Below are 144,179 nucleotides of genomic sequence, written 5' to 3' on the forward strand. Positions count from 1 at the left end.
ACATTTTATGATATGAGTCATTATGTTTCTAAGCAGATAATCAGATATAAAAGGTAAGAAGGAATGTGAGGAAGGCATTTTAGGAGGCTGCTCTTTTTGTCCCAGTGAAAAACAATTGGCTTGATAGAGGTGGTAAGAAGTTTCTGGCTCTAAGATAGGATATATTCTGAAGATCAAGGCAATAGGACTTGCTTATAGATATGTTAAGGAATGCAAGAAGAAGTAAAGATGTCTTCAAGATGGTTCGGCTTGTGTCTTAGTGCAGTCTGCTTATTACTAATCGAATAGACTGGGTGGCTCAGACAAACACTTATTTCTCATAATTCTGGTGCTTGAAAATCAAAGATCAAGGTACTGACACATCTGGTGTCTGGTGAGGGCACTCTTCCTGGATTACAGATGACAATCTTCTTCTTGTAACCTCACATGGAAGAGAGAGGGATGGCTCTCTTGTTATACTCCAATCTCATCCTGAAGTCTCCACTATCATGACCTAATTACCTCCCAAAGATGTCACCTTTCAATATCATTACACCAAGTCTTCAACATATGAATCTGGAGAAGAGAGATATAGACAGCCATTTGCATGAAGGTAGTAATAGTGCTTGAGATGGTGAACATTAAAAATGGGCCATTTTAGTGTTCATGAAATTAAGAGTTCTATTTTGAACTCAGTATCGTTTGAGAGTTGGAGAGATCTTCCAGACTTCAGAGTGGAAATATCTAGTATGTAGTTGCAAATAAGAAGTTTGGAATTTATGAGAAATACAAATTTGGAAGATATATCTCTGAAATTAAAGATATAAAATTAGGAAGGCATAAGCATGTAACTTCACTGCAAGAGGGGAAGAACTGATTCACCAAAGGAATATAGAGTTGTAGCTGGACAGTGGATGGATAAGAAATAGAGAACTTTTAGAGGTTAAACACTTTTTATTGTATCCTCCCACCTGACATCAGTTTTTACTAATTGTAAAAAGTAGTAGTGATGCCAAATATCTTAAATCTAAGAATTACCTTGTATTCACTGCGGGGGTGCCTGGCTCTCCTTACAGTGCTTGACAGAGTTCCACTGAAGGATGATTGCAAAGACTCATCCTAAAAGGATTGCATGCCAGATGTATGCCTCCCTAGCTTGGATGTTATTCTGTGGACTTTTCCTAATAATATATTACTCACTTCAGTCTGGGGATCTTGCTAGAGGTGATGGGAATAATTCTACAAATTTCCAGAAAAACATCATGGAGACAAAACACACGTTGAAACCCTGTGATGATTAACCTCACAACAGCAGAATGTTTTTATTATGTTAAAAACCAAACACTGCATTTACTGGCACAGCCAGAACCTGTTGGGGCACAGAAACTTATAGATAACAATGTTTCCCCAAGTTCTAAGCACAAAGCACCTCCCACAATAGCTACTAGATATGGACCAGCTTATTTTATCAATGGCAAGCCCTGGTGATTAAGTAAGGATAATCTGCAAGGTTACTGTTTTCTCATAATCTTTCAGTAAAAACAATTTCTGCCTATGCTTTGGAAACTTCTTTGATTTTATTGGTCACAAGCCTGTCATTAAAGCCTGAAGAAAAATGTATATAAACCCAGCCTTCCCCAGAATAAAGTGGGAATGATTGCACCAGAACTAGAGTCTGTGTCTTTCATTCTCCATCCATCGCCGACGCTGTCTCCCTGCGCCCCCTTACCAGTGTGGAACCCATGGACTCCTGCTAGGGCTGGACCCCAGGAATTCACATGAAAGATGGTTGTTTTTCATAGACAGAAATAGAAAACCAAAAATTAAAAATTCATTAACCTTAAGAAACCATAAATTGAGCTGCTAGCACATATAACTAAAAATTCAGAGACAAGAGTTTCATAGTTGATTTAAGTGCTTACTGCTACTATGTAATTTTTTGTCTTTTTTCATAGTTGATTTAAGTGCTTACTGCTATTATCATAGTGTAATTTTTTTCTTTTTTTTTTTTAACCTGATGTTCCAATCAGTTGGTTAAGGGACTGGCTGCATCTTCTTACTTTTGGTTACCTTTTGGTCATGGGGTGACTTTCAGGGGCAACTGGTGTACATTTCCTCTTTTCATATCAGGAGGAGAGGAATCTGAGTTCCCATGATAGCTCCACAAAAGCCAAAATATCTATCCTAGAAGTTCCAGTAAATTATTTTCTTGCATCTCCAGCTGCTTTGGGTTTCTGCTCATTCCTAAATCAATAACTCTAACAAAGAGGATAATTTTTTTTTCTGCTGAAGGATAGATACTTCTGCATAAAGGGTAGTGGCTTGGAATAGAAAGAGAAGAAGCAATATAAGTAAAAATCAAAGAAGTCATTGATTAAGATTACTATTTGAGGGTCTAATAAGAATTAGCAGATTATTTAGAGTAGGTAGAACATTCTTAATAGTCAGATATACATGTTAAGATAAAATAAATTAATTTCCTTTTTTACAGTTTCCTTCAGTCTAACAGACTTACAAATCTGTTAATAAATATGCCTCTAGACTTGGAACCTGTTTACAATCATCTTAATGTAAAAATACATAGAAATGGCAACTTTTTTTCTCTATCTGTTCTGTTCCTTTGACATGCCAAGATCTGACACCAAGTGTAGATTGAATATGCTCTATGTAAATTTCCAAGAGTGATTACATAGTAATCAATTTTGTTCTATTTTAGCCATTGGAAAAGACTCCTTGAATGACTGTGTTACTATCAAGGATTAAATAAAAGAGAACACAAATGATATTTCATTCTCTAATAGAACAGCTGCAACTATCATTCTTACAACAGTGTTCAATGAACAAGTTGTGGAGAGTAAAGATTAACATTTAGCCTTAGAAAATCTCGTTGTTATTGCACACACATTAATAAATGAATAACTACCTTCAATTTTCATCAAGGGGACTCTATGTATTTTATTTCTCATTTCCTATAAAAGTATAGGAACATAGTGAATAGATATAGATTCAATTTAAAATAGGTTCTGACAATGTTACAAAATATTCTGATGAAGTTACAAAATGTCATTCTGTATTGAAATTTATTTTTAATCAAAAGCAAATAGTTTCCAAGTATTTCAAATAATACTAAACTTTAAAAGAATGCAAACTCTTCATCAGATTTTCATTATCTAAAGCTAGTCATGATGAAAGTTTTTAAATTGTGCCAATTTTTGATTAATGGAAAAATGGGGCAAATGAGAAAAAATGTCAGATTAACAAATTCTACCTACTACCATATGCCCTGACTTTTAGAACTAAACCATTATTTTTAAAAATGAGTAGTTAAGACTTTTTAAACTATAAGATTACATAGAAAAGAGGTTGTTTATGGCTCGTATTTTCCAGGACATCTTTTCATAATGTAAAATATAAAATATGTAGATGAAAGGGAACTTAAATTCAAGATATAAACCCTTACTTCCACAATACTAACAAGTAGAAAGACCCTCTCTGTATAATCCACCCTTCATGTCTATTAGTTTTCAGATATTTCTTTGTTTGTTTTTGTCATGTATGTGCTGTAATTATACACACATCAATCTGAACATAGACCAAACTTTTCACTGATTTTCTCAAAACATTCCCATATTCTCAAGGATTTTGTGAACTCAATAATTTTACTAAGGTTTTTGTTTTGTTTGTTGTTTTTTTTTTTTTTGAATTTACTTTGAAAAATCTGATTTTATTTTCTGAATCAAAAAGAAGTGTATTTGTGTTAAATTTAGAATTTTAGCTTTCCATTTATCTTTCAAAATATTTCCCAGACAGTGCTCAGAACTGTGTAAAGTTAACATCCAATACCATGTTTGTTTTGTTTGTTTTTGTTTTGTTTTTTAGTGTGTGAATGGAGATCAGAGAATGGCATATCTCCTGAGTCATGTAAACCCTCTAATTCTTCCCTGGTTCCATTTCAATTTTTCTCCTTTTTGTCTCTGCTCACCAACTCTACAGAGAAACCTAAAGAACCAACATTATTTAGGCAATATATATTTTCCCACACTTAATGGGAATGGGAATTGAGTTTTTACTACAAGCAACCTCTTCCAAAAACCTTTTTCTGAGTTAATACTAAAAATAATTATCATTCAAAAGAGTTTTCCTATACAGAGTTCCTTTTTAATATCTTGGTGTATATCTTTGGTGTAATTTAATCTCTGTCGAGACAGTCTTTCCCAATGCTGTGCCTTTTGTACAGTGAGTCACCAAATCCCACATGACATGATCCAAACCAGAACGATCCATTCCTCCCCTCGGTGATAAAAGTTTTGTTCCTCTTGCATAAACTGGAACTTACTCCACAAATTTGGATACCCAGATATGCTAACTTGACTTTTGAACTTTTATTTTTTATTTCCAGCCATTCAATTTTTCCTTGGTGCATGGCTTATTTATTTATTTATTTTTAACTTTCTAAATGTATTTTTATTTTATTCTTAAAATTTTATTTATTTTTATTTTTACAGACTGCAGTTTGTTTCATTGTACACAAATGGGGTTCAACTTTTCATTTCTATAGTTGTACACGATGTAGATTCATGCCATTTGTGTAATCATACATGTACATAGAGTAATGATATTTGTCTCATTCCACTATCTTTCCTTCCCCTACCCCCCTCATTTCCTTCTACACAATCCAAAGTTCCTCCATTCTTCTCTTAACTCCCCCTCCCATTATGTATCACCATTCACTTATTAGAGAAAACATTCAGCCTTTGGTTTTTTGGGATTGACTTATCTCGCTAAGCATGATATTTTCCAACTCCATCCATTTACCTGTAAATGCCGTAATTTCATTCTTCTTTAAGGATGAATAATATTCCATTATGTATATATACCACAGTTTCTTGATTCATTCATCTGTTGAAGGGCATCTAGATTGGTTCCATAGTTTAGCTATTGTGAGTTGAGCTTCTGTATACATTGATGTGGCTGCAACACTGTAGTATGCAGATTTTAAATCTTTAGGGTATAAACTGAGGAGTGGGATAACTGGGTCAAATGGTGGTTCCATTCTTAGTTTTCTGAGGAATCCCCATACTGTTTTCCAGAGTAGATGCATTAATTTGCAGTCCCACCAGCAATATATGAGTGTTCCTTTTTCCCCATATCCTCGCCAACATCTAATATTGCCTGTATTCTTGACAAGAGCTGTAAGGAACAAGGTTGAAGCTGTAAGGAACAAGGTTGTAGCCATTTCTCCCCTGATTCTGCCCCTCCACACAAGCCACACTGTAACCTAGACTGTTAACTTTCTTGTCAGTCATTGATCCAATTAGCCCGCAGGCTTACACTATTTAAGGATAATTCCCCTGCTATTTGCTCTCTCTTTTCTCTCTCACTTTCACTCTCACTCTTGTCACTCACTCTCTTACTCTCTCACTTTCTCTCTCTTTCGCCCTTAAGAGCAGACACTGTTTGTCTGCTATTAAACTTTCTTTTGTGAGTTCCCGCCTCCAGAGTGGTTTCTGGGTTCTTTCAATAGCCATTCTAATTGGAGTGAGATTCCTGTAAGGACGTAGGCCCGCCTGCCCCGCCTGCCCCGGAGCTTCAGTGAGGCGTGGCTTATTTTTTAGGATTCCTCTTAGGCGCTTTCATTTCATTAGCTTTCATCCAAGCAAATCTCTAAGCCTCCAGAGGAAGTGAGGAGGGAGATAAGAAGACAGTGAACACCCCCAATGCAAAATAATTCTGTGACTGAGAAAAATGGAACAGGGTGATCTTAATCTCCAATGAGTATTGAAGATAGACTTCTTGTTTGAATATTCTAATTAGAAACTTTCTAATTTAAGAAGTCACTGATCTATATTAACAATGGTAAACTATCAAGATTTAAATCTTGACTAAAGTGGGACTATTATCATACTAGAACATCCTTCTTATTTTACCTGTGATTCATAAAATAAGGTCTTTGAACCATTGGTAGGCCATATGGATTCTCTGTTATTCATTGGTTTTTTTAAGTCAGCTATTCTACATTTTTTGGCATAATAAACATTATTTCTACTTTTAATAGTCATGCATAACCTCACTGTTATGTATTAAAATATCAATGTCTTTCTTCTTATCAATTCTACTGGTAATTTTCAGGCACTGCTACACTGGAGATAATGAAATATGTTGTCCACAGGACCTGTGGACCACTGGACAGAGAATTGATTAATATAACATTAGATATGATGTCTTAATTAACCATTCATTTATCAAATACTTGCTGACCGCCAAATGAACAAAATGAGCCTGTGGAGCTTACATTCTAGTGTAAAACATAATTAAATGTGTCATTTATCATTTTTACATTATGTTAGAAGGTCATTAGTGCTCTAGAAAAAAAGAAAATGGTACCCAATGTCTGGAGGTGTGTGTGTGTGTGTGTGTGTGTGTGTGTGTGTGCTTGTGTGTGCAATTTTAAATAAAGTACTCAGTTTGGTGTCTTTGAGAAGGTTGTTTTGAGGAAATACTTGAAGGGATTTGAAGGAATTAGAAAAGAGTGTTCTATTACTCCATTGTAGATCCTCATGAACAGCAAAGCAGTTTATGTGGAGTGAACAGACATGAAGAAGCAAAGTTAGAAGGCTAGCAGAGGGATTAGGGCATATATTGTCTCTTAGGCTATTTAGAAAACTTTGACTTTGACTCCAAGAGCACTGCGGAGCTCTTGTAGTGTTTTGAATTGAGGAGCAAAAGCTACAACATAACATCTTGACTGAGAATGGACCATTGGTTGTGTGTAGGCAGGAGGTAGAGAATAGGAATCAAGGGAATCCTGTAAGATGGTATTGCAGAAATTCAGTCCAGAGAATATGGTGACATGGATCACAGTAGTGGTGGAAGTGCTATGCACTGGTCTAATTCTGTACATATTTCAAGGAGTGAGATTATGGAGATTTCAAGTACTGTTCATCATGGTCCAAACTAACAAAAATTAACAAATAAAAACTAATAAATACTGGTGAAATTCAGAAGTGTCACAGGGAACCCAAGACTAGGATAAGAACCATGTCAAAGATTCCAAGAACTCAGAAAACTACTCTGCCTTTTTCTTTGGGGCTTCATGATATTTGATTTTGTTTCTTTGTGTACATCTGATTTATGTTCCACCTTTTTTCACAGTTTACTTTTCTCTTCCTTTTCATGTTCTATTGGGCATTGACTGCCCTAGCCTCCTGTTTATCCTTGAAATTCAAGTGTCAAGCTCCATTGACTTGTATACAAATACCAATCCCATCTTCTTAAGGGAAAGAATTTGACCTGTTCAGCCAGGCAATAGATAGGCTGCCTCATGAGTAGAGTGTTCAAGTGATCACTCTGGTCATCCTGGAATAGAATGAAATACATTACATTAATATGCCTGCATGGTGAGACTTTTTGTGGGGAAGGACAGACCTTAGAGAAGTAGAGGGTAGTATGCATAAAAATCCAAAATGTACACCAGTTATCAGGTAATTTTTTTTTTTTTTTTTTTGGTACCAGGGATTGAACCCAGGGGCACTTAACCACTGAGCCTTATCCCCAGCCCTTTATTATATTTTAGTAGAGACAGGGTCTTGCTGAGTTGCTGAGGGCCTTGCTAAGTTGCTGAGGCTGGCTTTGAACTCATGATCCTCCTGCCTCAACCACTTGACTCACTGGGATCACAGGTATGCACCACCACATCCAGCTGATTATCAGATAATCTTAGAAGTAAAATACATTTAGCTATACAATGTGCAGCCTTCAAAAAAATCATTTTGGCTTACTGTTTTTAGTTAAGTGATGAAAACAGTAATTTTTTTTTAATTTAAAAAAGGAAGCAACTAGTCACCCAAATCCTGCACTTGACAACATGTTAATATTTTATAAACATTATTTTTGGCATTTCTCTATGCATAAATAGAATTAGAATGAAGCTACCAGACTACATTGATAAAATTCATTTTTAAAGAAAGGAATGATAATTTGATACTTTGAGTATTAAACTAAATTTTGTTTAAATTAATCAAAAAAAAACAACTGAAGTACAACTGAAGGGATTGTTACACTTCAGAAAAATGCTTTTCCCCCAATACCCAGATACATAGATTCTCATAAGAATGCCTTGAGCTGAGTGAAAAGAAAATGAAAGAAAAAGTATCCAGTCTTGCTACAGTGCTGAGAAAAGCCTTCCTTGACCTTTCACAGATTTTCAGGGAAATAACCGTGTCTGAGTTCTGAGTGCATTCAGTGTGGGTTTTAGTTGCCAGCCATAAAATTTACTGACTTGTCTTTAAGGTATTCTTTGTGTTTGAAGGAGGCAGATGTATATATAGAAAAATTAGATTATATGTCTTAGATTAGAAGATAGAGATCCCCATGTTTTCAGAAGCGTCATAGTAATTAAAATGTTTATAGTGTGTCTTGAATTTTATATATTCTTGGAAAGTTGGGAAAAGTGACATCACAAAAATTATCAAATATTACAGAGACCATAGCTGAAATCTATTTCCAACCCAAATCAAGGCATGAAAAGGAAAAGAGAAAGAAAATAGAAGGTATCTAAAGATGGTTAAGTGCCCAGAAAAAAAATATCATCTGAGCAGCCAACATTTAGAGGAGATGGTGCCCTGGACCAAAAAGAGCATCCGTGTATGTCCATATGGTGAACTGTGACATCAGACTCCCGTGGCTTAACTACCTGTAGAATCATCGAATAAACCCATTTTATTGAAATTTCAGGCTCTCTCAACAACAGTGTTTATAATTTGGCTTCTCATAAGTACTTATGTTAATATAATACATTACTGTTATAATGCAGTTAATAATTTAAAACTTTTGGTTGAAAATTAATACTTTTGTAGTATGCAGTATGTTTTTTATAACAATGTGTTCGTTTATTGTGAGCTAGCTTTACCAATACCGTGTTCTAAGCATATTCTCATATTTTCGTGTCTAATATCTGAGCATTGCCATGTAAAATTATGGCCACTTCGAGGGTTATTTCTGTGCCAGTCGATAGCCTAGAGATCGCAGAAGTGATGAGTTTGACCTGAAAATTAATGCAAATGCAGGGTTTAGAGAATACTAACAGGAAGAAGACTAAAAATGTATTGACTCAGAGTATTTTATGCTTAAAGCTATTTATTGTAATAGGACTGAAGTTTACTTTAGAAAATCAATGTGCCTTTATTTTTTGCTATATTATCATTCAGTGTAAATCTTAGTTTCTTGGGAAAGTCCACTATGGCTTTCTTATTTAAGTCAGTGGCTTAAGTAGGCTTGGCTGTGATCTATATATGTCCCCCAAGGGTTCATGTGTTAGAAGTTGGTCTCAGTGTGACAATGTTAACAGATGGTGAGATCTTTACGGGGTAGGCCGTAGTGGGAGGCCAATGGGTTAATGGGATTGGAATGCCCTTGGAAGGGATTGACATATTTTTCATGGACCCCTCAGTCCTGCTCTGGCTTCCTGTTTGCTATGTGATCCTTTTCACTCCATCTCCCTCCATGACGCCATCTACCATGAAGCCTTTACCAGAGTAGGACCAACGCTGCTGCCAGTTCCTCAAACCTCTATAACTGTAAGCTCAGTAAACATCTTTTCTTTATAAAGCATCTGATTTCAGGCATTTTATCAGAGTAATATAAAACAAACAAGTACATAAGTTCTTCCATTATATAGTTGCCTGTTACTACATTCTGAATTCAAATTTCAATAAAAAATTGGGGTTGATTTCTCTGAATTAAAAAAAAAAAAGCCAGACATGGTGGTGCATGCTGGTAATCCCAATGACTCAGGAGGCTAAGGCAGGAGGATTACAAGTTCAAAACAGTCTGAATAACTTAGAAAGACCCTAAGCAACTAAGCAAGGTCCTGTCTCACAATAAAAAAATAAAAAGGGCTGGGAATGTGGCTCAGTGGTTAAGTGCCTCTGGATTCAGTACCAAAACAAAACAAAACAAACAAATACAAAACAAAACAAAATACCGGACTCTGTTTCCACAGCTAGCTCCAAATTGTCAGGGACCTGGCTTGGTAGTACTCAATGTTTTGCTCCAGGACTCTGCTCTATGCCAGTTACTCAGTCAACATTCCCTGAATATTCATTAAGTTGAGTTTGCATAATGCCATTTATTTATTTATTTATTTATTTATTTATTTATTTATTTTTTACAGACTGCATTTTGATTCATTGTACTCAAATGGGGTACATCATTTTGTTTCTATGGTGGAATGAGACAGACATCATTACCCTATGTACATGTATGATTATATGAATGGTATGAATCTACATTGTGTACAACCATAATGCCTTTTATTCACTTTAAAAATGTTATGTATAAATAAAAGTATTTATTAAGCTTTTTACTGAAAACTCATCCATTTCTTAAAGACTTTGAACATGAGAACATATTTATAATTTATTTATACGAATCAATGCACTGTAAAACATTAATTTATATATGGTTTATAGTTAAAGTTTGAATACATATTTTTCCTAGACAGAAAAGACAGTTTTTAAAGTGAGTAGGATTTGAAGGGAACTGGAAGTTATACTTGTAAACTAAAAATAATATTACTATTAAAATACAAAAGGTTTTGGGACACTCTTCAATGGACATTGTTTTCTTAATTTGTGACACACAATAATATGTTTATCCAATATTTTTATTGTCTTCCTAACATGCATTTAGTGACTACGTGCCTTGTTATTTCAATTTACAATTTAATCATAAATTTGATGTAAATTTATATATGAATTGTATCCTGGTTCAACTCTATACCAGTATAAAATGTGATGATTCATAGCAATATGATTTTATAAATCAATGAAGGTATTCAATAAGATTGGACAGAAATGATATCAAAATAAGGTAAGAAAGTACAAGATATCATCAGGCTGGACCAATGTAACATGATAAAAGCTGGCAGGATTGATAGATTACAAATAGGAATAGCTTAATGATCCCACAATGAATGCAAAAGAAATGAATCTGAGGTGTTGGACTACTAGGCAATTCAATTTAACATTTACAGCTTGCAAAGCAGGTAGTAAAGAATAATTTGAAAATGCTAATGAGAGGAAATATGTACCAGAAATTTGCAGATTAATTTTTCATCTTTGATATATAATGCATAATAACTACACTGACTCCTTATATTTATGCATTACCTAATAAAAACACCCCTTCTACATTTTTGTTCGTTACTGAGTGAGAATATGAAGGACAATCTCGTTTTAAACTTTCCTTAAACATCTTTCAACTATAGATTTTACATCAAAATTTTTTTGCATTACATATTTATTATAATTTGCAAGTTACTACATTAATTATAGCCTTGGAGTAGTTATTTTATGCTGCTTCTGTAGGCAGAGAAAAACAATAGTCAATTGCTTTGATATTAATGTCTTTGGTATCTTTTCTGGTCGATTCAATCTGTTTTTCTTCTCTTATTCTGTCATTTTTCCCCTTATGTGAAATAGTATGATGTGTTTGTGTTCAATTTTATTCCTTTATTGAAACTAAATTCTAATGCGAGGGAAAACAACACAAGAGTCTGGTGCAACTTGCATCTCCAGCTCTGCCATTAATTGGGAGATTATGAAGAAAAATCAAGATCAGAAATTGCTTGGATGTGTACAAAGTTTTTGCATCCTAAAGAAATTGAGAACCACCAATGCATACTTTTGTTAAGTATCTTCATCATATCTTATAGAATATGGACGTTAGGAGCCTCAATGGAGGAAGAGATAAAAGTTTTAAAAGATTCCTTTGATAGAGAGGAAGAGGACTACAGAGCAGCAAAGTAAAAAAGTTTTCAAAAAGGTGAGACTGGAAATGTCCTTTGGCTTAGCAGCAAAGAAGTCTTCAGTGTTTTCCTCAAGGCATGTTTCAGTGTAATGGGGTGAAGATGGGAGTGGAAGAGAAGAGTGTAAGTTAGAGGTGAGGAAAGAAAAAGTTTTCCTCAGCATCATTCATTCGATTAGTCAGTACCTATGATGCATCAGAAATTGCATAAGATCCATAGATATTATACTAAACAATTCTCCCTGCTCTTAATAAGCTTGGGGTACTAAAAGAAAGTGTTAAAATGCAGATGGGAATGATTAAGGAGGGAAATTTGAAAACGTGGTGTGAGTATATTATTGTTGACAGAGAAGAGATGTAAATGGTTGGGATACAACGCTCAGGAGGAGGAATTCATTTAGGAAGGAGGAACGTATTTCACAACTGGGTGAAGCCTGAGGAGGAACAAGGGCATGATCTGAGCCTATGGTTTTCCTCCAGTGGCAGCTCCTGAGCTCTCAGTTCTTACCCCTGGATTACGTATGGTATGTGAATACAGAGATGGGGAGGGAAAAGGGAAGATGGGCTTAATTTGTGTCATATTAGTTACACCACAATGTCATAGCATTGTACACCAATGGCAAGTTTAAATCAAACTTGCCTGAAAATAGCATAACTCATTTGTGGAGTTATGTCAATGCCCGAAAACTGCATAAAAACTATCAAAGGACACTGTTACACTTGTAAATATTTCTTTGTAAAAAACTGCCTTCAGGAGCTTACTTCCTACGGTAATAAAGATGCAAACTTAAAAGGTCCAGGTCCCAGCTCCCAGTTCACCAAATGAAATCTGCACTCTTGCTCTGGTTTGGAAGGCTTCTTATTGGCTACAGGATTTAGGAACCACGCAGCCTACAGGAACCAGCTTATCCGCTTCTCCTACGGAGAAAGCCGGAAATGGGCGAGGGGCGGGACTTGTACGGCGACCGCCCCTCCCGCCCCTCCTCCGCTCCTCTCCCTCCGCGTATTTCAGGAAACCTGCAAGTTGCCTTAGGCCTGGGAACCCTCGCGAGGTTTGTCCTCCACCAGTAGCGGTTAACCGCTAGTGACCATGCACGCATGCGCGAAGGCTCAGCCTCCGGCGTGCGTGTGACGTCACGGACGCGCCGGTCGGAACGCTTCCTAGTTTTCTCTCTACGTTGCGGGTGAGTGAATTTCAAAGTGAAAAAGGTAGGTTGGGCCCTGGGTGCACGTTATGTAGAGGTGGATTTAGTTTAGATCAAGATTTGATGTAGTAATTGCAGAGAAACTCGCCGTGTGTTTTTCGTGAAGCTGCTGCGCTCAGCATCTTGGCTGGTGTTTTGAGAGAAGCAAACGTAAATCCAAGTCCTTGCTCTAAGGGAGCTCAAGTGACTTGGGGAAGGTTGGCGCGTACATGTTAAAGTTAAATAGCGATACTAGTGAGGGTTCCAGGCAGTTTGAGAAGGATTTAATTTACAGTGCGCAAGTTAACAACAGTTTATCTTTTCTTTGAATTACATAGGGGATGGAGGGAGGAGCAACAAAAAGATGTTTTGTTGCAGTTTGCTTACACAAAATTGCAATTGTCAAGGTTATTGAAAAAATTTTTTTTCAGCTCCCCGCTCCCAATTTTTTTACAGTGATAACACCGGTGGAGTTTGTTAGTGAACTTCTCACAAATCTTAAAGCTTTTAGAGGTATTTTAAATGCCTTCGCTAAATAGAAAAAAAAAAAAATTCTCCATTCCTTAGAATGTTCTATTATTGATAATTGCAATAAGATTATGAAATAATCCATTCTTCTGCTACTCCCTAAACCCAGCAGAGATAAGTAGCTTATTAAAAGAAAGGAAAAGCCAAACTCAAAGAGACTTAAAATAATTTTGAGTATATTTTGGTTGAAACACTGGTCTTTGTATCTTTAACAGCGGGCTGTCAACTTCACTAGTTGAATTTGCTTTGGATGTCATTGTGAAGGAAAATTGATATGCCACTAGAATTAATAAAGGAAGTAAGTGGGGTGCCTGAAGTTCAGCAGCTGAGTAAATTACACAAGGTCGATTTCAGATCTCTACAGCCAAGTTGTGATTATAGCAAGAAATATATTCAGGTAAGACGTTTCTTAACTCAGAATGCTTTTTCTTTCTAAAGGGAATGCGTATTTTTATGTCCATTTTCTTTATGAGAATTGTCTTAAGAATGGCTTTTATCTTTCACAGTAGACTGAATATTTCAACAAGTGATGCATACTTATCCATACAAACATTAGAATTTTGTAATAAATTGGAGTAGGTTTCTGAGGTACAAAGATGAATAAATATAGTAGTGTACTAAAGGTGATTTTATTTTTGAGTTGTTTGATAGGATTACTTAATCACTAATTCTAAATACTAAGCGTGATAGTAGACTTGTGAACATGAGAAGACCTATTTAGTTATGTGAGTATTCACATATTTTGAAACTTATTAAGTGCCTATATATTTAGCGTTGTTATGTCTTCATAATGGTTTGATCCTTTTGTCATTACCAGATGTCCCCTTTTGATCTCCACTAGCTCATTTTCTTTGAATCTGTTTTGTCTGCTGATAACAAAGCCTTGCTAACATTTTTATTTTTATGTTTTTTTATTTTATTTTTGTGTTACTTCAGATTGAATCCAAGAGAATTTTACTTCTATATCATTAGGTCTTTTTTAAAAATTTTACTGTGAGACAGGGTTTTGCTGTGCCTTTTAGGTTGCTCCAAACTAATGATCCTCTTGCTTCCTAATCACTGGTATTACAGGCATGTACCACCATGTCTGACCAGGCCTTGCTAACGTTATTATCTTTACTGTTTGGATGTTATGATCTTGTTCTTTTGTTTTCTGCTTGTTCTAATATTTTAAATATGTCTTACTAGATTATGCTTCTTAATCCAGATGACAGTCTCACTATCTTAGTGTTCTCCTCCTAGATAGGCCTGCTGTACTTCAGTAGATTTAGCTGGTGAGGAGACAGGGCCTTGTTGCCACCTGCAGCAACGAGACCATGGAAAGAATTGGAGGCAGACTGGGAATAAACTACTTCTTTATTTTTCTCTGAATGTGCTTTCTATCAGAGATGCTGCTTCCTATCAGAGGTGTTTCTTATCAGAGGTGCTTTCTATCTTCTTAGAGGAAGGTGCTTTTTTCAGAGGTTGCTGCTTCTTAGAGGTCTGCTTCCTATAAGAAGATAGAAAGCACCTCTGATAGGAAGCAGCACCTCTGTTAGAAAGCTCATTCAGAGAAAAATAAAGAAGTAGTTCATTCCCAGTCCGCCTCCGATTCTTTCCCGGTCTCTTTGCTGCAGGCGGCAACAGGGCCCCTAGATGGATTTATATAGTTTATTGCTTTGGTCACAACAGGTGACACAACTTCACGTTCGTATTGGTTACCCTTCCCATCCAAGTCCCATGGTGCATATTCATACAGTTCACACAGAGTTTCCATCATAGCTCAGGGTCACTGAGTTCTGAATATTCCCAAATAAGCTTAACCTGAATTTTAAGGGGTGTTTTAGTCTATTAGGAATGTCGCAACAAAATATCCCAAAATCTGTGACTTAACATTTATTTTCTCATAATTTCTGTAGACTAAAAGGTCTAGATCAAAGTGTCCAATTCCCAAATAAGCTTAGGAAACTCCTGAATTTTAATAGGGTGTTTTAGTTTTTTAGGGCTGTCATAACAAAGTACCACAGACTGGGTTGCTTAGACATTTATCTTTTCATAATTTCTGTAGGCAAGAAGATCAAGATCAAGGTATCTGCAGGGTTTGTTTCTTCTGATGCCTCTTTCCTTGGCTTGTAGGTATTTACCTTCTTACTGTATCTTTCTTCTGTGCATGTGTGAGCTCCTGGTGCCTCCGTGTATCCTATTCTCTTATATAGTCACTGATCATGCTTGATCAGGACCCATCCTAATGGCTTCCTTTTTACCTAATTAACCTCTTTAAAAGCCATATTCTAAATATAGTTACATTGTGAAGTATTGAGGTATAGTGCATTAGCAGATAAATTTTAAGATAACATTCAGTCCACATCAAGGGATGTTATTTTTTTTTTTAAATATCTGTATTAATTCATTTTTATTCTGAAGGCAAACACATTTCCAGAGTACAGGCAGATATTAGTATTACTCTCAGTACTCCCTGTACTTCAGCTTATCTCAGCAATAACATCATGACTACTCAGGGTGATGCAATGAGGACCCAGTGTCTTCCTACATATGTAAAGGGGACTTCTAGCACTGAAGAAGAGGACTCCTTAAATGATGAATCTGAGTTTATATAGGACAACTACCCAACTTCACTCTTCTGAGGAAGAGAAATATCATTTTCTTAAAGTAAATACATCATTTGTAGTAGAAAGGAATGACCCTAGGTTTCATCTCCTGTTGAATTCAAAACAAATAACTGTGGACATAAGTCGTGCTGAAGTGTTTCACTGTTCAGTATCCTTTAATTCCAAGCTTGTTCTTTAACTCAGGTTCCATTTTTGTTTGCTCACTTCAGCTAAGGTAGGAACAGATTTCCTACCTGATGGAGGAAAATCCACCTTCCTAATGGAGTAACTCCCATTGTAGGTAAAGCTGTCAAGATAATATATAACTAAGGGCTATAGTATCAACCAAAGGTATTGTATTAAATACTTGAATGTTTATAAACTGCCCCTGGGTACACATCACACTGCTTTTGTGGTTTTCTATCTTTCACACAAGAAACACAATCCCAAGGGCACATTTTCCATACCTGGAAACAAAATTTACAATTATGGGGAGCCCCTCAAAGAAGGACATAGATCACTTAGGCAATGTGACTTGACAGGATCCCTTATGAGGTCTGCCACTGATAAGCCCTCTGGCCCCCAGTTCAGTCTCAGTAATTCAATTTAGATGTAATTTTCAGAGAGACTGCCTGAGGACAGTCAGTTTAATGTGTCCTGTCTGACCAATTCATTTGCCCTGAAAGTGAACAACATTTGGAGCCATTCTCCATTTGAAGGTGCAAGAGGTGGGCCATGCCCTGATGGCTCATTGTGAGAGCCCTGGGGTGGTGGATAATAGTAGTCTCAGTAGTTATTTTACTTGCAAATTTCCCAGCTCTTTGTGAAAGTAGCACTAGTTCATTTTCCTTTGGGTTATGGGAAGGCTTTTTGAGTAGTTCTGACATAGATCATTAACCTCCCCTTCCTTTGTACCCCTGGGGTCTTGGTGTTGCCTTCCCACATCTAGGTAGCACCCTTGTCCAAGTGTTCATATCCCTCCCCAGGTATGGGTATCTCTCTCTAGGGTACCAACTTTATGAAACTAGCTTGTCTCATTCCAGTAACTGAAACTCATATTTTCTCTGATCATCCTTTCTTCTCATCCAGACCTTTCTTCTAGTTGGACCACATGTAAAAAGAACGAAACCACTTTCTTTGAGTATAATTTGATTAATATCAGGTAATCTTACTGTGATTTTCTTGGTTGCTTTGTGTCTTGACAGTGTTACTTCTTGCCTTTTCATATGCCTCAAATATATTGTTGAAAGCCATTCACCTTGTATAGGACTATGGAAATTGAAGCAAATAATTTTTATTCCTGAAACTGTATGTGGTGCATTAAACTAATCTAAAAAGGAAGAGGGCTAGGTTAGTATGGTTATTTCAGAGCACTATAGGCTGCAGATTTCTCTTAGGGTTACTTTGCATGTAGCATGAACACAGACCAGCCAGAGGATTTTGCTCTCTGTCCTTCATCTTTAGTTTTAGGTCTTTGCCTTGCTCTTTACCACAGATAAGGTCTCTCTCCATGCTGTGGTGCTTCTCTTCTAGTTGTAGACCATGCTACCTTTTACTTCGTATGTGTTAGCCTTTGGTGGATGGATGCTCTCTCTTCTGATTATCTTAGCAGGCAGTGATTGGGTTCCTGGGTCTTGTGAGTGGATCTTTCTCCATGATCTTGTCCTGCCCCTAGATGCAGGTCTGAGCCTTGTATGGGTATTCTTGTTCCTGCCCATCCCTAGCAGAGGTAGAAGGTGGGGTTTTGTTCGTTTGTTTTTGTTTGTTGTTTTATTGTTTTGTTTTCTGTAACTCCCTTCTAGCATTAGTGAGTTTTCACCAACTTTATTACAGGTTTATTGCCTTTTCCCAACATTATCATGCCTTTATTCTGAAAAATGGTTGGTGAGAAAGATCCAAGCTGGTGTCCTCCAGTTTCTGTAGTAACTCCTGCCACCCTTACCCCACCTCTTGGTGTGAATCTTGTCAGTTTTTTGAAAGGAACCTCTAAGTGGATGTGAATTCCCATGTGTTTTCAGTTTGTTAAAAATGTCAGATGAATTTTTCTAACAGATATCTGGCAACATCTGCCATATAAGCAAGTGTTGTCTGCATCTCTAACTGAAAGAGTGCTTTCCATTAAGATTTTTGATTAGTTGGTTGCCCTATGACCTTAACTCTTTAATGGATAAAAAAAAAAGGTTTGAAATTTGTAAATGGTTTATTTTTATTGTCAGTCTGACTTTCTACCTCCTAAGCAGAACTGTTTATCTTTACTTTTGAATCATCATGCATTCTTGATAGCTAAATTTTTATTTATGAGTACTGTCTTACAAATAAAATTGACATATAGATTTCTGTCTCAACAATAATCTTGATTTCTTTTTGTTGTTGACTGTATCAAAGTCTGGAATATTAAATAGGTTGGGAGGTGTGTGTTATAGGATCTTTTATAAGACTGTATTCAATAAGTAAAATAGATACCTTTTTGGAAGTTTTCAGAGCCTAGTAATGTATTCAAAATTATTAAATTTTAGAGTTGTAAAAAAGTAACAAACCATTCAGATGTATGAACTTCATTTTATCTGAGACTCTGATGAAATAACTTTGTAAATCTGACAGATTGGTTAGTTACAGAAATGGAACAAAGGTTAACCTGTTTTGTGTCTTAGTTTATTGATTTGGCCCCACTATCTTTACTTGTGAAATGACTTTGCACTTCAGAATTTTTCTTGTTTAGATTTTCATTCCTTTCTAGGACAAACCTTATTTTTTAAATTCTATTTTGTTTTATTTTTGTTAGAGAACAATATTATGTGTTAAAGCAAAGCTGGGTAAAGTTGATATTTTAACTAATATGATTGTTTAAAAAATTAAATTACAAAGTATTTTTAGACCCTCCGGTTTTTCTCTAGGAAAATTTATTCAGCAGTATTTAATGTCTTAGAGATTTTTTTGAATATAATATATTGACTTTTTGATCAACCTCAATAAAAATTAGAGATTTTCTGAAGATTAATTAAGCTTATTTGGGAATAGAATAGCATTACAATGGAATGTGTTCCAGAAACTTGAGGCACAAGGAGATTTTTTTTAAACGCAAAATGAGGAAAATTATTTATTTTGAGACAATAATCTTCGGCCACAGGGATTAATAACAAGGACTGCACCAGTCTTAAGCTGCTGGGCAGATGTCCTCACAGAAATATTTTGTATAAGTTTATAGTAGCCATTATACAACGTTTTGGTTCTGTCAGAGTTGTGGACATTACTGTCAGAATTTATATATAGGAACCCTTCTGTCAGAAACCTCCCAGTGACTTTATTTATTTATATAAGTAGTTAGGGTCTGTAGAAAGCAATTCTATTTTGATTTTTAGAGCATTCACAAAAGATAAAATTCTAATGCTTTAAAAATCATTCTGATTTTTATTTATATCTTGGTATTATAATAAAATCATCTGTTAACTATTTTTTTTTCTCCCATTTTAGGGAAAACTTTCATTTATATCTTCTTTAACTTATTCTGGAAATGGAAGAACTATTTTGAAGATTGGACTTCAAGGTATATAGTGTAAGCAAACTGATTATGTTTAGCTTTTTCCTGTAACCTATAAATATGTACCTTTGTGTACTATATGCATACATACACCTGAATGATTTTAACTGGTAATACACTCACATTAATACAGAAATCTGTGCAATGAAGTTAGTTTTTCCTTTACTAAGCTTTTCAACATCTCTTTCCTTCTTCCTCTCATTTCTTCTGTTTTACTTAAGATCCCTTTATTTTTGTATCTAGACTATTGCAATGATTGATCTCCCTGCTTTTAGTTTTACTAATAATGACCTAAACATTGTAGTAACTTAACTTTCTTAAAAGTTTGCCTTCAACATGTTACTTCTTATAGAGGCACCCTTGTATAGGTAAAAGTCCTGTTTAGTAACCCTCAAATAATCTTGGTAAGCTAGGAAGAGTACCTTGTAGCACTTGAAAACTGTAAAGTAGAACACTTTAAATTCTGTAATTGGTTGGAAGAATGATCTGGATCAGTGAATGGGCAATACTGAGAACTCAAACATTCTACAACCCTTAAAAACCACCTAAGTACCAGACATTGATAAAGGTACTGGGTATGTAGCAGTGACTGAAACTCAACCCTTGTCTTCATAGAATTTACAGTTTAGGAGAATAAAAAAATGCAGTAAATAATTATAAAAAGTAATATTGGATTCTTTGGAAAGAGCAAATTTAAGTTGGTAGAGCATAAAGAAAGTTATTCTAAATTATTTTTCTGAGGAAATCTATGATATCTATTTTTCAGAGTCACAGATATTGGCAGAAAATTGAATTTTATCAGGAAATGGGTTTTTTGTTGTTGTTGTTGTTTCTTCGTTTTTTATTTGTTTGTTTTTGGTATTTCCCGTAGTTATTGCTTCATGTGTAGCAGAAACTTGGTAAAATACTTTTAAATGAACTTTAAATATTGAAGAAAGCCATAACTAGAACAATTCTGGACTTCCTGTATAAGGTCTTAATCAGTTAGAGAAGTTACCCATTCGTTATGAAAAAGAAGATGCTCAGATAAATATAATATAATATGATACAAGCATTCATAATTTCGGTCCATCAAAATACATTTATTTGAGGCACTGGATTCTTTTTTAACAAGTATAGGTAGCATATATATATAGAGAGAGAGAGAGAAATGAACAAATAATGCTTAAAGATTTTTTTATGAGGAGAACACACATTTGTAATTAGCATCAAATTCCAGAAAAAAGACCTCCTTAATACTCTCTCCCAGAGTCAGTATTCTTCCATCTTATGCCATAGATTAGTTTGCTTGTTTTTGAAATTTATGTTAATTGAATTTTATGGCATTATCTCTATTTTAATGTGTGGGGTGAACATTTTGTTAAAGAGATTTGACCAATATTGATATTTTAGTTCATTGCTTTTCATAGCTCTCCAGTATTCTGTTTTGTAAATGTATTAGAATTTTATTTGTTCTCTTGATAGGCAGTTGGTTGGTTTTGTGGGTTTTGACTATACTGTATATACCTGTTCATGTTTTTGGTAAATACAAAGCATTTCTCTTGAGCATATGTACATGGTAGTGGACTTAGGTATTGCCAGATATTTTTCCCGAGGATTTGTACCATTTTACATTTCTACAGTAGGATATCAGACTGAGATTACATGTTGCTATTATTATTTGATCTATTTAATTTTACTAATTCATGTTTTCTCAGTAGGTATAGTCCAGTTCAACACCAGTTCATGGTGAAAACACTTGGACAACTAGGAATTTAAAGAAACTCTCTTAATCTGATATGGAATATCTTCAGAAATCCTACAGCAAATGCTATTCTTATGATGAAATATTTAAACCTTTCCCCTGAAATCAGGAATGTAATAGGGTTGCTCATTTTTTACCACCCTTATTTGGCATTGTACAAAAGGTTCTTGTCAGAAAAAGACAAAAGAATTGAAAAGCATACTGATCAGAAAATAATTAATAGAATGTCATTACTGACAGCTGCCATTACTGAAGATGTAAAATTTCTGAAGTTTCTATGGAAAAATATAATATTTAATAAGCAAATTTAATGTTTTTAATAAAAGGTTAGTAAACAAAAGTCAGTTTTATCTTTTTTACCAGCAATACCCAAATGGGATTGCTATTGTATTGAGTCTATAGATCATTTGGAGAGATTTCACATTTTAATGATACCCATGTTTCAGATTCATTCGCTCTTCCTAATTACCCATTATTTAGTTCTTTAATTTTTCTTAATACTGTTTTATAAGTTTGCAGGGTTCAGGTATTGCACATACTTTAATGTATCTCAGAATTTTCACGATTTTAATTTTAATAATTTTCCTTTATCAGACTTAAGGAATTCTTCTCAATTCCTACTTTGTCGAGAGTTTTATCATGATTTGATATTGGATTTTGCTAAATGCATTGTCTGCCTCTGTTGATGATCTTAGTTTTATTTCAGTTTGTTAATAACGTTTTTTACATCAGTTGATTTTGCCACATTAAACCAGTCTTGCAATCTTGGCTTAAAGCCTATTTAGTCTTGATGTATTATCCTTTTTAAATATTATTAGGTTTGATTTGCAAATATGTTAAATATTTTGCATCTATATTTATGATAGATTTTGATCTAAAAATTCTTTTCTTATAATGATTTTGACTGGTTTTAGTATCATAGTAATGCTGTTCTCATGAGATGAGTTGTTTCCTCCTCCTGTTTGTTGAAAGTGTGAAAAATTATTACTTCTTCCCTAAATTTTTGTACATTTCACTATTAAAGCCAACTATGCCTTATTTTTATGAGAAATCTTTTTAACACTAAATTAGTCTCTTAATTTGTATAGGGCTGTTCATTTGTCTCCTTCGTCTTGAGGAAGGTTTGGTAGTTTGTGTTTCTAAAGGAAGTTATCCTTTTTATCTCAGTTGACCACCGTATTGGCATGAAGTTGTTCATACTATTTCTTTAATACTCCTTTAATGTTGATAGGCTCTGTAGTGATATCTCATTTCTAGTTTTTGGTTTGGTAATTTGAGATTATTACTCTCTTATGTTCTTTCCTGATCCTTTCTGGCTAGAGGTCTTTTTAATTGATCTTTACAAATTATTGCCTTTTTGTTTTATTGGTTTTTTTGTATTTTCCAGTTCTTGTAACACCTTTTTCTATATTCATTGACTATTAACCCCATTCAGTATACCATCAATTCTAATATTTTTTCAACTCTAGAAGTTTCATGAGTCTTCTTGCATACCTTACATTTCTCCTCATGTTCATGATTTTCTGTACTTTTGTGAACATGTTTTTAACTTCCTTAAAGTCCTCTCTGCTATTTCTATTTTCTGTTGTTTCTGCATTCTTTTCTATTTTTTTTTTTTTTTCCTTGCTGGTGATAATGCAAATCCTCAAGCATTCCAGCCACTCTGCCACTGAGCTACTTATGTCCTGAGCCCTTTTATTGATTTCCTTTTTTCCTATTTTATGTGCTTGTTCTTCTTGTTTGTGTCACTGGCAGTTTGTTGCTGAATGCTGGACATTTAGAATTTTACATAATCAAATGTTGGCTTTGTTACCCTTTGAATATTTTTAGTGTTTGGGGATACATTTTGTTGAATTTGACATGATTAACTTCATTAGGTTAGCTCCAAATTAGCCTTTATTCTGGGACATACTGGCTTTGTCACTAAGGAAATATCCTTCTGAGGAGTCCATTCTGTACTCTAAAATTGAGGAAGTCTTTCCATTCTAGCTGGTTGGTTGCTCCTGGCTCTTTGTGAATCTCAAGATGGTTCTGTATTCTCTGTTCACTTGACTTTTCTCTTTCCCGGAGGACTATCCACTCATACAGTTGTAGATGAGTACTTGGGCAAAGACCTGAGCACACCCTCTAAAGATATTCAAAACATTCATTTTACAGCTCCCTTTTTTTCTGCACTTTGTTCTGAAAATTCTAACCACTGTGATCTCCTCAGACTCCAAACTCTTCTTAACTCAGTGAAATTGCCTGACTTTGTTTGGATTCAACCTCCATATTTTCCTGCCCACAATCTCTCCAGCAAGTAAGCTGAGGTTATTGCTTTTATTTTCTCAAAAACAAAACAAAACAAAAAGAAAAAAATAGTCATTTTCTGCACTTTTTATTTGTCTAATGTCCAAAAAGAGTTATTTCAAATACCTTTTTTTTCTTTCTTGCTTGCTGTTTTAAAGCTGCAGGATAAATCCAGTCTTCATTGCTTTTTCATGGCCAGAAACAAAAATTCTATAGGTTATTTAAGACATTGAAGGAATGTGTTATATTTTGATTATTAGCCACTAGTTTTTGTATTTGAGGAACAATAATGTTTGAATTTGCATATATACTTGTTTTGAGGGATGTAAGCGAAAGGAACAATAGGTAGCTCTGTGGTAGTTGTTTCATTCCATATGCTACTAGATCTGATAGAATAGCAGATGCAAGAGTTCTCAGAGACTTCAGATTTTGGAAAGATGTTTCATGTGCTGCATGAAAATCTAATAAGTGAGTGTCTTGAACTAATTAAATGTTTGCAAATTCATATAACTTTGACTTCTCTCAGATGATGTAATTGAATCTTAGCTTTTGGCCCTGCTGTAGTGGCTTATAGGAAGTGGGTAACCTTTGGAGAATGAGAATAATGGACATTCTGTCACCAAATCTAGAAGATCTCAGTGAGGTTCTTTATAGAACTTGGGTAACTTCCACAAACAATGATTCGGCCAGGATGTGCCCATTATTTAGAAGAACTGATTATCACCTCACCAATTGGATTTGTTTCATGCACTTCCTTTCCTCACAAATCTTTGTTGAACATTTTTAATGAGTTTATCACTGTTAAATGCATCCCTGCTCTTCAGCACTTTCTAAATTTTTAAAGATTTGATAAAATGACATTACCTCATTGGTTCTAAGTATTTACTTCAGTATAATTGACTTAGACATCAGTTTGAAAAATATTAATTCCTAAGTATGTTAGATCCTTGATTCATGTGTTTGGATTGTGTTAGAAATAAAAGAAGTAATATAATAAGGTCTTGATATTTTCACTTAAAAAATAATGCATTTTAGAATGGAGCCCTAGTGTATTATTGTACAATATGCAGTGTTTAGGAACATATTTTTAGGGATTATATAAAGAACTGATTGTAACCTTGTTAGTGAAATTTTTTTGTAATTTATTACTAAGGTTTTATCTAAACTACTGTAGTCTCTCCTAGCACATATTTATATATATGCAAGTATGAAAGATCAGAGTCTATGTTGCAAAGTACCCTGTAATTTTGATAGAGAAAATCATTAGGGAAATAATGAACAATAGAGGAGACTCTGCACTGATAACTGTAGATTACTTAAAGTTGATCATCATTAAAAATGAAATATTTTGTAAGATCTCAGGCACTTAAAATTAATTAATTTAAAAAGTAAATAATTAAGAAATTTTTAAAAATTTCTTTTGATTACAAACATGAAAAAAGTAGTAGAAGATGGCTATTAAGGGATGTTAATGTGATATTTATAGAATGATATACAACATGCATTCCAGTTGAAACTTGTTATAATTTTGATTTTAATATGTAGTAACATTCTTTACGTTATTTGTATAATTCTTTAGGTATTAGAGCAAGCTAAAATTGAGTCATAAACAATCATTTTCTTCATAATTAAGTTTTGGAATAACTAGTTTTAAGATATAGTTGTCATCAATTTTATTGGGTTTATAAAACTATATCTAATACGCGTTTCTCTATGTGTATGTGTTATGTTTTTCTCAATAGAAAAAGAAAATTCAGATGTCAACACCATCAGTGTATTATTTTTTGGAAAATTAGCAAAGGACTGTGCAAAAGTTTTCTATGAAGGGGTAAAATATTTTTATATTTATTGTTTTAGAAATAGAGTTATTATTGATGTTATATTCATCTTACAGACTTTATAAGATGTCATTTATTTTCACACATGTAAAAAATAAAAGACTTATAACAGTGACATCTTTGAATTGCAACAATCCTAAGAGATGAATAAAACCAATCATTGGCATAAGCAAGAATGATTTCTCAGTTCTTTTCAATTTTTAATATTAAATAGGATATCAATTTATATACATTTCTCCCTTAATTAAAATAAGTTAATTAAAGATTAATATGAGCTTTAATTCTGTGTTTGTAGTCTTGTCTTACAGTTATTTTAAAAATACATGCCTTCAAAATCCTGAAAAAAATAGTAGTCAACCTAATCCAACAACATAGGGAACTGATTAAACCCTATGAGCCAGTAGGATTTACCCCAAGAAGGCAAAGTTTATTCAGTGTAAGAAAATAAATCACTGCCTTACATCACATTCATAGAAGAAGGAGGAAAACAAACACATACATGATAATATCAGTTAATGTAGGGAAAAGGTTATTAGATAATGCAAGAAAGAAATCTCACACTTTTTATGACAACATTAAAAAACAAACAATAAAATGGAACTTCCTCAATGTAATAAAGGACATTTATGGAAAAACCCATTGCTAATATAATGAGAGACTGAAAGCTTTCTCTCTAAGATCAGAAACAAGACAGGTATGCCCCTGATACTCAGCATTGTGCCAGAAGTTCTAACCAGAACAATTAGTTAAGAAGAAGAAATATAAATCTTTCAAATTGGAAAGGGAGATATAAAACAAGCATTATTTAAAAATGACTGATCCAATATAGAAAATTCCAAATACTTCAAAAGAAAGCTATTAGAACTAATAAATTAATTCAGTAGTGTTGCAAGGTATGATCAACCCACATACAAAAGTTAGTTGTTTATATATACCTGCAATGAATAGTCGGAAAAGGAAATTATGAAAGCAATTCTATTTATACTGTCATGTAAAGGAATAAAATACCTGAAACAAGTGAAAGAATAGTGCACAAAAATTAAGAAGGCATTGCTGAAGGAAATTTTAAAAGACCTTAATGATAGGAAATAACCTTCCTGGTGCTTAGGTCAGAAGAGTTAGTTTGTTAAGTTGCCTATACTATCTACTCAAATTGATTTCTAGGTTTAAGAAAATGTGTCTGTATCATAGTTCCAAATCTGTTTTGTTTCTTTTTTAAGAAGTGCAAAGAAAGGGAAAGAAGGAAACAAGCAAACAAACCCATTCTTATCAGTTAATTTTTGATAAAATATCAGGTCCAGTCAATGAACAAAACAATTAGTACAAAAAAAGAGATATGACATCCAATATCCAAAAGAAAAATAAAGAAGTAAAACTATCTTTATTCACAGTGACCTTTTATCTTTTTAACAAAAGATGAGGCACCTGGGTTTCCACAAGTAAGAAACTGAGGTAGATCCTTTCTTGCACTATATACAAAATTTAACTCAAAGTAGATCAAGGGCTTGTGAATAAGGACTAAACCCTTAATAAAAGATACAGGAATGAATCTTAATGAGCTTAGGTTTGGCAGTGGATTCTGAAATAGGACTCCAAATGCATTAGAAACAAAAGAAAAAATAAATTTGGCTATATCAGACGTTTAGAATGCTATGTATTAAAGGACATTATCACAGAAGTGAAGTAGTTTATGGGAGAAATATTTGCAAATTATGTATCTAATGAGGATTTGCTATCCAGAATATGTAAAGAAATTCTTGAGATCTACAAATGACCAAGAACTGCATGAAAAAGATAATAGTATTATTGGTTCTTAGAGAAAGGGAAATTAAAACCAAAGTGAAATGTCATTTCACAACCACTAAGATGGCTGTAATAAAAAAGACTCAGAAGTTCTTGTATTCATCAAAAGGTGAAGAAATTGGAACCTTTGTATCTTTACTAATAGGAATTTAATATGGTACAGCCACAGTAGAAAATTGGTTGGTGGTTTCTCAGAAAGCTAAACATAGAATAACTGCAGTCTTAGTCCTAGGTATATAACCAAAACTAAGAACTAAAAACTAGGTACTAACAACAGGTACTGAAATTCACACCTGTAGACCAATTTTCATTGCAGTATTATTCACAACATTTAGTAATGGTGGAAATAGTCCACATGTCTATCAACAGATGAATGAATAAACACAATATGAATACACATACAGTAGAATATTAGCCACAAAAATGAATGAACTTCTGATACATGGTGTGTTTGAACATTGAAAACATTAAACTAGGTGAAATAAGTCAAATACAATGACAACTATTGTTTGATTCCAGTTAGTATGTAGAAAAAGCATATTCATAGAAAATTTATTGGAATTAAGGGAGAGTAGAAATTACAGGCCTGAAAGAAGGAAAAACTGGGAAATTGCTACTTGACAGTTAAACAGTTTGTGTTTGCAATCTTGGAAAGTTTTGGAAATAGGGGTGATGCTTGCACAACTTTATGTTTTTGATTAATTCTACTGAGTCGAATCCTTAAGAATGTAAGTGGCAAGTTTTGCATTGTTTATATTTTGCCTAGGAATGCACACCTATACCATATTTAGACAATACAGATAGGTAATTGAAAATGAGAATCTAAGTTAACTATTTCCCTAGACCAGCATCATCTAAACTATTTGCAATGATAGAAAGATGTTCTATATCCGTACTGTTGATATGGTAGCCACTACATATATGGGGTAATGAGCATTTGAAATGTGGCTCGTGTGGCTGAGGAATAGTGTTTTAAATTTTATATAGTTTATATAGTTTTGTATAGCTGATTGATACTGTATTGAAGAGCATATCTCTAGAGATTAACCACTATTTGGTATTTAATTTTATAAATTTCTTTTCTGAAAATGTATGGAAATGACTTAAAATTGATATTTTTTAAGATTTAGATACCTTTGATGTTAATAAGAGATATTCTAAATATTTGACAAACCAGATTTGGCAGATGCTAATATCAACACATGTGGCTGTTAAATGTATCGAGTCAACAGTAAATTTCCAAATAAGTTGTTTATTATTAGACCTTTCTTCTAAAACAGTGTTGCAGGAATATTACATTTATGGTTTTGAGCTCTTTTGATTAGGGTTATTATTAACAAGTAAATGATAAAATGGCTTTTCTGCAAAACCATATATTTAATGAGATTGTACTCTATTTTTTCACTTATATTCATTATATTCAGTAACTGTTTAAGGGCTGACATTTTAATAGGCTCTGTGATTGACTCTGGAGAAACCAAGATTAATGAGACATGGTGCTTATGGAGCCCACTATCTCCAATCCAATGGAAAATAGTTTAATAGTGGTAACTGTGAAAGAGCTATAGAAGCAGCCTTAGTAAACTGAATCTGCCTAGAGGATTAGGGAAAGTATCAAACAGTTGGCAGTTTTGTTTTTACTGGATCATTTTGTTTATTTATTTTTAAATTTTTTATTATGGAAAGTTTTCAAACATGTATTAGAATTGTTTCATGAATGTCCATATACCCATTATCTAACTTCATTAGTTACTTCATCTGTTTCATCTTCTAATCTTTTTATTGCCATAGATTATTTTGAGTCATATTTCAGGAACTATTTAATTCAAACCACAAAATCCTAGGAAGTTCAATAGACTTCAAAAATTATTCACATACTTATTCACACACACACATATATATATTTGCATATATAAAATAATTCACCTATATATAAATTATTCATACACACACACACACACACACACACATAGTATATGCCACAGTACCCCTGTGCTACCTAAATATTAATAGCAGTTTCTTAATATGAAATATCAGTACATTCATGTCTGTATATACATATGTATGTGTCTCTTTTCCTGTTTATTTGTACACATAATTCCATTATTTCACTTAAAATAATTCTAATTCATTTATATAATCAAATGTCAAGTCAGTGTTCCTTTTTATTAGCTTAAAATATTTTTCAGTGTTTTTCTTCTGTTAGAGGATAGACCAAGGTAGGGAAAACACTGTGAAGGTTTTACAGTAATTGAAGAAGGATCCTGAATGATCAGAACTAAAGCATTGGTAGAACTGACATGGGTTGATTAGTTATGCATGTATATGTGTATTCTTGTTGGGGGTAGGAGGCTTAGTTTTCAGCTTTTGAGACAACCTAAATATAATATCTCCCTAAGTTCATGCTGAATATTAGTTCTCCCTATTTTTATACATTAAGTAAATAGAAACAGCAGTTTCAGTGTTACATTTCTATATAAATTTTGTTAATCTAGTTTAACATAAGTGGTTCATGTTCATTTGACACTAGAAAATGTATTACCTAGGAAATTAAATTATAAATTAATTTATAATAAAATTATTAATTTGGGAAGTAAATCCTCTATCATTATATTCTGAAATACCGAAGCAGTATGGCAAATTGCTGATATAGCAAAAAATAGAAGTTATACTGAAATGGTTGTCAAAAATCTCATCTTTAATAACAAAATTTTTCATTGTCATCATTGTTACTTTTGTTATAATGAAATGAACACATAGGTAGGTGACTTGTGTAGAAATTTATGGCATTGTTTGGAATGTTCTCATTTGCTCAGGTCACATTATCTCTAATTCCTAACTTTTAGGGCAAACAAACTTTTTTTTGGCAGTTCTTTTAAATTGTCTTTTCATACATCAGCTAAGATTTGAGAGGTCATTATAATATCTAGTAATTGATGAATGGATTATGGCATTTATCTAGGTGAATTATCTGAATAGTTGTAATAGAACTGATAAGTATGTTGTGACTAACCAGTATGCTTAGGTATATGACTGTAGTGGTTGTTAAAAATATTTAAAACCTTTTCAGCAGATAGTAAATGCCTTTGTTTGGAACTTCCCAAGACCTTCCCAGAGCCTTGATGTGATTTTTCTTCTGTCTTCCTGAGTGTCCCATATGGTAGGAGAGACTATGCCTCTGAACATGATGCTTAACTTCCAGTGGGTTTCTTGTCCTAAGAGGCTGTGGCCCGCTGCTAACTTTGTAGGAATTGGAACATCTACAGTATATCTTACTAGTCCGGTATTTTAAATATTACACCTGATCATACCTAAATTTTCTAGAGAAAGATGCATAGGATAATTAGTACACATTTAGTTGGTCATTTACACACTTACTCAACACTGTTTAATACTTGTTAGGAAATAGCCTTTACCTCAGCACTAGTGGTCTGAACAAAGTTGTCCTTAACTTACTTTTAGTAGAGAAAAACAGACAAATAGGTAAATACGTGAGTGTATGTTTTTCTAGTAGCAACAGTGCTTAGGAGAAAATAAAACGGCGGAAGAGAAATGAGGTGTATAAGAAGGGGAGGGAATGTCTTTTTATCTAGTGATGAAGAAAAGACTGATAAGGTGACATATGAGCAGGGACTTGACAGAAATGATTCCTGAGACATTTGAAGTAAGCTGTTCTAGAGAGGAATTAGCAAGTGCAAAGGCTCTGCAGTGTAGGTTTTAGACAGCAAGAGCAAGAGTCATTGCTAAATTCTGGGGACGAAGCCCTTACCACTACTCACCTTTTTGGTTTTCCCCATTCTTTAAGATCAGGATAATAATAACCTGCCTTTCTGAATTTTTGTCCTGATTAGAGACAAACTATACCTATGATTACCACATAGTGGAAACTTGGTACATGGCAGTTGTTACTATTATTGTTATTGTCATGTAATTAGATACAACTCTATAAGAACCAGGCAGAGGAAGAAGATACGGTCCCTTAGCCAAAGAGTTTGGTTTCTTGTTCTGCTTTTCCTCCTGTTAATTAATGTACCTTGAGTTACATTAAATGTCTCCTCATTGAAATTTAATCAGGTGTAAAATAGGTACTGGATTAGTTGAGAATGCTCAGTAGTTTTTTTTTTTTTTTTTGATAGTTTTCAACCACTTTCATGTTATTTTTTAATTTTTAAGTCAAAACTTTTTTACTTGTGGTAAGTACACACAACATAAGTTTACCATCCCAACCATTTAGTAGTCTCAGATACATTTTCATTTTTGTGCAACTAATCCCCAGGATTTCTTTTCATCTTGCAAAACTGAAATTTTATGCCCATAAACAACCCTTCATTCCTTCCTTTCCCAGGCCCTGGCACCTGCCATTCTTATTTCTGTCTTTTTAAATTTGACTACTGTGGGTTCCTCATATAAGTGGTATGCAGATCTCTCTTCAGACCCTGCCTTCAGTTCTATTGGGTATACATGTAGACTGTGCTGGATCATCTGGTAATTCTATTTTGACAATACTGTAGCAGCAGAAGTTGTAGTGGTTTATATACGGTATACTTGCGAAGTGATGCTGTTTTTGCAAAACCTGACTTTAAAGTCTAGATTAAAGATCCATTTCAAAGAAACTTTGGTTTTTGCTTTGTTTTATTTTCCATATACAAGAATGTTGTGGGTATATTGCTAAAATGAAGTTTTAATCTATTCTGTTTTGCTGATCCTTCTATAAAGAGGCAATAAATTAATTTTTTTCCTAATTTTTGTTTTGAACAAACAAAAGGAGAATCAGTATAGCAGTATTTTTCCTTGTGCAAATCTGTTATTAAACCAGTGGTATATCTTAAAATCTTTCTTTGGAATTCGAGGAAAGTCAAGTAGTGCTGTATAGTTCATGTCTTAAAACTCATGGGACAGGTCATCAGACCATTTCTCCCAGGATGAAAACTAGAGTAGCTTTAGATACAAGTTTGAAGATTCTCATTGAGATATGTTTTTAATGTTCTTGGTGTGAGAGAGAAATTCTAGAGATAAATCTACTAAAAAGTGTTACATAGCAATCTTTTTTATCAGGGAAGGGGACTAGAAAAATAGGAAAAACCCGATGCCCATACAAAGTCATTCCTACTTGAGCCATTTATGCTAAGAATTAATAGCTCTAAGCAGGTTCGTATAAAACTGTCTTTTATGATGGGGTACTTTGGTTATGGGTAGCTTCAGTCAATCCCTGTTGTTATTACTATTATTATTCCTTTCTTTGAAGATGTGGATTTATATCAGCTTAATTAATATTTGAGATGACTGTTTTGAGTTATTAGAATTCAGTGTAAGAAGACCTGAGATGTAATTTGTTGAAGAAAGATATTCTTCAGAAATGATGGAATGAGAAAGACAGGGAGAGAGAATATGAATAAAAGTTAGTAAGGAGGTGAATAATGTCATTGGTATTTTGATGGGGTGGGGATTGCATTGAATCTGTATAATGCTTTTGGTAGTATGGCCTTTTTTTTGGAGGTTATTGTGAATGAGTTAATTTTCATTCTTTCTTAGTGGATTAATTATTGGAGTATAGGAAAGAAGTTGATTTACTTATGTTTATCTTGTATCTTGTTAATTTGCTGATTTTATCAACTCTGTAAGTCTGGTTGAGTTGTTTGGGTCTTCTAAATGAAGGACCAAGTCATTATTTGACTTCTTTTCATATTTGTATCCCTTTAATTTCCTTTTCTTTCCTGATTGTTCTGGCTCGTTTGAAGAACTGTTTTGCATAGGAGTGGTGAGAGTGAACATTCTTGTCTTGTTCTCATTTTAGGGGAAATTCTTTCAGTTTTTCTCTGTTAAATATTTGTTGACCTTGGGTTTATTGTATGTAGCCTTTACAATGTGGGAGTAAGTTCCTTCTATCCCTAGTTTCTCCAACATTTTTAACGTGAATGGATGCTGGATTTTGCCCAATACTTTTTCAGAGTGTATTGAGATGGTTTTTGTATTTATGTAATGCATTATATTTATTGATTTGTGTATGTTGAACCAACCTTGCATCCCTGGAATGAATCAATTATGGTGTACTGTCTTTTTCATATGTGTACGTGTGTGTGTGTGTGTTTATATATATATATATGGAGAGAGAGAGAGAGAGAGAGATACAGAGAGAGAGATACACAGATTTTTGGGGGGTGGGGGATGCTGGGTATTGAACCCAGGGCCTTGTGCAAGTGAGAAAAGTACTCTACCTACTGAGCTGGTCCCCAGCCCTTCTTCATGTATTTTTTAATGTGGTTTGTCAGTATATTATTACAGGTTTTTTTCAACTATATTCATCAGTGATATTGGTCTGAATTTTTCTTTCTTTGAATGAATTTGTCAGTGTTCCTTCCCCCTTTGTATTTCATGAGTAATTTGAGGACAAGTAAAGAGACCCAGAATATCCAAAGCCACTGCTGAGTAGGAGGAACAATGCTGAAGGCATCACGATACCAGATCTCAGAGTATAGTATCCCCAACAGTGTGGTATTAGCATCAAAACAGACATGAAGACGAATGAGACTGAATAGAAAAAACAGACAAATGCCATAAATGCAATCATATCTATATCTGGTACTCAACAGAGGAGCCAAAAACAGTGTTGGAAGAAGGTGGACTTTTTGAGAAATGGTGCTGGCAAAACTGGATGTCTGTATCTAGAAAAATGGAACTACATCTCTTTTACCCTGCATAAAAAAACCTGAGTCAAAGATCTAGGAAATACACTAGAAACTGCAACTGTTACAGGAAAACACATGCTCAAAACTCCAACTTATCAGTGTAGGCACCAACTTTCTTAACAAGACCCCTAATGCTCAAGAAATAAAACCCAAGTCAATAAGTGGGATGACATCAAATTAAAATGCTTCTGCACAGCAAAAAAAAACAAGAGCATGAAGAGAAAGCCTATGAAATGGAAGTCTGGGTTATAAATACTATCTACCATTATAGTATCTACAGAGGATTTTCAATGCCAAAAAATCTTCTGTACTCTGTCTAATCATCTCTTCCTTCCCCGAATCTCTGACCACTTATCTTTTCATCTTTCTATTGTTTCCATAGTTTTACATTTTTCAGAATGTCATATAGATGGGCTCATACAGTATGTAGGCTCTTTTTTTTTTTGGCCTATTATATTATTGATTTTTGATGAACATTTCTTTTATGTTAAGAACACATATACTGTTTTCATCCTTTTTTTTTTTTTTCCCTGAAACTGGTTTGCAGTAAATATTCCTCTTGGCTGAACTAAACAGGGAATTGTTCAGTGACAAGGAATCACTGTTCCTGAGGCACAGTGAAGGATGGAACAGGCATGAAAAGGAAATAACACCTCTAGATTTCAGTTACACTTAAGTGTATGTTTACTTTTATAACTTCAGCATAGGCATAGATAAACCTTGTCAATTTTAGTAACATGGTATTCTCAAGCTGATTTCTTAATACTTTTTTCAATAGATTGAGATAACTGCTCTGATACATCAGAATGTCCTCTCGGTATCAAACTAAGTAATTCCTATACTTTTTTGAATGGCTTTGGTGTGGACCTCTCAGAAACTTAGAGTTTTAATACTACATTTTAAATCTCATTTTCAATTCAATCTTGAGTATTTATACAAACTAATATTTCATAATATTAAATATCTTATGTTCTATTTATTTGAATAAATATAAAAATATGTGTGGATTCATGGGAACTAGAGTTGAAGAGCCATTTTTTCTCCTCCTTTGTTTGCTCTTTCTTCAGTTTTTACCAATGTTAACTCATTTAATAGCTTTGTTGACTACTGTGAATAGAATTCTGTCAGTCACACATGGGATGTACACCTGGAATAGGACATTGTTTTTAGTTTTAAAGAGCTTAATGAGCTCTAACATGGCACTAGAGGTGTTGAGAAAAGTTTGAAGTTAGGAAGTAAAAGAGTACAAAGAATTTTTAAATGCTGTATGAGAGAACTCAGAAGAATTTTTTTTTTCTTTCTGGGAAAGATGTAATTTAAGATAGACCTTATCAGAAAGAAACATTTATAACCCAGACTTTGAAATACAGATAGGTTTAAATATATACAAATGGGGAAATGTTTATTATTCATGGTGGCTTAGAATAAGCAAAGAATATATGTGGAAAAGTGCTAGATGTATAAGAGAATCCAGTTTGTCCTTAATTGAATGAAAGTAGTTGGATATAGGGTCAGCTGAGATGACATCACTGAGGACCTTCGATACAATTTATATATGTGTGTGCATATTTGTGTACATATTCAAATACAAATCTGTGCTTATAATAAACTTTTATTTTTTAAGAAAAGTTTGGTAATTTTTGTGTTGTCAAGTGTATGGTCAGGAAAGAATTAATTATAACTTCTTACTGAATCATGTGCAACTAATATTGACATTGAAAAATTTTTAATGAACGCTGGTGCACAGCTTTTAGTCACTTATTCTTAAAATATTTTCTACATCATGAAAGATATTTCTTTACTGAAAAATTGAGACCAAAATGTTCATCTCTCCCTCATCTTTTGCTTTTGGTGTATTTTTTTTCCTTATAATGTTTATGTTTGAAAATGTTCTTAAGGCAAATAGAGAATAACATAGGGATAGATGTGTGTGTATATGTGTGTTTGTGTGTACTGATAAACCATGCTTATTTGAATAGACTTTGAATCTTTAACTAAAATCTTATGTTTTCATTTAAGAGAATTTATTGGTCTGTGGTCAGTTGAAAGCAGAAAATTTATTGGTCTGAGGTCAGTCGTAAAAATTTATTCCAGAAGCATGTTAATTGTATTCCCCTTTTGAACTTCCTAAAACATGGTAGATATTAATAAAATCTTAATGAGATTTTTCTCCAATTTAACTATGAAGAGTTATAGTTATTTTATGTTTGTAGTCTCTTAAGAAAAACTAGTGCAAGAATTTGAAGAACTAAAATGCTTGGTTAAAGCAAGAGATTTTAGAAAAAATATAACATTCTTCATTTCATTCAGTTTTCTTATAGAGGGCCTGCATACAGTGTGACAAACATTGTAAACAGAAGGCATACAAAGACATGACCTCTTTTCATCAAGGGGCTTAGAGCCTAGTTTATGAAACCAGATAGAAAATTCTGGAGACCGATACTAGGCCCTTGTATATATAAAGCAAAATGTAGTAATGTAGAAGACTTTCGTTTGGTGGAGATTAAAACTTTTGAAGGATGATGACCTAAAGTGCAGGAGTTTAATTTTTTTTTTTTTTTTTGGTACCAAGGATTGAACTCAGGGGCACTCAACCACTGAGCCACATCCCCAGCCCTATTGCGTGTTTTATTTAGAGACAGGGTCTTATTGAGTTGCTTAGCACCTCCCCATTGCTGAGGCTGGCTTTGAATTCATAATCCTCCTGCCTTAGCCTCCTGAGCAACTGGGATTACAGGCATGCACCACCGCGCCCAGCTAAAGTCCAGTAATTTTTTATACATCTTAAGAGTTGTTATTAAAATTAGAAGAATAAGAAAACAAAATAAGTGTAATGAACAAGGCATAACTCAGTTTATAGTTCAGTATCTGAAAAATAGAAATTAACCAAAGAGCAATACAGAAATAAATGGAGAATGACTTCTTACTGTTCCAAACATAAGTTTGAAATATCTCTTCTTACTTGGGTATAACTGGAAATTTATTAGTTTTGTCTCATTTCTGGATTTATATACACATGTATTTTGTAATAATTTGGAGTTTTTGCACTAACAATATGCCATTCTCAGTGTAATCTCTTGAAATTTATTTTTGTTCAAATATTATTTTTAATGCTGCTAAACCATCTCTTATCTTGTGCTTATATATTTATATAAACTGAGATAAACAATGATTTTTAAGTCCCACTAAACAGTCTTCTGAGTGATTTTGTTAGTGTTTTCCTGGGCCATGAAGTGGGGCATTTTACATTTCTGTGGCTACCTTGTGGCTGTAGAAGTTGAGAGTCAGAAGAGGGTCTAGTTTAAATCATATATTCAGTAAACATGAAATCAATTTAGGTTAAGCAGTTTTCCATTTTATTCCTGTTTTTTTTTTTTTTTTTTTTTTGTGGAGGGCAGTGCTGGGGATCGAACCCCCAGGGCTTTGTGCGGCATGCACTCTACCGACTGAGCTATCTCCCAAACTCCTGTTTTTAAGTAATATAATGATTTCTATAATATTCAGGGTTATAGAGATTTAGTAATTGAATAACAAACTTTTTTTTCCTATGTAGGACACCATTGCAGTGGCTAGATTTATTGTTTTGTCAGCATCTTCATCTAAGAGCAAAAATACTAAACATTGTGTATTTTTGAAAGCATTTGAAAACTTCAAATCAACTGTTTATGTAAGTGTGCAACTTTTATTCTCTAACCATGTGTATTATAGCTTCATTTAGCTGAAGTAATGGGATGGAGGTGGTATTTTTGAAAAACTGCAGATAAATTAGTCTGACTGAATTGTGTAGAAAGCTCGAACTTCTGAAGTTTCAGTGGTTGAGTCTGCTGAAACAAGCAAGCAGATTAACAGGAGAAAAAAATGTACAAATTTATTAATCTGAACATATGTTCAGGATCCATACAAAATGTGACATGTAAGCTATTTGAGCCTCAACAGTTGACTATTTCAAGTTTTAAAAAATTTGAAATGTTTAGAATTACTCTGAAAAAGGAAGGTACTATATGGACACAGTCATGTATTTCTTAATGATGGGAGAATGTTCTGAGAAATGCATTATTAGGTGATTTCATGGTTATATAAACATCCTAGAATGTACTTTCACAAGCTAAGATTGTTGCCATGTCATAAGGCAATGTTACAGGACTACCATCATATATGTAGTCCCTTGTTGCCTTGTTGACTGACGTACCCTGATTGACATATGATTGCATTTATTAATGAAACTTATAAAACTGCATAGACATTCAAAACCTTATCCTATTTTTTGTAATTATCCTATTGGGCACTCTTGATAGTTGACTTGATTGCACTTTAAATTAATTAGGCAAAACAGATACTCTCCTGTATTATTCTTTGTGAAAATGATCTTTGTCTTCTTTCTCTTGACCTCCTTTTTCCTTCAAATGCTGAAAAGCTACCTCTTTGGTCAAAATCATATATTGACCAAATTATGCAATTGTTTGATTGTCTTTTTTCCTAGTATGCACAAAGCATTTCAGGGGCTATGGGTGACTTTATTTGATATTAAAATTAATAAATTAGGTTGAATATGAGTGAGATTTACAGGTAAAGTAATCATTGCTACATTTATTTTTTTCCTTCTGTAAAGTTCAGGGTTCTATGTAGAAGTTTTGAACACCAATTCTGATTTTGCATTTCCTTTGGTCTGAGAATTCTGTGTTCTTTTATATTCTTTCCCGAGAACTAAATATTGGTGTACTTTGAATTTCATGTCCAAGTTTCATGTCCAAACTGCATTTTCATTAGAACTTAACATTTTTTTATTTGTGTCTTAGAAAACTTTGTATGTGCTACCTTTTTTTTTTTTTTTTTTTATTGGTATCAGGGATTGAACTCTGGGGTGCTTAGCCACTGAACCTCATCCCCAGCCCTTTTTAAAATGTTTTAAGTTTTGAGAAAGTATCTTGCTAAGTTGCTGAGACTGGCTTTGAATTTGTGATGCTCTTGCCTCAGCCTCCAGAGCTGCTGGGATTATAGGTATGAGCCACCATGCCTGACATGCATCTTAATATATAATCTATAGCTCTTATCATTTTAGTGATTTTGAATATTATAATGTTAAGTGTATTGTGTTACCACAGTTTAAGGTCTGTAAGCACACTGCAGATAGTTTGCATACAACTAAACCCTCTCTCTCTTTTCAGGTTTATGTCAGATCTGTGAGAGATTTTTCTACAGAATCAATGTCTTTGGTAAGATGATATTTTAGAATACATAACACCTGCATCCACATATACATGCACAGCAATATGCACAGACATATTTATATCTAATTTTTAGTCAGATTTCCTTTATAGTTTGATTTTGAATTAGTCTACCTTATAGTCTGATTTTGAAATAGTATCAGTACCATGAGAGTCTGATTTTGAAATAGTATCAGTACCATGGGAAAATGCAATTTTTTTTAATATCAGATATTGTTATATCTCAGTTATATACTTAGTAATTAATATCTGCTTATTGTATTATCTGCAGTATTTACTAATAGTTCGTATAAGCTATATTTACACAAGAAAATTAAATTTAAAAAGATTTTTACTATAGGAAAACAATAATATTTTTGATAGTTTTAAATCATAGGAAGAATCCTTTCTTTTTCATCAAGTTATATATAAATAGATTATTATGTGCTGAATTGTGATTTGACAAATTATATAATTTTAAGTAAAGTTGTTCTTTATATTGTGATACATTTTGCTTTTCTTTTTTTATACCATTTTTTTTCACTCTTAAAGAATTTTGTTACAGAAGTAGGAAGGTTCCCATTTTATAGGTAGGCTACTTATGACTGAGTGAATCTGTCAAAATTTAATTTAACATTTATGTTCTGCCTATATTTTTAAATCTTCACTTAAAAACAGGCAAATAGAGAATAGAGACTTTATTTCTAAAAAAAAAAAAAAAGAATATGAGACATAGGTTTTGAATTTGGAATAGTAATATAATTGAAATTTGTCTTTGGGGGAAACTAATCATAAGAGTGTAGATAAGCTTTTTTAGAACGTGAATTGGCCCTGGTGTTTGTATTTCCTAAAATTGTTATAGATTGATCAACTTCAAATACTTGGTACATCTTTGAACCTGCAAATAAGAAAGAAAGAAAAGTCTCTAAATTTGGCAAAAAAAATTTTTTTCACAAAGCTCAGGCCTCTTAAATAAATCAAGTACAAATTTATTAGACTTTATTTTCACGATTCTAGTGCTCATTTTCACATTTTTATACTGAGCTTGGACCTTGCAGTTGTTTTCAACAAAGCATCCAGCTATTGTTGGTGAGGTTTTTACTATCTTCCTAAGAAGATTTTGAGGTTTTCCTGAGAATGTATTATTTAATGGCTAATCTGTCATTGGACCAGTAGTCTTTTAGAATTTAGGAAGTGGAGTATATTGTTTTATAGTAATGGAAGGATTGCCCTTTTCAAATAACACCAATTATTTGATCTTGTACTGTCTTCAGGATTTAAAAACATTTGGCCCAGTTCTATTATCTAAAGGGTCAGCATATAAACTAGACCCTGTATTCCTATCCAACCTAATCTTGGTATTATTAACTTACTCTAATCATGTACACCTTCTTCTGGATTCTCAGACATATCAAATTTGTTTTCTTAGAATGCTCTTGTTTATCTCATTCCCAACTTCTGTTCTTTACTTATTGGTTCCTTTCTGTAAATATCTTTTCAAAGCGAATTTTCTAAGCACACACTCTGCTGCCTCAAAGGGACTTCCTAAGACTACTCAATTTAAGTCATATCTCCCAATTTATGGTTTGTCCTTCCAATAGCACAAGTAGTGGTTGTGTTATATTTATTTTCAATACCCTGTGTGATAGATACATGGCCCACTACAGAGGAAAGGAGGAAGAAGGAAAAGAAGGAAGGAAATTTATGATGTTATTGTGTCTTTTTTCTCTAGGCTTATATTATCTGCTGTGCTTGATTTTTATCCATTAGTTACCTTCCCTGCCTATACTGTAAATCTCATTTCATGTTTTAACCTAGTGCTCAACATTTTCTTGACTAATTCTCTGATGGGCTACCTCTTAACTATTGGAACATAAAATAACCTTTAATGTCTATATGAAATGAAGACCAAGTGATTTACATGCTGAATGGTTTTTTAAATGCTATTAAATTATTTTTAATGTATGGGCCCATAATTTTCTAAGAAGAATGTTTTAGTGAATGTATAGATCTCTGCTATTGAGTACTGTAGTAGCTAGACATGTGTGGCTACTAAAATTAAAAGTTCATTTCATAATTTGCACTAGTCATATTTAAATTTCTTAGTGGCCACAATATTGTGGAACATTTTCATTGTCACAAAAGGATCTGTTGGACAGTGATGATGTATTTTTTTACAGTTATTTATAGAATAATAAAATGTGTTCAAAGGCATTGCCATAACAAGTACTGTTTCCTCTTAACCTAGAAGGTGGTAGCTTACTGTAAATATTATATACTTATTGATATTAGGAAAAGCATTTGCATCAATTTTGTCAAGCTGTTTTCAGATCTCTAATTATGTAATGTTATAAGCAATCTCTTGTAAGTACCATTCTCTTTCTTGTCCTTCCATATTTCATTATTTATCCCCTTCAGAAAGACTTTGCTTACCACTCTTCTTACTTAACCACACCATATCCCTTCCAACATACATTTGTCTCCTAAGTTAAAATTGATTTGGGTGTCTCCTCTGTAATCATTTCTTGTGGAATGCCATATTTCATTGTCAGCAAGGGAGACAAATTAGTTACTTAGGTAAGGTTTATTTATTTATTATTTAATTTGGTGCCATGGATTAAACTCAGAGGCATTTGCCCACTGAACCACATCCCCAGCCCTGTTTTGTATTTTATTTAAAAACAGCGTCTCACTGAATTGCTTAGCACCTTGATTTTGCTGAAGCTGGCTTTGAACTCATGGTCCTCCTGCCTCAGCCTCCCAAACTGCTGGGATTATAGGCATGCACCACTGCATCTGGCAAGTAAGGTTTATTGGGAATTATTATGTAAGTTTATTTGCTGTCTTCCCAAATACATACTTACTTGAGAATTCATTAACTGCCAGGTGCAGTGGTGCATGCCTGCAATCCCAGCAACTTGGAAGGCCGAAGCAGGATGATGATAAGTTTGAGGCTAGTGTCAGCAACTTAGCACACCCCTAATCTACTTGGTGAGATCTTGTCTCTTAAAAACAAAGTACTGGGGATGTATATCAGTGAGCCCTTGGGGTCAGTCCCCCATACCCCCCAAAATACATTATCCAAACTTTTAAGAGAATATTATCAGAAACATCAATTTATAAATATATCATTAAAAATACAGCTTACTTGCTACATACACACAGTCTGATTACATGGAAAGCCTAATTTATAATTCATAAGTCGGTTTTTGGTCATGAATTAACAAGTACAGTAACTCGAATCAGTCCATTAGCTGTCCTAGCATTCCCCTTTCATCTGTGTATATGACTATATTGTGTCCAGGCATTTTGTCAGCCAAGGCACATCTCACCTCCTTTCTGTTCATTTTGCTGAACATTGTTCTTTCATCATTGATGAGCTACAGTTTTCTTTTGTGTTAAACTTTGATGCAGTTTCTAAGCCCCACCCTTCCATGTTTGACTCAAGGAATCAGCTTCCTTGAAAAAATAAATTAATTTAGTTTTATTTGAGTTTTAAAATTTTCACTTTCAGAGTGATGGATAATCTTATTTTCTGTTGGGGTAGAGGCAGGTGGATGACAGCACCACCCAGCTGAAACTATAGGATTGATTTACATCCCTCTTGATGTCAAACATAGTTTCACAAACTACTTTCTCTTTTTTCCCCACACTTATGTAGTTATTTCTGTAATTTTTTTTTCTTGTTACCACTTTTAATCACAATACACTATTATGAACCAAAATATATATTTAAGTCCATTTGAAGTCTTTGTTACAGTAGAGGGGAAAAAGAAAGAGAAATTATACAAGTGTTGAAGTGATATTAGTTACAAACCAAATCCAAAATTTCATAGACTACATTTTTTAGAATATTTTCTGATAACACTTTCTTTGTCCTTTTTGTTTTAATTAGTTCAGTGTAGTTATACATAATAATTGATTTCATTTTGACCTAATCATATAAGGATGAAATATAATTTGCTTCAACTTCAGTCTTTAGTCCTTCCCTTCCTTACCCTCCCCTTCCCTGTTTTCTTTCCCCCACTCTACTAGTCTTCATTCTGTTTGTTTATGGTTTTTAAAATTATGCTTTATAGATACACATAAACTGAATTTTATCTTCCAGTTATGACTTCATTTCCACATAAGTTGGGGAAGTATTAGAGTAAAAGTATCTAAAATGATTGAACCAACTGAAGGGCCCCTCAGAACCTTTAGTACCCTTGGGAATATCCTAGACAAAATATTTTTCCTAAATTTACAAGACATAGAATTCTTTATTGACAAGACCAATATTCTTACCACACTTTCAGGACTTTAAGAAACATCTCACTATATCTGTTTATTCCTTTTCTTTCAAGGGAAGGGAAGGTACTGGATTCAAGTTCAAGGCCTTGCCTGTGCTAGGCACATGCTCTACCATGGAGCTACATCCCCAGCTTTATGCCTCATTGTATCTCTTTAGTAAAACACTTTTTCTTAGGAATTTCTTATTTTCTGTTGTAGCTTCAGTTTATACATTAATTACTGATACTTTAATATATTGTTTTCTATTTTCTTTTTGAAAAACTATAATGTTTCAAAGAAATTGTACACTGGTTATACTTTTATGGACTAGCATGCTAATTACACCATTTAAAATAACAAGTTATTTTAAAGAAAACTAGTTGATTTATACAGTAAACTTTATAAACTGCACATTTTCTTTTTTAAAGTTGTATCTTCTTTTAGATACTTAAAAGGACAATATACAGTTACGTATATTTGCTAAGTTATAACTGTGATCATATGATTCTAGAAAATAAATGCTTAATAACATAATCACTGTCTTTGTTTTTCTTCAGGTTCCAGCAACAAATTATATATATACACCCCTTAATCAACTTAGAGGTGGTACAATTGTCAATGTCTATGGTGTTGTGAAATTCTTTAAGCCCCCGTATCTAAGCAAGGGAACTGGTAGGTATTAAAATTGGTGGACCTTCTATATAATATAGTTTATTTTTTTCCCCTGGAGCTGGGGATTGAACTCAGGGCTTCTACCACTGAGCTACATCACAAGCATCGGTGGACTTTCTATGGACTAGAACTGCCTGTTAGTTGCAGGAACATGGCTATTTCAGTACCCTAAGTCTTTGAAGAGAATCTTAATTCTGATTTGTAATTGCTAAATAACACTGATATATATTCTTCAGCAATTTTAATTTATAAAATAAATATGGTATTTAGATTCAGAAGTCCAGTTTAAGACAGTAAAAATAAATTTTAAAAAAGATGCCAAACAGCAACATGAAAGCATAGGCAAATATAAAATTTGCTGGTAAAGGGAAATATGTAAACAGATAAAGAATATTACAGGATTCTATCAGTACTATTACAGGATGAATGATTTTAAATCTGATACATAAGTTGAAATAACTGTAGCTATATAAATATGTTAACGGATACAAAATATACCAAGATGCAAATTATAATATCAATAAAAAGTATGCTGGGAGAAGAAGTAAAAGTATGGAATTTTTTATGTGGCATAAATTAAGTGGTTCTGATATTAAAATAGATTGTTATTATAAGATGTTTTATGTAAACCCTGTGACAACCACAAAAATATTACCTGTAAAAAATGCACAAAAGAAAATGAGAAAGGAATTAGAAATGAGTTTTATCATTATAAAACCTCATCCAAACATAAAGGAAGATAGAAAGAAAGAAAAACAACAGAACAAAAGACTTGCAGTACTCATAGAAAAGTACTAAATGAACACATATCCTTCCCAGTCACTAACTCCTTACATTATAGATGGATTAAATTCAGCAATCAAAAGACATAGATGATAGAATGAAAACAAATAAGAAGATAACCAAAGAAAGCACAAGCAGTACACTTATATCAGATAAAATAGACTTTTAGGTCAAAAACTATTACAACAGAAAAAGGATAGCTTATAATGGTAAAAGGATCAATTCATCAGGAAAATATAATAATTATATATCCAGCCAACATCAGAGCTCCCAGTATATGAAACAAACATTGCAGATATATATATATATATATATATATGAAGGAAGAAATATGTAGCCACATAATTACAGCAGAAAATTTCCATATACCATGTAAAATAATAGATGGAACGTCCACGCAGAAGATTAATTAAAGCAGAAAATTTTAACAAAACTATAGACCAATTGAGTTTAATAGGCATATACAGAACATTCTTTTTTTATACCAGGGATTGAACCCAGTGGTGCTTAACCACTGAGCAACATCCTGAGACTCTCCCCCGACCCTTTTCTTTTTTTTTTTTTTCTTTTGAGACAAGGTCTCACTCAGTTGCCAAGGCAGGCTTTGAACTTCTGATCCTCCACCTGGGAATTATAGCATGTGCCACTGTGTCTGGCAGAACATTCATTATAACTAGAGACTATTAACATGATCTTCTCAAATATACACAGTACATTCACCAGAGTAGGTCACATGTTAGGTTACTAAACAAGTTGGTAAATTTAGGATTGAATATATACCAAGTGTTATGTCCAGCTACAATGGAATGGAATTAGAAAACTGTAACAGGAAAACTAAGAAATTCATAAATGTATGGATATTAAATAATATCTCTTAACCAGTGAGTCAAAGAAGAAATCAAAATGGAAATTAGAAAATATCTAGAGACAAAAATGAAAGCACAACATACTAAAGCTTATGAGATGCCTCAAAAGCAGTTCTGAGAGAGCTGGACAGTAATAAGCACCTATGTTAGAAAAAGGAGAAAGATCACAAATAACCTAATTTACAAAGAATTACAGAAGGAAACAATTCCAAAGTAGAGAGAAGGGAGTAAGTAAGTAAGATCAGAGTACAAATAAATAAAACAAAGAACAGTAAAACATTGAGAGAAAAAACGTTTTTTGAAAAGATAAATAAAATTGACTTTCAGCCAGCCAAAGAAAAAAAATTCAAGATCAGAATTGAAAGGAGAAATATTACATCTGATGCCACAGAAAATAAAGGATTCCCAAAGAATAATGTAAACATAAGAATGAAAAGATAGAAAATTTGATCAGACTTACAAGGTGATTGAATCATTAATCAAAAAATCTCCAACAGAGAGAGAGAGGCTCAAGACCAGATGACTTTACTGGTGAATTTGGCCAAATATTTAAAGAAGAATTAGTGCCAATCCTTCTCAAACTCTCTAAAAAAGAGTTCAAAAAATGTTCCCTTTTCAGAAGGGAACATATCCAAACTAATTTTGTGAATGTATCCTTACTATATCAAAATCAAAGACTGAAAAAATAGAATACTACAGGCTAGTATCCCTTAGGAACATTGACATAGACATCCTCAATAAAAAGTGAATAAACTGAATTCAACAGTGCATTAAAATAATGATGTACCATGATCTAATGGAATGTATTCCTGGGGTGAAGGATATTTCAACATATGAAATCAATCAGTTTGTTCCACCATCCTAATAGAATGAAGTATAAAAATCATACCACCTCATTTGATGCAGATACAGCATTTAACAGAATTCAGTACTTTCATGAAATAATACTCATCCTAGATATGAGAGAATATTACTTCAACTTAACAAAGACTGTGTATTAAAAGCCCACAGTTTATATAACGCCTGATATTCAAACTGAAAGCATTTCCTGTAATGTCAGGAAAAAGACAAGGTACACACATGCTTCACTTCAACATAGTACCTAGAGCAGTTAGGCCAGAAAAATAAATAAGGCATTCAAATGAGAAAGGAAGAAATAAAATTGCCTTTGTTTGCAGAGGGCATGATCACGTCTTGTACCCTTCCCCACACACTAATACCTTAAGAAATAATAAACAAGTTCAAGAAAGTTCAAGATTGAAAATCAGCATATGAAAATCAGTTTTCTGATTTTCATTTCTGTATATTAACAGTGAATAATTTCAAATGAAAATAAAACAGTGCCATTTATAATAGCATCAAAAACTAGAAAATGATTAGGAATATTTAGTCAAGGAAGCAAAAGATTTGCACACTGAAAAATACACAATATTGCTGGAAGAAATTAAAGAAGATACAAATAAAAGGAGTGATATTCTGTGCTCATGGATTGGAAGACTTAATATTGTTAAAAGGTCTATGCTATTCATAGTGATCTAACAGATTCAATATAGTCTATAAAAATCCCAGAATTCATATGGAATCACAGAGAATCCCAGAAAAATGTGGAGGCTTCTCAAATTCCAAAATATATTATAAAGCTACAGTAATAAAAACTGTATCATACTAGCATAAGACAGATATACATCAGTGAAACAAAATAGCCCAGAAATAAACCTATGTGTATGGTCAACTGATCATCAACAAAAATGCCAAGAATATACACTAAGGGAAGGATAGTCTCTTTAACAAATGGTCCTGGGAAAACCAGGTAACCATGTGCAAAATATAACACCAGAAGCACAGGGAACAAAACCAAAAATAGACAAGCAGAAATACATCAAATTAAGAAGATTCTTTTCAGTGAAGGTTACTATAGAGGAATTGGCAATCTATAGGAGAAAATATTTGTAAATGATGTATCTGATAAAAGATTAATCTCCAGAATGTATAAGCAACTCTCATCACTCAGCAAAAACAAACCAACCAATCACAAACTAATATAAAAAATAGGCTGCAGACTTGAATAGACATTTCTCTGAAGAAACTAGTTGGATAGCAATTCAGTATATTAAAATGGATTCAGTGGTGCTAATCATCAGGGAAATGGAAATCAAAACCACAGAGAGATATCACCTCATGCCTGTTAAGTTACCTTTTTCTTGGAGGAAATCTTTGCCAACTCCACCTCGGAGCATTAATCGCCAGGATATGTAAAGAACTCAAAAAACTTAACACCAAAAAGCAAATAACCCAATCAGTAAATGGGCAAAAGAACTGAGTAGGCACTTCACAGAAGAAGAAATGTTCAACATCACTAGTAATTGGAGATATTCAAATTAAAACTTAACAGAGATTTTGTCTCCAGTCAGAATGTCAATTTTCAAGAATACAAGTAACTTATAAATGTTGACCAGGATATGGGGGGAAAGGTACACATACGTTGCTGGTGGGACTGCAAATTGGTACAACCACTCTGGAAAGCAGTATGCCAAGATTCCTTAGAAAACTTGGAATGGAACCACCATTTGACCCAGTTATCCTATTCCTGGGCATGTATTTAAAGGACTTAAAATCAGCATACTATAGTGATATAGCCACATCACTGTTTATAGCAGCATGGTTCACAATAACTAAGCTGTGGAACCAACCTAGAAGCCCTTCAACAGATGAATGAATTATGTGTGTATACACAATGGAATATTACTCAGCTATAAAAAAGAACAAAATTATGACATTTTCTGGATGGAGTTGGGAGTCCAAGTGCAATAAGCCAATCCCAGAAAACCAAAAACTACATGTTCTCTCTGATATGCGAATATTATCTCACATAAGTGGTGGTTGTGATGGGGAAGAATTTCACTAGATTAGACAAAAGAGAATGAAGAGAAGGGAGGGGGAATGGGAATAAGAAAAACAGAATTAATTGGACATGACTTTCCTGTATTCGTATATGAATACGTGACCAGTGAAGTTGCACCTCATGTACAATCATAAAAATGGGAAGTTTTACTTCATCATGTATATGATATGTCAAAATATATTCTATTGTCATGTATAACTAAAAAGAACAAATAAAAAAAATTTTTAAAAGTTGAGTATTTCCATAAAAAAAAAATAGCAAATGTTTGTGAGGGTTTGGAGAAATTGAAGTCCTTATATACTATTGTGTACCTGTGAAATGGTATAAGCATTCTAGAAAACAAATTTTCTTAAAAATAGAACTGTCCTTATAATCCACCATCCCATTTCTAGTTATTGATCCAAAAGATTTGAAATCAGAATTCCGAAGGGATATGTGAACTCCCATGTTTTTTCATTGCTTCATTATTTGCAGTAGATAAGTCATGAAAGCAATCTAAATATCCGTCAAAGATTGGCTACATACAGTGGAATACTGTTCAGCTTTAAAAAAAAAAAAAAAATACTGTCATGCAACAACATAGGTAAACCTTAAGGGTAATATGCCAACTGAAACAAGGCGGTCACAAAAAAACGAATACTGTATGATTCCCTTTCTTTGTTTGAAGTATCTAAGGTAGTCACACTCATAGAAATAGAAAGTAAAATGGTTGTTGCCAGTAACAGAGGAGAGAGAAAGTAGAGTTGCTATTCAGTGGGTATAAAGCTTCAGTTAGCAAGCTGAAGAAGTTTTAGAGACCTTTTATACAATATTGTGATTTTACAGTACATCACACTGAACACTGAAAAAATTGTTAAAAGGTTAGATCTCATTTTCTATTTTTTACCCTTATGACCCCTTTTGAAGACAAGAATAAATGAAGAAATTAGAAGACAGATTAAACCTCTACATCATTTTTCATCCACATACTTAGGTAATTCTTAAGTCGAAAAGTTATAATCAGTAAATTCCCATATGATAATGTAAGGCCTAAGCAGCAACAGTAGCATCAACAAAAAACATGTAAAATAATAGTATATTAAAAACCGTGAATTTCTGTTTATTGTGAAATAATAAAAAGGGAGCAGGAGAAAACACAGTTCATCTATTTAATCCAGTTCAACTAAATTTAATGTTGTATTTAACCTATTCTAAAACACAATCATTCGTTAATGGTACGATTTTGTGTTTTATTAAGAAAATAATATTACCAGTTAAAATAGGTGTGTTTTTTTAAGAGGAACCCATATTTCTGAGACATTAAAAATATGAAACTGAATGTCATTGATGAAATACTATCTATATATTGTATGCTAGAACCCTCGGTCATTCTGGGAACACAAAAAGATGTTCTCATTGAGTTCATATTACAAAGCCATTTTATTTATAAGGATAAATATATGCAAATTATGTTATCAAGGATTCTCTGGTGTAATCTTGAGTGGGTTGATTGGGGAAAAAAATCTCATTTTCATGTACACAGCGTATGCTGTTATTAATGAACAAAAGACATTGTACATTAATTATACTATACAAAAGACATTGTAAAAACTTAAATCTGTAAATAAGTTTGAAATAGATTTCAAATCAAGTCTGAAGAAAGCTAAGGGTTTTATGGAAAAATCTTTATGATTTGTGTTTTAGGGGAAAGGGAAACATTGAAGTCGAAGCAGAGAATTTATTGTTCAAACATGCTTCAAATATATTTATTCCAACTTTATTTTTCCTCAAAGTCTGCATGACCCCACCCCATTCAATGTATATACATATACTTTAAAATTAGTAGTCTGTTTTCACAAAGTTTTCCTTGAATCTTACATGTGCCCCTCTGGGTATTATTAAATATAATGTTGTGATCACTGTGATCCTCTTCCAAATTGTCAGTTTTACGGGTTGATTTTTTTTTTTTTGGTGGGGGGGCATGAAGAGGATACCAGGGATTGAACTCAGGGACACTAGACCACTAAGCCACATCCCAAGCCCTATTTAGTATTTTATTTAGAGACAGGGTCTCACTGAGTTGCTTAGCACCTTGATTTTGCTGAGGCTGGCTTTGAACTCATAATTCTCCTGCCTCAGCCTCCTGAGCCACTGGGATTACACGAGTATGCCAGCATGTCTGGCTTACTAGTTGATTTTGATTGACTTGGTAAGCCTAGAAAAGAGATAGATTACTGTTAATAATGTCCATCTATGGTGTTAGAAGATACCATTTAAAAACTTCTTTGCATTGGTGTGATGTTAATTCTTAAAACTTTGGTAATAAATTGTTCACCAAATACATCATTTTAGAAAATAACCTAAAAATGATAATATAAAATAAATGATAGCTGGTTTAAAAACACTGATAACTCTTAATTTTCATTTATTAGAGAGTATAGTCATAATTTCTTCTGATAATGTTATTAAATCATACATAAAAGTGAAAGCGACATGTTACTATAATATTTATTATATATGTGTATGCATCTTACATCTTTATCAGATACGTTTAGCTGAGGTATGTTTCCTAAGATGTGTTAACTAAGGAATTCAGTCCCTTAGTAAAAATTTGTGGCTAGTAAAGAACCATCTGTTATTACAGAGGTAATATGTTTCTTCTGAAATACTAAATTAAAATAAATGTCATCAGTTTTATCTTAGCAGTCTTTGAAACTTTAAAATCTTTCAGACATAGCAAGATGTCTTAACTACTAGCAAGAGAGTAAAGGTTTAAACTATTCATCTTGAAGTTTTAGTTATAGTTAACATTTTTATTTCTGCTGACAGAACTCATCCTTCAACAGGAGTAAGTGCTATAGGAGAGTCAGACAAATGTCATTTGTGTTCAGGAGAGGATCAGCTTCATTAACATTACCAGAAAAAAAGTACTAAAAGAAATATATAGGAGCAGTACACATCTGTGCCTTTTAAGAATACTACATAAAGTAATATTATTTCACAAATGCAGAGCCACAATCTCAATAACATCCAGATATACATACAACTAGGTAGAGGAAAATGACCTTCATGTGACTCAAATTTAGATGGGGAAAAGTTTATATTCTTTGATATATCATTACCTATAATTTTTTTCACTAAGATTCATTTTATAAATGTTAAATCTATTGTAGTGGAGTCAGGTATGATTTGGCATTCTTCTTGACTAAAATTTGTTTTGAAGACCTCTTTCTCATTCTGAGCACTAATAATTGCATATGACCTATTGAATGTTTTCTTACTCCTAGTAGTTATCTCCTGGAAGCAAATGTATCATTTCCCAAATGTTATTGACAGTCATTGGCTTTTATTCTTTTGGAAGTCTATAAGTCCATCAGTCCTATTTTTAGAAGGACATAGGGTACCATAGATACTAACACTTTTACCCAAGAGACCTGAGAAAAACTTTGAGGAGTATAGAATCAGCTAACATTAACATATCTGTGTGTCATCAAAATTGACTCTTCGTGGGGTGTGTAATATAATCTTAGAAGATGGGATCATTGCTTTCTTAGGACTTTGGAGATTTTGTAGTAGTGATTTTCTATCAGAATTTTGTATCTTATTCTGCGCTTTTTGAATATATTTTAAAGTTGAGTGACAACTTATCCATTTTAAAGTGGAGTTTTTGGATCAGGCAGGTACTGAGTTTTCCATTTTCCAAGAACTAAAATGAATTACTGCATTATTTCTAGGTGAATATTATTTCTAGGTGAATAAGGTGAATATCACCTTATTCTAGGTGAATGAGGTTCACAGGTACTTGACAATCTTTCAGAAATGGAAGGCATCCAGGCCAAGGATAGTCATCAGTTATCTCTTTAAAAACCTGGAAGGTTGAGCTAAGCTTGTCTTCTTCATGTGCCTCATTCTGTTTTGCAGTTAGTCTGTCCATTTCTACCTGGAGAATGGAGATGGGGAAAAATGATTTTCTTTCCATAACCTTCGTATTGTTACTTACATGCAGGAATGACTTGAATGAAGCTGAGGCTTTCATCTGTCTTTCTGTGCATATTCTAGCAATTGTACTTTATGATCTTTTCCTTTAGCAAATTTCATAACATGTTAATTTAGAGAATTACCCCTATATTTTGTTAGTTTATAATTTGGTTTTTTTTATTTATTTTTATTGTAAACAAATGGGATACATGTTGTTTCTCTGTTTGTACATGAAGTAAAGGCATACCATTTGTGTAATCATACATTTACATAGGGTAATGTTGTTTGATTCATTGTTATTTTTCCCCTCCCCCCACCCCTCCCACCCCTCTTTTCCCTCTGTACAGTCCTTCCTTCCTCCATTCTTGCCCCCCCCATTATCTCTCTCATCCACTTATCAGCGAGATCATTCTTCCTTTGGTTTTTTGAGATTGACTTATCTCAGCATGATATTCTCCAGTTTCATCCATATGCCTGCAGATGCCATAATTTTATTATTCTTTATGGCTGAGTAATATTCCATTGTATAAATATACCATAGTTTCTTTATCCATTCATCATTTGAAGGGCATCTAGGTTGGTTCCACAATCTGGCTATTGTGAATTGAGCAGCTATGAACACTGATGTGGCTGCATCTTTGTAGTATGCTGATTTTAAGTCTTTATGTACAGGCCGAGGAGTGGGATAGCTGGGTCAAATGGTGGTTCCATTCCAAACTTTCTGAGGAATCTCCATACTGTTTTCCAGATTGGCTGCACTAATTTGCAACCCCACCAGCAATGTATGAGTGTACCTTTTTCCCCACATTCTCCCCAACACCTATTGTTGCTTGTATTCTTGATAATGGTCATTCTAATTGGGGTGAGAAGGAATCTTAGGGTAGTTTTGGTTTGCATTTCTCTTATTACTAGAGAAGTTGAACATTTTTTCATATATCTATTGATTGCTTGTAGATCTTCTTCAGTGAAGTGTCTGTTCATTTCCTTATCCCATTTGTTGATTGGATTGTTTGTATTCTTGGTGTAGAGTTTTTTGAGTTCTTTATAGATTCTGGAGATTAGTGATCTATTTGAAGTATGAGTGGCAAAGATTTTCTCCCACTCTGTAGACTCTCTCTTCACATTGCTGATAGTTTCCTTTGCTGAGAGAAAGCTTTTTAGTTTGAATCTATCCCAGTTATTGATTCTTGCTTTTATTTCTTGTGCTATGGGAGTCCTGTTAAGGAAATCTGATCCTAAGCCGACATGTTGAAGATTTGTACCTACTTTTTCTTCTATAAGATGAAGGGTCTCTGGTCTGATTCCAAGGTCCTTGATCCATTTTGAGATGAGTTTTGTGTAGGGTGAGAGATAGGGGTTTAGTTTCATTCTGCTGGAATGAAAACTGGATTTCCAGTTTTCCCAGCACCATTTGTTGAAGATACTATCTTTTCTTCTCCATTGCATATTTTTGGCACCTTTGTCTAGTATGAGAAAATTGTATTTATTTGGGTTTGTGTTCGTGTCCTCCATTTTGTACCATTTATCTACCTGTCTATTTTAGTGCCAATACCATGCCATTTTTGTTACTATTGCTTTGTAGTATAGTTGAAGATCTGATATTACTTAATCATAAAAGTTAATACATTTTTCTCAATCTGTCTTAAAACTTGGAATGCATTCTTTTATTCACTCAATTAAAATTTTTCTTTCTGTTTTTTTTTTTTTTTTTTCTTGCTCGTAGCTTTGGGTTAGACTTAGTTGTCCACAGTGATAAAGCAGTAGAGACTGAGTTTTCAAGGAAGGCATAAATGTGATTAGTTAGCTAATATGAGGCATATTTAATTGTATGCTGTATAATTGAAGGAAAAATAAAGGACTCTGGCAGTGAACAGGGGAGAGCCTTCTAAGATCTTGATTTAGTATTTTATTTGAACTTTAAAGGGTAAATTGAATTTTGATAGATGAGGAAGAAGAAGACAGCATTCCAAATTTTGGAGGTAGCAGCAGTAGTTATCAGAATTCTGTAATAAAAGAGAGAATTTTTCAATTACAGAAGTCAAATGCTGAGGAAGTTGACTTAAATATAATTTGAAACAGTAATATATCAATATTATATTGAAACATAATTTTATGCTGTTGTGCAGTCTTAGGAATCGTTATTAAGAGCCTGAGGTCAAAGTAAACATATTTTTGTATTTAATTTATGGTTTTCTAGATTTAATTTAAAATGTGATAAGCTGATTTATTCAGATTATATTTGTTATGTATGCAACCAAATACTTTATATGATAGAGCTCTCATAGCTGGAATTAGGACTTTGGAACCTTAAAGTTAAGAATTGCTTTTACATCCATCTGCATTTTTGAGAGCTCCTTTTACTTGAGTATACTATCCCCCCAACACATACACTTTCTATATCATTGGTCAAGAAATTAAAAATATCTTCTCTATCTTATTTTTTGATTTGTTTCTTTCTGTTATTTCTGGAGCTTCTTATGTATTAATGATATTAATCTCTCTTCTGTCATATTTGCTAGATGCTTTTCCCAGTTATTGCATGCATTTCAGTTTTTCTGCTGGTAATTTTCAAAATACAGATAAAGTACTATGGAGTAGTCTCCCCTCCACACACCTGTTTCTTTGGAAAGACCAAACCCATCCAAGATCTGATGATATGTTTTGTTGGTAATCGATCTGTTGTTTCAAAATCACTTACTAGATAATGTGATGTATAGATCACTTACATGTGTGTACTGATCTGTGGGAACTGAGATGCATTTTCTGATCCCAGCATGTGACCTGTGATAATTTGTCAGTTAAAAAAGACAACCTCTCAGATGTTGATCAATTTTTTTTGACATTGGCCAGTTTTTGCTGTAATTTGTATGGGAACTTTTGGGGGGTGTTGAAGTTGTTAGGATTCTTTATTTCAGTCTTGATTTTCTTTGTAATTATATAATCTACTTGTGAATTTCAGGGTTTTTCTTTTTTACTTATTTATTACTTGAGTGGATTTTTGTGGCTTGCAGGAATATATTGAATGTTTTTACCATTCATATGCTGGTATATGGAATTTAATATATTTGAAACCAGATTGGATTTTATATAAAACTCAACCCCTAGGTTCTGATTTATTTCTTCTCTAAATTTAGGATAGTTTCAATTTCTTACAGAAATTATATATACGATATACCAAAGGACAAGTTCATACACACACACACACACACACACACACACACACACACACACACACACATACTATATATATATATCTCCATGGGGCATTGGTTCCAGGACCTACAAGGGTACCAAAATTGGCAGATGATCAAGTTCCTTATATAAAATGATGAAGTACTGCATATAACCTACATATATCCTTACTTTTAGTTTTCTCTAGATTACTAATACCTAATATAACATAAATGCAATGCAAATAGGTGTTATACGGCATTGTTCTGGGAATAACAACAAAAAATGTCTGTATATATTCAATACAGATTTTTTTAAAAAAGTATTTTTGTGATTGTGAGTTGCAACTGACTACCAATGTTGAGCATCATGAAAGAGTATCAGGGAAGATAGCACTAACGTAGCAAAACACATAATTTGATGAACGGATTCTATTGAATGTGTATCTCTTTGTACCACGGTAAATTAAAAAAATTTTAAGTTGAACCATTGTTAGGAGAGAACCACCTATATTTCTTGTAACAGGAGCATTTTCATTAGAAGTTGCATGATTATGCTATGTCTGATTCTGTTTGGGCTGCTGGAGCAAAATATACACTGGGCAGCTAATACACAAGAGAAATATATTTCTTACCATTCTAGAGGTTAAGAAGACTAGGATATGCTTATTCTTGATATTCCTTATAAATTTACCATTTAATATGTGGCATTAGTACCTGGCTTCTTTCACATGGCCTGATTTTTTTCAAGATCAATCCATTGTTGAAGCATGCATGTATCAATTCAACTTTCAGATTTACAGTGGTTCAACTTGGAATTTTTCAGTTTTGTTGTAGAAACTGTGTCTTGAAAAGCCAAAAATATTTTCTGTCTGTTGCTTTATGACCCCCAGATTAGTTTAATGATGGACATTGCCCCCCCCCCCCCCCCAAATGCCATGCAACATGAAATCAATTGTAGGCACCGTGTAAATAAACATATCGTAGTAAAGCTTTATATAAAAACAGGCAGCTGCCCCACGGGTCATAGTTTGTTGACTTTGTTTATGTCTATTATTTTCATCCAGTTTAAAATGTATTTATTTACTTTTTATTTTTTTAATTTTAAAATTTTATTTTTGTTATACATGACAATAGAGTATAATTTGATTTATTCATACAAACATGGACTACAACTTACTCTAATTAGGATCCCAGCCTTGTCGTTGTGCACAATGTAGAGATTCACTGTGGTTCATTCTACTTTGTCTAATCTACTAAACTGCTGTTCCTCTCCATATAAAATGAATTTAGATGGTAGAGCATGTGTTTATATTTGCTGTCTCCCAAGTTATAATTGAAATGTCAATTTAGAAAAAGTTCTGCCACCTATCTAATCTGTCACTATGTATTATATAATACGTCATATATAATATATAGTATGTATAGTATTTATGATATATCACTGTATTATGTTATACTATATATCATACTATTTGCTTTCCTACCTTCAGTGCTCTTTTACAGTATAATAAAATACAAAGGGAAATCATGTAACTTCACACCACATAATAAAGAAGTGCTCTTATTACATAAGTTTCCTTAGAAAAGAAATAAGATTGTAGTATATTATGTGGCCTTGATTCAGTGATTTACCTTCATAGCTTGTACTTAAATATTATTTCCATAAGATACTTCTATACAAATGGAAGAGTGTTGCTGAAATATTGATTGGTTTAAAAACAGCAGTACCAAAGTAGATGAAAAGGAGATGAAGCAGCTTTCATGGAGGAATTTTTTGCAGATTATATAATTTATGCATGCATGCTTCTTTGATTAAAGACCTTGCTTAGATGAAGTACTAACTTTTCCTTATAAGAAAACTCCAAGGCAATTTACACTTAATCAAGCTGAGGAAATGAGGTGAATTGTTCAAGATTGCAGAATAAAGTGCTTAATTTATCATTTATTATCTTTCTAGATTTATATCAAGTTATGGGAAGTATACCAAAGTGTTAAACCAGTTAAATACTTTGTCAGCAATTTAATTGTTAAGTATCACTAAAGCATTAAAGTCAATATTCTCTCAACAGTTTAAACACATATATTTTGGAGGCTATATTTAGGTAAAGTAAAAATACTGATTTGTTAAAGTTCTTTACCCACTTTCCCTGGTGATGTTAACTATAAAGAAAGACGTAAATTACCTTTAGTTTGTATCTTCATTTAAGAAAGAGTGAAAATAAGTCATATGGAAAATAAATACTTGTATTATGTGTGGATTCATTATTGAAAGTTGTGGGGTTGATGTGTTTTTTGAATAAAACATTTCCATGGAGCAATTAAAAAATCTATTTTAGCATTTTTTGCCTTGCTAGTAACATTTGGTGAGCTTCTTTATCCTAAATCTTAAGCTAGATATTAGATCTTTTGGGCCCTTGATTACCCCTTTGCTCTATGAGAATTGTCTTATTTTGTCTGTTTGGTGGTTTAATTAATTTTAAGATTAAGGTAAGGCGGGTTAATGGTTACTTTCCACTTTTCCATCTTTTCAGAAACTCTTGGGTCCCAAGTAAATTTTCTTTTCAGGATGAGATGCTCTTGTTAACTACAGGATTCTGGAAAGATAACTCTGGAAAGAAACCATATTTAATAGTAACTAATTGAGAATCCAGTAGAAATTCAAATCTAAATTTGTGACCCTTTGAATCTATACTTTCCATTTCATTTGCCAAATTTAATCAGGTTGGCACCATATCTTGGCAAAGCAATTTTAGATACTATATATTTTCTTCAGACAGATTCTAAGATCACATGTAGGTTTATTAGAGAAGGCTGTTGTTATGAGTATTAGAAGAAATACTGTCAATCTTTTCCTGCTACTACCACTCAGCACTTGCAGAGCATTTTACCATGCTAGGCACTATTCTAAGCACTGCACAAGTAATCACTTGTTTAATTCTAACAGTTCATTAAGGTGAATACTATTACTTACCCCATTTTTTTCAGATAAGAAAATTGAGACTGTCTGCCACTGGCTTCAGGGGGGATGAATTATTACAAGTGCCATATACTTGCTGTAGGTTAAGACATAAGTTGATTAATCAACTGCTATGTGTTATAAGTGCTGTGAACTGAGAAGACTTGTTACTAAATCCGGAAGCCTATCTTTCTATGTTTTCTGATTAAAAGGTGTCCACTTTCCCTTTGATATTCTTCAGAAGTCTTGTATTTTCTTTCTCATTCCATTTTTATTACATATATTATTTTAGTGCCACGTTGGGCATCTGCACATAGCTAAATTATTTAAATAACAAATTCCTAACTCCTGTCCATCATCATCTGTAAAACCATGTAACTGATGCTTTGTCATCCTGAACTCTCTAGAGTGGAGTTAATCAGTGCACCTGCACCCGTCTCCTCCCACAAGTGAAGTTCTTTTTTTATAAGAATTGTATTCTGACATTTTGTTTTGTTCCCAGGTCTGCTGATACTTATTTTACTTGTTATTTGAATTAAATAACTTAATTAACTATATATATCAATGTGAAAAAACCATCTTTATAAAAACTAAGTTGAATGCTTTGCAAAGGTAACGAATAAACAGTAGGCAAGATTTGCCCCTTGGGCGATAGTTGGGCCTGTTCCTACCCCATTCCTCTGTCTCTTTTTTCTTACCACTTAGGTTCAGTAGACTCCTCTTTAAGTGGTCTCACTTAAACATAAATCTTTGATTGTCTTTCATTAGTATTTAACTTTTTTCAAATGCCTGAGGAGAGACTTTTTTAAAAAAACTCTTATTCATTCAGTTTATGAATCATAAGCAAATCTTATCTATCACTAAGAATGCAAAAATAGCACATAAGTTTCATAGGAATGGCATACAATAATAAAATCCATGATAATGTCCTTAGGGTCTGTTTCTGTGGAGTAAATTTCTGTATTTTTTTTTTTTCATTATAATGTGTTAATTCTTAAGAAATGACCTATTTCAAGATAATTGCATGAAATTGTAAAGACTGCAAATATAATTCAGATACAGCTTGATTTTATGTAATGAGAATAAGAAAGACTTCATCACAATTTTAAGTGTAATATTTTATGTTTTGGGTGTTACTGTTCAGGTTTTTAAAAGCATGCAGCATGGAAATATATGATGATACAAACATGCTAAGTTTGCATCCCAGCTTTGTGACTTACAAGGTGTTAGAACTTGGATACCTTGACTGAACTTTTTAAGAAGTTTTCTTGTTTTAAAGCTGGAAGCAGTAACTTCTGCTATGTACAACTACATAAGAATTCAATTATGACCATTTGGAATAAATGAAACCAAATCCCTATCTCCTACCAGACATGAAAATTAATTCCAGGTAAATAACCAATCTGTATGTGATAGGCAAAATAATAAGCTTTCAGAAGACAAAAAAAAAAAAAAATTAAGGATATATATATATATATAAACGTGTGTATATTGTGTATATATATTGTGTATATATAATATATTGTATATATATATATAAAATATACACAATATGCAGAGAGAGCTTGCCATATTGCCTGGCATATAGTAATCCCTCAATAATTGTTGACTATTAATTGAAGATCTAGGAATAATTTGTTAACAGAAATAGTATATCTTCAGTTGGTTTTCTTTCTGAGTAGTAGTAGAATGCTTTGTTCAACTTCTGAAATTGGAATATTGACAAGTATTAGTTACAAAATATGACAAAAATAATCAATTATTAATAATAGTTAACATCCCTTGATAGACTTAATTTCTCACCTTTTGATTAAACTTGAATCTTTTCTAGAAATTTAATTTGAGATCTGCACTGCCTGACATTTTGAATTACAAGGATGTGTCTGAAATTTATAAATCCTTTTGTTTTTACCACTTTTCTAAAATGTGAATATTTAAAGTAATGCTCAGCAAGACTCTAGGACTATCTTAATACTGATTGTTCACCTGTGCCAAGTTTAAATGACAGTTTCCCTTTTTTCTGGAAAATGTCATGCATGTCATTAATTCTGCCTTTACCATGATGAGTCATTACCTATTTAGGGAATGTGAACACTTCACTAGCAAATAGAGGCATAAAATTTTGCATTAGCTAATATGATAATATCAGTTTATAAAAATATAAACCGATATAAGGAAATCAATAAGGTAAACTTCATGGGAGGAAGGACCATGTCTCACTCATTTAGTACTCTCACTGAACTTTGGTTATATGTGACATAAAGTGTGAATCTGCTATTCACTCTGCTTATGTACTAAATTTTTAAAAAAGACACTGGGGTCTGGAAAATAGTAAAGAATAAGCTAAGCTGTTATCACTACTGAAGTACAAAATATTAACCATAACAAAGATTTTAATGTTGTAGGATAATGGAGGGAAATCCCGAAGGACATTTACATTTTAGGCAGATTTGTGCAAACTGCAAGGGAAGCTATTTTCTTGTAGTAGGTTTGTCAGGTGATTCAACTGTTCTATAGCATCTACTTTATTCCACCCCTTGTACTGAATTAAGAAAATCATGCCTACAAATTCTTATTTACCACTTTGGGTGTGTGTATGCATACACACATATATATGTATATGTATGCATTCATATGTATGTATATATATATATTTATAGTTTTTGCTTTCAAGGAAGCTGTAGAAATATTTTTTCCTTCCTTCCCTTCTTGTTTGCCTACTTCCCTCTCTTCCTTGAGCACATGGTGAGTCTCTTTGGTTTACACTTGCCAAAAGTCACAGGTATAGTACTTCCAAAGGCGAAAACGTGGGTCAAGTGAAAGTTAGGAACATGGACTTAGCCTGCTGTTGGTAAAGATGCATATTTCATCCAGGTAATAGAGTTGTTTAGGTGAGATCACACGGAAGAGATTTCAGGCTTTACACCTTAGATGATGCAACTGAGGAATGCCCTCTCTTGCATAAACCTATATCAGATCCTCAGCTATCCTGTTTACACAGATTTTTGAGCATACAGACGACACTTCCAGTTGGGCATCCTCTGAGGTTGTTTCTCTTTTGGCTGTCCAATCCCACACAAACTCTGAACTTAGCATGGTCACTTTCGGGGAGTGGTGATGAGGAAGGAATATGTGCATTTTATCCCAGTTTCTGGATACATGTGAGATCAGAATGGGAGTACATATGTGTGACTAGCCAAAGCTACTGCTCTCATGGCCTCAATAAAGTTTCTTTGTAAAATTGATTAGAATCTACAGTACTTTTGAGAAAGGAGAATCTATTCAGTTTCGTGCAAAGGACTACAAAGCTAGTGATAACCCTGTAAAGACTTCTTAGATAATGGGCCTACATCAGTGTTTACCAAAATATTACCTAGAGTCTTCAATCTATGAACTCATCTTTTGAAGGTTGGCATTCCCCTGGTGATGGTGGTGATGCTGTGTTAAAACTTTTCAATTTTAAAATTTAAATTAAACCTAATTTTCTTAAAATCAAAATCTCAGTACTCCCCCACCTGCCCCCAGTTACTGCATCCTTCATCTTAGTACTACAAGGACTGGACTTTGTTCGTCTTGGCTAACACTGAAATTCAATATATATATGCCATGAATTCGCAGTTTTGCTCTTGCATTATACCCCCAGTGTACAAAATGGTTCATTTCAAAGCATTTAAAGTGAGACGAGTAATGTAGAATTGCTGCAGCTTAAAATGACATAAATACAAGTAGTAAATAGTTCTCTGGTACAAAATGAAATGCAAGTTTTTGTATTCTGTTACAAGTGAATCAACCACATGATTTATAACGGCTGCCAAGAAACAAAAATGTGAAAGTTTAATGATGTGTACGATGAGTTATGCCGGATTTTGTTAGAATAATGATCTCTGCCCTTATGTTTTGTCTGTCATAAAATATTAAGGAACTTAAAACCTTCAAACTATTTGTGTTTTATTCAAAGTATGATCTTTCTGGCAAATGAGACATGCATTTCACTATGAAATTGGTTACTTGTATCACTGTTGTAGAAAAAGGGACCAAAACTATGGCGGTATTATTCAGTCTTAGTTATAACACAGCTCAGGTGGCAGCATGGTAATGTGTGTGTGCAGTGCAGTTGCAAAGGTAACAACTAGTGTAGAACTTAGAGAAATACTGGAAGCTCTTACCAAAAATCCTCTATTAAAGTGTATCTGTTGGATGTGAGACGATATTAGTGATATGGTGTATGGGAGAACAGTGACTGAATTATATATAGAGGGATTTGTTTTCTGATAAAATTTTTAATGTACATAATAGAAATTAGGTGAGTTACAAATATAAAAGAGTGATAAATATTTTTATCCTTAAAAACTAATAATGCTCTAAAATTAACTTTCTCTTTGAAATTACTACTGTATCCTAGTTCCTTTAGATTTTTTTTTTTTTTTTTTTTTAATTCTTGCTCTTCAATAGGATGTTTTTCCACTGATTGGCCTTTTTTTTTTTTTTTTTTCCTTCCCAAACCATTGCATATTTGGATAAATTTTCTTACTATTTTCCTATACTGACAGGTGGTTTTCTTTCCCCGTCTTCGTCTTTTATGTTAACTAATTTGTTCTGATATCTGTTTCAACTTTCACCTTGCAGTAGGTCAAGATATGCTTCTTTTTCAGACTTGATCTATAATTTCCAGAGCTCTAGATTTCTGGTAAGAGTACTGACCAATGATTTTTAGCTTCTACATTTGCTTCCCACCCACCCAAGTTGAGCTCTTGCTATGCTTGTTTCTACCTAGGATTTACTTACCAGTTGAGAAATGACGATTTTTTTTTTCTTTTTTTTTGGTACTGGGGATTGAATTGAACCCAGAGCACTCAACCACTGAGCTACATTCCCAGCCTTTTTTTGTGATTTATTTAGAGACAAGGTCTCACTGAGTTGTTTAGGGCCTCACTAAGTTGCCGAGGCTGGCTTTGAACTCGTGATCCTCTTGCCTCAGCCGCCTGAGTCTGTAGGATATAGGCATGGGAGAGAAATGATTTTTAAATTATGACTATGTAGTGTAATTTATCAAGTAATTAGTATTATCAGGAGGAAAATGCTTTTAAATTATTGAAATCCTTTTACTCTGGAAAATGTTATTCCTTCTGGATTTTTATTCACTCTTTCCTTATCAGAGCTTTGATTTTAAATAATATGCTTATCTTTCATTCCTTGTTCTTTGGTTTTTCTCTTGTTATTGCTCTTCAGTACCCATACTCCTCCCATCTCTGTCAGGTATATCTTTACTTCTCTGTTGTCAAAACTGTTTTCTATGAATTGTTCATTTTTTAAATACACTTACTGTAAAAATCTAAGTTTTTAAAAAATTGGGGGGCCAGGGATATAGCTCAGTGGTAGAAAGATTCCCTAGCATGGATGAGGCCATGGGTTTGATCCCCAGCACTGCGCTCATATATAGCATCTTTATGTAGTTACAATATGCCTTCATAATATTTGGTGTAAATATAGTCTTTTTATTCTAAATTTACATATGCTTACTTTATGAATAATTCTTTGTTTATTGGAGTAAGTTCACCAACTTTATGATTTCTAAACTTTGAAGTTATAAAAGAAGTTACTACCTTTCCAGAAAAATTGAGTCTTTACTTTTGTTTTACTAAAACAAAAATTACTTTCTTAAAGTAATTTTTGTGGAACAGTTTTACAGATTAATTTGGCAGGGCATATTGAGAACCAAGAAAATGTCTTTGTTTTTCATCTTTTTAAAAAAAAAAGTTGAAGAATAAAGGTTTTTTTGGCATTTTGAAGTAAGCATGTTCTTATTTAGTCAAATGCTTTGAAATACTAAGTTAGGTTAAATATTTTTGTGTTTTCCAGATTATTGTTCAGTGGTAACAATTGTGGACCAGACAAATGTAAAGTTAACTTGCCTGTTTTTTAGTGGAAACTATGAAGCCCTTCCAATAATTTATAAAATTGGAGACATTGTTCGCTTTCACAGGCTTAAGGTATAATTCATACTTTCTATAACTTAACATTCTTTTGAAGACAACTCTGTTGTTCACTGAAGCTTGTTAGCACCACTTATATAGTTGCTTTGTTAGAGCATGACATCAGGTATTTCAGAAGATAAGAAGAAAAGTAATAGTTTCCAACTTCAAGTAATATATAGCAGGATACCACTTCATTTAAATAAGTTTCCTGTTCTTCTTCCTCAGAAATATATCAGATGCTCTGATCTACACTAAGCTTATTCTGTGTTCTTACTTCCAAATACAGATTAATGCTATGAAGTCTTTCCATGTTGCACTTGATAGAGGATAGGAGTAAACAATCTCAAAAGTTCTTTTTAAATTTATTTACTTAATTTTTAAGACAGGGCTCTTGCTATGTTGCCCAGCTAGCCTCAAACTCCTAGGCTTAGGCAGTCCTTTTTCTCAACCTCCTCGTAGCTGGGATTGTAGGCATATGCCACCAGGTCTGGGTCAATGCTATGATTTCTAACATGATACTAGTTTTATCTGTTTTTTCTTTATATTCCCTTTATAATATAGATAGACATTAAATGGTTTCGGTTTTCTGTTTTAAATGTCTGGCCTGTGCTGCTTGTTTCATCCATATTGCTTACATGGTTTTGGTTATTTTCATTGCTAAATGGTACTCCATTATGTGAATGCAGCACAATTTATATATTCATTCTGTTGTTTCTAAACACTTAGGTAATTTCCAGATTGTGGATATTATAAATATTGTAATGAATTATCTAGTACATCTTTTAATGAATATGAATATATATTCAAGTACATACCCATATACACACATATATTTTAGTTATGTATATACTAGCAAGTGTGGTTGCTGGGTCCCTAAGATGTACTTATGTTCACCTTAAGTTTTTCAAAGTGATTGCTACCACTTTATATTCCCACTAACAGCATAGGAAAATTCTAGTTGTTCTATTTTTCACAAACACTTGGTATTTTCCATTTTAAATGTACTTGGGTTTATATTAGTATCTCATGGTTTAACTTGAATTTTTGTGAATATTTATGAAGTTGAGAACATTTTCAAATTTATTTATCTACCAAAGTATAAAATAACCATTTTTTAAGTATTTTGTTTCTTTTCTATGGGATTTTTATTCCCCTTTCTTATTTGTGGAAGTTCTTTGTGTATTTAGGCTACAGATCTTTTTAGTCAAATATATGGATTGTGAGTACCTTTTCCCACTGAACAAAGGTGAAGCAACTGTTTTCATGCATTGGACAATGGATATCTATAATCAAACAGAGATAAGAGACTTAGAAGATGTGCCACATTATAACCACATTTCTATGTGGGTACAGTTTCTCAACAATTGCACAGAAAGCTGAAATATAAACTGTTATCCTGCTAAGCTAAGGAAACTTATGATCAAAATTCAAGACAGTGAAAAACCTACTTAGTGATAAATAACCTTGATAATATATCTCTTTTACACCTTGGACATTCAGCTGAGAAAACATAAAGCCCTTCCTCACAAAGGGCAACATCCTAGAGTAAGGCCTACTCCATACATATTCTGTCAAAACCTGTAAGAAGATCTACAAAGAAGACATGTTGCAGATCAGTCCCACCAAGATAGAAGGACTTTGGAAAACACCATGAGGTTTACATAGATTCTCCTTAACAAAGCATAAAATCAGGTCGTCCTGGATTTAATGTGTTTAGCCATCAGATAAGTAAGCATAAAGAGGATAACATAATTCAGATTCTTAGAGTGTCTACCAAAGGCAAAAAAATACTAAAAAAGAATATATGAAAATATTACTCTGAGCCAATCTAGGGGAGGGGAAGGAGACATTCCAAACCAATTCCTTTGTCCCAGATGCCACATGTTGGATTTATTGAATTTAAACTTTAGATACTTATATAATATATAAAATGGGTGATATTCAGATATTCAGACCAAAGGGGAGCACTACCAATTAGAAAGTAAATAGGAAGTTAAAAACGAAAAATAAATTTTAAAATAATAATATGGGGGGGACAGATCCCACAAAAATACGGGGAGAATAGTGGAGAAGATTAAGGGGATTGAGGGAAAGGGAAAGGAAGGAAACGCAGAATGAATTGATCGAATTCATGCTGTGTACATATATGAATGTAGTACACAAAAAAATTTATATTAACAAATGGATATGCTGAATATAACAATCTATGGTGTAAGTGTAAGAAAAATGAAATAATTGCCTATGTGTTTGAAAGATGAGTAAATATGATGGACAGTGTTTTCTATTTCCTCCCATAATTTCATTAAAAGAAATGACTGGGCTGGGGTTATGGCTCAGGTAAAGTGCTTGTGTGAGGCACTGGGTTCAATCCTCAGCACCACATAAAAATAAATAAATAAAAATAAAGGTATTGTGTCCATCTGCAATTAAAAAAACATTAAAGATAATTTGACTAAAGCAAAAGCAATACTATTATAAGATAAGGTTTATAAGATATGTAGAAACTAAGACAACAGTAACACAAAGGATGGATGAAATGATTTATACAGAATTATGCCACTGAAAAGTTACAGCATTCATGAATTAGGAAGTGGAATACGGAAAGTAGGAAGAATGCATACTGTTGACTCCAAATACACTTAGAGAAGCTAAGGATTCATTTATAGATAAGAATAAGCAAGTGGAACACTAGTAAGTGTTCCAAAAGAAGCCAAAAAAAGAATAACAGAAGCAATTTTTATAAAGCAAACAGTGAAGAACAAAAGGAAAACAAGATAACAAAGTACAACCATAGTGAAAATTGCATATATGTAAATGGAGTGAACTGTATATGTACAAGGAGAGGATCAACTGAATAAAAATTCAAAAACTAAATATATATGACCTATAAAACATACTTAAAATATGAAGACACGATTTAGTTGAAACTAAAACTAGAAGAAAAAATACACCAAGCAAACAGTGGACATACAGAAAATGAAATAACCATTAGCATTAGACATATAGTACTAAAAAATATCTTTAAAAAGGGAAAAGGAACATTTCATAAGGACAAAAGTATCACTTCATGAAGAAGATACAACAATTATGTATGTAGTGGATGAGCACCAAAATTCATAACGCAAAAACGCTCATGGCTTGTCAGTGAGTAAACTAGCCTCAGATCCATTTATTCACAGCACACACTCATCTTCTCATTATACCTGTTTTCCCTCTGACACTCATTAATAACTGTCACTTGTCCCCTTTTCCTTGTATAAATTATTCCTTAATAAGGTGTGTAAAAATGAAATCTTGATAGTCAATGACTACCTCTTTTAAAATATAAATACATTTTGTGTAGTGTTTCAAAATTTTATGGTACTTGTGTATATTGATATAATACCAGTTGATTTTACATTTCATGTTAATTTAATGAAAAATAGTAAAGAACTGCATATTTCTGTTAATTATGCTGGAAAAATTTATAATCACTCAAATTTCTTTGATTCCTGAGTTATGGGTTAATAAACTATTTTGTTAGTATCTGTTTCTACTTTGCCCTACTTTCTTAGATTCAGGTATATAAAAATGAGCCTCAGGGTATCACCAGCTCTGGGTTTGCATCTTTGACATTTGAGGGAACCTTGGGAGCTCCTGTCATACCTCGTACTTCAAGCAAATGTTTTAACTTCACTGCTGAGGACCACAAAATGGTAGAAGCACTACGAGTATGGGCATCTACACATATTTCACCTTCTTCAACCTTAGTACAGTTGTGTGATGTTCAACCAATGCAATATTTTGACCTCACTTGTCAGCTTGTGGGCAAAGCAGAAGTGGATGGAGCTTCATTTCTTCTAAAGGTACATTTAAATACTTTAAATGATAAGTTAGTGCTACATATGAAGAACTTTTAGCATTCTTATGGATTAAGTTTTCATACTGTTTATTCTACTAAGAACTTAAAATTTAACTTTTTTGATAAGCCCAAATATCTTTTTACTTTCCTTCCAGAGAAAAATACTATTATCAGATCTGCATTTTAAGTATAGTGTGATTAATGGTATGTTTGTTTATTATTTTAGTAGTAATAGACTTGTTTTCCACTGCTATTTTTGGGGGGTGGGGAGGAACCAGGGATTGAACCCAGGGTCACTTGACCACTGAACCACATCCTCAGCCCTATTTTGTATTTTATTTGGAGGCAGGATCTCTCTGAATTACTTAGCACCTTACTTTTTGCTGAGGCTGACTTTGAACTCATGATCCTCCTGCCTTAGCCTCCCAAACTGCTGGGATTACAGGTGTCCACCACCTGTACTTTATATATGCACTTTATATATGGAGATTTCTGCTTCACCTGTACTTTATATATGCACTTTATATATGGAGATTTCTTCTTCCTTGTCAGGTCGTCTATTTTGTCACTCATTTACTTTCTTGGTCGATTGATAATGGGTTTTCTTTTTATGTTTTTCACTGACTGCCTCCTGGGTAGGTAATGGATAACACTGAAATGTTTCTTGTTACTGTTGTATTGTTTATAAATCATTCAGAGGAAAAAATGTAACATAAGACCCATCTAATCTTAATTTTATCACTATCCCAGATTAGCTCATGAATAACTTTTGGAGGGATTACCTGATACTTTTCTTTCTAGGCCATTTGAACAACATTGCCTTAGCCTTTTTTTTTTTTTTTTTTTTTTTTTTTTGCATATTTCTCTGACCTCTGGAATTATAGGGCAAGGAACTGAATGGAGTGTTGTGTCACTTGGAGAAGTCTTAGTATTATTATCATTAAACCTTGCCCATTGTTTTAGTGAGCTTTGTTTTATTGCTGTGACCAAAAGATCTGACAGGAACCAACCTAAAGGAAGGAAAGTTTGTTTGGGGCTCATGGTTTCAGAGGTGTCAGTCCATAGATGACTGACTCTATTATCCTGGGCCCAGTAGTTGGCAGTTTGTGGACTGAGACTTTTGAAGCCAGAAGCCCCAAATAAACTTTTCCTCCTATAAGCTGTTCTTGTCAGATATTTTGTTCATGGTGATAAAAAGCTGACTAAAATACCCAAATTAAGAAACAGTGAAGAACAGAAATTATTGAATAAAATATAGAGGTTTAGAAATTGAAAATATAATCTGTATATACACATAGAATACTATGTAAAAGTAAATGCATACTGTAAGGAAGGTTGGTAAAGTCAATTGTGACAAAGCTGAAGCTAAAGCAACATAAAATCATCCAAAGTTAGAAGTCATGCTCTCTGGCTAAAGTGACACCTTTAGCCAGTGAACATTTTGTAATCATTGAATATTTTCAATCTACTTTTGGTTAGAGAGCATATTTTGACTTCTGTCATGTTAGAAAATTCTTAAATTTTGCATTAAAATCTGTCACCCTTTGGCTGACATAGCTGAATCTACTTTTTTTCTCTAAAGAAATGGTGTATGCTTGCATCTTACTCTGATAACTTTTTCAGATGGGAAAAGCTTTCAAGTAACTCTTAAAATATGACATTAAAAAGTGAATGTAAGAAATTAAATTAGTAAGTCTTAGACAATTTTAATATAAGCCTGGAAGTCTTTGTGTACCATTTGACACTACAATTTTATTTTCATGTATTTGTTTTAAAGAACTAACTTTTAAATATGTACAAAGGAAATTTAAAAGAATATTTATCTTTCTTATAGTACCAAGACTTAGAGGAAGATTCACCAACAGTAGAGATTTAATTGTATGAACTATTTATGTATGATAGAATGTTCTCTGACTATAAAATAGCATTCTAGACATGCACTTGTTCAGATAGAATGTCATGATTGTCTATACAGTAATATTGTTTCATTTATTTATATAAGTGTACATAAACATAGCAAAATTTTATTGGAAAGCATATAAAACTTTCCAATATTTTATTGTTAATTCTAGAAGGTAGAGTTATAAGTGATTTTTTTCCTGATGTTGGATTTTCTTGTGTATCAGGAAAAGTTTATTAAATTATTTTTCAAAACCAGGAGGAGCAGACATTACTATAAATGATATCTGGTCAGCATGCAATGTAATTTTATTCCTTTTCTTAACCTGGACATGATACTATTATTGGTCCCTTTTTTAGTAGTTATCATGTATTTGATTTAATTTATTCAGTAACCATGTTTTTTCCAATGATGTACAATAAAGGCATAAATTAATGAGTCTGTAGTCATTACATTCCACCTTTTTTCTATTATTCTGTTTATACAGCTTGTCTTCTGTATACTTTTAAATTAAATTTTCTTTAGTATATTCTGTTTCCTTAGTGTCCACAGTATGTTGGTGTAACCTCATCTTTATAGTGTTTTTAGTTTGTTTTTTATGTACTTATTTATTTATTTTTTGGTTTCAGGGATTGAATCCATGAGGGCTTAGCCACTGAGCCATGTCCCCAGCCCTTTTTTTTTTAATTTTAATTTCTTACAGACTGCATTTTGATTCATTGTACAGTCTCATTAGGTTGCTTAGGGCCTCCCTAAGTTATTGAAACCGACCTTGAACTCATGATCCTCCTACCTCACCCTCCCAAGCTGCTGGGATTACAGGCATGTGCCTGTGTCCAGCTCTTTTATTTATTTATTTATTATAAATAACCAGAAGTCATGCATAGCCAGAGCTGATGGATCATTGTCTAATCTCTAGTGTGGTTTGGAAAACAAAAAATACTGTGAAGCAGGAAATCATCATATTAAAGGGAATACTATTCAAATTTGTAATATTTACTTCTTTGTGTGGAAGCATCATAGGAATGCTGTGTAACTTAAAATGAGATGAAATCTTACATGAATAATTGTATTAATGTGGATGTGAACCACAGTCCTTGATCAAATATCAAATAGAACCATCAGTAGAGTAAAAGGATAATATACTATTATCCAGCGTAATTTATGTTTATAATTCACATTTTTTAATGACAGGAAAATACAATAATCTCCATGAGTATTAAAAATTATATGTTCATCTCCATGAACATTAACATTATTATGAAAACATTTAGCAAGATAATATTAGAAATATGCCTCCTTGTTAAACATGAAATACTTACTGATAAAATTGTAGAGTAAGAAACAAGTCCAAATTATCTGTTGCCTTCCTAATTTGTAATATTGCTCAGGAAGTCTCATGAATTCAATAAGATATAAAATGAAAGGTTTAATTCTTAATGAAAAAGAAAAAATCCATATTAATATTTCTAAGACATAAATAAAGAATAGCTTTTTCTTAATTATTTTCACTATTTCTAGAGTATGTGGTTCTTTTGCAAGTTTTTTTCTCAAATTATCACAATTCCTCTAAAAAATTCCACATGAGTGAATCCATGGTTTTCAAGGGTTAGCTCTGTGTGTGTATTATTTTTCAAGCAGTTAAAACTAAAGCATATAAACAGTTTTGTGACTTTTCACCCTCACACCCCATTCCCAGAGACTCTTAGATTGATCTCTAAAGCCCAAATTGTTAAAGGCAAAAGCAGTACACCAAAAATTAACGAAGTCTGGGTAGAGAAAAATGTGTTTGATATAAAATGTTACTGATTTTGACCTGATTATTACTTTAATCTTCCTACTGTACTGGCATTATTCATTACTGTGCCCTGACACTGATCTGTCACTGATCTGACTTTTTCTGTAATAATCTGGTGCTTTGGGTTGTAGATGTCATCCTTCCTATGTCTGGCCCTATGTTTTGAATTCCTATTGAATTCAAAATTTGAATTCAATAACTAGTATCACACTCACACACACACACAAAAAGAGAAAAAATTTAGTGTTTTCAAATAGCCTATCCTTGTCCATCCACACTTTTTCTAACATTCCCATGCCATACCAACTGCCCTTCATCATACTCATTTGTAGCACAGCATAGCATCTCTTAAAATCTAAGCACAACATAGATTGGCTCATTTGTTATGGAAGGTGGAATGCATGCCCATCCTGCACCCATATTCTGACACCTTTAGATAGCGTACATAGCAGTCCAGCATGACTTTTCTAGTTCCTATTATTTTCTTTTATTAATATTTTTAAATCTATTGTAAATATAGTATTCACATCTGTACTTTTTAAAAGGATATTCAAAATCAGAACAAAATGGAATAAATTGGCAAAAGTCAGAATACATTTCTAATGTTAGTTTAGAAAAAATTTTAAGAGAATAAGCATGGGTACTCAAAAAGGTTCAATGTGAGATGACTGCTATATTATTATTTAAAATAACAAAATTTGAAACCCCCCAACTGACTAAAGAAGGTTAGTAAATTTGTGTCCATCTATATCAAAATATTATGAATATATGTAAACCACATTTTAGGATAATATTTAAATTGCTTGTTAAAGTACTTAGTCATAAAGTATAGAGAAAAAAACAATATGTTTTAGTCAGCTCTTTCACTGCTGTGACTAACAGACCTGACAGGAACAATTATAAAGGAGGAATAGTTTATTTGGGGATTTCCAGTTTCAGAGGTTTCGATCTACACATAGCCAACTCATTCCTTGTGGCTCAAGGTGAGGCACAACATTATGGCGGAAGAGTGGTGGAGGGAAGCAACTCACATGATGATCAGAAAGCAGAGAGACTCCTATTGCCAGATACAAAATATATACCACAGAGCATGCCCCCAGTCCAGCCATACCCTTCCCACCTTCAGTTCCTACTCTGTTGGTCCAATCAGGGGATTCAGTGGTTTAAAGTCTCATAACCCTATCATTTCTCTTTTAAACCTTCTTGAATTGTCTCACACCTGAGCTTTTGGGAGACATCATATCCAAACCATAAGTTTATATAAAGTCAATTTGTTTAAAAGTTTTAAATATATATATATATATGTACACACAAATTCAAACGAGAAAAATAAAATAGAACAGCATATTAATATTTTGTCTAGGCTCATCAGAGTGAATTTTATTTCTTTATGTTTTTTACATTACCCATAGTTTAGTGATTTTATAATCAAAAGATAATATATCATATTTAAAGTATTACAGATATTTAAATGCATACATTTAATTATTTATGTACTGTTACCACAAAATAAAACTCTTACATCAGTATTTTTTTATAAATATCATTAAACATTGCTTTACCCTTCCCTTGGCAGGTATGGGATGGCACCAGGACACCATTCCCATCTTGGAGAGTTTTAATACAAGACCTTGTTCTTGAAGGTGATTTAACTCATATTCATCGACTGCAGAATCTGACAATAGACATTTTAGTTTATGATAACCATGTTCGAGTGGCAAGATCCCTGAAGGTGATGTTGAGTGGCATAAAACTTTTGCTACTTTATGTTTTCATAATCCTTTTTTATTTTGATGATTTTTGGTAACATAAATGTTAGTGATAAACGATTATAGGTTAGAGGTGAAGTCTAGAAATTAGCTTCAAATTTACATTTTCTTTTTTAAGTTGCAAAATGTGTACCTAAAATTAAATAAATTAAAAGATATAGTAGACTATTTTTTAAAATTAATCTCTCCTGGTATCTTGTAAAGAAAAATTCTGTCAAATGACAAAGGACTTGTAGAATACTGTTAATAACAAATTTGAAGCTTGTTAACTGGTTCAGTTTAAGAAAGTGTTAAATCACCTCCAACGTAATAATTTAAGTGTATATATTTGTATATATTGTATAATTTATAGAATTTGTTTACTGTTTTTGAGAATTTCCTTATAGTTTTCAGGGGAAAATGCACTGTTTAGATATGGCAGTTCCCATTAAATTAGAAATACAAATTGCAGGGAATATTTTTCTTTATTTTATCATATCTTAATGGTTTCATAAATTATAATGATAGCATTTGCTAAGTACTTCATTTGTATCTGGTATTATCCTATGCTATGGGTGCTGTCACCATCCCATTTTATAAATGAAACAGTGAGGTTTTCAGAGGTTAAGTGAACTTTGCAGAATTCTACGGCTGTTTGATGATACCAGTGATCGAATCCACAAAGTCTGTTTCCAGAGCTAATCCTTTTAAGCACTAAAAGGAAATGATCTTTATTGCAAATGTCTTCCAGCCTACTTATGGAAGTTAAAAGAAAATAATAAAAGGGCAGATGTGCATTTCTTTGCTCAGTTTCCTTTCATAAAAATGTGAGAATGCATTTCCACGCTCACGTTGTTTTTCAAATAAGCTCACCCAACTCAAACAATAAAATTAGGTTAAAATTAGGGCCCCGGAGATAATAAATGCACTTTCTTGTCCTTTAGAAGTGTTTGTTTGTGTGTACATGTGTATACCAGACATATTAGAAAAAACATTGACTGTTGAAGATATACCTTTGGTATTTTTCCTGTGAAAGATATTATCTGTACTAATTAGTTCATTTCAGAAGTAACAATGATGACAAATCCAATTCTGAGGTTATTTTTTAATACTAAAAGTTCTCATGAATAAAAAGGATTTACATTTTGGAATCACCTCAGTTCCACATCATACAGTGCTTTCCATATAGTAAGGATGAAATAAAATCAGCTGGTTAATGAGTAGATGAGTGAATGAACGCTATGAATTTTTTTCCAGTTTTCTTCTTTATATCTTCTGTCTTTTCTTGCCCACTAGATGGTGATATGAGCACATATTCTAATTAAGAAAATATGTGGCATGTTGTTTCTCTCAAAATATTTCATAGTGTTACATATTTTTTCATTTGTTGGGCAGTATAAAAATGAAAATAATTATCTCTGCATTTAAGTACTATACCTTTAGACTGTTATTTAGTGTACTTTGATACTCAATATCTTCTTTTCTGACAACCTCTGTCAAATTCGTATTAATGTAGGAAATCTTTCATCACATGACTTTGATATAAATCAATATATATCAGCATTTCAAGACAACTGTGTAAGTTTGCATTTTTATATCAAAATGCATGGAGTCGATTCTTTTTTTCTCCACATTTTTATTGGTGCATCATAGTTACACATAATGGTGGGATTTGTTGTCATATGTTAGTTTATTCACACAATATAACAGTATAATTTGGTCAGTATTCCTCCCTAGCACTTGCCCCCTCCTTCTCCTCCTTCCACTGCCTGGTTGCTTTCCTCTCTGCTACTTATCTCCCTTTGCTTTTCATGTGATCACCCCACACACACCTTTCTTTTGCTTTTTCTTCTCTAGAGTCCACATATGAACCAGCCTAGTTGTCCATAAACAGATGAATGGATAAAGAAAATGTGATATATTATAGTCAATGGAGTTTTATTTAGCCATGAAGAAAAGTGAAATAATGTCATTTCAAGAAAATGGTTGGAACTTTAGATGATTATGTTAAGAGATAGTGGTTTTTTAATAGCCACATTTGTTTTGCTTTTTTCAATGTTTCTGTATCGAAATAGATTTTTATAATAATTAAAAATATTTTTATTTTTAAATTTCTTAACATGCTTTTGGAGTCTTACTGCATTAGTGATAAGACTAAACAACATTCATTTTTTTATACTAGAGCATAAGGCATATTTCATGATATATTTAGTCAGGTTTTAAAAGACACAATGCTACCTCCATAAGGAATTTCTGATAATAACCATTGTCATTTTTATAGTTTGTTCATATATGAATTCTAGTCTGGCCTTTAAATTTTAATAGTAAAATGTAATACTAGAAAAGATAAACACCGATGTGCTCATCAATTAAACTTTTTTTCTAATTGTTTTGACATGTTTACTTCAGATACTTTTAGAATCAAACTCTATACATGGATTTTTTTTTTTATCGCTGCTTGATCCTTTAAAAATTTTTTTTTTTTTTTTTACTTTGTATACTTTTTCTCTAGGGCAGGGCCCCTCTTCATCTTCAGAATTGTCTTGGTTATTCTCTTTCACATAAATTTTTGATTAGCTCTTCAACTTCTATGAAAGACACTAAGGATTTTGATTGAGATTGCATTGAATATTAAGATTAATTTGGAGGGAATTAGGTTTGCAATATCAGAGCTTTTTGCTTATGAACATAGGATCATTTTGGGGGTCAGGGGTACAGGGGCTTGAACTCAGGGGCACTGGGCCACTGAGCCACATTCCCAGCCCTGTTTTATATTTTATAATAGAGACAGGGTCTCACTGAATTGCTTAGCGCCTCACTTTTACTAAAGCTCACTGTGAACTCACGATCCTCCTGCCTCAACCTCTGGAGCCGCTAGGATTACAGGTGTGCTCCACCACACCTAGCTGAACATAGGATCTTTCTCCATGTGTTTAGGCCTTCTTTCAAGTTCTTCATAGATTATAGACATGTACTATACTAGTGTAATTGATGTATAGATATATTTATGTATTTATCTACATATACAATTACAAAATAATAAACATTCAAAATCAGCGAGCTGAAAATAGAAACTTGTGTGTTTTCTTCCACTATTGCACCTTGGAGACCATGTAGGAAATGAATTTTATCTTCTTTTTTTTCTCTTTTTTTTTTTTTTTTTTTTTTGAGAATTAAAAACTAGTTTATTTTCAAAAAACAGTTGGAATAATTACAATATGAGACAACTGTGTTCTTAGCGAAAATATAATGCTCAAGATAAAATTACTTGTCCAGTTAATTGGGTAAAGAGAAGACTAAAATCAGAATTTTTTTCAAAACACTATCTTCTCTTTACTGAATATAGAACTTATTATATTCTGGTTACTTTATAAGAATTGAATCCCCAAAAACAATGGGGTAAATATCTGTATGTAGGAGATCATAGTAATAATATAAACTTGAAAATTAGATATTACTCAAGATTCTACTCAAAAGTTGTATTTACCTATATAAATCATCCACAAGATTAAACAGTCTCTGGATTAATTTTATATTTATAATTTTGAGTGGCAACAAAAATTACCTGGATAAGAAGTAGCTTCTTAGAAAAGTTGGGGTAAGAAAGAGAGGCCATGCAAGTTCTAGCATTTAGCATACCCATAAGACTAATCACTAATAATCACCATCACTAACATTCACTTCAAAATGTTTTCCTTCCTGTAATATATACCCATCAGGATGGTCATGTGCAGGCAGGACAACAGAAATTTAGCTTAGTAACTATAGGCAACTGAGCTCCAGTAACTTAAACACTTCAAAGTAGTTAATTTTATTTTTGTGTTATATTTTCATTTTGTAGAACATCATATTTATTTATGATTTAAGTGAAACATAAGATATTAGAATGTTCCAAAGCTAAGGACATGGCATGTTCTTGAAAAGTAAATAAAGAAATACAAAAACCCAACAACTATAAATCATACTAAAACCAAATATAATACCAGGACACGTATACAATAAAAAATAATTAAATTGCCTGAACCTTACTCTTTTTAAAATAACCTTCAAATATGGAATGTAGTTCAGTGGTACAGCACTTGCCTGGCCACCCACACACTACACACACACACACACAAAACAAAACATAAAATCCCAATTTCACCTTAACTGTTCCTTCCTTTTCTGAATTTTTCTTCTTATTATTATTGGTGGTACTGGGGTTTTCCTGATGCTCTTCATCCTATTCCCCAGCCATGATGTTTAAATAAGTAGAAGTCAGAGGAGAAAAGACTACCTTCCTTATTTCCTCCTTACAAACCAGTTATTGGATGGGAAAAAAAGAGCTTTGGCAATGAAAGAGTAGATCTGGGATTGTAGCTTTACTCCCTTACTTTCTTTCCCCTATTCCCCTCCCATCTGAGCTAAGGAGTAAGGAGGAAAAATGTAATAAAACAAAGTTACAGTCAGTGGTAGAAGATGATTTGCTATTTGTCTTTATTTTTTGTGTTCTCCCTTATGTGGCTTTTCTGTTTTGTTTGATATCCCCACTTATAGGCTGAATTTGTAGGAACAAAAAGAAAACCAGATGGAAAAAAGAGGAAGGTAGCCTTACAGTCTTCTAGCAGTCAGGAGTGCTGTTTTTATGCAAGTTAATTAAATTCCTAGCTTAAATCTATTTATAAATTTTCATGAAAATAAATTGTGATTCAGGTTGTGTTGCTTCCTTAAGTATATTTCAATCTGATTAGCATTCAACATTTCTCCTGTGAAATCTTCCTTGGAAAAAAACATCAAGTTCTCTGTAATTGAGATACTTTCAGACTAAGTTTACAAAACATCTAAGATTAACCATAGAATAGTTAGTTCAAAATTTGATCAATCCTATATTTGAACTCGTAGATTGTATTCCCCAAACTGTTGCAGAAACACAAATGCTTTATTATAAAAATTGCCTTTCCATAAAACTTGTGGGATAGGGTAATGTTTATTATTTTGATATAGTTGCACTTTTTGTTTTTTCTACTTTGTCACAGTGAAAGTATTTAGTGATGATATTTTTAAACTAGTTAAAGCAAGTTATTTTCAGGAATGTTAATCAAATAAAGGTCTTGAATTTCGTTTAGATTATTAGTTTCTTTACTGTATTTTATTGATGCCATCACTGGAAGAGGTCAGAGGAATTCCTAGAGAGGAGGATCACTAAGGCTGGAGAAATGAATTTAAAAGACACGTCAGTTAGATTCACAGATGGTGTTCTAATGTTTAAGAAAACCAAGATATATTCAAGGAAGAATGTGGGCCATCTCAGGAGCTAGAGAAGTACCCCTTGGTCTAGGGTATTAACATTTATTGAGGAATAGTAGGTATGGATTAAACCAGAGGTGGAGGCAGGGCAGAATTACACAGTTTCAAGCCAATTTTTGTACCAGTTGTGCATTATCCCGGTATGTGACTTTGTTTGGGCAAGGTCATGGCCCAAGGGTGCAAGCTGGGTTGCTCATGAGTTGTTTTGTTTTGAATTCCCAACAGTTCATGGGTGCTTCTCTTCTTTTGAGACTCAATATATCTTTCTCTATATCCCCAAATTTCTTTATCAATTCTAAAACAATATCTTCTTTCACATTTAGTATGTCTGAAATAGGACTGTCTTACAATTGAATGTATGGTTTGAATGTAGAACCCATATAGCTGATATTCAACCACACTGGTATAGCATACCTCCTATATATTTTGGTTAGGCAGTGGCCGTGATTATTGTAGCTGGCTGGTCATTGCCTCATACTGGTTCTAACATTTTTAAATGTCAGAAATTGATTTTTTCTCTCTTCCTAAATAATAAATGATCTATTTTTAGGTTGGAAGCTTTCTTAGAATCTATAGCCTCCATACCAAACTTCAGTCAGTGAATTCATCAAGCCAGGCATCATTGTTAAGCCTAGAGTTTCATCTCCATGGAGGTACCAGTTATGGTCGAGGAATCAGGGTTTTGCCAGAAAGTAACTCTGATGTGGACCAACTGAAAAAGTAAGCTTTTTATATACACACATATTGAGAAAATATACATAAGGTATTCATTAAACTAATTTCTAAGGTAATATTGTTCCTGGTAGGTCTCTGATAGCTTTGACCCTCATGTCTTTTATGCTATTCTCCATATTTTAAACAGATGCACCAAATGATACAAATCAAGTGACTAAGTTCTAGTAGCCAATTAATAACAGAACCAACCTTATAATCTAAGTTTCCAATAGTTGAAGTCTGCTATTTACACTTGTGCTTTTCCTATACCATTTGCTATATTAAGTGTAGCAGTAAATAGTGGAAAGAAGCTTTTAGTCAAAGTTTGAAAACTTTATTATATATCTAAAATTTCCAAAATACTTAATCCTACTGTGGGGCAGGGCAGTGTCCTTAAACTTTTGATCATGCTCAGAAACTAAATAGTATATTAATTTAACTGCTATATACTCAGTACTTTTTTCTGAGATACTCCTAGTGGCTATTGTGTACAAAAATATCTTGAGCAGTATTGTAGACAGAACAAAAACAAAAACTTCTATGTATCTCTAGAGATAGAAAACACTGAATTTTACCGAACAGTAGATTGATAGGTATTATCTAAATTTTCATGTTTCAATGAATTTGTCATTAAAACTAAAGAAACTTTTATTTTACTAATTTTGTTATTTTTATTCATATTGTAATATATAACAACATAACATTTCATTATTTCATTTCTTGAATCTAGAGTGAGATTGTTCTGATTCAGAGTGTCATCTGTTAAATTCCCAGCTTATTTTTGTTTGTGGTATTTCATTGCCTTTCTGTTCCACTTTTATCTTTCTAACCTCAGGATTTTAATTATGAGGGCCGTGGAACCCTGATAGAAGGAATCTGATAGAAGCTGTAGACTATTTGCAATTACATAGGAAATTATATAAGCAGTTTCAATGAAATCCTGGATTTTATGACTGGAGCTAAGCTTACTGTTTTGATTTTGTGTTGCAAAATTTGAAATTATATTCTTTCAATTTTAGAGCTTTAGAATCTGCAGATTTGACAGCTGGTCAACGTTCAGATGTTGTCTGTCAATCAGAACATGAGGACAGCTTTCCAGCTCTTTCAAGTAAGGACAGGTTTTTTTTTTTTCTTTTTTTTTCTTTTTCAGTACTGGGGATCGAACTCAGGGCCTTGTGCTTGAAGCACTCTACCAGCTGAGCTATCTCTCTAGCCCCACAGTTTTTAATTTTGACAGTTTAGTTCCTAATAAATGAAATAGCTGCATCAGCTTCATTATTTTCTGTAATGTCTTACAGTTTCTATCTCTCTCATTTTATTCATACATATATATTACAGAACACCCTAAAGATTAAGCATACCTCCTTAAATTTATAATTGCATTTTCAAATTAGGGTAATAGTGATTACTTGATTTGTGATATATATAATGTGTGTATTAATTTTTGTTAAAAATTCCTTAATTTAAAATTTTAATTAATTCCTTAATTAAAAATTTTATTAATTTCCTAGGCAACTATTTTCACTTGTCAATTTCTAAAAGGAACAAAGGATGATTGTGCTGCTTTCCTTCAAAAAGCATTTAGTAAATGCCTGTGTGTATTATTTTTTTACCTTAACAATAGTACTGTGAGATGTATTATTTTCCCTCTTTTACAGAAAGGAAACTAAGACTTTGAGTCACAGGCATCATGTAATTTGCCCAGAGGTATTTAGTTTTATTGACTGATGATAAACCAAGTCAAGTTCAAATACAGGCTATATTTGATTCTCTGGGTTTTAAATTTATTTCCTCATTCTGTCTTAAAAATTTTCTTCATTTCCTGTCACCTCAATAATCGTGTTTTAGCCTGATATATGACTACTCACACTACCATTAAAAGACCAATTATTTAAATTGACAGCCACTTAGAGATAGTGTAATTTGTAGTTATACTTTCTTACAATATCTTTTCTTCTTCTAAAAGTATTTTATTGTTTTTAAATTACAGAGTAATACACATCATAATATTAAATTGAATGCTTTCTGTATGCCTATAGCCCCTCTATACCTTTTTGTCTGAAGTAAGGTTAATAGTTTAATTCCGTGAATACCTTCATATTTCTATAGATGTATATAACTAACTACACATAAAGAAATAAGACTTTGCTCTGAATTTTTTACCAAAATGCAATCATGCTATAATTGTTGCTTTCTTTAACAGTATATTATAAATCTCTCTCTGTACTGATTCATATAGCTTAAAACATTATTTTAGTAATCACACAGTATTGTATAATACAGGCATAACAATATTTATTTAGCCATTCTCCATTTGGTAGACATTTAGGTTGTCAACAAATGCTTTATTATTGCAAGTAATGTTTTAATAAATATTAAACATATTTACTTCTATGCTTTTACTTCTCTTAAAAAACAACAACAACAACTCCTACAAGTGGAGTTGATATATCAAAGGGTAGGCATATGTTTTATGTTAATAGATGCTGCCAAATTTCTTACAAAAAAGGCTATCAGAATTTGTACCTGAATATTCAGCATAGGATAATGTGGTTTCCTCACAACCTCACAGTTCTAGAGGTTAACAATGTGTGTAACTTTTTGACAATTTGGCAGTTAAAAGGTAATGTCTTACCTAATTTTCATGAGCACGTGGAAACTTGAATAATCTCAATATATTTAACAACTCTTTTTATTCTTTTTTTTTTTTTTAATTGTCTGTTCTTACTTTTAATGTGATTTTCTTTTAGGTCCTTTAGGCTTTTCCTCAATTTCTAGTAGATCATGTATATATATATTACCATATTTTCTCATTTGCTCTTTTGGTTTCTGCATTGTTTACACTTCATTTTGGAATGGTAGATACTAAGTAATAAATTAGGTTCATTGAAATTGTACCATTTTACCTTGAGCTATCTCTCCACGTTCTCTTGCTTTGTGTTCTTAAGTCATTAGTGATGCTGAAAAAGAAAGGCTGATCATGCATGTGTTGTATATGATGCTCCATTAAACAAATAATAGACTGTTAACAGAATAGAAGATAAAGCAATTGCAAAATACTTATCTTAAATCCTCATTTTATAAATTTGAGAGCATTTTATAAATTACTGGTATTACTTTTGCTTATTAAAGTAAAATCCTGTTTTATGCTGTTCATCAGGTCATTGTATTACATTTAATAAGTTTGCTGTTTTGTTCAATTCTCCATTTTCACAGTGTATTTTTTTGATGTCATAAGAATGTTTAAAATATACAACAAAGTTAAAACAATTGTAGAGAGAATAATCATATACTCAGTACCTAGATTCTCTAATTTGCATTTTCGTTTATTTGCTTTGTCACATATTGGTCTACCTATTTGTCCTTTTGTTCATCAGTCTCTCTTTTTTGGTTCATTTTAAAGAAGTTGCAGATATCAAAAATTCTAAACAGGTTTATTTATAAAGTCTATATTTAATTACTTTAATTTGTCAGTCTTTATACCAGTACTATATTGTCTTGATTACTATAACTTTATAGTAAGTCTTGAAGTCATTTAGTATAAATCCTACAATATTATTCTTTTTCAAGATTTTGTTCACTGTTCTAGATTCTTTGCATTTCCCCTTAAGTAATAGTATCTGCTTAACAATTTCTGTGATAATGCCCAGGGTATTTTGATTAGAATTGTAGTTAATCTGCAGAATATTTGGGGGAAAATTGATATCTTAACATTTCAAAACATGATGATAACTTATGTCAGCATTTATTTAGATATTCTTCAATTTATCTCAGCTTTGTTTTATAGTTTTCAGTGTCACAGTAAATTTGTAATTGTTAGGTTTTTTCTTCTTCCTGTAGGCTCTGGATCAGTATCGCTATATGAGGTAGAAAGATGTCAACAGCTGTCTGCTACAAGTAAGTCCACATATCATTTTCAAGATAAGGAATAATACTACAGTAATGTTCACCCTTATACTTAACTAAGTCTTCTTGCCTAATATAACTTTTATTCCTCTATCTCATCCTATACTGGCATAAAAATGGAACCCATGCAGATACCTGTCTCTAATTGAATACATATTTTAACTCATGTATCTCTTAAGATTTATAAAAGATATCATTGTACAATTTAAGTGTGCATCAGGGTTTATTTTTAGTTTGAGGATCTAGAATATGTTCTGTGAAAATTTTAATCCATTCACACTATATCTTCAACAATATGCAGATAAAGGAGCTTCTTATAATATTCCACAGAACTTATTTAATGTTAGCAGTGCTAATATACATATCAGATATATTCCTTTTGTTACTTCAGCTAAGGTAAAAAAATTTTTTTCAGAAAATTATTTCAAGCACAGTTTAATTAAGTGATGTATACTATTATAAAGATTTGAGTTTCTCATATGAGAGAAAGGATATACAAAATATGGAATGGGGAAACACTCAATAAAACTTGGTATTATATTGCAACTGAAGATGCCATGTAATCATGGCATGGTTTTATAGACAACTACAGAAATGGTGAGGTGTGTGTGTGTGCGTGTGTGTACATATCCATGTATTCACATGTATACATATTTATACAAGAGTACGTGTGTGTGTATATACCAGTATATATGTACATATGCCCACCTGCATCCATGGCAGGGCACAGAGGCAAGGATACTCCATGAACAATAAATATACCTAGTCTACAGATTTTTTTTAAAAAATATTCAAGGGTTTCTTGGAGAAATAGCAGATTCGAGGGCTAGGACAAGAGAATTATAAGACAAATCTGAAATATAGTGCCAGAAAATAAGGAAATTCTCAACTATGATTGTCATATCTAGAACAATTTGAGCATCAAAATATATAATAATAGTGATGGATTAGGACTCATTGTATGAGCTCATGTTGATAACAAATAGCAGAGTGAATAAATGGGATTGAATGGAAATCTCTTACTTATGGTAGAATGACCACTAATAAATGTAAAAGGAACATTAAATTAGGAAAAAATCCACCATTTTGCAACCATGATAATAATTATTGATTTAGTTGTGAATTAGAGGCTCCTAAGCTGTTGGGTCTTCAATGTTTGATGAAGCACAGCGTGTTTGCTTTTTCTTAGGTAGGTACATCCTTACTAAGCATGAGGGTGGAAAATAGTAAGTTTATAGTACACTAATCACCTTAACCAACTGGAAAAAAGTCATATCCCGAGTCATGGAAACACCACTATCATATTCCCTTTGATGGATGCACTGAGCAGCACACATTATCACAGATATTGTCTTTTTGCCAAAAATGCATTTGAGGCTGAGGGAAAAACAAGACGCACCCAAATTGATATTTATTCTATGAAGTAAGTGGCCTGAACTTATCAAATAAATGTCATGAAAGAAAAAAAAATAAAAGTAGGATTGGACTCTGGACCCAAAAATAAAATGCTATAGAGAACATTTTGGAAATAGTTGCAGAAATTTGAATAATGTCTATTCAATGATAATATTAAATTCATGTTAAATGTTCTGATGTTGAAAATTGTTCTGTAACTATGTCAATGCAAGATCTTGTTCTTGTGAAATACACACTGAAGTATTTGGCAGAAAGAAGCATAGTATCTAAAAATTATTCTAAAATATTTCAATAATAAAAATATATATGCAGAGAGAGATAAAGGCAGACCGACAAAGGTAAACGTGACAGAATTTAACAGTTGTTGAAGCTTAACGTAGAGGTTCTTTGTATTGTTCTTGTAATTTTCTTTAAGTTTGAAAGTTTTTTAATGAAAAGTTAAAAACTTTGTCTCAAAATATGAATTAAAGTAAGTGCCAATTTTATACTAAACTGATTGCATCTACCTGTGGCCTTTTAGTTTTTAAAACAGAACAACAGCAAAACACTGAATTCTTGGCCTCTTACCTCCTTGACGGAAAATTTATTCAATGATGGTTTAGTTGGATTAAAGCTAGGGATAGGAAGTTGTAATCCTAACCATTTGAGTGTCATAAAGTTTGTGCCACCCATTCCATTTTTGAAAGTAGGAAAGTATTTCAGTAGTGTCTGTCCTGATAGTTCCTTTTTCATCACAAATTTTAGTAATTTGAGTTTTCTCTCTCCGTCTCTTCATTAGTGCGGATAAGGGTTTATCAATTTTGTTTATTTTTTCAAAGAACCAACTTTTTGATTTGTCAATTTTTTGAATTGTTTCTCTTGTTTCAGTTTCATTGATTTCACCTCTGATTTTTAATTATTTCCTGTCTTCTCTACTACTTTTGGTGTTAATGTATTCTTCTTTTCCTAGAGCTTTGAGCTGTAATGTTAGGTCATTTATTTGTTGACCTTTTCTTCTTTTACTGAATGCACTCCATGCAATGAACTTTCCTCTTAGTACTGCTTTCATAGTGTCCCAGAGATTTTGATATGTTCTATCATTGTTCTCCTTTACCTCTAAGAATGTTTTTATTTCCCCCTCATGTCTTGTTATCCCTGCATCATTCAATAGTATATTATTTAGTCTCCAGGTGCTGGAGTAGTTTCTGTTTTTTATTTTATCACTGATTTCTAATTTCATTCCATTATGATCTAATAGAATGCAAGGTAGTATCTCTATTTTTCTGTATTTGTTAAGAGTAGCTTTATGGCATAACATATGGTCTATTTTAGAGAAGGATCCATGTGCTGCTGCAAAAATTCTTAACAAAATTCTGGTAAATCACATAAAAAAAAAAAACATATTAAAAAGATAGCACACCATGGTCAAGTGGGGTTAATCCCAGGGATGCAAGGTTGGTTCGGCATACAGAAATCAATAAATGTAATTCATCACATCAGTAGACTTAAAGTTAAGAATAATATGATCGTCTCAATAGATGCAGAAAAAGCATTTGATAAAATACAGCACCCCTTCCTGTTCAAAACATTAGAAAAAACAGATAGTAGGAACATACCTCAACATTATAAAGTCCGTCTATGCTAAGCCCAAGGCCAACATCATTCTAAATGGAGAAAAATTGAAAGCATTCCTTCTACAAACTGGAACGAGACAGGGATGCCCTCTTTCACCACTCCTATTCAACAAAGTTCTTGAAACTCTAGCCAGAGCAATTAAACAGACCAAAGAAATTAAAGGGATAGGAATAGGAAAAGAAGAACTCAAACTATTACTATTTGCCAGTGACATGATTCTATGTTTAGAGGATCCAAAATTTCCACCAGAAAGCTTCTAGAACTAATATATGAATTTAGCAAAGTAGCAGGATATAAAATCAACCATAATAAATCTAATAGTAACAAAAATGGCATAGTATTGGCATCAAAATAGATCAGTGGTGCAGGATAGAGGACACAGAGACAAGTGCACATAAGTACAGTTATCTCATACTAGACAAGGGTGTCAAAAACATACAATGGAGAAATGATAACCTCTTCAACAAATGGTGCTGGAAAAACTTCAAATCCATATACAGCAAAATTAAACTAAACCCTTATCTCTCACTCTGCACAAAATTCAACTCAAAATGGATCAAGGACCTAGGAATTAGACAGAGGCCCCGCACCTAATAAAAGAATAAGTAGTCCCAAATCTTCATCATGTCAGCTTAGGAGTAGACTTCCTTAACAAGACTCCCAAAGTGCAAGAAATAAAAACAAGAATCAATAAATGTCATGAATTCAAACTAAAAACCTTCTTCTCAGCAAAGAAAACAATCAATAGTGTGAAGAGAGAGCCTACAGAGTGGGAGAAAATCTTTACCATTTGCACTTCAGATAAAGCACTAATCTCCAGAATTTATAAAGCACTAAAAAAAAACAACACCGGGCTGGGGAGATAGCTCAGCTGGTAGAGTGCTTGCCTCACAAGTACAAGGCCCTGAGTTCGATCCCCAATACCGCAAAAAAAAAAAAAAAAAAAAGGTTTTCAAGATGGCGGCCTAGAGGGTGGCTGCATTACGTGTTGCTCCAGAACTCAGGATTCAAGAGAGGAGATATTGAGACGCTTGGGACCAACTCAAAGTAGCCGGGTGACTCTCACCCCCTGGGGGGGCATCCCGGATGGGACGGGGGTCCCGGAACGCAGGAAACTTTGTGAAGTAGAACTGCCGGCGAGACGCCCCTCCCCCCGCTGGAGCGCCATAGAGGAGGCCGGCGGCACAGCGCTGGGACTCGGAGCAGCCACTGGGGCTCCGGCGGCTGCCCGGGGGAGGAGAGGCGGGGAGAACTGTGTGGACTCAGGACACCAGGGCCTGCCCTGAGGAGGAGGAGAGGAGCGTGGCCACTTGGATTCCGAGAGACTGCGCCAGAGCTGCAGGCGGTTGCCAGAGGAGAAGCCGCGCGGCGAGCTGTTTGGAATCAGAACGACGCTTCTGAACCCCGGGGCCTGCCCTGAGGACGAGGAGGAAGAGGAGCAGCCGCTTGGATTCGGGCGACTATACGGGAACTACAGGCGGTTGCCAGAGAAGGGGCTGCGTGGCGAGCTGTTTGGACCCTGACCACTTCTGAACCCCGGGGCCTGCCCGGAGGAGTAGGAGAAGGAGGAGAAGGAGCGCGGCGGGTCCTTTGGACTCGCAGTGACTGCATTAGCGCTCCAGGCGGCTGCTCAGAGGAGAAGGCGAGTGGTGAGTTATTTGGTCTTAAAGTGACAGCTCCTGAACACAGGGGGGCTGCCTGGAGGAGAAGCGTGGTGGGACGCTTGGTCTTGAGGGACCACACCAGAGCTCCGGGCGGTGGCCCAGAGGACCCGTGCAGCGGGTCACGTGGATTCAGAGCCACTCAGAGGGACTGCTCCTGAACACCCGGGGGGTTATCTGGAGAAGGAGGAGGAACGGGCAGGGTCACTTCGACTCGGAGTGATTGATTGCCCCGGGCTACGGGTGGTTGGTGGGAGGAGGAGGCACGAAGTGAGTTTCTTGGACTCCTAGTGACCGCACCGGCATACTGGGCAGCTGTCTGGAGGAAGAGGCCTGTGGCGGGTCTCTGGGACTCAGAGCGATTGTTCGGGGCCACAGGTGGCTGCTCAGAGGAGGGGCCACGCAGCCAGGCGATTAGGTGCAGAACAGGGTCCCAGGATCTAGGAGGCTTCTGGGTGGAAGAGCCGCACAGAGACAGGCTTAGGGCGGAGCGAAGGTTCCAGGCCTATGGGCAAATTCTCTGAGGAGGGGCAGCCTAAGGAGATTCATCTGCGAAGGGTGAGGCTCCCAGGCCCAGGAGGTAGGGCCGGGCCCCTGGAAACTTTGCAGAGGAAGGCAGCCCAGCCCAGGCAGTAGATGTAAATTGAGGGGAACCTCTAGGAGGAAACTGACCAGCGAGACCTCCCCACCGGGTGAGTCTTCCCTGCTGGGTGAGGTTTCCCACAAGGACGGTAAAACCAGAGGCTCAGGCCCAAACAGGCCTTGCCTCAGCCCACAGCCTAGGTCCCCTTTGGATGACCATTGGTCAACAAGTGGAGGCACCTCTGCCCACTAACAGGGAATATACCCCACCTGAAGGCCACCACTCCTAGAGAGGCAGCTTCCTTGTGGAGCACCGCATTATCAACCTCCTCCAAGACTTCAGCCTACTGAAGGCTAAGAGGGGATATATATAGAAATCTTCAGGGTCATTGTAAATCAACAGAGGAAATCTGCAATATCTCAGCGGTCCACTGATATCTGAACAACATGAGAAAACAAGGAAAGAAAATGCTGCAAACAAATCTAGATGTTACATCAATAAAACCCAATGACAGCATGGTAGAAGAAATGACAGAAAAGGAGTTCAGAATGTACATAATTAAAATGATCAGAGAAGCAAACGAGGAGATGAAAGAGCAAATGCAAGCATTGAATGATGAGATGAAAGAGCAAATGCAAGCATTGATTGATCGCACCAATCGACAGTTAAAAGAGCAAATACAGGAAGCAAAAGATCATTTCAATAAAGAGTTAGAGATATTGAAAAAAAAACCAAACAGAAATCCTTGACATGAAGGAAACAATAAACCAAATTAAGAACTCCATAGAAAGCATATCCAATAGGATAGAACACCTGGAAGACAGAACCTCAGACATTGAAGACAAAATATTTAACCTTGAAAACAAAGCTGAACAAACAGAGAAGATGGTAAGAAATCATGAACAGAATCTACAAGAACTATGGGATATCATGAAAAGGCCAAATTTAAGAATTATTGGGATTGAGGAAGGCCTAGAGAAACAAGTCAAAGGAATGAACAACCTATTCAATGAAATAATATCAGAAAATTTCCCAAATCTGAAGAATGAAATGGAAAATCAAGTTCAAGAGGCTTACAGGACTCCAAATACACAAAATTACAACAGACCCACACCAAGGCACATTATAATGAAAATACCTAACATACAAAATAAAGACAGAATTTTAAAGGCTGTGAGAGAAAAGAACCAAATTACATTCAGGGGGAAACCAATACGCATATCAGCAGATTTTTCAATCCAGACCCTAAAAGCTAGAAGGTCCTGGAACAACATTTTTCAAGCCCTGAAAGAAAATGGATGCCAACCAAGAATCTTATACCCAGCAAAACTTACCTTCAAATTTGACGATGAAATAAAATCCTTCCATGATAAACAAAAGCTAAAAGAATTTACAAAAAGAAAGCCAGCATTACAGAACATTCTCAACAAAATATTCCATGAGGAAGAGATGAAAAACAAAGAAGCAAATCAGCAAAGGGAGGAATTATCCTAAAGGAATTGTCAAATAAAGGAGGAAACAAGTTGTGTCAAACAAATAAATAAACAAAATTTTAAAAATGAACCAAATGACCGGGAAACCAAATCATTTCTCTATAATAACCCTGAACGTTAATGGCCTGAATTCATCAATCAAAAGACATAGACTGGCAGACTGGATTAAAAAGAAAGATCCAACAATATGTTGCCTGCAAGAGACTCACCTCATAGAAAAAGATACCCATAGATTAAAGGTGAAAGGATGGGGAAAAACATACCATGCACATGGACTCAGCAAAAAAGCTGGAGTATCCATCCTCATTTCCGATAATGTGGACTTCAAGCCAAAGTTAGTCAGAAGGGATAAAGAAGGTTATTTCATACTGCTTAAGGGAAGCATAAATCAGCAAGATATAACAATCATAAACATCTATGCCCCAAACAGTGGCTCATCTATGTATGTCAAACAAATCCTTCTCAATTTCAGAAACCAAATAGACCACAACACAATAATACTAGGTGATTTTAACACGCCGCTCTCACCACTGGACAGATCTTCCAGACAAAAATTGAGCAAAGAAACCATAGATCTCAACAACACAATCAATAATTTAGACTTAACGGACATTTATAGAATATTCCATCCAACCAAGAGTGAATACACTTTCTTCTCAGCAGCACATGGATCCTTCTCTAAAATAGACCATATATTATGCCACAAAGCTAATGTTAGCAAATACAAGAAGATAGAGACACTAGCATGTATTCTATCAGATCATAATGGATTGAAGTTAGAAATAAATGAAAGAGTAAAACACAGAAACTATTCCAACATCTGGAGGTTAAACAATATGCTATTATATGATGAATGGATAACAGAAGATATTAAGAAGGAAATTAAAAAATTCTTAGAGGTAAATGAGAACAAAGAAACATCATATCAAAACCTCTGGGACACTATGAAAGCAGTACTTAGAGGGAAATTTATTTCATGGAGCGCATTTAATAAAAGAAGTAAAACTCAACAAATAAACAACCTAACACTACAGCTCAAAGCCTTAGAAAAAGAAGAACAGAACAGCACCAAAAGTAGTAGAAGACAGGAAATTGTTAAACTCAGAGCTGAAATCAATGAAATTGAAACAAAAGAAACAATACAAAAAATTGACAAAATAAATAGTTGGTTCTTCGAAAAAATAAACAAAATTGATAAACCTTTAGCCACACTAACAAAGAGAAGACGAGAGAAAACCCAAATCACTAAAATTCGGAATGAACAAGGAAATATCACTACAGACAGGATGGAAATACAAAACATAATTAGAAGCTATTTTGAAAATCTATACTCCAACAAAATAGAAAATTTCGAAGACATCAACAGGTTTCTAGAGACATATGAATTGCCTAAACTGAATGAGGAGGACATAAACAATTTAAATAGACCAATTTCAAGTACTGAAATAGAAGAAGTCATCAAAAGCCTACCAACAAAGAAAAGTCCGGGACCAGATGGGTTCTCAGCCGAGTTCTACAAAACCTTTAAGGAAGAGCTCATTCCAATACTTCTCAAAGTATTCCATAAAATAGAAGAGGAGGGAACCCTCCCAAACTCATTCTATGAAGCCAATATCACACTGATACCTAAACCAGACAGAGACTCATCAAGGAAAGAAAATTTCAGACCAATATCCTTAATGAACATCGACGCAAAAATTCTCAACAAAATTTTAGCAAATCGCATACAAAAACATATTAAAAAGATAGTGCACCATGATCAAGTGGGTTTCATCCCAGGGATGCAAGGTTGGTTCAACATCAGGAAATCAATAAACGTAATTCAACATATTAATAGACTTAAAGTCAAGAATCACATGATTATTTCAATAGACGCAGAAAAAGCATTTGATAAAATACAGCACCCCTTCATGCTCAAAACACTAGAACAAATAGGGATAGTGGGAACATTCCTTAATATTGTAAAGGCCATTTATGCTAAGCCCATGGCTAATATCATTCTAAATGGTGAAAAGCTGAAAGCATTCCCCCTAAAAACTGGAACAAGGCAGGGATGCCCTCTTTCACCACTTCTATTCAACATCGTTCTTGAGACTCTGGCCAGAGCAATTAGACAAACCAAAGAAATTAAAGGGATACGAATTGGAAAAGAAGAACTCAAACTATCCCTGTTCGCTGATGACATGATTATATATTTAGAGGAACCTGGAAATTCCACCAGAAAACTCTTAGAACTCATAAGTGATTTCAGTAAAGTAGCAGGTTACAAGATCAATGCCCATAAATCCAACGCATTTTTATACATAAGTGATGAATCTTCAGAAAGAGAAATTAGGAAAACTACCCCATTCACAATAGCCTCGAAAAAAATAAAATACTTGGGAATCAATCTCACAAAAGAGGTGAAAGACCTCTACAATGAGAACTATACAACACTAAAGAAAGAAATTAAAGAACACCTTAGAAGATGGAAAGATCTTCCATGTTCTTGGATAGGAAGAATTAATATTGTCAAAATGGCCATACTACCTAAAGTGCTATACAAATTCAATGCAATTCCAATTAAAATCCCAATGACGTACCTTACAGAAATAGAGCAGGCAATTATGAAATTCATCTGGAAGAATAAGAAACCCAGAATAGCTAAAGCAATCCTTAGCAGGAAGAGTGAAACAGGGGGTATTGCAATACCAGATCTTCAACTCTACTACAAAGCTATAGTAACAAAAACGGCATGGTATTGGTACCAAAATAGAAAGGTAGATCAATGGTACAGAATAGAGGACACGGACACAAACCCAAATAAATACAATTTTCTCATACTAGACAAAGGGGCCAAAAATATGCAATGGAGAAAAGATAGCCTCTTCAACAAATGGTGCTGGGAGAATTGGAAATCCATATGCAACAGAATGAAACTAAACCCATATCTCTCACCATGCACGAAACTAAACTCAAAATGGATTAAGGACCTCGGAATCAGACCAGAGACCCTGCAGATTATAGAAGAAAAAGTAGGTCCAAATCTTCATCTTGTTGGTCTAGGACCAGACTTCCTTAACAGGACTCCCATAGCACAAGAAATAAAAGCTAGAATCAACCACTGGGATAGATTCAAACTAAAAAGCTTTCTCTCAGCAAAGGAAACTATCAGCAATGCGAAGAAAGAGCCTACAGAGTGGGAGAATATCTTTGCCAATCATACTTCAGATAGAGCACTAATCTCCAGAATCTATAAAGAACTCAAAAAACTCTACTCCAAGAATTCAAACAGTCCAGTCAACAAATGGGCTAAGGAAATGAATAGACACTTCACAGAAGAAGATCTACAAGCAATCAACAAACATATGGAAAAATGTTCAACATCTCTAGTAATAAGAGAAATGCAAATCAAAACCACCCTAAGGTTCCATCTCACCCCAATTAGAATGGCGATTATCAAGAATACGAGCAACAACAGGTGTTGGCGAGGATGTGGGGAGAAAGGTACACTCATACACTGCTGGTGGGGCTGCAAATTAGTGCAGCCGCTATGGAAAGCAGTGTGGAGATTCCTTAGAAAACTTGGAATGGAACCACCATTTGACCCAGCTATCCCACTCCTTGGCCTATACCCAAAGGACTTAAAATCTGCATACTACAGAAATACAGCCACATCAATGTTCATAGCTGCTCAATTCACAATAGCCAGACTGTGGAACCAACCTAGATGCCCTTCAATTGATGAGTGGATAAAGAAACTGTGGTATATATATACTATGGAATATTACTCAGCCATAAAGAATGATAAAATTATGACATTTGCAGGCAAATGGATGAAATTGGAGAATATCATGCTAAGTGAGATAAGCCAATCTCAAAAAGCCAAAGGACGAATGATATCGCTAATAAGTGGAGGTTGACACATAATGGGGGGGAGGGAAGGGTTAGAGTTAGGGTTAGGGAGGGGGGCAAGTATAGAGGAAGGAACTACTGTATAGAGGGTAAAGAGGGGTGGGAGGGGTGGGGGGAAGGGAAAAAAAATAACAGAATGAATCAAACAACATTGCTCTATGTAAATTTATGATTACACAAATGGTATGCCTTTACGCCATGTACAAACAGAGAAACAACATGTATCCCATTTGTTTACAATAAAAAAAAAAAAAAAAAAAAAAAAATTAACACCAAAAATACAATAACCCAGTCAACAAATGGGCTAAGGAAATGAGCAGACACTTCACAGAAGACAGACAATCAATAAACATATGAAAAAATGTTAAACTTCTCTAGTAATTAGAGAAATGCAAATCAGAACTGCCCTAAGATTTCATAACTCTAATTAGAATAGCTATTGTCAAGAATACAAGCAACAAAAGGTGTTGGCGAGGATGTGGGGAAAAAGGTATGCTCATACATTGCTGGTGGGATTGCAAATTGCTGCATCCACTCTGGAAAGCAGTGTGGAGATTCCTTAGAAAACTTGGAATGAAACCACCATTTGACCTAGCTATCCCACTCCTTGGCCTATATCCAAAGGACTTAAAATTAGCATACTACTAGGGTGATGCATCCACATCAATGTTTATAGTAGGTCAATTCACAATAGCTAGATTGTGGAACTAAGCTAGATGGATGAATCCAATAGACAAATTTATAAAGAAACTGTGGTATGTATACACAATGGAATATTACTCAGCCTTAAAGGAGAATAAAATTATGGCATTTGCAGGTAAATGGATGGAGTTGGAGAATATTATGTTAAGCAAGATAAGCCAATCTCTAAAAAACAAAGTCCAAGTGTTTTCTCTGATAAGTGGATGCTGATACATAATAGGGCGGGAGGCAGTGGTAATGGAAGAATGGAGGAACTTGGATTGTGTAAAAAAAAAAATGAGGGAAGGGGAGGAGCGGGGGTAGGAGAGGTGGTAGAACGAGACAAAGAAAGTTAGCCTGTGTACATGTATGATTACACAAATGGTGTGACTCCATCATATACAACCAAAGAAATGAACAGTTGTTCCATTTGTGTACAGTGAATCAAAATGCATTCTACTGTCATGTAAAACTATATAGAACAAACAATAAAAAATAAATAATAGAAATTAAAATAAAGAAAATAGGAAAGTATTAAGCTAGCATGTTTAGCAAGCAGAGTAAGGGTTGCTGCCTTACACAGAAGGTCACCAGCAGTTTTGTACTTATCCCTGTATAAACTGACCACTGCTATCCCAAACCTTTTCATTTTACCAGGCTAAGCCTCTATTGCTTTTCACTTTTTTCCAATGTTACTCTTTTATTTCTTCTCTTTCTCCTCCCTTCCCTCTTTTTCCTCCCTTCACCCTCCTCTTTCCTTTCCTTCTCACCAGCCTCTTTTCATTCTTGTACTCTACTAACACCATGACAATTTGGTATCCCTTAATGTCCTGTGTCACTCTTAAAATTGTTTATTATAAATGAAAGTTCAGGAAAGAGTCTCTGGACTTAAATACCAGGAAGAAGAACTTGTCTGGCAATTAATATTGAGCAAATGTGTTTTGTTATATTCTGTGGAACAATGCCAAATACAACTTAAGCTACTGCCTAATAGAGTTGTTACAGAGATCAGTATTACAGTGAAAATTTTAAAGTAGTCCACGGGTAACATACTCATTTTCTTGATGAAATGTTTTCCCCAATTTAGCCAGGAAATCTCTATTAGTTTCATATAAAAATACTTATTGTACACTTACCAGAAAAATTATCTCATGCCCAAAGTATTCCGCATTTAGTCAGTATATTTGTTGGATACCTCTTGTGTGCCTGGCACTGTGCTAATGGTTCCTGGGTATGCATCCAGGAGTAGTATAACTTTTGCTTTCATGGAATTGACAGTTAACAAAGTATAAGTTAATTTGACTTTATAGTATGTATTTGGTTCTGGGGGATGTCATGAATACACTTAAAGACTATTGTAAAATATTCTGATTTGACATAAAAATTATTTGCAGTACTTACAGATCATCAGTATTTGGAGAAAACACCCTTATGTGCCATTTTGAAGCAAAAAGCTCCTCAACAATATCGAATACGAGCGAAATTGAGATCATATAAGCCCAAAAAACTTTTTCAGTCTGTGAAACTTCATTGTCCTAAATGTTATTCAGTGTAAGTATTCCAAAATAAAAAGTTTTCATATTATTTGTTTTTTATTTATTTATTTATTTAATTTTAGTTGTAGACAGATACAATACCCTTATTCTATTTATTTATTTTTAATGTGGTACAAAGAATCGAGCCCAGTGCCTCACACTTACCAGCTCTGCCACTGAGCCACAACTCCAGCCCCATGTTAAAGTTATTTGTATATGTGCATTATATATATATAGTTTTAAGTCCTGACAGTGAGCAAATCCCCTATGATCTTCTTTTAAACAAATAAGGAAATCATTATCAGTTACATAACTAATGGAACCAGGACAAGCACATAGACCTTTTAATTTCCAAATCATGCCATTTCTACTCTATGATACTTGAACCATGTGACTTTTAAAAATTACTAATTATTAAAGGAAATTTAAAGTAAGATTGGTTTAAAGTAGGTACTCTGTGAAAGTGAGTTTAACTATATAAAGAAAGAGAGAGGGCGCTGCTGCATTTTTTTCTCCCACTGGAAATCTTCACCTTCTTTACAAAGAACAGATTGATACTAAAAATAATAGTAAGTAACCTTCATTTCAAAGTTAGGCAGTGGTTAACAAAATTATGATGTAGATCTGCTAGCCACAAAATATCAATTATCTGTTGAATAAAATTATTTAATTTGCACCTTGAGTTATTTCCTCAATTTAAGAAAAAGTGTGTGACTTGATCTATATGTAAGGGGGTAGGGTGTGAGAGAAGAATGGAGGAACTTTAGATTACATAGAGGGAAATGAGAGGGGTTGTGTGAAAAATGGTGGAATGAGACAGACATCATTACCCTATGTATATGTATGCTTACATGAATGGTATGAATCTACATCCTGCACAACCATAGAAACAGAACGATGTACCCCATTTATGTACAATGATTCAAAATGCAGTCTGTAAAAATTTTTAAAAATGGAAAAAAATTTTTCATTTAAAAAATTAAAAAGTGGAATTTTTAATTGCATAATTTCTTAAATTGGAATTTTTAAGATCATACCAAAATTGTTTTAAAATGCTTCATTGTCATTGATTTCAGGCAAGAAGTTCCACATGAGGGCAATTTGGATATAATATTGCAAAATGCTGTGACTCAAACTCCAAATACCAAATTACAAAATACATCATTATATGATTCAGAGATCTGGACCACCAAAGACCAAGGAGGACGAAAAGTAGTTGTTCATTTTGTGAAAAATAATGGTATTCTTCCACTTTCAAATGAATGTCTGATTTTGATAGAAGGTAAGATATTTAAGCTGTTTTTTAGAACACTGCTTTTATAGATTAATTACTATTAAATGTATTTTACAGACATCTAGTACATATAAATTTAAAATATTAGTAATTTAAATTTCACACAATTGAATATATTAACTAGATTCAAATACACACATATACATTTATCTGAATTACATTTGGAAATTAGATGATAAATCTAAGTGTTTACATTCATCCATCTTGTTGAATTCCTGCATGTGATCTTGACAGTTTCAAACTGATTATTTAGCGAGTAACAGTAGTGAGGTGGACTACTGTTTTATAGCTGCTGTTGTCTTGGCCTCTGGATGTCACTGTTGTTTCATAAAAATAGGATGAAAGTCTTGTATTGATGTCTAAATCAAGGAGGAGACCATTAAACAAATAAGAATAACTTGACAAGTTTTAAAAGAAGGAAAACTGGAGACTGGGTATATACCTAAGTGATAGAGTACCTGCCCTAGCATACATGAGGCCCTGTGTTCAATCCCCAGCACCACCAAAAAATGTTAATAAAATGAAAGAATAAATTTTTACTATGTTTTCTTTTTCATCTTCTTTCCAGTTCTTTTAAATTTTATCTAATATTTTATATATGTACCACACAACTTTTCTCAAGAAAAGTTTAAAGTTCTATTATTTTCCTGAAAGTTTTTCCTCCTATATAATTTTCCATGGTAAGAAGAAAATAACTAATTTGCACTGGAGAAATGGTTTTTTCTATTTTACAAATGAATTTAATCATTCTATTATCATTTTTATTGCTGACTTTTTTATTCATAAGAATAATACTGATGTTATAAGGCACATGTATGCATGAATATACATGTTTATAAATACGGATATCATTTTCATGAACATAGGACTTTTCTTCAAATATAATTACAGCGTGCCAGAAACTAATGATGTTTGTTATGTATCCGTTTAATCATCACAAAGAGAGTCAAATCTTGTGATTTGTGTTACTTTGTTTATAAATTTGTTTAACTACTAGATTATAATCTCACTGAGAATAGGATACTTACTGTTTTTGCTTATTAGTTAAGGAATTTTTTGGTTGACTCTTCATAAATTTCGTGGAGGCAAAGACAGTTGTTTGTTTTTTCACCTTCTTAATATACTGATCTTTTATTTATTTTTCTTCTCTTACTGCATGAGGTAGGGCTTTCAGAATGAAGTTTAATAGGATTGGTGAAAAGGAACGTTCTTACTTTTTTCCTGAAATTAGGTGGAAATGTTTACCAGTAAATATGATTTTAGTTGTAACAATTTTGCAGTTTATTTTATTTTTGTATTTTTACATTGAAGAAGTTCACCTCTATTCTTAATTTGCTGAGAATTTCTATCATTAATGAGTATTGGATTTTGTTAAATGCTTTTTCTACTGCATCTATTGATGTTATATTTATTTTTATACTTGTGAATGTGACAAGTGACATCAATTGATGTTTTTAGTGTTGAACTACTTTTGCATACCTCTAGTATATCTTATTTGTGATGGTTACTTGTTTACATTTTTTATAGTCTATTTCCTGATATGATACTTGTTGAAGAATTTTACATATGTCTTCATAAGAGATATTAGTTGGTAGTTTTCCTTTCTTGTAATGCCTTTGTCTGATTTATGTAGTAGAGTAATGCTGGTATCATAAAATGAGTTAAGAAGTGTTCTCTCCGTGATCTGAGACAGATAACATTTTTTAAAATATTTGTGTAGAATTCACTATTGAAATTTGTTATTGAAATTGGGCCTGATCTTTTTTTTCCCCCTTAGGTTTAGATATGAATTTAATATCTCTATAGATAAAGTTTTATTCAGATTATCTGTTTCTCCTTGTGTGAGTTTTGGGAGATTGTATCTTTTCATGTGTTGGTTCATTTCATTTAAGTTAACAAAATTGTGGGTATAGAGTTTGTAATAATATTCCTTTTTAAAAAAATTTTTGTTCTTTCTACATGTATTCCTTTTTTATTAATGCTATATTTTTAAAACTATTTTAAACATCCTCTGAAACATAATTCATTTGCAACTCTAATGTTGAGTCATTTTATCATAATATTTATTAATTCCTTGCACTATGTGCCATGCACTGTACTACTTAGTTTAATATTTTATCTTTAGCTCATAACAATTCTTCTGTAAGCTACATATTATCCCCTTTTTTCAACAGATGAGGAAACCTGGGACCGAGAAGATGATAAATAGCCTAAAATTAAAGACCTAGTAAATGGGAGAAAAAAGTCAAGCATGTCTTTCTCTCTCCATAGTCCATGCTGAATCTTTGTACCCATTATAAATATAGTGTCTTTCAGTGAGAATGTCTCTAGTTATACAAACACTGCTATTCATACATATAATTTTAAGCATCTTTTATTTGTACTCGTTCATTCATTCAGCATGTGTCTATAGAATGCTTATTTTTTATAGAATGTGCCAGGAGCTGAGCTCGGCATTGTTGGTATTGTAGCATACAAGATAAAGTTTTCTTCTGTGAACTTTAAAGAGGGGATTACAGATAATTAATAAAAGTAGTCACTTTTGACTCTAGGTACTTTATAAACACTAATATTCAAACTTTATAATGACCTTACAGCATAGCAGTATTATAATTCAGTTTTAAAAATGAGGACACTAAGCCCTACCAGTTATGGTGGTGTATACCTGTAATGCCAGCGGCTGAGGCCAGAGGATTGCAAGTTCAAAGCCAGTCTCAGTAACTTAGTGAGGCACTTAGCAAGTCAGCGAGACTCTGTCTCTAAATACAATATTTAAAAAGATCTGGGTATATGGCTCAGTAGTTAAATACCCCTGGGTTCAATCTGTAGTATTAAAAAAAAAAATGACACGAATATATCAAAGTTTAAGTAGCTTAACCAAGGTCATCCAACTCGTGTGTCAGAACCAGTGTTGGGTAGTCCAGTGCAGATGGCCATACAGAATGCTCATGGGGTTCTTTGGAATGTTATTTTGCAGGGAACATTCATGGAAAAAGAGTTGGCGAATGATCATTCATTTCAATTTTGAGCAGAGTAGGCAGGGTTCAGTGGGGCTAAGTATAAGTCTCCAGAGACAGGCTGCAGCTTTTGGTATATGATGCTTTTAAATAACTTCCTTCTTAAATTTTGAAATTTTAAGCAGTCACGATTGGTATAATAGAGCAAAAGCATGACTTCCAGCTGACTCAGAACTAGGGAAACAAAGATGGTGACAGACAAGATAAAATTCAACCAAGCTCACTGTTCTTACCAAAATTCAGTCGTTTATCTGGAATAAACACTCATTGGATTATTGCAATCTTATATTTCCGGAGTTCTGAAAAGGTTAATTTTGGTAGTTTTTGCCAAATATTTTTATTACTTTTACGTAAAAAGTAGTTTTGAAGGTCCAGAAGTACTCTACTATGCCAGAAGTACTTCTCCCTTGCAATTTTATTACAATTTCTGTCCAGCTGTCAGGAAATGCACAAAGCTGTTTTTTAAAAATCATGTTCTTTCCTTGGAGAAAAAAGACGTTATCAATCTAAGTGAAAAGATAATGGTGAGTTTGAGTTTCAAAGATAATGCTATCTTCCGATAACAGAGCACCATTGAACATACTGTTTTCTTCTTAGTCAGCTTGGTGATTTTAATGTTTTATCCTGCCACAGAATTAGGGGAAGTGTGTTGATTTTTCCAGGATAAATGAATAACACTGTATTTGAGTTCATATGACATAAACTACTCTACAAAGGTATATTTAAATTTAATATTGATCCAAAAGTTTAAAAGATTTCAAAAACGAAGGTAAAGAATAGCTAAAAAACATAGTGGGTAGAGTGATCATATATATTTGATTAATTACAGAACTATGGACCTGCACTATCCATTCAGTAGTCATTGGGCCATGTTTCTACTGAGCATTTGAAACTAGCACGTTGAGATGTGTTATAAATATAAAATAATTTTATAGCAGTTTTTGAAAATTTAGTGTGAGAAATGTAGAAAATAACTTACTAGTATTTTTTACTGACAATATGTTGAAAATATTCTGGATATGATATATTAAATAAAATATATTAAGATTTAATCCTATTTTAATATAAGTACTAGAAACTTAAATGAAGCTTGTGATTTATTTCTGTTAGACATGCGACTCTAGATGGATTGTAGGTGAAATCTGATCAGTCACCTATTTTTTGTAAATAAAGTTTTATTAAACTATGGTCATGAGAAAAAAGATATTTCAAACTCAAAACTGTATTTGTTTAGGCATTAAAAGCAATAGCAGATTTAATAGTGAGAAACCTGTAATACTTTGACTCTTTGTTCTGTTAGTGATTTGAACCAAGGTGTTCCTGGCATAAGGAGCAGTTTGTTTAAGAAGAGTGTGATGGTGGAAATTTCACAAACTTTGTATTTTAATCAAGTCTCAGTATTATTTATCTATCTATCTATCTATTTATTTATTTATTTATTTATTTATTTATTTATTTATTTATTTATTTATTTTGGTACCAGGGATTGAACCCAGGGGCACTTAACTGTTGAGCCACATCCCCAGCTCTTTATAGTTTTTAAGTTTATTTTGAGGCAGGGTCTCACTAACTTGATGTGACTGGCTTTGAACTCATGATCCTCCTGCTTCAGCCTCCTGAGCCTCTGGGAATATAAGCATGTGCTACCGCACTGCTCAAGTCTCAGCATTTTTGTATACTGATTTGTTTAGTTAATTTGTAGAATTCTAAATTTACAAATTAATATTTTTCACAGTGAGTGAATCTTTAAATTTATGACTTTAATTATTTTTTTTCTGTTAACCTCTTTAGTATTTACTGTATCTTATGTGTTACTTAATAGGTACTCCATTTTGCCTACATTATATTTGTACTACCTGAATAACTTTTTTATTCTTTTTTAATAGGAGGTACACTTGGTGAAATATATAAACTCTCAAACAAGTTTCATAGTGTAATTCCTGTGAGATCTGGCTCTGATGACCTGGAACTCCTAGACCTTTCAGCACCATTTCTTATACAAGGAAAAGTGTTTCACTATGGGTATGTTCAACCCAGGGAAATTTTGGGATGAAAAACTATACGTTAGTATTTTATCCCACTGACTATTATATGTTCAGCAGATACTTAGTACTAAATCACCTGTATAGACAGTTTCCAACTTATAATGGTTAGAGTGATACATATTCAGTAGAAACTGAACTTTGGATTTTGTTCTTTTCCTGGGCTGATTATATGAATACAGTACTCCCCTCCCAGGGCTGGGCACTGGTAGCAAGATGGAGTTCTCAGTCAGCCACAAGATCAAAAGAGGGTAAACAGCTAACACTGCAGTGTACTGTGTTGCTAAGCTATATGTTCTCTAGGTTAGATGTATTGAATGCATTTTCTGATTATGATATTTTCAACTTAAAATTGATTTATTAGGATATAACCCCATAGTAAGTCAAGGATTACCTATACTAGGTTTTTCTGGTATATGTGTATTATTATATTAAGCAGGTATATGTTAAGTACACAGTGTGCTAAGTGTAAGCCTACCAACATTTTGTTCCTCAGAGGCAGATACTTGTTTTCTTTCACAAGGATTTAGATAATAACCACAGAGAAAATTTCAGAGCTGCAATCTTAAAATATTTTAAGTGATTGAATTCCAGAATTGTTGAGATGAGACACTGGATTAAAAATTTGATGCCACTGAAAATTAGAAGGTAAAAGAATGCATTATGATGTGTAAACAGATATCTAGGTTTAGATGGAGAAGATGGAGATAAAAATGCCACCTACTGCTTAAAAAAACAATCAACATGGAAATGCTCTGCTTTGAGAGATTTTGGATTTTAGGATGGATGCATATTATACTATACATTGCTTTTCTTTTCCTACTCCTAAATTTGTAGCAACTCTTAGTCATTGTTACATCTTGATTTCCATTGAAAAATTATTTACTGTGGTTATCATGTCTCCCAGATTGAGACCTTGGAGTCACTGGTAGGCATTCCCCAGGGTTCTGTCCCATATAAGATACATCAAAATGCTTCTGTCATAAAGTAGAACTAATTATTTGCATCACTGAATTAAATCCCTAGGTTAATATTGATTTTTACCTTGATGCACCCAATGTCTTTATAATATCTCTCACTGGATGCATGACTTCAGAGTCATCTTCAAGATTTATCCACAAGTTAATTCAAAAATCAAAATCTTTTATATTCTGTATGTTTCTTTTTGAATAAATTCACTAATAGGGTTTTCATTTGTTTTGTTTTTTGGGTGTGTGTGTGTGCATGTGCACCTCTTGTTTCTCTCTGGCCCTTCTTCTGACTTGATTTCCGTGTACAGGGTACTTAACCTGTCTCAAACTAGGAAAGCAAATAGTTAAGAACTCATTTATTAGTAGTCTATTTTTTTTTAAGTTATTTTAAGGTTGTCAGCTTTTCCTACCACTTCCAGCATGAACCAAGACAGAAATTTTGTTTACACATTAAATTTTAAGACATTTTTAGATTTTCTATTACTTGAATGTCAGCAGCAAAAGCCAACATGTCTCTTAATTGATTTCCTTTTTAGCTTTGATTATAAAATGACTTTAACTTACAAAAAAGTGTCACAACAGTCATATACTCTCTACTTAGATTTAGCAAATGTTAACATTTTAACATTTTTCAGACCTTTACATCTAAGAAATGGCATTTTACAGAGAAGAAACATGTCCTTATTAGTCCCTTTTCTAACCCTTTTTCTTACAGGTAACTTCTCAAGTTGAGTCAGTTCTCACCAATGTTTTGATGCTTCTGTTATAATATATGAACTCTTAAGTAGTACAGCTTATTGTTTTGTGTGTTTTTAAATGTATGTAAACTGTTATATACCATATCTATTTGTGTGCAGCATTTTTTAAATTCAGTGTTTTTTTTCAAGACTTATCCATATAGATAACTGTAGGTTTAGATTATTTTACTATCTATATTCTATCAATGTATCATGATTTATTAATCCATTTCCTCTTAATTGGTGTATGATATTTCTATTTATTTCATTTAAAGAGGACAATACTAAATGAACTCCTGTTATACATTTTCTTTGTCATAGACTCAATCATCAGTGATCATGACCAACAATTTTATTTTTTAGATTTTTTAATATATTTTAGATCTTTTTTTAGATTTTTAAAGATTCATACTGGTACATAATATAAAATGAATTTACTACTGTGAGTCCTTGCCAGAAGAGTTTGAAAGTGACTACTAAGGTGTTTACCTAGAACTGAAATTACTGAATCATAAGATAAGCATGCTTTTTGCTTTTTTGGGGAAAAAAGCCAAATTGTTCTCCCATGCTGTTAACAATTAATGACCCCATCATTAATATATAAAAATTCCAATTTCTATGATGTTTTCTCCATAGGTTAGTATTAATTGAACTTGTAATTTTGTTATGCTTCAAATGGTATCCACATAATTTTTCTTTGTATTTCCTAGATGACTAGTGGGTTTACAACCCATATGTCTGTTGACTGTTTCAGTAACCTGTTCCATCAGTTCTAAGGTTGAATCTCTTACCTGTTTTTCTGTGATTACTGCTCTCTTTTTGGTTTAAGTTTACGCATGTGCATGTAACTGCTTGTAAAGAATTTTCTGCAATAGAGATACTAATATTTTGTCAGTTATGTCCATACTCCTAGTATATCCTATATCTTTCTAACTTCATGGTTTCTTTTGTTTTATAGATTTTTAAAATGTTAATAGAGTCATATTTACCAAAATGCTTTCCAAACCCATAAAAGTTTTTTAAAGCTTTCTTTTAGTTCTTTGGACCTGATTCTTTATAAATAAAATTTAAATAGTTCAGTGGTTCTCTTTAATGGTTTTACATCTTCTAAGGGTTTATATCTTGTTAATGAAATTTTTCTAAAGAAGTATTTGTTTTATTTATTTTTAAATTTAAGTTTTTGACATACTGTTGTTGATAATATTTTCATATTATTTTTAAATACCTGTTTTATTGTTGTATCTACTTAATATTGTTTGTGGGTGTCTCTTTTTTTTCCTTGAACTTTCTTTGTCAGAACAGCTGACTTTTGCCCATAATCATGCTCTTTATTATTATACTTTTGCTCCTTGTCTTATTTTGCTTTATTTAGGTCTTAGTTTTTCAGGCAGTCTATATTGAACGTTTACCTCACTTACCTAATTAATTTTTAATATATTTTAACATTTACATTTATAATTTTCCTCCTTGGAATGTAACCATAGTTTTATCCCAAGTTTTGATATGTAGTGTTAGTCTTGTCACATACTTCTTAATGTCTCATAATCCCTATGATCTCTTCTTTGAACTAGGAATTATTTAGCTCTGTGTATAACATTTTTCAGATGTACATTTTAGGTGCTATATTATCATTTATATTTTAGTGAGATTGCTTTTTAGCTAAACATTGTAGAACACTGTTCCCATAATGATTCTTTGAGATTTGTTCAACTTTGCTTTATCCTACAATATGTACGTTTAGATTTGTACATCTTGTATGTGTGTTTAAAAAGAATGTATATTTCTTCATAGTTGAGTTAGAATTTAATGTGTCCATTAGGTCAGGCTTATTAGCCACAATCAAGACTTATATATTTTTGTAAATTTTATTGATTTAAACATTTTCTTTTAGAGATATATGTATAAACATCCTCTGTAATTTTGAGTCTCTGATCTTTATTCTATTACCATTTGATATATATATTTTGTGAGACTTCTGTGTTCATTTAGTTGAGTATTGTTTGTCCTTACACAAGGAAAACATTTCCAACCATGTTTTCTTTTTCCTTAAGGTTTGTTTTTGCTAATATTTTTTATTGTTTTCAGCTTTTTTAAAGTTAGTATCTTATTCTGTTTTCATATTTGTGTCATCCAGTTTTAAGATGTCACTTATAAACTTTTAAATTGTAGTTAGCAGATGAATTTAAATACATTTTAATTATTAGTATTTAATATGTATATCTCACTTTTATTATTTTCTCCTTAGTACATCTTTAGTGTATTTTTACCTTCTTTAAAAATTTTTCCTGTCTTTTGTTGAATTGATTTCCTTTACTGTTCCAAATTTTCTATTTCAGCTTTTACTGCTTTGGAATTAATGAGTTCTCTTATTTTGACTTATTTCCTTAAATCTTTAATTAGTATATTTGCTTTATCAGTGTCACAATCTAATTAATATTGCAGTCTCCTTTATTAAGCAATATTATTATGTTATTCACTTGAATTTTTGGTTAATGAAGAAGCATTTATGTATTTCATAATTAGGTGATGAAATTTAATTTAGTTACATTGTTTTCCCCAAAGTGAGAATAAAAGGAATCTTTTGATTTGAATTTTTATGTTTTTATTCAGTTATATTTTCTTACATATGTCTTAAACATTATGGTGATGCGTGATTAAAAGCTAAATTACTTACACTTAAAATATGTGGTATGTAAGCAAAGAAAAATTTCTGTTCTAAATAATGTGTAACTTTAATAGTAACAAATTTAGATTTATTTGTACTTGAAAAAAAACTGTAGTATTAGGCATCATAAAATATAAACCTCTGTATGTGACTACTGAAATATTAATTAGTCAAAATCACAGTCCTGACAGCTGTGAAATCAAAGACATTTCATTCAACATTTTTTTTTCATAATAGTTCTTATTTTTTTTTTTTTTTTCACTCTTTTGGTATACAGGTCTGTGAGTTTTGACAAAGACTTGTTATGTATCTGTCACCCCATTTCTTAGAGTGGAGTTTCATCACCTCCTAAATTTCATTGTTTTGCTCCATTGTAGTCGATATGTAATATGTGCCCATTCCCAACTGACCTGTTTTCTGTGTTTATATTTTGGCCTTATCTACAGTGCCATTTTATATATTCCTTTTAGGGTCTGGTTTCTTTTACTTAGTAAAATGTGTTCAAGATTCATCCATATTGCATATATATTCCTTTTTATTGATAAGCATTTTTTATTGTTTGTTCTATTTAGTTATGCACGACAGCAGAATGCATTTTGGTTCACTGTACATAAATGGAGTATAACTTTTCATTTCTCCGGTTGTACACAATGTAGAGTCACACCATTCACGTAATCATACATGTAAGTAGGGTAATAACATCCATGATATTTCACCATGTTTGCTTTATCTTAAATAAATAAAGAGAAAATTTGAATTTCCTTTATTGACACAGATACCTACAGTTTCCAAAGCTTGTATTCCTTCCTAAGGACTGCTGTTAGCCTCTGGTATCATTTTTCTTCAGCCCAAAGTACTTCCTTTATTATTTCATGTAATGCAAGTCTTCTAACAATAAGTTTTCTTTGTTTTCTTCATTTTGTTATATCTTAAAATTTCATCTTAATTCTTTATTTTTGTTTTGATTAACTGTACACAAATGGGGTACATGAAGTAGAGTCACACAATTTGCATAATCATATATGTACATAGGACAATGATATTTGTCTCATTCTTTTTCCTTCCCTCTACCCCCTCCTCACCCCTCATTTTCCTCTATACAATTCATTCTTCCACCATTCTTCCCTTACCCCCATTATGTATCATCATCCACTTATCAGAGAAATCATTTGGCCTTTGGTTTTTTGGGATTGGCTTATTTCACTTAGCATGATATTCTCCAATTCCATCCATTTGCCTGCAAATGCCATAATTTTATTATTCATTATGGCTGAGTAATATTCCATTGTGTGTGTATATATATATATACATTGTGTGGTGTATATATATATATACACCACAGTTTCTTTATCCATTCATCAATTGAAGGACATGTTGGTTGGTTCCACAATCTGGCTATTGTGAATTGAGCAGCTGTGAACATTGATGAGGCTGTATCTCTGTAGTATGCTGATTTTAAGTCCCTTGGGTATAGGCCAAGGAGTGGGATAGCTGGGTCAAATGGTGGTTTCATTCCAAGTTTTCTAAGGAATCTTCATATTGCTTTCTAGAGTGGCTGCAGCAATTTGCAATCCCACCAGCAATATATGAGTGTACCTTTTTCCCCACATCCTTGCCAACACCTATTGTTGCTTGTATTCTTGACAATAGACATTCTAATTGGGTTGAGATAAAAATCTTAAGGCAGTTTTGATTTGCATTTCTCTAATTACTAGAGAAGTTTAATATTTTTTCATATATCTATTGATTATAGATGTTCTTCCATGAAGTGTCTGCACATTTCCTTAGCCCATTTTTTGATTGGGTTATTTGTATTCTTGGTGTAAAGATTTTTGAGTCTTTTGTAGCTTTTGGAGATTATGCTCTATCTGAAGTGTATGTGGCAAAGATTTTCTCTCACTCTGTAGGTCTCTCTTCACGTTATTGTTTCTTTTGCTAGGAAAAAGCTTTTTAGTTTGAGTCTATCCCAATTATTGATTCCTGATTTTATTTCTTGTGCTTTGGGAGTCATGTTAAGGAAGTCTACTCCTAAGCTGACATGATGAAGATTTGAACCTACTTTTTCTTCTATTAGGTGCAAGGTCTCTGGTCTAATTCCTAGGTCCTTGATCCACTTTGAGTTGAGTTTTGTGCATGGTTAGAGATAGGGGTCTAGTTTCATTTTGCTGCTTATAGATTTCCAGTTTTCCCACCTCCATTTGTTCAAGAGGTTATCATTTCTCCGTTGTATGTTTTTGGCACCTTTGTCTAGTATGAGATAACTGTATTTATGTGGATTTGTCTCTGTGTCCTCTATTCTTTACCATTGGTCCACTTGTCTATTTTGGTGCTAGTACCATACTGTTTTTGTTACTGTTGCTCTGTAGTATAGTTGAAAGTCTTATATTGTGTTTTACCTCCTGCTTTACTCTTTCTGTTAAGAATTGCTTTAGCTATTCTGGGTCTCTTATTCTTCCAAATGCATTTCATGATTGCTTTCTCTATTTCTATGAAGTATGTCATTGGGATTTTAATTGGAATTGCATTGAATCTGTATAGCACTTTTGATAGTATGGCCATTTTGACAATATTAATTCTGCCTATCCAAGAACATGGGAGATCTTTCCATCTACTAAGATTTTCTTTAATTTCTTTCTGTAGCATTCTGTAGTTCTCATTGTAGCGGTCTTTCACCTCTTTTTTGAGATTGATTCCCAAGCATTTTTTTTTTTTTTTGAGGCTATTGTGAATGGGGTAGTTTTCCTAATTTCTCTTTCAGAGGATTCATCACTTATGAATAAAAATGGATTAGATTTATGAGTGTTGATTTTATATCATGCTACTTTTCTAAATTCATTTATGAGTTCTAGAGTTTTCTGGTGGAATATTTTGGCTCCTATCAATATAGAATCATGTCATTGGCGAATAATGATAGTTTGAGTTCTTCTTTTCCTATTCTTTCCTATCCCTTTAAATTCTTTGGTCTGTCTAATTGCTCTGGCTAGAGTTTCAAGGACAACGTTGAAAAGAAGTGGTGAAAGAGGGCATCCTTGTCTTATTCCAGTTTTTAGGGGGAATGCTTTCAGTTTTTCTCCATTTAGAATGATGTTAGGCTCAGCATAGACAGCCTTTACAATGTTCAGGTATCTTCCTACTAGCCCTGTTTTTTTCTAGTGTTTTGAGCATGAAGGTGTGCTGTATTTTATCAAATACTTTTTCTGCATCTATTGAAATAATCATATAATTCTTAACTTTAAGTCTGTTGATATGGCGAATTACATTTATTGATTTCTATATGTTGAACCAACTTTACATCCCTGGGTTTAACCCCACTTGATCATGGTGTGCTTTTTAATATGTTTCTATATGTAATTTGCTAAAATTTTTTAAGAATATTTGCATCAATGTTCATTAGGAACATTGGTCTGAACTTTTCTCAATGTGTCTTTGTCTGGTTTTGGTATCAAGGTGCTATTAGCATAATAGAATGAGTTTGGAAGGGTTCCCTCCTTTTCTATTTCCTGGAATGCTTTGAGGAGTATTGGTATTAGTTCTTCTTTAAAAATCTTGTAGAATTCAGCTGAGAATCATCTGGTCCTGGACTTCCCTTAGTTGGTAGGCTTTTGATGACTTCTTCTATTTCATTGCTTGAAATTGATCTATTTAAATTGTGTATGTCCTCCAGATTCAGGTTGGGTGGATCATATGTCTCTGGAAACCTGTAGATGTCTTTGAGATTTTCTATTTTTTTGGAGTATATATTTTTAAAATAGCTTCTATTCATGTTATGTATTTCAATGGTGTCTGTTGTAATATTGCCTCATGAATTTTAGTAATTTTGAGTTTTCTCTCTGTTAGTGTGCCAGTTTATCAATTTTATTTATTTTTTTTAAAAAATCAACTTTTTGATTCAATTTTTGAATTGTTTCTTTTGTTTCAATTTCATTGATTTCACCTCTGATTTTAATTATTTCCTGTTTTCTACTACATTTGGTGTTGACCTTCTTTTTCTAGGACTTTGACCTTTAATATTAGATCATTTATTTGTTGACTTTTTCTTCTTTAATTGAATGCACTCCATGCAGTAAACTTTCCTCTTAGTACTACTTTCATAGTGTCCCAGAGATTTTGATATGTTGTATCATTGTTATGGAATTGAATGCACTCCATGCAGTGAACTTTCCTCTTAGTACTACTTTCATAGTGTCCCAGAGATTTTGATATGTTGTATCATTGTTCTTGTTTATCTCTAAGAATTTTTTTATCTCCCCCCTCATGTCTTCTGTTATCCATGTATCATTCAATAGTGTATTATTTAGTCTCCAGGTGCTGGAGTAGTTTGTTTTTTTTATTTTATCATTCATTTCTAATTTCATTCCTTTATGATCTGACAGAATACAAGGTAGTATCTCTTTTTTTTGTTTGCTAAGAGTAGCTTCATGGCAGAACATATACAGTCTGTTTTAGAGAAGGATCCATGTGCTGCGGAGAAGAAAGTCTATTTGCTCATTTGTAGATGGAATATTCTATATATGTCTGTTAAGTCTAAATTATTGATTGTGTTATTGAGATCTGTGTTTTCTTTATTCAATTTTTGTTTGGAAGATCAGTGGTAAGAGAGGTGTGTTAAAGTCACCTGGTATTGTGTTGTGGTCTATTTGGTTCCTGGAATTGAGAAGGATTTGTTTGACGTACATGGATGTGCCATTTTTGGGGGCATAAATATTTGATTGTTTTGTCTTCCTGATTTATGCTTCCCTTAAGCAGTATGTAAAGTCCTTCTTTATCCCTTCTGACCAGCTTTGGCTTGAAGTCTGCTTTATCTGATATGATTATGGAAACCCCCACTTTTTTATTGAGTCTGTGTGTATGGTATGTTTTCCCATCCTTTTGCCTTTAGTCTGTGGGTATCTTTTTCTATGAGATGAGTCTCTTGAAGGCAGCATGTTGTTGGGGCTTTCTTTTTAATCCAGTCTGCCAGTCTGTGTCTTTTGATTGATGAGTTTAGGCCATTAACTTTCAGGGTTTTTATTTAGATATGACTTGTATTCCTTGCCATTTTGACTTATTTTTGGTTTTTAACTTCACTTGGTTTCTCCTTTAATTGGCTATTCCTTTAGGGTAATTTCTCCCTTTGCTGATTTACATTGTTGTTTTTCATTTCTTCATCATGGAATATTTTACTGAACTTGTTCTGTAGTGCAGGCTTTCTGTTTGTAAATTCTTTTAGCTTTTGTTTATCATAGAAGGATCTTATTTCATTGTCAAATCTGAAGGTAAAATTTGCTGGATATAAGATTCTTGGTTGGCATCCATTTTCTTTCAGGGCTTGAAGTATGTTGTTCCAGGCCCTTCTAGCTTTTAGAGTCTAGGCTGAGAAACCTGCTGATATCCGTATTTGTTTCCTCCTGTATATAATCTGGTGCTTTTCTCTCACAGCCTTTAAAATTCTATCTTTTATTTTTTATGTTAGGTATTTTCATTATAATGTGCTTTGGTGTGGATCTGCTGTAATTTTGTCCATTTGGTGTCCTGTAAGCCTCTTGTATTTGATTTTCCATTTCATTCTTCAGATCTGGGAAATTTTCTGGTATTATTCCATTGAGTAGATTATTCATTCCTTTGGTTTGTATCTCTATGCCTTCCTCAATCACAGTAATTCTTAAGTTTGGTCTTTTCATGTTAACCCATAATTCTTGGAGATTCTGTTCATGATTTCTTACCATATTCTCTGTTTGGTCAACTTTGTTTTCAGTATTAAATATTTTATCTTCATTGTCTGAGGTTCTGTATTCCAAGTGATCTAGTCTATTGGTTATGCTTTCTATTGAGTTTTTAATTTGGTTTATTGTTTTCTTCATTTCAAGGATTTGTTTGTTTTTTTGTTTTTTTTTTTTCTGAATCTTTATCTCTTTATTCAATCAAAGGATCTTTTGCTTCCTGCATTTTCTCTTATAACGTTTTTAATGTGATCACTAATTGCCTGCATTTGCTCTCTTATCTCATCGTTTGCTCCTCAGATCATTTTAATTATGTACATTCTGAACTCCCTTTCTGACATTTCTTCTGCCATACTGTCATGGCTATTGATATAATCTAGGTTTGTTTGGGACACTTTCTTCCGTTCTTTTCTCATGTTATTCATGTATCTTCCCCTCTAGCAGTTAGAATCTGAGGTATTTCAGTCCCCCCATTGACTTACAGTGTCCCTGCAGGTTTCCAATACCTCACCTTGAAGTGAGAGATCAATGTTAGCAGCACACAATACAAACAATATGCATCCTTAACCCAAATAGTTCCTATTAAGATATTAACTGTATTGCCTTAATAAACAGAGATGATGAGTTTGACTATTATCTATAGCATAACCAATAAGGTTTGCAATAAGGGCCACAATTTTTAATGGTGGACAAAGAGGATATAAAGTTAATGAGATAAGAAGTGAGTCTATAGAGGTACTATGTTGTGGGTATAGTGAAAACAGAATTAAAAGAAATTGGTTGTTAGCATAAGAAAAGGGACAAAGAGTTTCCAAGAAAACAGATAAGAGGAAAATAGAGTGAGAAAAATATTAATAGAAGAAAAATAGGAATAATATTATGTATAATATGTATAATAGGAATAATCGTAAACTACTACTAATAAAAAAGAATTCTACACGGAAACTACTGTACTGTTCAAACCTCCTATTCTTCAGAAGCCTGATGCCTGAGAGGAGCTGTGGTGTCCCAAGAAGGGTGCCACCCCACTATGGATGGTGGCCTCCAGGTCGGGAATAATCCGTGCTAGCGGGTAGAGGCAACCCCACATGTTGATAGATGGTTAGTCACAGAGCGTGGCGTGGCGCAGGCACTGGAGACAGTGGGCTGGGCCAGGTGGTGGTGCTGGAGATGGTGGGCTGGGCTGGGTCTTGGCTTGGCAGATCTCTTCTTCAACTTTTTAACAAATTATGAAATGAAGAGCCAAATTAATTAATGATTGGGATCAGGAATTCAGTCCCAAGTGAAACAAGTACATTAAAATGTAGGTAGTACAGTAAGTATCTTTTGTTTAATAATTCACCTTCTAATCCTATGTGTGCTTTAGCAGCAAAAATGTTAAAATAATAATTAAATTACTTTTAAATATTCACCACTTTTTCTTTTATTAATTTCAGGTGTAAACAGTGTTCTAGTTTGAGACCAATACAAAATCTAAATTCTGTTACCGATAAAACATCATGGATTCCTTCTTCAGTGGCAGAAGGTTAGCTAATTTTCCATGTCATTCAGTCTTAACTATATGTGTATGAAGTCATCTCACTGATTTATATTTTAATTTTTGTGGATATGAAAGGCAGAACTAGGTTAACTTTTTTTGAGTGAAACCATTTATAGTGATTTTATTTAAATGTAGACTACATGTTTGAAATATGCAATCACATTTCAAGTGCCATCCCATATTTTTAATCATAATGCACATTTTAGTTATCAATAATTTGTTTCTCATTAGTCATTGATCATAAATACAGGTTCTGATAAATCACTCCAGCTTTTAAGTGCTCTGGGATCGGAAAGGATTTTAGAGAGAGCAGTTACAACCTTTCTCCCAGTACAAAAATCTTTTTATATTGCATTTTTAACTATGGTCATGTAGCCTTTTTTTAAGTCTTTCAATGACAGGGTACTCATGACATTTCAAGGCAGATTGTACTAGACACTTAATATTGAAGCAACATGCGCCATTCTGTCTGTCAGAATTATTAAGCACATCTATTTCCTATTCTGGACAGTAAACAGACTTTGCACTTTGAAGTTCTTTGTCAGGCCTCTGGAATCTTTATTTCTTCAAGCAGGCACCCTCACTTACTCTGGTACTTCTCCACATATCTTATTATTTTGTTTATCCTCCTCAGTAAACATTCTACTTTACCAAAGTTGTTATTTGGGTTTGGCATTCAAAACTGGATACAGTGTTGCTGATGTTTGACCAGTTCAGAATATAATGAAAGTTTTACTTTCTCTAATACTGGACACTTATCTTTTACTAAGCCAAAATTTCATTGTTTAGATATTTCTATACCTGATGGTATTCTGCTCCTTTTATAATACAGATATATGATACTGCTAGCTCATATTTTGTGTTCTAGCGAAATCCCATGTTATTTTCCTTTGAACTTCTTGATGTCAAGCTTGGTCTCCCCATCATATTCTTTTTGTTGTTGTTTTGTTTAGTTTTGTTTGTTTTGGCAGTACTAGAAATTGAACTCAAGGCCTTAAGGACGTAGTGAGCTACATTCTCCAACCCTTTTGTTTCTTTCTTTCATTCATTCTCTCAGACAGGGTCTCACTAAGTTGTCCAGGCTGACCTTGAACTTCTGATCCTCTTGCCTTAACCTCCTAAGTAGTTGGGATTATAGGCAGGAGCCACTGTGCTGATTTCTATCATATTTTTAATGTAATTTTTTGTTTGTTTTTGTGGATTTTCTATGTAAGTTATAGTTGAAACTTTGTTTTAGTTCACAGTTTTAACCTATTGAGACCTTTTGAAGCCTGAAAATCAATTCCTCTGTAATAACAGTATCTGTTACATGCTTAAATTCATGTCCGTGTGCCCTGATTTATTATTTGCCTACTTGTTTAGTTCAGTTCATCCTACAGTTTAAATATGGGTTTGGTAGATGGAAGCTGAGACTTATAAGCATATTAAGGGTCTTCCAGTTCCATATACAAACATTATTTAGTATCTCTAATTTCTTTCTTATTCATCTTTTCATCATTATGAAATGCCAGATTCTAACATTTTTGTTTATTCAACCAGATAATATCCCTTAAAAATATAAGTGATTCCTTATACTTACAAAGATGTGAGGCATGTTAAAAATAAAAACTGCATGCTATTTTTTAATCCTGCTGTTTTAATTTAATTTTCATAAGACTAAGTACAATTTGCTGCATTTTATGAAATACTTTGATTTCTATCAAGATGTCAACTCATTTTATAGATATATTATAAAAATAATTAAGGAAAGACTAAATTCCCATAATATCATGAGACATTATCCCTATGTAAATACAGTGGAATGTTCCAAACTAAACCTGCTAAATAAGATTAGTATTTCGGTTTTGGTGAGCAAAAGTCAAATCTGAAAGTTTCTTGATCTCTTAAAGTATTTTAGTAAACAGTATTATATAGGTCCATACTGTAATAAAACAAGTTTGACTTTTCCTTGATAATTAGGAATAGCAGACTCATAGGTTTTTTTTGTTGTTGTTCATTTTTTTTCTTCACTAGTACTGGGAATTGTACCCCTTGAGTATGTGTTTGTTATGACATTTACTCTTGATGATGGAACTGGAGTATTAGAAGCTTATCTCAAGGATTCAGTAAGTAACAGAGCTGGTAATGACATTTCTATCTAAAAGAGTAATTTTTTTTTTTAATTTTAATACCTATTTTACTCCTAAAATTTTTAAGGGAACATGAAAGTTTAAATAAAATAAGCTCATAAGGTTTCTGTGAACAATCTCTCTTTTGATTTGATATTATAAATCTTGATATTTGAAAAACAAAAACTTGAAGAACAGAAATTTGAAGAGTTTTCTCTATATCATGCTTAAGTTTTACTGCAAGGCCAAAAATCAGAGGTAATGGCCACACTATATAAGCATTATTTATAGTCAGCATATCACCATACTTTGTAAGCCTCCACATTTCATATTAGAAGAAGTACAGCTACCTTGATAAGCTGTATTTGAAGCTGTGGAGCATTCCGTATGATCATCCTCACTTCTGATATTTCTAAGTTCAGAAGTCTCCAAGGCCATCTTTAGTTTTCATTATTCACAAGAAAACCTCAGAACTTAATGAAAATTGTTGTGGTCCAAATAGAGGACTACATAGTGAAAGGGTGTAGATTAAAGTCAACCAAAGAAAGCAATATATAGTTAAAGTTTGGGAAAGTTCCAAACATGGAACTTACAGTCATCTTGTCCCCATGGAGTTGTGGACTGTGTTACTTTTCCTGCATATAATGGAGTATTATAAACAGGGAAGCTTAACTGAGTCATGATGTCAAAATTTTTATTGGGACCCCATCACCTTGGCACGATTGACTGCCCATGTGACTGAACTCAGTCATCATCAAGCTAATACTGCATAAAAACTTCCCATGTGAATCACATTGTTAGACTATCCAGAATGACCCAACCCCCACCCCCAGACAAACAAAAGTCGTCCTCCTCTCAGAATATGCCACTCTTATGAATTTAGAGATTACCCCACAAGCAAAGGGCTTAATTAGGGAAGGTTAAACTTCTTACTAAACATCTTGAAGATGAGATGAGCTTGAGTGGAGACTTTTTCTCCTACTTTCACAATTCATTTAGTCATTCATTAAATAAATATTTAATTATAACCTTCTGTGCACCAAGTCCTGTTCAGTGTGATGAGGATATAGCACTGACCAAAGTAAGCAAAACCTCTTCGTCCCTGCACATTATAACCTAGTAGAAAGGGAAAAGATAAATGCCTACTATGTTATTTTAAACTTAACATTAGATTTGTATTCTCATGTACCAAGAGAATTGTCAGTCTATTTTTTTTTATCATCAAGTCAGAGTAATTTAACCGGATTGTATATATCACAAAGTTGTTCTAAGATTAAAGAAGTGAAGCAGATTATAAAGATGGGCACTCTAATATATGAATTCTATAATCTTGATAAAGTGAAATAGTCTAGATTATTTTAGTATATTAGATAATATTAAAATATTTTTGTATTAATTATGTTTAAAAAGATTAAAATCATTTCGTTTTTCTTTCTGTCATAATTTTTTAAAGGAAAAATTCTTCCAGATTCCAGCATCAGAAATCCTAATTGATGATGACCTTCAAAAAAGTGTGGACATGACCATGGATATGTTTTGTCCTTCAGGGATAAAAATTGGTAGGCAACAATGTTTTCACAATCCCTTTCTTTGTTGTTCTTAAATGAGCATCTAGCATATATCTAATCTGCAGACATTTAGAAATTTGAAAGCTTTGAATTCAAATGAATTGTCAAATAGTGATTACTATATTACCTACCTTTTGAGGAGACAGTGACAGGGATAAAGAAGGTATAAATGAAAATATTTCATAAATACTCTGAAATGTAGTAAAAGGGAGGCAATTTTGATCCATAAGCACATTTGACACTGAGTTTCTGCATATACACATTTAGGTCGAAATTATACCAAAACCAACTGAATTTTTTATGTTTATTTTCTATTATAAACTCCACTTAGGCAGTTAAATTCATTGACAGATTTTTTTATTCATTGATAATTAACTTCAGATTATAAAAGTTTTCTTTTACTAATTTTTATGAACTTTAGTTATTTTTCATATAAGCATTTAATTAATCAACTAGGTTTTCTTAAGATTAAATACAGATTATACCTGCTGCTCACGTTTTCCTTCTAAGACTGTTATTTCTATTTATGTTGAAACTTGCAGATCTAAATCATTTTAAGACAATTTGATTCTCCTAAATGTTTTTATCACAAAGAAATTTTACCTACTCTAAATCTAGATCTTGTAGGTTTAATTTTTGTGGATAATTTTTAATCACTCTACTTCTCTAGTCAATTTGCATCTGTGACAGTTCCAAAGAAATAGTTTTGTTCATCTCAAACAAAGTTTATCATTTATGCTTTTATTAGTTGTCAGTTTTTATTTGTGTTGGTTATTTGGGTTTTGAGGGTAGATTTCTGGAAGCAAAACCCCTATGTCTAAAAAAAACAAAACAAAATAAACACAAAACATGAACCTTGAAGTTTTTGATATATTTTTTTGCCAGATTATTCTTCTATCAGCTGTGTAGGATAGTGTCAGTGTCAGTTTCACTTGCCAAAATTAAGTACTTTATTAAATGCCTTTCATACTTGAACTTGAAGAAACACACACCTTTTCTAGAAGTTACAAATAAACTTACCATGATCATAAGTAAAACTTAGAAATGGCATCTGTGACTGCCAGCATTGCTTGGACTCCATATCTGCTACCTGATGAGGGTCCACCTGGGCAAGTGTAAGTGCTAGAACTAATTTTCAAGTTCAGGTTTTAGTTTTTTGTTTTTTTTTTTTCAATCATTCAAAGAAAAAAAATTTAAAAGTATGGGGGGAATCACTAAGTAGTCATCAGAGGAAAACAGAATAAAAGATGCTACTTTTGATATCAAATATTTTGAAAATCCAGATTTAATCACTTTCATCTGCTATTGGGAAAAATTCAGATAGTCACAATCGCCAGTTATTTGTTTAGTGTTAATGGTTAAATAGTGTTTTGTTGTTTGTTTGTAGATGCATATCCGTGGTTGGAATGCTTCATCAGATCTTACAATGTCACAAATGGAATGGAACAGCAAATTTGCTATCAAATTTTTGACACCACAGTTGCAGAAGATCTTATCTAATATTGCCATTCACCTTAGCATAAGTAAAATACTGTAAATTAAAAAAAAATACTTTCTATGAAATTCTTGTAGAACAAGGAAGACATTTGACTGTCACTCAGATAACATTTTCATTTTTACTACTGTTTTAGACTTTTTTTAAATAGACATTTTGTAATCTTAATGCCTTCTTTTGACTATGTTAAAAATGTGCTTGTTACTCAAAATGTGCACATGGTGACTGCCAAGGATATAAAAGAAAAAATTGAATAAATAAGGAGGGTGTTTTCATTTGATTTTTGCAATCCTTTCAGAGAAGGCCTGTTTTATTACCCTACACTAAAAATAAGTTTTCCTGTGGCATTTTTCATGTATAACCACTGATTTCTGTGCTATATACCATTCCATGGTGCCTGATTTTTATATCAGCAGCATTGATAACGTTAATATGGATGTGAGGTTAGGGGATGTCTTTACCTTTACTCTCAGCTTTCACTGAATGCAAGCTATTGGTTTTATTTTGATTTGTTTTTGTACAGAGGGATCTGCTTAACCACCAAGTTCTGCTTAAAAAAGTGTTTGTTGGAGTGAACCAGTTTAGTAAAAGTGTGATTTACTTTAACTGTATTTAACAGAAATGCTTGTTTCAGTTCTGATATTGATCATTTTAGGATAAATCCTTATCTTTAGATCTGAATTATGTGTCCTGATTGCTTGTTTCTCTTGATGATGCAAAGACATTTTCCATTCCTCACTAACATAATAAAGTTAGTAATGTTAGTGACTCATTTATATTATATACCTTTTCATAATCTTATATAAAATATACACATATTAGAGGTTTTAACTAATTGAATGTGATGTTAATGCAGTATAATAATCTGCTTTTTACCTGACAGTATTTTTCAAATGTAAAATCATGAATATTCAATTTATACAAATATTCCACATATTTGTATATATGTATGGATTTGCATATTTATTTGAATGATTGAAAAATACCTATCTGCCTAGTTCAGTATTAGTGAAGAATAAATAAATGCACATTTCAATGGTTTCATTTATTTGCCGTATGTTGAATGGTGGAATAAATATGATGTGACAAAGAATCAAAGCAACATAATAGATGCTTGGAGCTGTCTACACATCACACACTGTGCTAACATGTCTTTGAACCCCTGAACAATGCATTTTCCTAATAAGAAACATGAATCTTGATTGATAAACTAACTTGAATAAGTTCACACAATCCTAAATGCTGGAGTCAGTATTTGTATTCTGATATCTATTTAGAGCCTATACTGCTAACTACTCCAGTATTCTAAAACAAAAGATAACTGGACTATTCTGCATTAAATCCTGCTTTAAATACCTAAAGTAGAAGTAGATTATAAAAGAAGTCAATGTATTTTTCTGCACTATCAAAAGGCTTTCAATGCCTTATTGGAAAAAAACATTGGATAACTAATTTTCTTTCTTCATAATAAATAAATAAATTCTGTTTTCTGGATACATTAACACATTTCTATACCTAGTTACAAACTCCTCTCCCACTAGCATGTTTGAGACAGTGAGAGAGACTCATGACTAGTGCTGCTGTATTAGTGATATAAACTCTTGGTTCAAAACATAATCAGGGAAAAATTTTTTTAAACCCTACAGTTGAACAGATGTGTTGCAGTATTGCTGATGTGCTAGGGATACAAAGATGAGATTGACATTTTCTCTTCCTTCAGGAAACGCCCAGTCTAAAAGAGTAGGGATCAAAAGGTGTCATGTGTCCACACTATGAACCTGTGGGTTCTCAAATTTTATAAAGGAAAACTCTTCCCTTGAATGTTTATGATTAAAGGTCATTTCTGTCACTCCTTTATGTTTTAAATAAAACATTAACATGACTTCTTGTAGTTTGTAGTGGGTTTTTTGTTGTTGTTGTTGTTGTTTTACGTTTTCAGTTGGAAAAAGAAGAGTTCCATCAACTCCTGGTATTTATCCAGCAGTGATATGCACATTACCTTAATCAGGAACCCAGAGTATTAGGAGAATTTCATTTCTAGAGCACCAGAATGATAGTTTGTTTTACCAAGATTTGTTCTCTGACCCCTTGATATGACAACTGGTTGAATCTTAGTGTGATTTAAAGTGACATAAATTTAGGAAAATAATTTGTGTACAACTTCTGATTTCTTTAATATTCATTTCTTAGATACCTGTTTTAGTCAACTTTTTCACTACTGCGACTGAAAGACCAACCACAACAACTCTAAAGGAGGAAAGGTTTATTTGAGGGCTCATGATTTCAGAGGTCTTAGTCCATAGAAGACTGACTCCATTCCAAGAGTCTCCAGATGAGGCAGAACATCATGGCAGGAGAGTGTGGTGGAGGGAAGCAGCTCACATGATGAGAAAGCACAGAGACTCCTTTCTCCAAATACAACATATATACCCCATAGTCACAACTTCTATGAACCATTTCCTCCAGCCACACCCTACCTGCCTCCAGTTACCACTCAGTTAATCCCATCAGGGATCAATTCACTGATTAGGTTAAGGATATAATCCAATTATTTCTCCTCCAAACCTTGCATTGTCTCACATGTGAGCTGTGGGGGACACTACCTACACCATTGTCTCTCGTTACCCTTGCATTGCTGTGTATGAGGAAGAGAATTCAGGTCTTAAAAATTGGAGACAGTCATTTGTTCTTGATCTAGATGCAGAGATGAAAAATGCATTGCTCAGCCAACTTCAGTTCCACTGCTTTTCTTGAGGGAACTATACGTGCCAAGACAGTGCATCATCTAGCGGTTTGTTATTTTTAACCCCTGGCCTTCTTATATACTAGAAGTTGTTTCTAAATGAAAATAGAAATATACTGGTGTTGATAAAAGGGAAGGAAGCAACTAAAGGTAGAGACCTACATCTACCTTGAAAAGTAATCTTCACAAATTAGGACATTTGGTACCTAGGTCTTTAGCTGACATAGAACCTGTACCTTAGGTTCTTGTAGGCCACAGAGTGGGCCCAAATCTCCCCTGTCCACTGTCCAACTAACTATGAAGTTCTATTTCAGAAGTCATTGATCTAGAAATGTGCACAGGGCTGCAGATGAGCTATGTTGGCTATAGTCAAAAGTCTGTACTCTAACTGATCTTTTGAATAAAAAAAGTGGAGATCTTAAAAAAAAAAAAAAATCAAACCATGAATTTGTCACAAATTATGACAATCCAACCAATTGTCTTCTGTGCTTTCTGGAAGTTTTTCTTGATATCTATGAAAAACAATGTCAAACTCTACTGATAAATTTTACTGTTAAATTTTTACTTTGCATTTCATCAAGATTTGTTTTATACAGACATTTCTTAATAAAAGTAATAGGGCTAAGGGTTTAGCTTAGAGCTTGCTTAGCATGCACGAGACCCTGGGTTCACACCACACACACACATACACACACACACACAAAGTAATATATACTATGAAGAACTTTGTAAACAACATAGCATATGTAAAATTGAATTAATTCCTGCACTTGCTGGTATCCCAGAAGAAAGCACTTTTAACAGCTTGGAGTGTAACTTTCCAGAATTTTTCTTTAGTCAATTCTTATAGTGGGCCTTTTTAACATGTCAATACACACAGAGAAACGCATTGCTTGTATTTACTCAGTGGGTAGTTCTCTGATTATTTCACTATTTCTGTTGTGGTTTTTTTGTTTAAATATTTCTAATGCCAGTTTTGGAATTTTATATTTTTACTAGAATGTATCCTTGTTATTTATTTTAGTATTTTTTTACCTATAATATTATTGTATGTATCATTATTTGGTCTGTGTTTTTTCTGATGTTATTTCTCCTTAAATCTGACACCCTGAAGTCTGGTGTCACCATATCCTTTAGAGAATTTTAACTGATTAGAATTGGAGGCCTATACAGGATGCCTAATATATAGGTTAGAATTCTGCCATGACTCAGTTACCTTGAAATATCCTTTCCTGCTTTGACAAAATCGTGGATAAAAAGATAATAAGAAAGAACACTTTCTCTGACTTTTCATTAGGAATTCAGGTTCTGTGAAGGCTATGATGGGTCACACTGAAAATCTAGAATATCATTTTAGGTGAAATAAAAAATTTCTTCCTCTAGATTCTCTGGATAGTTTCAAATTCTAGTCATCTTTTATTTAGATATGAGGTGTCCCCCAAAAGTTCATATGTTAAAAAAATGCAAGAAAGTTTAGAGGTTAAATGATTAGGTTATAAGATCCTAAACTGTATGCAGGTAGGGTGTGACTGGAGGAGGTGGATCTTTGGGGGACATGCCTAGGGTATAAATTTTGTCAGTGGTGAGGGCACTTCTACTTCTTGGTGGCTATGTCCTAAGCCACTTTCCTCCATCACATTCTTCTACCATGATGTTCTGCCTTATCTAGAGCCCGGAAGAATGGAGTCAGCCATCTATGAACGGATGAGACCTCTGAAACTGTGAGCCCCTGTTATACTCCTCTAAAACATTTCTTGATTATAGCAGTGAAAAACTTAAAACATCACCCAAACCAGGAAACAGGGACCTAGCTAAGTAAAATCTGGGCAAAATGGTCTGTTTCCCTCTGGTACTTAGAAGTCATATGAGAATTCACCAGTGCACTCAAGCATGAGATCTAGCTTCTTTTTGAAGTTGGGATATTAATTATAAATGCTGTTATTTTTCCCTGCACTATTGTGATTTAAGCTATTAGGAAATTTGAGATCAGTTGGAGTTTTAGTAATGATCATATGTGGAGATAAATGTCCCTCCATTCAGTACTGCATTTGATGGGTCAAGACCTCGTAGACTTCATTTACAATAAGGATGATGTATCTGTAGAATCTTGTATCAGTTATGAAACTGATAGTTCCCAAACTCCTCTGATACTCTTTTAGACTATAGAAACATCTTAATGATTTTTTAAGCTTGAAATCTAGTCCACAAAGTCAGATTGTTATTGCATGTGTGTATTCACATGGGTGTAGGCATGCATGTATGTTTGTATACTTGCGTTTATCCTCTGCTTTGAGTTCTCTCCTTTCAGGATATTAAATTTGAAGATATCTGACAACTTCGTCCACAATTGCCAAAGAAACCAGTTTTCAATTTGTATAAAATATTCTTGTATTTTATGTATTTGTTCACAGTATTGGAAGGTTAAAACATGTCTATTAAAACCTTTAACCTTCTCATCTGTTAACAACATATTACACCAAATATTGTTACAGTTTCTAAATAAGTATCTGTTTACATGCAACCCTGTATTTTTTATCCTGTACCTTCAGGATGATTTCTGCCTCTTTTGAAATATGAATTCCCAAAGGCCATTTGGTCTTTACATACACTTCATTGCTCAGCAGATTTCTGTCCTCCTTTAGAAGGCAGTGTCTTCTAGAATTTAAAGTTGGCTTGCCAAGTTTGGCTACTTCATAAGTGACTTTCTGTCCCAGGCTTTCATTACAGTTAAGACATACATAAATAATACAGTGAGTCTCTTGTAGCACTGGTAAGGTAAGACATTTTGAAATAAAACTGTTAATCTGTGGAGTCAAGTGAAATCTGCTTGGAGTAGATATCCATGGTTGTGGGTTGGTTTTGGGTAGGAAAACTTTTGTGCTTATTCCTCACTAATAAGTTTCTGGAATGATGAACTTATCCTTAAATTTTGAAATCATTAATAAAATATTTCTGAACAATGATAAAAGCTTAAGTAGAGGTTCAAATAAAGAATACAAGCCAAAAAAGAAGTTGGTATTTAAAGGTCATCTTGTCCATTTCTGTTCACTTATTACTCATATGGTGTCTGTATCCAAAAAGGATTTGACGTGACTTACATTAAAAGACAAACATAGGGCATGCATTTAGAATTAGGGCAAGAAGACTAGAACATGTGAGAGGAGTATTACAATTCAAAATCCTAACCTAAGGGATACAGCAGAGAGGTTTTGAACAAAACTTAGTACACATGAAGGTGCATCTTGCTCTAATTAAATAACAGGTTATTAATCATGTATCGCCTAGTAGGTGATACGTTTTTATTAATCTCAATAGTAGCAAGGTGGATTTTTATTTTAAACACACTAAACAACAGACTGATTTATGTAATCAATAGTACTTATTTTAAAATGTACAAACAATCCAGAATAGTATAAGTTCTGAAGATGAAAGAAATAGAATAGGGGAATTTTCAACTAAGCATCCACCTTTTGATTTATAGGTGAGACAATTTCTGGTTTGTTTTAATGACTAAAGATTCTTAAACATCTGCACATTTAAAGTAATTAGAAATGCTAAGAAATTATGACCAAACCATAAATATTTTTCTGACTTTAAGGAAATAATCTGTTCCCCTCTGATACATTGAGAAAACCAGTAGGTTTCTCTTTTTCCTTTTGCTTTCCTGGTTGCACTTAACAAAATAAGTGTCTTGAATTCCATGTTTTATGTCAGGAGTAATGTGGGTTTTGAAGAATCACAATTCTGTGAAAGGTGTGTTCCAGCTTTTCACCTTCAGTGCCCCATGAAACATGTTGCTTCAGTCATAGACAAATAGACTTCACACGGATGTCCAGCTGGAAATTTACTAGGAGAGCATTTTATGTACACCAAATTCACTGAGCCCTGAATGCCCAAACAATAGATCATTAGATCTGGTCTTCCTGATTCATATTCATATTCTCTCTCTCTCTCTCTCTCTCTCCCCCCCACTCTCTCTCTCTCTCTCTCCCCCTCACTCACCCTCTCTCTCTCTCTCTCTCTCTCTCTCTCTCTCTCCCCCCCCACTCTCTCTCTCTCTCTCCCCCCCCATCACCCCATCTTTCTCTCTCTGCTTTTTCCTCTCTCCTCCTCTTTTTTTGCACCCTACATTCAATCCATGAGAAAAAATAACCATGGCTTGCTCCATAAACTCTATCTAGAAATGGGCTACTCCTGACCCGCTCTCTACTGCCTCACTGACCATTCTGTCAGCATCTCTTTCCTGGACTACAGCCATAGCCCTCCAGCCAACCTCCTCACCGCCACAATTTCCCAGCATCGTGTTTTCAGCAGAGAGGCTAATGTGCTCAAATACGTGGCAGATATTGTTATTTTCCATGTTTTCTAGTCTCACCTGTGTGACATCACCAGGGCCTCATCACCCATTGTGATCCAATTCCTTACAACCTCTCTGATCCCATCACTTTTCTCCTTTCTCAGTCCTCTCTGAACACTGGTCTTGTTCCTTCAACTAGGAAAACACTCAGGGTTTTTTGACTTAATGCCATTACTATATACTGAGCACTATTGAGCTGTTCAGTTTCCATGATCCACTCACCAATGTCTCATGTCCCAAGGTGACTTTATCAAGAAGGACAGCTTACCTCATCACACTCCATTCCCCATCCCTGCCTTCTTTTTCTTCCTTGCACTAATCTATCCGATACATTTATTTGTTTATACTCTCCATTTCTCTTTCCTAACAGAACATGAGCTCCTTAGACAGGGAGTTTGATTTGTTCATTGCTTTTCACCCAGTGTCTAGAAATTCTTGCCACATAATAGGTGCTCAGTCAATGTTCCTAGAAGGAATGAAGAACTTAACTCATATTTGAGAGCCTTAATCTAAAATATGAGAATATTAAAATTAGCACCGGAGTGATTACAGAGGTATGGTTATCTGGAACCCAGAATTCTGCATTTAAAAATAAAACAATTTTGATGCAAATTAGTCAGATTCTATGGAGCTGATATTCAGGAATCTGCATTTTAAAGCAATGTCCCAGGTGATATCTCCTGTGGTAAAAGATTCTGATCTTTTTGTAGAAATTTTTTGAAGTGTGGTATCTGCATATGATTCAGAACTTTATTTGATCTGCCTGGCCCTAAACAATTTGGCTGAAGCAATTGAGCTAGAATCTGGACCTGTCAATAGTTCTAAACTCTGGCTTCCTAACATAATCACCTGAGAGAAGAAGATTTAAGAGTGTCAGATCCTGTGGTTGGCACCCTGGATTCTGGCTCAGAGTTGTACAGATTCAACCCCTGACCACATAGCTAACCAAACACCTATTTGACCTCAAGCAAGTTAGTTAGCCTTTCTTAAAAAACAAATGCTAGTAGTACCCACCTAGATTGTCCTAGGGAGCAGGGAGGACAAAATAATATTAAAATGCTTAGAAACTGGCACATGTGAAATCCTCATAAAGGATGAGATGTCATTAAACATTAATGACAAAAGCTAACCATCTTTCTTATTGCTATGTTTGGAAGATTTAAAGTTTATTTCATCCTTCTGTTTTGCTGATGTCTTAGCGTTCTAGCCAGCCCTGCTGTGGAGGTGACCAAGGAACACAATAGCCTACCTCAGGTTATTTCAGGCCCATTTAGAGCCCATTAGAGGAATGGGAACGAAATGGAACAGTCCTTGAATCAATCGACCAAAGAATCCTTCCCTCATTTGGTTATGTTAGGTAGTTTTAGGATTTCAGATCCTGTGTTCTCAATATCTCATTCCTATCATGAACAAATAAATCCAAGAGAGAAACTCACATAAACAGAAACTGTCATGTGCCAGCAGAGCTACTTTATCAACTAAGGTAAGCTGCTCAAAAGGGGTTCTGAAAATAGTACACAAGCACTAAGAAAAAAAAAAATGAAAAGATTTATAATTAAAAAATATAACTCACATGGTAGGAAGAATGTCCTTCGCAGACTTTATGGGGAAAATGCTTGCAATATGACTGGTTTGTAAGCCTTTTCAGTTTTTTTTTTTTTTTTTTTTTTTTTTTTTATTTGGGTCACTTAAAACTAAAATATAGATAAAGCTATAGATTTCTCAATGTGTTTTATCATTCAGAACTGTTTATATGCAATGTTTTCAAGAGAGTCACCAGGACTTTTTTCTTAATATTTTATGTAATCTAATTTGGAATGGAGTAACTCAATGTACCTGTCTTTTCTTAAAATAGTCATTTAAACAGAGAGTAACAATGTAATACACACTACTGGTGTAGAGTCCCTATGGTTTTAGTTAAATCAAAATGCAAATCAAAATGCAATTTTTATGCTGGGATAGCTGGTGAGGTATTTTAGTACTTATTTTATGGTTCCACAGACCATAACTGACATTTCTCTGAAAGCACTGAATTTCCAATATTGAATCTGAAAATTGCTTCCTTACTGTAAGATCGCAAAAGGGGTCTGTGTCATAGATCACAATTTATCTGCCTTAAAAAATAGATTTGGTTCTTAGAACACAATTAGATACTTAAAATTAACTGAAACCTGGCTTCTATGTATTCTTCAATCCTTTTGACATGACACTTGGTTATCCTACGACATGATAAAGCAAATCTTCCAGAACAATACCTCACCATAGAATCATGGCAAAGAAGGTTAAACCACATGGAAAAAGTGTTACTGCCTTATAAGGGAAGTCACCTCATACTTGCCTTAGTCATTGACCCTCCTCCAGAAATCCCTCTGTACCAAAAGAATACCTGACGAGAGATTGACTGTCTCCTAGAAGAGCTTTGTTCTTTGCTTTAAGCCTAAGTCTTCACAAAACAGAAATCAGTCTGGAAAAACACAACTTTATGTTGGTATCAATATTTAAATAGGTGTAAAATTTTTATACCTTATATGTAGGTAAAAATATTTAAATAGGTATAAAATCAATGACATTTTATTGAAAATAGAAGATTTACAGCATACAAAGCATAGGGTGTGAGAAAGCTACATCGCACAGTTCCAGGGATTATACCTCACAGGCTACAATGTGGATAACACCAGCCTCTATGACATCGGAATGGAGGCCAAGGTAGAAGATGAGGTTACTCATCTTGACCTTTACTACTGTCAGTTAGCAAACTTGAGATCCTGTCCCAGCCTTCACACTAATGTACTTAATCCTAAGAAAGTCACTTCTCTGGACACTAATCTATACTACATTTTTAATATTGTATTTTTAATTCATGGTTGGTTGAAAACATAGATGTGGGACCCCTACAAATAGAAGACTGACTATGTAAGGGATGAGTTAAATAGATAAAGGGATCAATGTGGCATAACACTTTATTTAGTCACCTCACTCCAGGTGAGGGTAATCATGAGAAAACTAAAGGATATACTTCAAAGACAATAGATGAAAACTATTGTTTTCCTTTGTTCACATTCTTGCATTAGAAGAAAAATCAGATTCTCACCATTGATTCATTTCAAAGATTTCACCTCTGAACTTTCTCTGTTAAATAAAAATTTCTCATTTTTATTTTTTAAAAACAACTAAATAAGAGCACGTGGTCTCATTAATAAATACTGATTTTTTATATAACTAATTTCATCTAATCCTAAACAAAAGCAAGGAATTAGTGCAGATTTCTCATCGTACAACTTTTTAAACTTTTTGTAATGTTGAAAAGAACCTCACTTTCTGCCCTTTGCATCTTGAAAGTCACCAATAGTTCAGGAATTCAGATTGCAAACCAGTGAACCAGCTGATCTTTAAGATCTCCCAGTTCTGACATTTCCTTGATTTGACGATTGATTCTTTGTTCAGTTTTACTCAGTAACATTTTTGTTGTATCCAGCTGTTGTCAACTGACCAAATATAGGTCTTCACTCTAAAAGGCTTAATGAGCATTCTCAGTGGAAAGAGTATAAAGGAAATGATAGAGAACTGCTTCATAGGGTGTTTTTTGAACATCATTGAAGAACAAACCAACCCTTAAGGAGCTGAAGGGAAAAGAAACAAGAGAATACTTCAATCCAGAATCATTGTGGACGATTATTCAAGATTATCTACCTCTTGGATTTCTTTCCTCTTCTGATGAAAGAATTCTTGCCATTTCAAAAGATGTGTTTTAATCTCATCTTGGAGGACTTTGAATTGTTCATATTCAGATCAGGTTTTTTTTTTTTGTTTTCTGTTTTTTTTTTTTTTTTTTTTTTTAAGAAAGAGGAGAGTTCATTGCTTAGTTCCTTTATCTGAATCTACATTGAGTGTGTGTATGTGATATTTTTGTTTGTTGGTTGCTCCCCACCTCATTCATTTCAATCCATAGCGAGTGAAAGGCTAGTGTTCTGGCAAACCAAAATGAATGGATGTGATGTCACACTATTTAGTCACCTCACTTCAGATGAGGAGAATCATGAGAAAACCAACCCTAAAAGATATACTTCAAATATAGTAGATGAACACTCTTGTGTTCTTTTGTACACATTCTTGCTCTATAAGAAGAAAAATCTAACAGTTCTTATAGGAAAAGTTGCTGTTACTATGAGATACGTAACTTGTAATACTTTTAGTTAGTTAAAGACAAGTTGTTAATGACAAAATATGTTAATTAGAGGAATTGCTATAAACACCAAAAGGAAGTTTAAAATAAAAATTAATACCACCTTTGTATAATATTATCTGTTCATTGTGATTTATAATATAACTTGGTCTTTTCAAAAATAACCTACTCTAGGAAGATTCTGCTATCTTCCTAGCAACCTGTGGAAACTGTATCTGAAGACCTTTACCCCCATGGAGGCTGGCAGTCCATTTGAGTTGCTATAAGATTCATGCATAAACTGTAGCTTAAAAACAAATGTATATCTTACAGTGGCAGAGGCATGCACTTATTTAAATCCGAAATAAATTAATATATGCCCAGCATTGGTCAGCTGAAGCTATTGAAGTATTTCCATCTTATACCTCATTCTTTTGTTCACCTGAAGTCATAGTTTAAACATCTCAGAACACCACAGTAAATCCACAGGATGGTCAGTGTAATCTCAGTAACCCAGAGAAACCACAGCAATGTCTGTCAGAAGCAACATGACCTGCTAACTTGAGATAATTTTCAACTTCAACATTAGGATGCTGTTTTTTCTAATGACATCACTTATTTTCAAAGCAAGACAGTTGAGTAGAGTCTACTAGACCTTACTTAGTAGTTTGACCTTTAATCTAAGTTAAACGGGAAGTTTGATAACATCTTAAGCAGCAAGGTAACCCAAGAATTATATATCATTATATATATTATTCCTTCATCTTGAGGAAATTTTCCCCCAAATATGAATTCTTGGACTTTTGGAAAGAAATATATGAAAGATCCCATCTCTTGATTTATAAATAACACCATTGGAAATAATCCTTAAATTACATACACTGCACTCAGAAGTTCTACAAAGTACTGCATTTCTAACTTGATGAGATCATCCAAAGTGGGGTTGACTTAAAAATGATAAAAACTATAGTGATTTGGGTTGTATATATACCATTTGTATTGAATGTTAACACAGTACAGTTGCGTTTTTAGACACCATTTAAATTGTATTATCAACTTCTTATATTTAAAAATGTGTAATGATTAAGAGGAATTTCATCAGTACTATATTTAATGAAATAATTGTTTTTAAATATACTTTGTTCTAACCAAATTTTCTACAATAAGCCTGTGTCATAATTGGAAAAAAAATCTTCCATTAAATTTCTTTTATAATTACACTTACCTTGCTCTTTAAATTTAAAATTTGTTTACATCAGTAAACAAAAAACATAAGTCAAATAATTAACTATGAAAAAAATAGTAACAAATATATTAGACTAATGGTGCAAAAAAAAAGAATGACTTTATAATATTAACAAATTCACGGGAAAATAAATTTAAATGATCAATTGTATAATTGATAACCAAGTGCAAATTAAAACAACTGTTTTGTATATGAAATCAGGAAAGATTAAAAATGCATATTTTTCTAAAGATAAATTAAAAAGACACCTTTATATATTAAAAGTTAAAACATTCTAGAGAGTTATTTAGTGGCATAAATAAAATCTTTTTAAAAACTGTTCCTCTGTGCTATGTTTTCCTCTTTTGTAAACTAATAAAAATTTGAGAATGATCATATGCCAAATAAATGCTATTTAGAAAAACAGGAACAATGACAATGTCCCACCATGCTGATTGATAAATAGTTGATTATTAAAAAAGGGAATATAAGGCAACCTTCATAGGTCCTATTTTCGAAGAATATTTAAGACCAATAAACATTCTCAAATTTACTGTTATAGAAAAAAGAAAGAAGTGCACTAATAATCTGACCACCTGTTAAAATGTGTATTTACATTTATTTGAAAAGTAAATTTCACTGAGCTCTTACTTTGTTCAGAGAGAATAAACTGATGAGAACTGGGAATGCAACAGTGAAAACACGGTACCCTCCCTCAAGGATGCCGTTAGTGCCCCAGGTCACAGGCAGAACCAGTCAGAATGTGCATAGTGATAATCTGCTTCGCAGGATTCTGGGGTCTGTTTACATTTTTGGACCCATCTAGTGTTTGCAGAATCCTACTAGGAACATACATAAATTCATATTCAGGCAAAGCATAAAGGCAATTTTGTAAGTATGTCATCCACTTTACTTCCCGCATAAATGAGAATCCCTACTAAAATGAAAGTGGTTTTCTTAAGTAAGCTGGTGGAAATTTGTCTCATTACCACATGGAATTTATGATCATCTTCACAGCACACTTACAGAATTAGAAGGGAAACACTATTTTCTGGCATTTCCATCTTATAATTGAGAATCATTATTTAAAAATTTAAATGTCTCCAGGGAGAATTTAAAGCAAAAACAGAAGAACCATACTATATCTACCTTATATCAATGCTTCTGTTATTCAGAATTTGTATAAAATCATTTCATTTAGCGCCTATTTGATAAAGTAGAAAACCATGCATGATTTATCCTTTTTAATTATTCAAAAAGTCTTTAAAAGATATTACTTAACAGCTTAAATATCAGTTTATCATCCCCCCTAAATTCTTAGGTACAATAAAGCATCATATAAAATATGTCTTCCACATTTTTCATAAGTTTCAATTAAGTAGAATTCATTAGTTCTCATGTCCTTGGTAATGAAAGGTTAATTTTATAATTATTTGTATAATTATAAGAATTTTTAATCAATTCTAACAATTTTTATCTATGAATTAGGCCATGATCTTAATGATCAAATTTAGCCTCACCCTTAATAGACATTGAAATCATGGTACAGAGAAAATGACACTTGAAATAACCAAGGGAATTCAAATTTCTACTGGCAATAGGCTATTTCAGATTCATGAAATTACTTGCTATGTGTCATTGGCTTCACTTTCATGATTTTGGGATTTGATAGAAAATAATCCATATATATTTTCTCTCAAACTCAATTTTTTCTACTTCACTTTCGGGCAAATGTGATTTGTATATTTGGATTTGTTTATTCCATTCTCAGAGATTCATTTAAAATTGTTTTTCAAAAGGAAAAGTGGGCTTAATTTCAAAAGAAAAAGGAGATTCGCTTGTGAATGCCAAAGAAACATATTGTATTTATTACAGAGATGTGCTTTAGCCTTCAACATCTTGAAATACGGACTTTGTATCTGATACTTGATGTGCATCTTTGTCTTGGGCATAAGGGAGAATATCATTATACAAATCAGTTTGTGTATGCAACCACTATCTACATCTATTTAAAGAGCAACAAACTTTTGATCTTATGTAAATTTCAGTAAAGGTATCAAAAGTAAAGTTTTATTAGATTAACTTGCATGAAATCCAACCAAATTGTCTTTGTTTTTGTCCTGACAGGACAAGTAGCATGAAGCAATTGTATATATTGGAAAGCCAATATTTGTCTAAAAGTTAAAAACCACAAATGAATTCAGATGAGTTAAGGAAACATTTATTCCAAAGTTTGTCTATTCATGCAGGTTTTGTTAACCAATGATTTTTACCAAATTATTTGCATGATTCACATTATTTGCATGAATGAACTTTCTGTTCATTCGTTCAGCATATATGTATGAGTATCTGCTATGGAACAATAATAAGAACATATTGATCAGCTCTGTAGGTGTGGGATTGTGAATAAGAATGGAAATATTCATTAGGTCAGGTTGTTCCTGTAACACAGAAAAGCCAGACACAGCCCCTGCAAGATGGTGAATGCCTGTAATCCGAGTGACTCAGGAGGCTGAGGCAGGAGGATCCCAAGTTTGAGGATAGCCTCAGGAACTGAATAAGTTGCTAAGCAAACTTATTTTTTGCTTCAAAAAAGGGAAGGTAGCTGGGGATGTGGCTGAGTGGTGAAGTATCTCTGGGTTCAATACATAGTATGGAAGGAAGGAAGAAAGGAAGGAAGGAAGGAAGAAAGGAAGGAAGGAAGGAAGGAAGGAAGGAAGGAAGGAAGGAAGGAAGGAAGGAAGGAAGGAAGGAAGGAAGGAAGGAAGGAAGGAAGGGAAAAAAGAAAGAAAGAGAGAGAGAGAGAGAAAGAAAGGAGGGATGGAGGGAAGGAAGGAAAGAAGGAAGGAAGGAAGGAAGGAAGGAAGGAAGGAAGGAAGGAAGGAAGGAAGGAAGGAAGGAAGGAAGGAGGGAAGGAAAGAAGGAAGGAAGGAAGGTCAGATGGAATCAAATATCAAATAGTCTGTTGGTCTGGTCTTAACTCATGTGATCTAATTCAAATGACTCCATCCTTGGGTGGCATATTTCTCAACCTCAAGTATAATTACATTTCACAACTTTTTAAGCATTGTTAATCACCTGTCTTTTGTAGGGAATTTTAGAAGAATTAAAGAAGATACTTTTGGAAAGCTAGGTCTTGAAAACGATCTATTATATGTTTTCCTTTTAAAAAATTAGTGCTCTATCTGAAGTATGGGTGGCAAGGATTTTCTCCCACTCTTCAAAATGCAAGCATTTTGAACTGGGAGGAGATAAGAAGAGAAAGGGCTAGGCTCTCTCTTCACATTGCTGATAGTTTCCTTTGCTGAGAGAAAGATTTTTAGTTTGAATCTATCCCAGTTGTTGATTCTTGCTTTTATTTCTTGTGCTATGGGAGTCCTGTTAAGGAAGTCTGATCCTAAGCCAACAAGTTGAAAGTTTGGACCTACTTTTTCTTCTATAAGATGCAGGGTCTCTGGTCTGATTCCGAGGTCCTTGATCCATTTTGAGTTGAGTTTTGAGAAAATCTTTGCCACCCATACTTCAGATAGAGCACTAATCTCCAGAATCTATAAAAACTCAAAAAACTCTACACCAAGAATACAAATAATCCAATCGACAAATGGGCTAAGGAAATGAGCAGACACTTCACAGAAGAAGATCTACAAGCAATCAACAGACATATGAAAAAATGTTCAACTTCTCTAGTAATAAGAGAAATGCAAATCAAAACTACCCTAAGATTTCATCTCACCCCAATTAGAATGGCGATTATCAAGAACACAAGCAACAATAGGTGTTGGCGAGGATGTGGGGAAAAAGGTACACTCATACATTGCTGGTGGGGTTGCAAATTAGTGCAGCCACTCTGGAAAGCAGTGTGGAGATTCCTCAGAAAGCTTGGAATGGAACCACCATTTGACCCAGCTATCCCACTCCTTGGCCTATACCCAAAGGGCTTAAAATCAGCATACTACAGTGATGCAGCCACATCAATGTTCCTAGCTGCTCAATTCACAATAGCCAGATTGTGGAACCAACCTAGATGCCCTTCAATTGATGAATGGATAAAGAAACTGTGGTATATTTATACAATGAAATATTACTCAGCCATAAAAAATAAAAAAATTATGACATTTGCAGGCATATGGATGAAATTAGAGAATATCATGCTAAGTGAGATAAGCCAGTCTCAAAAAAACCAAAGGAAGAATGATCTTGCGAATGATGACACATAATGGGGGGGAGGGGACAAGAATGGAGGAAGGAGGGACTGTATAGAGGGAAAAGAGGGTTGGGAGGGGTGGGGGGAAGGGAAAAAATAACAGAATGAAACAAACAACATTACCCTATGTAAGTGTATGATTACACAAATGGTATGCCTTTACTCCATGTACAAACAGAGAATCAACATGTATCCCATTTTTTTACAATAAAAATAAATTTTAAAAAAATTAGTATAAAGCATTTTCATGAAGGTTAGCAAAAACTCCTCAGGATTCTAGAAATATTTATTTTCTCTTTTCAAATGCAAATGCCTTTAGCCTTTAAGTTCCCTTAACAATTTAAATCAAAATGACAATCATTATTTGTATTTGGCTCCTAAATACCAAACTTTACTTTCCTCCTATAGTAGCAAGGAGCAACAAAATAAATATTTTATAGATAAGTGCCATTAGATAAAGAAAATGATGGGTTAAGAGGGGTTTGTTTAATACAGATTTCATTTTAAATAAGCAAAAGCAGAGATATCCTATTACAGTCAGAGAGCTATTTGTTGTCTTTTCAATCATTCTTTCTCTACAGGTGTCAGCTGAGACATCTCTTACTCCCCAACTGTGTTTACTGTGAAGCTCTGGTTATCTCCAGTGTCCTGCTCCACTTTCGTGAACTTTTGTAGACAAGAGAGATTATCTGATTAAAATGAATTCGTTTAAAATTCAGTGTGAGAAACTGTCATACAATCTTTTCCAATTCTTATTCAGTGTTTTGGTGTGAAACACCTCAGATCTTTGTCCTTGAAGTGGGTATTCATAACAGAGAAATTCTACTAAAGAAATCAGTTGAGAACATCCTAATTTTTTAAACTTTTTTCTCAATTTTTTTTAACTTTTTTACTTTTTTCTTCTTTTGTATAAAGAAGAGAAAGATGTATACATGTGGTACCATGGAGTGGCCTATACTTTTCTTATCTCACAAATACCAAAGATCTCACTAATACTCTAGGGACAATCAAGGGACTGAAACTTACGAAGTTCTTCAGATGCCAATGATGTTGAAATGTCAACATGCTAGGAATATAATGTCCTCGTTCTCCCTCTTCTTTCTTTACATGTATGGGTGGGGGTAGGAGAACATTTAGGAGTGCAGAGAAGTGTATCATAGGTAATTTTTTTCCTGTTAAAAAGCAGTGAAGAGTTTCAGTAAGAGTGTAAAGTTTAGAGTCATTGCAGTCTCTTAATTTTTTTTTTTTTTATTGTTACTATTTGTGGCAAATACTATTGATCCACGACCAAATACCCACAGGCTCCTTCTCCCTAGCAACATTTCAGCTAGTGATGACGCATGATACCTGTCTGGGTCAGAAATAGAAGATGCAGTGGGAGAGGTGTGCTCTCCTGATTATAAAGAGAGATTGAACTGACACCCAGCTCTAGCCTCCTATTTTTTTCCTTCCTCCTTTTTCCTCCCTGGAATGCAGATGTTGATAATCAGAGATAAAGCATCACTTTACCATCAGGAGGCCATAATATAAACACAAAAACCTTCACATAGTATAAACACAAAAACCTGAAGAAAGTGGACGATAATGTTTAAAAGGAGTTGTGTTCTGTTAATGTCTTCTAGAGGACACACTAACTTCCCTTCTGACCACCGGGCTTTCTGTTCCTTATGAAACATGAACCCCTCTCTGCTCAAACGTTTATTTTGTTGTCTGTTATTTGCAGCTGAATCCATTCTTAGTCAATTTAGAATTTTAAGCTTTCCTGTTATCTGCCACTGAGTACTTGTTATGTGCCAGATACGGTAAAATATTTTGCGTATATTAATTTAATCCACATGACAGACATGAGGTAAGTAATATTTTATTTCAGATTGCATACTGACATCCATGGTGGATGGAGCATGGATCCCTGTGTGACTGGATAGATTTATAAATGAAGAAATTGATGCACAGAAATGTTAAGCAATTTCACATAACTAGTTACTAGCAATGCTAGGATTCAAATACTGCCAGTCATATTTAAAAATTTAATGATGACAAGTTTCATAAACTACAAGAAGCTTATTTTTTTCTTGCCTTTGATTTATTGGGAGACTGAAATTCTTTTCTGAAGTTTTTGTCTACTTTCCTATTATGACATTTCCATGATAATTAGTGGAACTGAATTTTATCCTCTTTTCATTTGTCATTTTTACTTTGTTTAGATGTTTTATTTTTTGTCATGGAATATCATTTTACAATTATAAAGTTAAATCTGTCAATCATTTTATAGTTTCTGGTTATTATATCATACTCATGTCATTCTTAGGCTTCTAATAAAAGTAGATTTCTCCCATCATTTTATTGAATGCTTCATAGTCTTTACTTACATATTTGACATACCTAGAATTTATTTTAGGGTAAGACATGAGGTAAGACTGCAGTTTTCCCATCTCATTGGAATCCTACCACTGTCCTATATAAAAATAAACAAAAGCCCTGTGCATTTTTGTGTGCAACTTTCTATTCATTTCTATTGATCCTTGTAATAAAGAATATATCTTTCATAATCACAGTCAGCATCACAACTGATACAGATTATAGGAAGCTTTTCTGAGATATTTAGGACAAATAATAAATGCATAATGATTCTATCACTATTTAAATCTCTGGAGGATATGACCAATGCATGGATTTATGAAGCAAATTCAGTAACATCCTGAAAGAATGTTATAAGGAAAGAAAGCACAACATTTAAATATTCATTAAAAATTCTACTATACAAGAAAATCCAAGTGTTAACTGAAAAACTATCAGATCTAATAATACATCTAACTTTTTAGTCAAGACAAAATTTAATACAAAATTCTGAGTTTTCTTAAATATCCCTGAGACTGGATAATGCTTTGAGTCTATAATCTTTGGTTTCTCATGTGTTTTTTTTTTTCCTTTATCCACAATTTAAGTAGGTCCCAATTGTATATTTCAGTTTCACAGGGAATTATTAGCTAAGCAAAAGGAAAGAATGACCTGAAATATGTCTGGCTTCTTTTGTTCAGACTTACAAACAATACTTCCAAGAGCTTGGGAAGCTTGTGGGTAAGGTCAAAGGGGTGAACAAGGTTGTTCATAGGGTCAAATGTCTTGAAGATGCATGTAATTAAGGTGTGGGAGGTTAACCTTATGAAATTGTATTCTGGCTTCTTACTCCTTTGTGTGTGTTCTGCATTAGAAGTTAGGATAAAAAGTCTAAAAAGTCAACATGTCAAGCACCTCCCTGAGGGCAGAATGGAATAGGCCTTTGGTTCTTGGTGCCACCATGAGGCTGAGGTGACTGGGAGGCTGAGTTCTTCACCTCCTTTTGGATCATATTTTCATACTTTTGAAGACCTAAGAAAGGTCCATAAAAATCAGGATGAAAGTCTGTGTGATATTTCTGTATAATGAATGCTGCCCTCTGTTTAAAAAAGTTCTTGATGTGACTAATTACATATTCAAGTCTCATAGGATGAGAAAGAGAGAGAATGTAGAATGGGGATAGATTTTTGAAATGTGTTAGACCATCTACAATACTATATTTTCTTTACTATTATAACTTTAAAAAGAAAAACTAATGCTTATTATATTCAATACTTTGCTTAAGAGCAAAAGTTTGTTAAAATATAGGTAAGGAAGAATGAGGCTTTCTTTTCTTCTTTCTCATCAGTAAATTTGAGTAAATCCATAAAACTACTTAGTCCCACAGCTTGACATTTATAAACTTCAAGTTTGGGATTTTGATTAACTTGAGAACTATTATAAGCACTTGCAAAGGGTTATTGCAATTCTGGACTATCTGCAGTGTCTCTGTTATTAATCTTGGGTGAACACTTAGAAAACATGTATCTGGATGACCACATTCATTTATTGAATTATATATTGAAACACACACACTTTAACACCTCTATTTAAAATGCATGGTATGAATGATTTTAGAAGGAAATGAAAATGTAAATGATACATAATCTCATAATCCTTTTAAGCTAACAGAACATAGCATTTTAGGAAGAGATGACCATATTACATAATAGTGACTCCAGTCTCCTTTAAATTGGGGATTTAAGCAATTATTTCTAGTTTCCTTATTCCATCACTGATTCATTGAAAGGGCTATGGTCTGTCTCTGGGGATTCTTTGTATTTAATTACCTGTAAACCAACCATCTGTTTAACATTCAAGAATTATATTCAAGTTTCAGGATCATGCAAATATGTTTAAGAAAACCTGTCTGGCTTTGTTGTAATTTTAATCTTTTTCAATGAATAATACATTTGACCATAAATCTAAAATTTTTGTTTGAGTTGCTTGAACCTTTAAGTCATCTTCCTGTTTTTGCTTTGAATTTATTTTATCTACCAATACAATACTGTGACCTTAGAATTTTCTTTCTTATACACATCTTCATACATCTCATTGTAGAATTCAGTATGACGAAGCAGTTGTAGAATTTAATGTGACAAATAACATTGACCATAGCCACAGTGTTATGACTCTCCATTTAACAAAGTACAATTGTTTAGGATCCAAGGAAAAAAAAAATACGTTCTCAGAATTTAAAATAAGGAATTTAATGTAGGAAATAGATTTTGTAGGTAATGGAAGAGATTGAGAGGCTAACTAGAGAATGTGAGGCTATTCAAATATTGACAAAACCCAAAGCACCCACCACATAAAGACGGAAGAAATGGTGGGAGCAGGAGGTGTGAGAGCCACGATCTGGGGCTACCGAACACAATATGAAGCTCAGGGAACTCTCCTTGCAGGAACCTTTATAAAGATGGTAGCTGCTGCCAAAGACAGAGAACAGAGTACCTTGGATTCTCCCTTACACTTGCCCTCTAGGCAGTTTGAAGCCTGGAAAATGCAGGCTGCAAGGTCAGGCTCCCTAGATGCATAACTGAATTGAGAAGGGCAAGGGCAAACATGACCAAAACAGGCTATTACTCAGCCGTAAAGAATAGTAAAAATATGGCATTTGCTGGTAAATGGATGAAGCTGGAAAATATCATGCTGAGTGAAATAGACCAAGCCCAAAAAAATCAAAGACTAAATGTTTTCTCTGATAAGTGCATGACAATATATAATGAGGGGGGTTGATGGAGGGAAGAGAAGAATGAAGGAACTGTGGATGGTGTAGAGGAAAAAGGGGTGGGAATGGAAAAACAGTAGAACAAAACAGACGGTATTACCCTATATATGTGTATGATTACATGAATGGTGCCAATATACATTGTGTACAACCAAAGGAATGAAAAGTTGTACCCCATTTGTGTACAATGAATCAAAATGTGTCTGTAAAAATAAAAAATATTTTAATTAAAAAAAAAAAGGCAAGCAGGACATGCAATTTGAGTCTTATCCAGAAACCAGATTGGGTTTGCTCAGAATGGTTTCCATCCTATTTATCTTGTCCGTCCCATAGTCTCACTGTTCTCTTCCTGGAACACAGCAAGAAGACATGCAGCAATAATATTAGAGCTTCCACGGCATTAAATGGAATGAGAGTTGTCTCATTGAGCCGACATTACATCTTGTTGAACACACCAAGCCACATAGAATATGCTTTATTTTTCATGGCTGATCTTTGTTAAACACACACACACACGTTGTTACTTCACCAAGCACTTTAGTGATAGCCACGGGGAATTCTTTTGGACCATATGGTAGTAAAAAAGATTTCCCTAATTAAGACATTTATTTATTTTGTTGCTTCAGAGTTAGTCTTTTACTCACAGTTTTTCTTATGTGTGACACATACAGCTATTGTTCTCATTGAAGTGAAAATACAGAGAATAAATGATGCTAAGAATTAGGAGCTTGAAAGTGGGATATGAATCAAAGGAAAAGGTCAGTATGCTGCAATTGTTGCATTGCCCTACGAGAATAATTATGTAAGTCTCAAAGAAATAAAAATCTTTATGGCATGTGTAATAACTGTATTAACAATGGCATAGACAGACCTGCTGAATAGAGATTCAGGGAAGGATTCAGAACAGACATTAGTTACATCCAGGTGCTTCATGACTTGGCCTGAAATATTTTCTGCCTGATTTCCTTTCGCTCCCCCACATATACCCCACATCAATTCATAGCGACAGAGATTTTGAATCAAACAATATTCTTTAATATAGAAATGATCCTTTAAGCATCTCATAAATGATCACGTATTTTAGAAGAGGAAAGAGAAAAAAAATTAAATACAGAATGACATGATGCATCAGTATGGAGTGGAATATATCAGCCAATAGTCAAGAATCAGTCACAGAGAGCCAACACATTCAAGGCCCTTGTGATAGGCACTGTACACCATAAGTGGCTGTGAGATTCTAAATGTTTACTTAAGAAGTTTACAGTCTATTTGGTGAACAAGGCCTGGTACATTGCAATGTATGATAATTGATAAATAGGTGGTTCAAAAAATAAAATACTATAGAAATTCTGTTAAATACATGTCAGATCGTACCTCTTAGGCTTACAGGCTTTCAGTGGGGCTTCTGAGCGCAGCCTCCTTAGGACACTATCGAAGGAACTTCACATCTCAGTCACAAGTATTTTCCGCATCTTTGATAGTCTCTCTTGCCACTTCACGTTAACTCGACTCTGCACCAGAACTCTCATTTTCTCCAAATGCAACATACAGTGTCACACCTCCCCAGCCCCTTAGCATGTTATGTCCTCTTCCTGTCAGGTCCACTCCACTCATCTCTTGGCACAAGATCACTCACCTTTCATGGATTATTTCAGACGTCACCTCCTTTCCATCATTTTCTGTGACCAAATCTCCATGAAACTCAATGGCTGTCTCCCACAGCACTTGGTTCACGCTCTTTAGTATGCTGTTATGATAATTTGTAACTGTGTCTTCCACTAGACTCTTTCAAGGGCAGAGCCTGTATAATGGCTTCTTTCTCTATTTTAATTCCTGGCTTTTATCACAGTGGTAGTGTATAATGGAAGCATGATGCATATTTGCCTACTGAAATGAAGCCACAGGGGAGACCACTGTGGATAGGGCAAGGCAGAGAGGAACTTTCAGTTTTAACCCCAGAGAGAATTGAAGAAATGAGTGATTAGGGTAATGGAATGAAGGAATGAAGGCAGACAGGGAGGCTGTGTGAAGCAATGGTGGTCATTGGAAATGAATACCTGAGAATGATTGCTAGTTAAGAGGTGAATTCAACTAGGGATCTTAAAATTGTCTCTTTACAAATGCAATTATACAATAACAAGATTGTTTTACAATATTAACTTTATTGTATCTCCAATAATTGGCTTGCTGGAATTCATACTTTTTATAATTTAATAACTCTTACAATAAGATGTTTGTAAGTTATGGTATAACACCAGATTACAGGCTAGTTCTTAACCATTTTGATTTATATGATAGCCTGTGCTATTTTAATTATATGTTTTTGTTTTTATTGTAATGATTGATTTTTTTGTAACACTTTTAATCATTTGAAGGGAGAAGAGGAATAGACAGCCATGTTTGTGAATATGTCATTTGTTGTCAAGTTTTTAAAGA

General features: G+C 33.5%; 1 protein-coding gene across 9 annotated transcripts; it reads left to right on the top strand.

The window, feature by feature from the left end:
* The first annotated feature begins 12,843 nt into the window (after positions 1 to 12,843).
* On the top strand, positions 12,844 to 120,993 carry POT1 (protection of telomeres 1). Of its 9 annotated transcripts, XM_079150911.1 has the most exons (20): positions 12,844 to 12,993; positions 13,712 to 13,893; positions 19,556 to 19,628; positions 25,398 to 25,483; positions 37,536 to 37,649; positions 39,148 to 39,195; positions 44,013 to 44,127; positions 64,624 to 64,754; positions 68,294 to 68,584; positions 73,855 to 74,010; positions 79,863 to 80,032; positions 81,046 to 81,134; positions 83,867 to 83,923; positions 96,669 to 96,825; positions 97,886 to 98,091; positions 103,007 to 103,142; positions 114,671 to 114,759; positions 116,788 to 116,879; positions 118,336 to 118,441; positions 119,838 to 120,993. In XM_079150911.1, exons 2-20 carry the CDS (start codon positions 13,771 to 13,773, stop codon positions 119,948 to 119,950), a joined length of 2,352 nt encoding a protein of 783 aa, XP_079007037.1. In that variant the 5' UTR covers positions 12,844 to 12,993; positions 13,712 to 13,770; the 3' UTR covers positions 119,951 to 120,993. The 9 variants fall into 9 exon arrangements, 8 of the variants coding, with proteins under 8 accessions (XP_079007037.1, XP_079007038.1, XP_079007042.1 ...); XM_079150912.1 differs by lacking the exon at positions 73,855 to 74,010; XM_079150913.1 differs by lacking the exons at positions 12,844 to 12,993; positions 25,398 to 25,483 and adding an exon at positions 17,174 to 17,246 and having other exon boundaries at positions 13,754 to 13,893.
* The last annotated feature ends 23,186 nt before the right edge of the window (positions 120,994 to 144,179 follow it).

Source organism: Sciurus vulgaris (genome assembly GCF_902686455.1).
Source record: "Sciurus vulgaris genome assembly, chromosome: 8".
Taxonomy (NCBI): domain Eukaryota; kingdom Metazoa; phylum Chordata; class Mammalia; order Rodentia; family Sciuridae; genus Sciurus; species Sciurus vulgaris.

Coding starts and splice junctions, on each gene's coding strand:
- POT1 (XM_079150911.1), top strand. CDS start 13,771: ATGCCACTAGAATTAATAAAGGAAGTAAGTGGGGTGCCTGAAGTTCAG. Junction 44,128..64,623: donor GTATCTAAGCAAGGGAACTG/GTAGGTATTAAA, acceptor TGTGTTTTCCAG/ATTATTGTTCAGTGGTAACA. Junction 103,143..114,670: donor GGAAAAGTGTTTCACTATGG/GTATGTTCAACC, acceptor TATTAATTTCAG/GTGTAAACAGTGTTCTAGTT.